We start from the raw sequence: 141,263 nt of genomic DNA, 5'->3' as shown, positions 1-141,263 counted from the left end.
ATAAGAGGCTCAGTTACTTGGCAAGGATGAAGCACTTATTTTAATTCACTTTTAATTAAAGAGATGTTATAAATTTGTGAGCTCAGTAACAAAACGTACAATGAAAATCTAGTATCAAAACAAAGGCAATGTGAGGATTCATTCAAAATTATTAAGCATGATTACAGTGTATGTGCTATACGTGAGATATGAGAATTAATATAAAGAACATTTAATTGACCTTATAAAAAACAAAGACACTCGAGAACCATTCACATAAACCCAATATTGACATGCCCAAAGTGATCCAAAGCCAAAAATTCAATCTAAGATCAGCAAAGCTTCCAGACGTCAGTAGGATTGATATCGCTTATCAATCCCTGCATGTGCTAAACAAAGTATTCATAATTTAATTCAATTTATGTTACAAAAACAGAGAAGAGGATAGCTGCAGTCTTTTGGCATGCATCAAAACACAAACAATTATTCAAAAGAACAAATACCTAAAGACTTTCTAAGAGTGTCAAATCGAAGATTATCCAAAGGTTTTGCAACAAGACATTTAAGATCCAAATTTTCTAAAGCAATGGGTTCATGCACAACATTAGTGGAGGCGAACATACAATTATGATTTTCCTTTTTCCTCCAAACTAACTTTGTCTTAGTTGATGGCAAACAATGAAAAGAAGATAGTTTGGATAAGCGTTTTACCTCTTTCATAAGATTTGAAATCTTATGTTGGATACTCACTTTTCCACCCATGATGTGAGAATTTGAACGAACAAATTCGTTTCGAAGCTTATTGCATCTTGGTCTTATGTGGCGACGAGTTCTGCAAAAGTGACAAATTGGAATGAATTTCTTGACTTCATGAGCGGCAGAAGGTTCAATAGGTGGAGAGGATTTGACAAACTTTGTTTAGACACATCGTAAGACTTATTACTTGGTTCAAATCACAACCCTCATTTGTCACCATCTCTTCTTCCCATACTAATCATCTTGTCAATTTTTTCTACACCAATGGTTAAAGAAACAATTATTTCCTTTGAATTTTTAAGTTCAAGTTCAAGGGCTTTGTTGTTAGAAGTTAGAGATGCAATTAAATTATTCTGATCAGTCAATTTTTTCAGCAAAAAACATCAATTTTTGGTTCATACTTACACTTACCTTTTCGGAATCTGCGTCAGGAGATTGACACTAGTTTGCAATCTTGCAATTTTCCAACTTTAGCATGGCAATGGATTTTACAAGCTCTTCATTTTGTTTGCTGAGTTTCTAAGAAGCAGCCAACAAATCATCATATTTGTTCATGATAAACTCAAAATTCATATCTTCACAATCATCATCCTTCTTCGTTGGTTCATCCAAGCTTATAGTTGTGATAAGTGCAATGACCTTCTCATTATTTTCAGAGTTAGAATCACTGTCACTCTAAGTAGTATGCAGTGCCTTATTTTTCACATCCTTTTGTTTCTTTAAAGTGTTGGCACATTCCGAAGATATGTGTCCATAGCCTTCTCATTAGAAACATTAGACCTTTTCTCTTAGATTCTTTCATTCATTTGACCTGTGAGATTTAGACACACCATCAGTATAGTCAACAAACCTATGTTTTAGAATTTATACCTTTTGAATCTCGACTCATTGGATCCTGATTCTTGAGAAAGTTCATGAATCGTCTTGTGAGAATCGTTAATTCCTCATTTGAATGCCCATCATCTTCTTCATTCACAACTTTGAAAGCAACACTTTTGCTCATTTTAGGAGCTAGATGTTTTATCTCATAAGTTTGTATGGACCCTATGAGTTCTTTAACTTTTAAGGTTTTCAAGTCACGAATCTCTTCAATAGCCATGATCTTTGGTTGAAACCATTGAGGCAAGGATCTCAAAATCTTTTTCACAACCCTATCTTCTGGAAGTTTTTCACATAAACTTGAACATGCATTCACAATGACACAAAGTTTAGCATAAAATTCAGAAAAAATTTCATTCTCATCCATCATGAGTGTCTCAAACTGTAAAGTGTGCATTTGGAGCTTAGGGCCCTTTACAGTATCTATTCCTTCATGATTTAGCTGCAAAATATCCTAAGCTTCCTTAGAAGTATCACAACCAGAGATATATTCAAATTGATTAGAAGAGACAACAATAAATAAAGCATTTAACCCCTTTTGGTTATTAGTACTGTGTGTGACTTCTGCATTGGTCCATTCCTCTTTAGTTTTGAGGACTGCGCTTTCTTCTTCTCCTTTTTCCAATTTTCTTTATAAGTTCAGAAAATCCATGAACCACTGTATTCCATACACATTCATCTAGAGACCAAAAGAATGACTTCATTTTAGCTTTCTAAGCGTCATAATTGTTGCTATTGAAATGTGGTGCTTGTACAATTGAGCCCGCGACACGATCCATCCTACGGTATGTCGGATCTTGTTGAGTATGTTCAGCAACCTGCTCTGATGCTAATTGAAATTACTTGTAGGAGGACTAAAAATACTTCTTCGTAACTCAACTTCTGTCAGTGTTCACCCGTTTTGTTTTTGTTCCTGTGATGGTAGGGTAAAGTTCCCCATTGCCTTGAAAACCATTAACTGGTCAACAAGTCAACTTTCTTTAGTGTGCGAGCATACCATTGCTAGCAATAACAATTCTAGCAGACTTCTTAAAATAGATAACTTGCACCCCAAGTTACTGATTTCTTAAACAAACGATTGTGAATTTGGGTGAGGAATATCTCTCAAGTAAGTTCTTTTCCTGCCTCAGACTGGTGAGGACTTCACAATTTATCTCAGTACAAGATTGGTAGTTATGACAAGAATAAATGATAATAAAATGGATTTGTGCAGAATCGCCTTTTACAAAACTAGAGAGGGAAAATCAACTCTAGAAAGACAAAATGTGGCTGATATTCCATTTTTGCTCGCGTAAGCTTCGATCCGGCTGGACTGGGTATGTCTGTGCTGGACCAATCGCCAGCTTCAATCGCTAAGCTTCGTGTAAATCGATACCAAAGTTTGATTTTGGCAGAGCTTCAATCTATTTCGAGCCCGAAGGCTTTTTGAAATGGCGAACTGCAAATTCTTTGGTCCGAAAGGGGTAGAAGTGGTTGGACTTGAGGGTTACCTTGAATCGCACTATGGTACCTGCTCGCTTGGTCGGGCTCTCCATAAATTTGTTGAAGTTTTCATATTTGTGAAAACTCGAACTCTGCTTGTTTTGGCTTTTGTTGAACCAAATTTGTAATGAGACAAGTCTCGTTTTGAATGACTTATTTCTCTAACCTAGAAGTTTCTTGATCTATAGCTGGCTTCTTTTGTGGCTCAAATGAGCTTTTGGTTGCTTCAGTTTGCTTTGAAGGTTCTCAGTGATTAAGTGATCATTTTGAGTTTTTGTCTTTGATTGATTTTTGATTGTTTCATTGATTGATGATTTTTTTGTCCTTTTGCCCTGTTCACTCCCTCTTATATTTATAAGAAATGCTTAGGAATAGGGTAATTCTTTTAATAATGGGCGGCAAAATTTGTCAAAAGATCTCTTAATTTCAAATACAAAGAAAAATGGATTTTATCAGTTCTGGCAGATAGGCTTTCAATGGTAAGCTCCTATGGCAATCACTTCCCTGTATTTTGAAAGAGAACCTAACCCCTTTCTAATCCCAACTGCCCCTTGTGAGAGCTCAAATTGTGATGGTTAGTTTGATTTTCCAGTTTTGAACAACTCCCTGTTCTCCTGCTTATCTCTGTTTTGAGAACATAGCATGCTTATCTTTTTGGGAGAATCACCCTTTTTGGAGTAGAAGAAATATCTTTGAATATATATATATATATATATATATAAATTGATCTTCTGTTTGGGCAGAGTTTTTCAGAGATGTCATCTTTCTGTACCTGTCCCAATTTTAGCTCTCTTATCTCTTTCAGTTGATGTTGTTGACTTTCAAAGTTTTCAGATAGTCACGTGGGCTTCTCGTGGACTCCCTTGAGAATAATTCCTTCAAAAAGATCTACTGATTTGCTCCTGAGCCTTTGAGAGAGATGTTAGTAGATTTTGGCCCAATCTAATTCTTTGATTTGCCTAAAATGTAATTGCCATTTATTTTGGCATTTTTTACATTTCTGCCACTTCTGAAAAGACGTGGGTTGGGCTCACTCTTGATCCGATAATTCAAAGCCCATCTCTTTTATTCTTTTTGTTTCATGGTCCTTTCGAGAAGTGGGCGGTCGTGAGATTTCTTTTGGCCCAAAATCACGGGATGATCTTCGACACTTCTTATGTTGAATGCAGTATTGATCACGACATTACTTCAACCTCACTGGAGGAAAACCACCACCACAGTCTTGGTGCCCTCAACCATATGAGTCACCGAACAATATAAATAAATGCAATATGAATGATTAAAGTGTTTGATAAATCACCAAGTAAACATGGAACACTTGATGATTTATTTCAAATATATGCACAACAACTTTTCTTGGAATTCAAGGCAAGGACATTAGGCCCCTCTCAAAAATAAATTCAAAGAATCCGTACAAAATGCAGATTTGAGAAAGCCCACAAATCATTCATAACAAAAATGCAACAAAAACCCAGATGATGAATATAGTCACAAGTAAGTAAATGAAACAGATTTCTTCAATGAATTTGACGAGCATATTGGTGAGGGAGGTGAGAGAAGAGAAGAGAGAGAAGTGTCAGGGGTCGGGAAGGAAAGAAAGAAAAGAAAGGGGTAAAAGGAGGAAAGAGGGGAAAGAAGAGAAGACTGTGGGCCCCTTATTTATTTATTTTTTCAGATTCCCATATAAAAATTAACTAAGGTTATTAACGGGACACGTGTCACTCTTTGAAGGTTATAGTGAGCATACATCTCTAGTTAATGTGGTGAGCAAAACCACTCCTATAGCCCGTATATGCTAGCAAATATGTTGTTTTTTAATCCTTCCAATAGCCCATATATTCCATATTTCTCTGTTGCTGCACCTGAAACCCATATTTCAATCAACTCATTGCCTCATTTATCAAATCAATTTGAGAAAAAGACTCATTTTCTTTTGGGATGTTGTGATTTTATTTTGATTAGTTTTTTGGGTCTTAATCTATTTTGTAGGGAGAATGTGAGTTTTGGATTACCTCTTTTAAACACGAAATTAGATATTAAGCGTTGTCCTTTTTATTGTTTAAATTGTAAAAGGGTATTTGAATAATTATTTTCTTAAAAAAAAATGAATGGAAATTTATCTAAAGATTTATCAAATGAATTGTTCATATTCATTTGGAAGAATTAGCCAAAAATGAAAATGAATTAAAAATTTATGATACAAAAATGAGATAATTTTTTAATTTGCCAAAGAAAAAAAATGACAAAATTACTTTTAGAAAAGTTTTATCTATATATATAAAGCAAAAAGAAGAGAATGATGAAATATTCAAAATACTAGAAAATGTCATTGGTTAATGCAAATATTAAAAATTGAAATTATTAATTAAATGAGGATAATATGGTAAATTCACACTTTTTTTCATATTAAAAAAATTAAAATTAAAAGAAAAATTAGATAATGGATCCTATTTTTATGGAACACAACTACCCATTATCTTTTTTCATTCTAAAATAAATTAAAATTTAAACCCCAAAAAAAAAAAAAAAAACCTCTCTCTGGCGTGGAACGGCTAGTGTAAGGGAAACTAAATTGCAAATTCCTTATGGATGAATACGAACGATGACATTTTTAGACAAAGTTTTCATCAAACAATAACAAATGCGAAGACTCATCACGTTGTAAGCTGTTTTAATAAAATTAATTAATTGATAAAAAATTATAATTTTAGTGATTACTTTATTTATAGAGCACACTCTAGATTTTTGCCTCTCTTCACTCTCTCAGTCACAGCAGCACCGAGATTCCAAGTCCTTGGCCTCTGCGCTCTCTTCACTCTCTGTCTTAATAGAGGAATAGAGTAGAGAAAACCCGAAGCAAAGCCACAGAAGAAAACGAAGACAATGTCGTGGAGAGGAAAGAGAAAGGACGAGGAGGATCACGTGTCGGACGGTGACTCTGAGGGCCACGCGCCCCCCAAGAAGACCTGCAAGAGAGACCCCACCGATGACAACTCTGACGAAATCATTGCCTGCGAGGTCACCATTTCTCTCTTTCTTCTTCTTCTTCTTCTTCTTCTTCTTCTTGTTTTGTCTGCACGTATATGTGAGGAACTGATTTTAGGGTTTTTGGGGAATTGCAGATCTCCAAGAATAGGAGGGTAACTGTGAGGAACTGGAATGGAAAGATTATGGTCGACATTCGTGAGTTCTATGTTAAGGATGGCAAGCAAATGCCTGGGAAAAAAGGTTTGCCGTTTTTGCCTTTAACTTGTTTCAAAAAATGGAAAATGGTTTTATTGTGTTTTTATAGTATAATTGTTCATCTGGTTTTCTTGGCTTCGACTTTCTACTTTCTATGGTTTATTTACTGATCTCTGTCTTATTTTCTAGTGGGGTTTTTGTATTTTGGCCGGATTTGGGGTTTATAAAGAAATGAAAATACTGCAATTTAGGGTTCTTATAGTTTTTGGAGTCTTGTCACAACTGAAAGTCTAATGCTCAACATTACAAGTTGAAAATGAAGGTGGTGTATTTTTATCTTTTTCTTAAATGTACTTGAGAGAAGTTTTTCTTGAGAAACCATGAGGGAAAGAGTCCATCGAGAGGTCAGTAACAAACATTTGAACAGAAATTCTTGATGTAGAGGTCGATGAGGATTCAAACGCAGGTGCTTTATAAATAGTAGAGAGTAATGTATAGAGAAGTTTCTTTATGGAGTTGGGATGTGCTGTGTCGCTTTAGGGGGGGTTTGGCAGAAGAGGTGAGCCAGGACTGGTTGAGGAAACAATTACCAGAAAAAAGGGTGTTTTCATCAACATCTCACAAGGCCTGGGTCTGGGATGATAAGGAACAATATGATTTCCAGAGGTCGGAGAGTAAACTGTTGGACTACAATGGCATGAATGTTACTCAGTGTCAGTGTAGCCTAAGGAAGGAAAAACAATGAACCTGGCCATGTTAAAGAGACAGTGCAAAGAAACCTTGGTCCTCTGTAATATCTCTGTGAAACAATTCAAGCTACCTAGATAGAGCTAGTTATTCAGTCTTTAGTTAGTTGGTGAAGGCTCTGGTATCCACCAGAGAGTAGTTCCACTCTCGGAGTAGGATACAGGCAGCCTTATCAAGGCTTCTTGGGTTCCATATGGTACTGAGATCTCTCCAAGCCAATAAAGCAGTGTTTCTTTTTAAGAGTCAAGATGAAGTGGAAAAGGTTGGGTAACTCAAGAAGTGTGTTCTAGTGGGTGCATTGGGAGTGAGTCTACAAAATTAAAATCCTCTGTCTAATGTCACCAGAAGCAGCTTCTCTTTTTTGGGTGGCTGATGTGGAGGATTATTCACAAACGACATCAAAACTGTGGATTTGATGGAACATAGGCAAAACTAGTTTAGCTGATGGGAAAGGTTGCCAGGACCTATGGTTTACTAGAATCCCTAAAAATTATAAGTGCAGCGGAAGTCTAGCTGGCAATATCCTTAAGGCAGAGACAATTTGAGAATATGAATTGTATCGAGTTATGACTTAAGCAAAAATAAGAAGCAACAGCCATACTAAACAAGATTAACTGACAATACTTAAATTAGCATAATAAAAGCAAACAAAAGTTTGAGTATGGACTCAAGATTTGAGAAATACGGTTGTTGACCTAATTAAGAGTTCAAACAATATTGGTTGTGCAGTAAACTTTTTGGAGACAATCTACTACAAATCTAGGTGAAATAAGGGTTAGGCATGGTGCTTAGTTCAATTCTAACAAGGACACACTGTTACTTGGCAGTTTCTAGTTTAGGTTGAAAGATTATTTAAATGCCTAAGCAGTGGCTTCACCTTTGCACAAGAAAGGTGTTCATTACTCAGAAAAGTACAAAGACTTCATTGTGTGCTCCTGCTGTAGTCAGGGGTTGGTTTATGATGAATGTGGCCTATTGTGTTGTACTATTTATCATGTTAGTTTTTGCCAATACAGTATTCATAGTTTTCTAGGGTTTATTTGTTGGGTTTACTGTATGGTTTGGTAACTCTTAGTTTAGTGATAAAGCAATTTCTTTTCTTCAGCGCTTAGTTTCATTTTGTAGTTGACAAACTGTTGTCTTATGTATGATTTCTATTCATTAAGTGTTGCCTAGTGTTGACTTGTTTGCCCTTGTTCTCAGGAATCTCACTAACGAAGGATCAGGTATGTCTTGATTTTTTTGTACATTTCAATAGCTCTTGAGAGCTTTCTTACCTATCATTTTTTCCTGTGCAGTGGGATGTGCTTCATAATCATGTGGAAGAAATTGACAAGGCTGTTAATGGGACCTCTTAGTGAAAAGCTTTGCTTTTATTTTAATAGAACATATGTTAGCGTGCAGGCTGTCAAATCAGGTGCTGATGTTTTTGTATCTACCTAGAAGGGATTACTGTATTTTTAGGTTACTTGACTTTATGACTGGAAATTTGGAATTAAACCTCTCAGCAATGTATGTAATTACTTGATTAACTATATCAAGGAATAGGTTTTTTTTTGGGGTCAGATATCAAGGAATAGTTTGTCTCTGGTTTGATGCGTATACAGATATCGCTTCTGTCTAAAGAAGACGTCCATTTGGTGTTGTTGAATGTTTCATGAAGGATGCTGATTTGTTCCAAGTTTTCATGTTAGTTTCCCTAAGTTGTCAATTGTGCCTCAATCGTTATGTTTGTTTGGTGACAGATTAACTTCAGTCTAAGTCGCACAAAGAAGGTTATGTTGGCAAAAGAGAATGGGACAAGTGCTGCTTTTTTGGTTTTTGGTTTATCAAATATTGATTTTGGATCATATCTGCATATAGTCTCCTTTTGGGGGTCAATATAAACATCATTAGATGAAGGAGATGATAGGAACGAGAATTAGAGAGAGGAGTTTTAGGGTTTCGATTCGATTGGACTTCGTAATCGTGGGGTGGGGAAAGAGTGGACAATCCAGATATGCACGTATTGCTGGTTACAGAACGGGCTGGAGAGACTATGGTCTTACGAGTTCTTTAAGTTATTAAGGCTACAAGCTACCGTTGGATTAATTCAACAAGTGAGATGTGTGTGGTGCTCACAACGCTCAAAATTTGGTCCACGGGTGGGCACTTCTGTATAAAATAAATGAACTTTAAACTCGTTTTCTTTGTTTACATGGGAATAGAGTGGGGATATAGGGGAATTTAAGTAGTAAGCTTAAGAAATTTTGAACACAAAACTTACCGCATCCGAGGAGTAAGTTACCAATTTAACCTTTTTAGTATAAAAAAGTTTGTTGTTTGCTCCATAATCTGAAGAAATTTTGGCCAAGGATTCAGAAAGCAAAATAGAAAAAATGTTAAAATCTTGGTTTCAGAATTTTTCTTCCAAGCCTATTGGCATTCAGAAAGAAAATAAAATTACACCCACCTTTTTAATTCTCTGAATCTATTTAAAATGTGTTCGTACGAATACATGCTGTGTACCTGAATCAAAATTGCTAAAATTCACTTCCATGTGCGTACAGAAAAGGGGATTTATTAAAAAAATACGATGCAACACAATACAATGCAAATAATTGACTTTATAATACAATTAATCAACTAAGTTAAAAAGATTTGGCAACGAATACCAATATTGTATAATCGTGAATGACAACAACAAATTTGTGTCCAGACAAATTTCACATCAATCATAATTTAATTGAAGACGCGAACAGTCTTCACAGCAATCCAATGAAATGATTGGTTTCAGTCTACGTACGTGCGAACATACATGTTTTTTTTTTCTTCTGGTTTATCCAACTTCTTTTTCTCTTTCTTGTTGCGCAGAAGATAATTTGATGCCTTCTCTTTGACTAATTTGAACTTCTGAAAATTGAATAATTTTCCATTTCCACAAAGAAGCTATTGAGAAAAATAATATAGTTAATTGATTTATTGATGAAAATTAAAATCATCTCATTTTCTTGTGGTCTCCAAAACCTAGTCATATAAACTCAGAGCAAGCTTGTATAGATCTGAATACCTCTCTCCACGTAAAATCAACCAACTGCAGGGACACAGAGGGATCCCATGTCAAGCACTCTGGGTAGAATCTGCAACAATGCAAAGCATGTTAAAGTCCACTAAGCTAACACCATTTTGTGGAGCCAGCTGCCAACAAAAACATCTATACCTCTCCCAGTCGAGCATGGATTTTCAAAGGTACAAAATCATCGGCACGTGTCACTCCTACATTTACTATTGCAGTAGCAGCACCAGCTTCATGTGCAGCTCTGTAGAAGTTGGAAAGTTAAAGCTACTTATCAGAAGGCAAAAAAAGAATGAAATAAATAAATGAATCAAGCCCTCAACAGATAAAACAAAGAATAAACAATAAGGATTTCGTTTCCAATATACTCTTATTGTTCAGGAAAAGTCTGTCCTTGCTTACATAAGATTTTTTACATCGAGCTGCACCAATTTACTGGAATTATTAAACCTCATCTTGCACCACAACCGAGAGTGATTATGACATATAGCAATGAACTGACGACACTACAGTCAATATTCTTGATACGGGTCAACCGGAGAAACTGTCATTCAACTGCATAAGGTGTCCAGATTTTTATCCTATATTACATTACAAATTTTCTGTTACTTTTTTTTGTCAGAAGTTTACTGTCACTTTAAGGTCTTGGGTACGAGAATTGTGCAAACCAAGATATGAAAATGACTTCATCAAAAACTAAAATTTACAATGAAAAATATATATGCACCTGACAAGCCGGTAAGCAGACATCGTCATTACGGATGATCCTAGCACAAGAAAAGCTTCACATTCTTTTGCAGCTTGGATTGTCTTATCAGCTCTATCCTTGGGAACATTATCACCAAAGAAGACAACCTTCAAGATCACCATGCAACAAAAAGAGTCCCCTGAGATTTTATATTTCCAATGTACTTGTACAAGATATTGGAAGTGTTCAGAATCAGAACTATTGCATGAATTGATGCAAATGAAAAAGGGTGAAAAATCATAAAAAAGAAACGAATAGCGCATGCAAGACAAGGCCATAAATAAGCAACTCTCATTCCAAGCAATGATATCGCATTATATGGATAATTGTGATAAACTATGTTCTAAAACGTTAGTGCTTTCTTAGGAAAGATAATACACCAAAAAATATTGACAATCCTTAACTTTCAAAAGTAATATTATAATCAAGTCTGCAAAGAGCATATAATTCTTGTTTCAGTGAGTGCCATACAGCGATCAGATTTTTAGGGACCAAGGAACCCATCATTTTTATGCCAATTTCTATCCCAAAAAAGAAAAATACTTTCTTTTACTTTAGTGAAAACTTTGGTCCTTTCGCATGAGATGCTTCTAGATCTTTAATGTGACTATTGGTCAGCTTCACTCAATAGACAAGCACCACTATAAAAAAGGTATCACATAAATTCTCTGATAACCTGTTTCTTGTCTTGAAACTTTTCCAGCTTCTGAGAATAATATGCAAGTACTATTGATGATTCAACACTATAATAAAGATCGCATATAATATGCTTGCACATCTATCCAAGGACCTATGAAAAAAGAAGAACTAAATAAGAACTAAATGATTAGCATCACCATTCCTGACATGAAGAAATAGCTACTCTCATTCCTCTCAGTTGCTAAAATTTGAAATTCGATAGGCAAATGTCTTACATCAGGTTTAAGCACTCCATTGCACTTTTGACACGTAGGGATGTGAAATTCCTCCTCCCAAAATTTTTCATCAATTTCAATGTCACCGTCAGGTCTCTGCTTCATGCCAAAGCTCCTTTCTGATCCAGGGTTACCATAGTCCAATCTCTCAATTGCCTCTGCCCACTGCAGTAAAATCAATTTTTAATTGCTCATTAGGCCACCATTCGTATTAATGCATCACAACGGAAACATGAGTTTGCAACCAAACCAGAGTTTACTTCTATAACTCATGAAATATCTTGAAAATTTTTACTTAGGACACAAAAAAAAAAAAATTACATATCAAAGAAAGTTCCTGCAGACAAACACAGGCAACAATATCATCAGTCACATAGTCCCAGACTCACAAGAATATATTCAACTGCCCACAGATGACACGTCTATGGAAGAATTTTTAAGCAATTTACCTTTAATTTAGCGAGAAAACAATATAAGACATCTTTTTCCATTCTTTTTTCTAGTATAAATCTTCACCACATTCAATATTTCCCACATCCATGGAAGTCAAAGAAGTTCTTGACAACCTAAACATTACAAGGCAAGTTTTTTCCAAGGAGGAGGGATTAATGTAGGTAAGAATGATGCTATGCAATACAGAACAGTGTCTTGTTATTAAAGTCTAGCCAAAGAGTCTCGTTTTTCGGGTAGACTGAAGGTTTATCATTGATGAAATGTGAGAATGCTAAAGTGTGTTTAGGGAGGAAGAGCCTTTAGTTAGTAAATTACAAAGGGGTTCAATACCCATAGTCTGGGCAGATTAGATTATACTGTTATTTATCAAAGTATTGGTTGTTTCTCAATAAATTAGGCTTTTACAGATTTCTCTAGAGATATAGGCTCCGACAACGATTGGAGTAATATCATCTAGAGTTATTTTTGTAAGTAGGCTAGATTTCCATTATTTGAATCACGTCCACTGTTGTCTTGAGCCATCCGTAACAGTGGGTCTGTTTGCCCAGAATTAACTAGTATCTGAGCTTCTAGTGGTCTGAATTTATCACGACATCAATGTTAGCACTAAAATGCCATTCAGGAATATTGAAGAGCAAAGTTTAAAAGACAATCCTAAAATGATTTCACTAAATATAAATCAAGGGTCTTCATAAAATCCATTTCTAACAAACATGACATTACATGTTACAGCCATTAATTATCCTCGAATAATAAACTGCACAAGACTAACCTTTGGATTAAGGGCCTTAACTTGGTCCTGAAATAGATCCCGAGGGAAGGAAAAACCACACTCTATACAAACCACAGAATATACAGTCCCATGTAATTCAACTGGGTTACTACCAGCACGGTGATGCAACCTGAAACAAGACAATGAAATTTAGTTCCACAGGCCAGAAACATCTTTCTTTGAAAAAGTTTGATGTGAAAACTTTTTCTTTTATAATTTGCAATTGGTTTGGTACTGATTTAGATTTTCTGGGAATCATTTGACTATAATTCATTGATAGTCTGAGCTTTTAAAATTTTTTCTAGCTGACATATCTTAAATATTAACCTTAGAAATTTCTAAACATAGTCGTACGATTCTTTATCTGAATTGAAATCCAGGATGCTGATTTCCACAATTTAGTGTCTTTTCCTCAATAATCCTTGAAACAACACAGCCCAAGAAACATACAGCTACTTGCCTATCAACATTTTGTGTAATCATACAGTTTATCCTGCCAGCTTTTTCTAGAGATGCTAAAGCAATATGAGCTGGACCAGGATGTGCAGCAGTAAACCGTCTCCACCCAGCATAACTCCTTGCCCAATATCGCCTCCGGGCCCGAATTGAACGGAGAAACTCCTGTTCATCAAATGCAGCAAAAGCAGAAGTAAAAGGCAGAGCTGTGAGAATATATTATACAACATAAACAGCAGTAAATGAACTCCATCTGGAAAAGAGTTATATTAAAAATTAACCATGTTGAATTTTTGTCTTAATTTTTTTTTTTTGAAAAGGAAGATAATCTTTGTTAAAGACATGTATAAGAAAGAACGGAGTAGAGACCGATGTCACAACGATACATCACGTGAATCTTTTATTGAAGTACTTTGCTAAAAAAATATCATGTGCCGACTAAAAGACATCTATAGCTAGTATGGAGATGTAAACATAACTTTTCTGCTGAACGGCTCCAGTTCCTTGTTTAAAAGCATGAGTGATGTAAGATATTGAATATCACATGCTGACAACTTCCTAAACCAGAGGCTGTCGTTCATTGAACATAATTACTTCATAATACTAAAATCAACACCTCTCTTCATTTGCCAAAAGAAAAAAGAAAACAGGAAAAGATGTCTCTCTTTCCTTTCATCAATTTTAAGAACCAAAAGATAACTTCTATACCAGCATATGTCAAGTTACAAATCCATTCAAAAATGAAATGTTTAACTTTTTATTCCAGGTCTGATGCATACAGAACAACCATAATTGAAAGCTTTGAAATCAATTATTGGCACCAACTCATTTTCAATTTAGCAAGATTCAAAATATCGTACACTATTTAAATTTTAAATCAATGGTATAAACAGATTCCATGAACTTCCATCACTCAAATAACTAGTCTATTAGTTAACACCAGGAGAGTATAGACTTATCATTATCTCAATTATATCTATATGACCAGTATGAGAGTTTTGCTTTTCTCTGTTTAGGGTCTTATTTTATATTATCTAATTTAGCTCACAACTTTTTTTAAACCATCAAAAGTAAAACTTGAACACTTCTGATGATGTAAACAATGCTAAAGGAGCCCTCACAGCACATGCCTTCTGATCACCTGATGGGTAATTGGTCTGAAACCAGAGCTATAAGCTCCATTTGGGCTGCAGCAGAAGAAAATATCACTTATTAGTATATTATGTATCTCCAATTGACTAAAAAAAAACCTAAGACTCCTAGGTTGACTTATTCTTTTCGCTGATTTGCTCCAAAGTATGAACATGCAGCATGTCAAATATTGTTGACAAAAAAAAAAATGTAAATAAAATAGTCAAAAATGTTGAGATTTCAATCAGAACTTGCACACACAAAACCAGATGAATTGAAGAAAATAGAAAAATGCAGAGAAAGAATGGCTACTCAGTAATGCTCAAAGGTTCGTTGCTATGCACAAAACATTCCTTTTACAATGCTGAGAATGCAGGGTCTGGAGAAGGCAGGATGTGCACAGGCTTTACCCATAATTCCAAAGAGGTTTCTGTGACTCAAATCCATGATACAAGGCCACTTGGAACAAACCATACCATTACGCAAGGAACATTCTCTCTCAAAATACGTGGATATAACAAATCAATACGAATGAAAAAGGCAGGCTTTGAAAAGCCATCAGCAAATGTTGACTGAACAATTTAATAGTGCAATAGAGAACATAACGGTTGGAAATCACTACTCAACGTCATCAACATATTACTGATTAGAGTCAATTCAACAGGCAATAATAGGTCTCACAAAGATAGGTGCAAAAGACGAAGTTAGAAGCAACCTATTTTCAAAAGTTCAATTTTAAAAGTTCTTCACTATTAGAGAATGCAAAAACAAGGCAGTATGGAACTCATAATCTTGAACAACCATATTAAAAAAAAGAGACGGAACCTTCTGTAGTCAGGAATTCCACATTCTGTGCTAATTCCAGCTCCTGTCAACACCATGAGCTTGGTACTGCAAGATAGTAAATAAAAGAAAAAGGAAAACTGATAAAGACAAATATTCAACATATGCAGTAAAAAATATAAATCGTTTCCAGCACAGAAGAAAAGCTTATATGCAACAAAGAACACAGAATTCAAACCACAAAGATGAGGGCATCTGATAGACCTTTGATCAAAAAACTGATACAAAAGGTTGACATCTTGCACGCTAGGAGGATCTGAATCAGGAATCAACTTCTTGTCCCTCAAGAAGCTCGAAGGCACTTTTTCTTCCCTCGTTGATGAGGTGCCTGGGACAGATATTCGACATGAAGTTTGGACAGACTTGACGGAGCCCTGAAAAGAAATGACTCTTCTTCTACTACTCGGTAATTGCAAATTTGTGCTACTTGATCGAATAATATCTGTATATATAAAAGAGATTTCAAGAAGATAGAATCAATCATATATTCAGATACACCATACTTGCAGAGTAACAAAGTTAGAGTTACTAATACTGTAAACTTTGGTATTTAACATGGCCACACTTGCCTGTCATGATATTCCCCAGCAATTCTCTAGCAGTTCTGCAACTCTGGAAATTAAAAGTAAACAATTTGGTTTCGTCAATCCCAGCTGAAATTGAACAAAATGCTAAGGGCAAAGCAAATGTCTGCTTCCAAAAACTAGTAAAGAATATTGATTTCACCGCAGAACTGCTAAAACAACATTACGAAATAATTTGCATTATGTAGGCTTCAAATTTCAACAACAACGATAAGAAGTATACTCAAGATGTCTAACATCTTGAACAAATTATTGAAACTTCAACTTCTTTTGTACAAGTATTACTCAAAATATCCAACACGATTATATTTCATATGTTTTCTCAAATATTCTTGAACACCCAACATGATTACTGTTTCCCATTTTCCTTTTCATGGTCACCTCTAATCGTAATTTACAAAAGAAAAAAAAAAGGAACTAGAGAAAACCCAGAAATGTACAAAAATCCAAAATATATCAAGTGCAAGTATGACAGTTAAAAACAAAGTAAAGAAACAAAATGTAAGGAAGGCGAAGAAAGTGAAAGGGGAAAAGGACTCACGGAAGAGCAGGGAAGGTGGGAAGGCAAGCCCATGAGCATGGCCATCGTTCTAGCTTATATTCAGAAATATAATTTATTGTTGTTGTTTTTATTTGAATTTGATGTTTCTATTTCTGCACTCGGATATGAATGAATCAAAATGGAAGGTGGAGGTTTGCGTTGTTATTTTGGGTTTGATTTTGATCTGGGCGCGTTTAGCATTGGACTCATCGGTCATCAACTCATGGTTTCTCTTCATGTTTTCGGTGTTTCCTTCGCTTTGTCCACGTTGCCTACTTCTGCACCGTTTCCTTCGCTTTGGTCCCTTGGCCTCGTTTTGGCGGTTCGGTTTGTGCTTCGTGGTCCGGTTTGTTCCGCATAGGTTGCAAGTTGGATTGGAAATTCAAATTCTGACCAATTTTGATATGAAATTTCTGATTTTGGCGAATCCAAATAAATTCCGACATAAATTTTGAAAAATATTTGAATTGTAATTGGAATGTATTCTGAATTCTGAAATATATTGAGGTTTCAAGCTTATACTATACATTCTACACATAATAACAAATTTCAAGTTAAACTAAATTTGACTTAATAGCCAAATAGACATAAGCGGATTATTTCATAAAGGATAACAACATCTAAGTAATAACATATAAAAGTTTTTCGAGCTTTACCATATGATTTTTCAGTTTTGAGCCAATTTTAACCTTTCAAATCAATGAACATGTTTAAAATTTCAATTATTTTCCTAAATTTTCCAAAAAATTTTGAAATATGTATGTTCCAAAAATTCTGCGTTTTTCGAATTGGAATGGATGTTGAAATTCTGAATTTTTTTGGATTGGAATTGGAATCCCCTGATTCCGATCTTATCCGTACGAAAATCAAGTATAGTTATGCATAACTATCTTGGCATAGATTATGCTTAGGGACTGTCCTAAATTGGCTTGGCTTGGCTTGGTCTAAACTAGATAAAACTTTTCGAGCTTGTTTGGTGATGTGCCTTTAAACCAACCTAAATATTAGATCATTTTAGATCAAATTAAAACTCTCGCAAGGGCACGAATCGATTTATAGTATAGTATGATGCAATTATGAGTATCGTTACCACGAAGATTAGTGATCAATTCTAGTTCTTTAACCTAACCTAATGCATGACTCTATTTATGGATTTTCAACTTACGACTCAACTAAACTAAACAAACAAACAAAACAAGAACACTTAAACAAGTAAAATGAAGTAGGGAAGTGTTGTGTAGCAGAGCCTAAACCTAAACTACAATTAAATAAAGATGCAATTAAAACAAAAACAAATTAATCAAACAAAAAAAAGCAAAGCAACGTTTAAAGATAGGGTTATAAGTCGATTATGATAATTACTAAGGCATCAGATTCTACCACTAATTCTATTACCCAAGTTTCTAGGATGCAAGTTAACAAATTCAACAAATTTAATTGATGAAGATTCCGTAGCTAAGTCCTTCTTAGGGCACTAAAGCCAAGTTTCCCTAATTTAAGATTACTATCCATATTAAGGCATAGGTCTAATATCCCTAAATTTAAATCACTTGTGTTCAAGATAACTCTAGCAACCTAGGAATTCATTAAGTTCAATGGAAACGAGGAATCAAACAAACTAAGTATTGTATTATGACTACTAAGTCAAACAAAGTAGGGCAAATATTCAATTATGCTCATATACACTCATTTTATTATTCTTGAATATAGAGGTATTTATACAAATACAAAGATGAGTTAACCCTAAATAAAATAGGAAATATATCTAAATTACAATAGGAAATAAATGTCTATTACAATAGGACTAAATAATAATTGGTAAGTAACCAAAATTCTAACTAAATAAGAAATCAAAATCCTAACTGAATAAGGACTCACCAACATACTATGTATTTGCTATCCTTAATTTGTATGAGCTAAATGAACATGCAACGTATTAAGCCTACACATAACACACAAATAGTCTAGATGCAAGTCCTAAAGGTCGAAAATCAATAGAACTCAAACAAATAAAACAAAAATAAATTGGAGATTAATAATTCATCACTCAAATTCAGAACTTAAATTGACTTAATGTTAGATAAAAAGTGTAATAAAGAAATTTAAAAATTCACCCAACATAATCTCACTCTTATTTACAAATAAGAGTTTTTATTATAAATTGAGTACGACCTATTCAAGATGAAATATCTCTTAATTAAAATCTCTTTGAAAGAGAAAACCCTTTGATTCCAATATGAAGAATGAAATAAATAATGGAATTTGATTTGATGTTACGGCTGCATCTAGGGAACCCTAGACTGACAAGACCCTTGAAATTTCTCGGAATCTGGGACGGACCCGCCTAATTACGAAATCAACCCGATGCGGCCCACTTACTAAAGTGAGACTTTCAACCAAAAATTTGGCGAGTCTCACATAAATTGAACATTTCAAATTTCAACATGTTCAAAATTTCTGATTAATTACAACTAATGGCAGCATGCTTTACAAGCAATAAAATAATTTACAAACAAGGCCTCCAGACCTCACAAAATTTAAACCCTCAGCGGGCGATCTGAGCATATCTACGGAAATCAAAATACAACCGAAGTATCATTTAACTAAAAGGAAAAAGTACTAAGAGTCTCTACGAAGACTCGAGTTCCAAGATGCACCCGGTCCGGCTCAAGCTGCAGAGCTCCGCTCTTGGTGGCGCAAAACAGAAAGTTGTGAGTGGACAAAAATCAAGTTCAGTTCAAGTGAAATCAAAGTAGTATAACCCCCACCTTTAGTAAAACATGCAATGAAACCATAAGCATAACAAAACCATCAGAAACAGTATATAAACATGTACTAACGTACACATACCGGATCTCAAATCGTAATCCGTGAATCATGCTTCACGAAACCCACCACTCAACTTAAGAGTCCCGAGAGGTTAGACTCTCATAAACATTCTTAAATGTACGACCGGCGAGAAAGTATCCTTACTGAGAAATAGAACAAAAGAACATTTATATATATATATATATACATACTAATCATATGATGTAACATAATAATAATAATAATAATAATAATAATAATAATAATAATAATAGTATATAGATATAACCAATATTTAATTGTACCGGGGAAACAATCCAACCGGGGGACTGTTTGACTAGTCCACATGGCAGAGCCATTCCTCAATTTACCATGTGTCCAGGGAACGAGCTGTCCAACTGGGGACTAACTCTCGGCCAAAGACGCATAGCCGACACGATCAAAGCTTGTACGCTGAAATACCAGTCCTACGCGCGTAGACTACCCCAAATCCAGGGTCCACAGCAACATCCCCTCAAGGATGTTCTGAGTTCTAGTAATTTCAAAAGTATCCAATATCCGTAACCAAATTCAGATCAGGTGAGGTACATAAATGAGTGCTTAACGCACTCCAATTAACAGATCAACATTACCTTTTCATAGCTCATATTAACCACCAAGTACCCCATGCATAGCCGCATGTAAATATAGCTTCTCAAAATTCAAATATCATAATAAGTTTTATGAAAACCTCGAATTCCCATTCGAGCGTATATAAATCATTGATGGACATAATAAAACTATATGCCATATTTCCATAAATGAAATCATACTGAGTTTCAAAAGAAAAGTCCACTCACAAGTAGTCCCACACGACTTGACCCTTAGAAGGTCCCACCTGCTGCGTATGCTGGGTCGGAGTACCTCAATCACCGGAAATGGACGGCTGGAGTGGCGGCGCAACGATCGGAGAAATCCCGATTCAAACCAGTCGCAACCGTCGTCGATTCTTGAGTTTTCCGGCGGGGAAAACCGGTAGGTCTTGACCGGGACGCCGAGGCGAAGCCAACGGAACCGGTGCCGACCCTTGCCGTGGCCTGAGGAGAATCGAAGAGAGAAAGAATCGGGTCGGGAGAGAGAAACCGAGGAAAGAGAGAGTGCGCGGGGAGAGAGAGAAGACGATGGGAAAAAAGATAAAAATAAAATAAAAATCTGATTTTTTACAAATACCCTTTTCGAATTATTTACGGTTTTGCCACCGAAAGTAATTTGATCGCCAAAACTTCGTTATAATTCCGATTCAAGCCTACCGCCTGTCCACGAATTCATCTCAGAACCACCTACGCAACTAAACCACTTGTGGTCCCAAAATCCTTCCGGACAAGAAAATGACCAAAATATCCTACCCCAAGGGTAGTTTCGTAATTTCACAGTTAATTTAGTTGTACCCTTTTGAATTGGAAAATTAAATAGAGTCGTGGTGTTACATAGACTGCCTACATCCCTCATTTTGGGGATCAAGCCTTTTGTAGTTCTCAGAGAATTTGATTGGACTTTCAAGGAATGAATGACCCCTTGAAAGAATTTGTGGTTTGAGAAATATGTTATGGAATTTGAATGAATGTGGTTGGACCAGGGATTCAATTTGATTTTATGGTTGGAAAAGTGTTTGGGGCGAATTTGGTTTAGGTACACCAGAGATTTTGTTTGGACTTGCGATTGTATTTGGATTGAATTTCCAAATTGCTACGTATCCTTGGCGGAATCAAATGGGACGTAGTTCCTTTCACTTTGACTGGACTTTCAAGGAATGAATGACCCCTTGAAAGAATTTTATGATTGAGAGATCTCATTGAAATTTGCATTGATAGATGACCCATGAGAAAATTTGGTTATACCATTTTTTATTTATTGTCAATGTCCAAAGAAAATTAACAGGCATTTTAATGAGCCCATTAATTTACCCACATCTGGTTTTGAGGATTTACAAAATTGATCCATTAACCACATAATTTATTTGGACCACCCATAAAATTTTTGGGCTTTTGAGAGTTAATGGGTAATTTGTTTTGTCAACCCATCAATTTGTTTTCGAGCCTTAACATTTCCATTAGTTGGCCTATAAACAAAGAGTCCATGTCAGAAAGGCTTTGAGAGCCAACTGCCATTTGAAACCAAAACCGATATCTATTCGGAGTAGTGGAGATCAATCCAAACTAATTCACTCCCATCTTAATCTGAAGTAGTTCAAATTAACTCAAACTGGTCCAAACCATATATATCTTCAGCTACCTATTAGCCACAATCAACACAAAACTTTGAGTTTGAGACTCCAAAACAAAAGAGACATCAAAACAAGGTTGGTCTTTTCCTTTGCTCCTTTCTGTCAGACTTAGACCTTATAGCCTATTAAACTATTAATTGGAAGTCTTGGAGCTTGAAAGGCATCGTCTGTTTGTCAAAAAAGTATAGAGCCTTTGAACCAAAAAAAGTACAGAGCTTGTTACTCTTCATTTGCTATTTTTTTCTTCGCTTTGTTTTTCTTGCTTTTCTTCTTCCTTGCTTTTGCTGGTCTCTCCCTGGCCTTCCAACTCTTTTTTTTTTTTTTTGTTATGACACAACAACATAACCTCAAACCCTTTTTATTTTAGAGTAGGTCATGTTGCCATTTCTTCTTTCTTTTCCTTATGTGCAATACGAGTTGGGTTTCTTTGCCTAACACAACGTGCACAAGCTAAAGAGCTATCTGTGTATTTTGTTGAGTTTGGCAGTACCACTTCATAGCTGAAGCTTCTCCCTTTTTTAATCCCAAAGTTCAGCCACGAATTTGGGTTTTCTCCATTGTGTGCATGCTTGACCTTTTTTGCTTTTTGTTGTTTTCTATGTACTTGTGGCAGTCTTCTACAAAATAGGTTTTGTCTTTACCCATTATATGTGCTTAGAGACCTTCGGATAATTAAAGAAACATACGCTGGCAGCAAGCTGTGCATCCATTTTAGTTTTGACTTCTCCTTTTGCATATGGCAAGATTTTTTTTTTTTTAAATTTAAATTTAAATTTTGTTTCTTTTCCTTTCTTTGCTTTTCATCACTTTTCATCTTCTTTTTGCTAGTTTCTCTTTCAGTTCCTGGGACTTTTTCGACTTTTGGGCTTCTTTGTTTTTGGCTTATGTTGCTTTTGGGTTCTTCAACAGCAGCAACACAGGAGGAGGCTTCTCAGCATGAAATTGGTGAGCTATTTTTTCCTTTGCTTTTTGCTTGCTGATGCTTTGGTGCATTCTTTTCTTTCCAATTTGATTGCATATTTCCATTTGCAAGCTGAGATCTTTTGGGAGAGCTATCATACTGCCAACTGAGATACTAACTTTGTTTTATCTCACTTGCCTCATGTCTTGCCAGTAACAAATTGAGGATCTTTAATGATATTTGCAAATTTCTGCAAAAGAGTGCTGTCTTAGTAACTTTCGTGGGCTGGCTTGGGATTTTCTTTTGTTGACAACTTGTTGAAGCATGATACCTGGATGTGAGTCATCAACTTTTGTAGACTTTCTGGCAATCAGTGTTGGAGTTTCTATATAATAGCAAGTGTTCTTGCACAGAAGGTATATGAGGAAACTTTTTAGAGAGAAAAGAGAGAGAGGGAGTCTGTTAGGCAAATGATTGTATTATGCACACTTCCGTGTGTTCTCATTTCACTATCACTATATTCTATATCAGTACAAAAAATGACTCAACCTTACAATTAAGTGTCAGCAATCTGAGCTGTACACTTGACATGAATCTAGACATGTTAGCCCAACAATATGTGATGGCATATGAGCCATACACCTGTCTAAGCTAACAATAGAACCTGGAAACAATTTATACTTCAACACTCCCTTCTAAATTGTTAACTGGTTTAACACCAAGCAATCCTTTAAGATAGTTGAAACGATCTTTAGTTAGAGCTTTAGTGAAAATGTCAGCCACTTGTTCTTCGGACTTGCAGTATCTCAAATCCACTACCCCATCTTGCAAAGCATCTCGTATGAAATGATACCTGCGGTTGATGTGCTTAGTTTTCTGATGGAAAACAGGGTCCTTGTCATGGCAATGGCATAGGTATTATCTACCATTAATGGAGTTGCCTCAGTCTGCAATTCTCCAAAGTCTTCAAGCACAAATCTCAGCCATATAGCCTGTGTAGTAGCCTCACTTGCGCTGACATATTCAGCTTCAGCTGTAGAGAGGGCTACACTATGTTGTTTGACTGATGCCCAAGAGAATGCTCCACTACCAAAGGAGAAGGCATAGCCGGAGGTGCTTCTCATGTCATCTTGGCTTCCACTCTAATCACTGTCACAATATCCAATTAAGATAGCCTCTTTTTCCTTCTGATATTTAATACCAAAATCAATGGTGCCTTGAATATACCTTAGCACCCTCTTAGCCGTTCCATAATGTTTCTTTGTTGGGCAATGCATGAACCTTGCTAATAGGCAAGCTGCAAACATAATGTCTGGTCTTGTAGCTGTCAAATACAATAGGCTACCAACCATCTGTCTATATTCATTCTCATCTGCAGGTTCACTTCCATCATCCTTACACAGTTTCTCACTTTCCACAAGAGGAGTACTAACCGGCTTGCATTGTTTCAAACCAAACTTGTTCAGCAATGTCAGAGCATACTTCTTTTGATTTATGAAAATGCAGGATTCAGTTTGAATCACTGCCATACCAAGGAAATGATACAAAAGGCCTAAGTCAGTCATTTCATACCTTTTCATCATTTCAGTCTTGAATTCAGCAATTAATTCTTCACTGCTACCTGTATACACAATGTCGTCAACATAGATTGAGACTATTAGAGTTCCAGAGTCTTCCTTAGTCTTGCAATACAATGTAGCCTCGCTTGTGCTTCTGACATAACCACAGCTAACCAGATAGGCATTGATTTCCTCATACCAGGCTCTTGGAGCCTGTTTTAAACCATACAAGGCTTTCTTCGGTTTGTACACCTTGTCCTCATAGTTTGTAGTCACAAATCCATCCGGTTGATCTACATAAACTTCCTCCTTGAGCACACCATTTAGAATGCAGACTTGACATCTAGCTGGTATAGTTTCTATCCCTTTTGAGCTGCCAAGGCTATAAGAGTTCTAATTATGTCAAGTCTGCCACAGGGGCAAAAATCTCATTGAAGTCGATTCCAGGCTTTTGTGCATAGCCTTTGACCACCAACCTAGCTTTATGCTTCTGTATTGAGCCATCAAGGTTCAATTTGGTCTTGCATTTCACACCTATCACAGGTTTATCACTTGGTCTATCAACTAGTTCCCAAGTCTCATTCTTCTTTATCATCTCCATTTCTATTTCCATTGCCTTTTGCCAAGCTTTATCCTTTGAAGCTTCTGCAAAATTCTCTAGCTCAATGATGCTCATATTGCATCTAGCATATATCTCACTGTGTCTCTAAGCTTCACAGGTGTAGAACTTGGAGAATCACTTGGTGAATCAACACTAGCAGCAACTGTAGTCATCTGAATTGGGCTAGAGATGTTGTCTATCATTATTTCTTCATATTCCTCTTCAGAGTTTCTGGAAGTATCTTCAAACCTCATTGGAACTGTGGTAGAGTCAGCAGTTTGCTTGTCCCAATCCCACAATGAGTTCTCATCAAAGATCACACTTCCAGATGTAGTGACTTTGTTGGTTTGCAAATTGTACACTATGTACCCCTTTTCACATTTGCCATAGCCAACAAAAATACATGTTTCAGCAGCATCTTCCAGCTTAGATCTCAACTGATTAGGCACATGACAGAAACAAATAGAACCAAACACTCTCAAGTGTTTAACTCCAGGTTTTCTTCCGCTAAAAGCTTCAAATGGGGTGACATTATCTAAAGCTTTTGTGGGGCATCTATTCTGGATATAGACAGCTGTATTCACTGCCTCTCCCCAGAATTTATATGGTAGTTTCTTTTCTTTCATCATTGTCTTGCTCATTTCCACAATGGTCCTATTCTTTCTCTCAGCAACTCCACTTTGCTGAGGTGAATAGGCCACAATTAGTTGTCTTTCCAAGCCAACCTCTTCACAAAACCTCATAAATTCAGTAGAAGTGTATTCTCCACCTCTATCAATTCTAAGTGTCTTAATTTTGTAACCACTTTGTAATCCCACCATAGCCTTGAACTTTTTGAATATATTAAACACCTCTGACTTAAACTGCATGAAGTATACCCAACACATCCTAGTACAGTCATCAATGAAAGTCAAGAAGTATTTATTTCCACCTATTGATGTAGTCTGCATAGGTCCACAGACATTTGAATGAACCGGCTCCAGAGGTACACTAGCTCTCCAAGTTTTCTCTTTATCAAAGGCCTCTCTGTGAGATTTTCCAATTGCACAGTTTTGGCAAATTTTGTCTGCATTTCCAATTTTTGGCAGTCCATAGACCAGCTCATGTTGTTGTAACAACTTCAAACTTTGCATATTCAAATGACCAAACCTCCTATGCCAACACAAAGTGGATTATTCAATTGTTGTTTTCATAGCCACAGAGTTTGCATGTTTTAGAGAGAGTGGGAAACATCTGTTTCCTGTCATGGAAACCTTTGCCACCAGATTTTCCATTGACCTGTCATCATATATCTCAACCATAGAATCACCAAAAACCAGATAGTAGCCATGCTCTACCATTTGACCTACACTCAGTAAGTTTTCATCCAATCCCGATACAAGCATAACCTCTTTGATATATCTAGGCCCGACTTTAGTATCAATAACCAAAGTGCCTTTACCAGTTGCTTGCACTAAGTCTCCTGTGCCCATTTTTACCTTTGCAGTGACCTTGGTATCAATATTGACTAGAAGGGATGCTTGTGAAGTCATGTGGTTGCTACAAGCACTGTCCACATACCACACACCATTATGTTTCACTATTTCAGCAGCATGACAAGCATAGAACATATTGCCTTCTTCTTCCTTGTGTGATGCATAGTTAGCAGCTTGATTTGATTTTCCCTTGCAGTCTTTGGCTATATGACCAAACCAATCACACTTATAACGCTTGGGTTTGCCTTTGAACCAGCAAACACCATAGTGCAATTTGTCACAGGTTTTACAAGGAGTCTTGGCTCCTTCAGTCTGATTTTCCTTCTTAGAACTTTTTTCAGACTTAGTATCGAATTTCTTCCCTTTATGAGATTTCCAATTCTTCTTAGACTTGGAACCACCAGCTTGTCCTGTGTTTGATTGGTCTTTAGAACTCACATTCAGACTAGAGAAAGCCTTCTCAGTCACTCTCTCATTTTGTCTTTTCAGCCGTTGTTCATGAGATTTTAGAGAGCCTATAACCTCTTGAACCCCTATAGTTTCTGTATCCTTTGTTTCCTCTATAACTTCAGCAATAGAATCATACTCTCTAGATAAACTGGTCAAGAGTTTATGAACAATTCTCTGTTCAGTTAACTCTTCACCATAAGCCTTCATTTGATTTACCAACTCCAGCAGTTTAGTGATATATCCAGATAATGATTCATCATCATGCATACGAGTGTATTCAAATTCTCTTCTAAGAGCTTGAAGTTTCACAGATCTCACCTTCTTATCACCTCTGAATTCTTGTTGCAGGATTTCCCATGGTTCCTTGGCTGACTCTTTCAATGCAATTCTGGGGAAAATGTCATCAGAGACTGCACCTTGTATCAGACCCAAGGCTTTAGCAACCTTTGCAACGTTCTCTTCCAAAGCAAGCTTTTGAGCTGTAGTCAGAGTTTCTCCTTCTTCCTTCTTCACAGTAGGTTGCTCATACCCATTCCCACATCTTTATTCTCCAGAAATCATAGTTGCTTCCATTGAAGATGGGAGCTCGAAGCTCACCCATGCTAGATCCAGCCATGTGAGACTAGATAGAGCTTCCCTCAGCTGGATTGCTTTGGTTTCACTACGCCCAGTCTCTTAGATCAGAACCTTCGCTACTAATGCCATGTTGGAGTTTCGATATAATATCAAGTGTTCTTGCACAGAAGGTATATGAGGAAACGTTTGAGAGAGAAAAGAGAGAGAGGGAGTCTGTTAGGCAAATGACTGTATTATGCACACTCATGTGTGTTCTCATTTCACTATCACTATATTCTATATCAGTACAAAAAATGACTCAGCCTTACAATTTAGTGTCAGCAATTTGAGCTGTACACTTGGCATGAATCTGGACATGTTAGTCCAACAATATGTGATGGCATATGAGCCATACACCTGTCTAAGCTAACAATATAACCTGGAAACAATTTATACTTCAACAATCAGCAGTATCTGCTTTCATATTTTCTTCTGTTTATGCATATCGGTGAGACTAAAACAAGGTTATTGATTTTCCCCATTTGCAACACGTATTGCCATCTCTTTGTTCTCTAATTTGCAGACCTAGAATTTCCCTGTGCTAAAGGTAGGTTAGGATGTAACACGCCATTTCTGTTGTTTTGGTACTCAGGAACACTCGCAAGGTCTTCTCTAAGTACCACAACATGCCTACGGACACTTGCAAGGTGTTCATAACACTCAGTACAGTGGAGTTCTTGCGGAAGCCCATTTGTAATTCACAACATAGAGGTCCTTGCGGGAGCTCTCTTTGTGTAAGCAACACAATTAGCATCATTTTGAAAAGATTTGTTTACATCTTCCATTGTCAAGGCTTATGTACAGTTTCTTTTAAACTTTTTCTTTTGCCTACAAGTTAGTTGTACATAAGAGAATGCTCAAATTAATGAATCATTTTATACCTTCCTTAATGGTATTGTGACTGAGCTTCGTATCTCCTTTGCTTGCTTCTCTTTTTCTTTTCTTTTTTCTTTTCTTTGGATTTCTGTAGCAGTTTGGTGCTTCTCCTCCTCCGTGTTTTTGCGTATGTTTTCTGCTTTCTTCTTTTTTTCTTTTGCTCACCAATGGTCCCTTTTTATAGACCCAGAGAAACTGAAAGGGAGGAGCCAGTTATGGCCTCACGTCTGTTTGAGTGGGGGTAACTTCCCATTTTCAGTCAGCCCCTCAACTCCACCCTCCAAAGTCACATACATGAAGCATATTCTGTTACTGCTTTCAATATATTAATATTTTCTTGTAAAAATATTAATATTAACTCATTTTGGGCCTAAACCAATTTAGGAAAAAGTCCACAAGACCATTTAGCTATGAGCCCAACTTCTTTAAACTTGGGCCAGAATTAATTTGTTGTCAATGAATTTTTTATTTCAACACTCAACATCCAAAACCATGAATAATAAAATTAGGGCATTATCCTAGTCTTAGGTAGATATAGTCATAAATAAAACACAAGAAAAACATAGAGAAAACAAGAAGAACTGAAGAATAAGGTGGGGACAGCAAGGCGGACGACAACTGCTCCAAGCTTCTCTCTCAATTGAACTGATTTGGGGCCAAATGAGTTCTCCTTGAATAAAAGGTGTATCCCTTGCTTTTATAGAGGAGAGGAACGTCTTTCTTTCTCCTTATTTGACTTGGAAGTAGCTTTTCTAACTCTCCGAATGAAACCCTAGGACAGCTAGGCAAAGTTGCTTGGGATGCAAGGACTTTCCTAAAATGAGCACTCTTCACTTAAAATGCCTTAACTCCTTCTACACGTATCTAAATCACAAATTGTAAACTGCTATGGAAAGCTAACTTCTAAATCTTTCCAATGATATAAGACTCATCAATGCATTCATTATGAGGAATTCACACTAACTTTGAGAAATTAACAATTCTGCACTAGGAGTTTTAGGAGTATTGTAGGATGATGAGCTGGCTTTGATGACATGGCATGATAATATGGCACCTTCTAGAAGCATCTAGAATCTTATTCTTTCCTATTTCAGACGGGTTTTTTTGTCAAGAAGGGAAACTTTCTAATTCAATTCCTGCGAGCTTTCCATCAACGTTACTAATCCTTTGAATTGGATTCCTTCTCGAACAAGGAAAACTACCTTTTCCTAGTCTTAGTAGGAGAACGTCTTCTTTGCTTTATTTTCTTGATTAGACCTATCTAAACTAAAAAAAAAACACATCAAAATGCTCAAAAAGAATAGAACTAGACTAAAAAATGAAGCAAGAGGCCCTAAGAAGATAGTGAATTTTGGACTCATAAGTTGGTAGTCCTTATTGGACTAGACTAGCTTAAATAACACCCACAACCCTTGTTTGGTGAAATGCTTCTTAAAGTTAAACGAGACTAGAGAATCCGATCCCCCTAAAAATTCCTCCTTCTTTTGCGCAAAATAAAGAGCTGCATGGAGGTGCCGCTAAATAACAAAGTTGCTCTTTTGGATGAGCGAGTCTGCCATTATCCATCTTAGATGCTCACACTGTTTCTCTTTGACGTTTCTCTGCTCTCCTCTTCCATTGTTCTTTGCTTTCCTCTTTTATTGTGCTCTACTCTCACCCACTCATGTTGAATTGGATTATGAGCAATATCGATTGCCTAGTTATTGTCACAATACAAATGCATGGGCTTCTCCAGTTTAAAGTCCAATTCTATCAATAAACCTTAGACCCACAACAATTCAAAATTTTCATGAGTCATACCTTGATATTCTACTTCTACAATATGTTAAAGTTTGTATAGGAAAATTCATTGTCACTTAGTCCCATATTGGAAGGGATTGGTTTCTTTTCATGGTTTATAAGCACAAGTCCTTGAAAATATATATATATACACACACACACACACATATACAGAGAGCTTTCATATACCCTTGTAGGGCCCACTTGCATTGTATTTCACTAATCTAAACTTCTATTTTGTATATATTCATTCAAAGATCATCTATACAAAAAAATCACTTGAATCGATATCATTTTACCATTCAATTAAATTATTGAAATTTAAGTACTTTCTTGAAGCATCATGTTCATTGATTTTGTTGGTCTCAATTAGATGCCTTAATGATTTTAATGTTTTGCAAGGATGATCTATGAATGAAGACTTGAAAAATAGACGGTTTGGATCGTTGAAAAAAAATTTGCAGGGTACTCTTAAAGGTGTTTCTCAAATAAAATTATTTGAAGGGTATATATTTAGCTAATAAAATTGTCAAAAGATGGGCCTTGGTGGGGGCTCTGTTGATTTAATTAATATTTTTTTCTATTAATTAGAAAATCATGTTTAGATAATATCATTATCTAAAATTTGAATTATGTGTTAGTAGTTATTACAATTGTTGGATGAAGAGGTTTCAGACCTCTATATATTGACAATTAGTTTAAACCAGTAAATTATAGAATTATATGAAATTGCATTATCATTCTCCACACATAAACACTTGAGAAATCATATAACTATTCACCAGAAATCAAAGCCACAATACTTAGGGTTTGATTTGTGATAGTTTAATCCTTGTGGGAAAACTCCTATCAAACTACAAGCACAAGGGGTAGAGGAGAAATATTGTCTAAAAGACACTGTAACCCTACAAGACTCTATCACCTATCCAAGTCAGTATTTTCTATTTGATTATACTACAATACTATATTGATTAGATTTTATTATTTATATATAATATATTTCATGTTGTTTATTCTATTATTTGGTTTTATCTTGATTGTTCTCCAACAATCTTTAGACAGTAATATGGAACAATCAAGAAGTAAGACCTCTCATGCCGAAAAGTGTGAGAAATTCAAGGGCACCACTTCAAACATTGGCAACATAAAGATTTTGTTCTATCTTACAACATTAAACCTAGCCCATATTATGAGAAATGATGCCCCTATGTCAAATGAGAATCTTGCAACCAGAGAGACCGTGGTTGCAATTAATGCATGTACACAATCTGATTTCTTGTGTAATAACTATATCTTTAATAGGATGGATGATACACTGTATGATGTTTTGCAGCATTCAAGACAGTTAGGATCCAAGAAAAGTATAAAACTGAAGATGTAGGATCCAAGAAATTTGTTGTAGGTGGATTTTTGGACTTCATAATGGTAGATTCCAAACTTGTTTTCAAACAAGTTGAAGACCTCCAGAAAATTATCCAAAAAAAAAAGAATAAGTTGAGACTTGAATAAAATTATAATAACAAATTTAAAGCTTGAATAAAAATGGGTACTAACCACATCACTAAGATTATACCCACTTGCAGGGCTTGCATTGGTTTTAGTCAGACATGCCTTCCAAAGAGAGGATTGTTGGTTGATGATTTTGAACCGAGAAGCTATAGCTTGTGGTGTTCGAGGCTACGGCCCAACCATGCCCTAGTCATTCTCCAAAAACTTTTGGTACATACGAACCCAAAATGTGTCACTTGCTTCTACATAAAGCCTCATCTTCTTGTGGTCTCCAATTCACGCCTCTTTAGGGTTTTGGGGCCATATTGAAAATAATTGAAAGGAGAATTAATAGAATTATCAAAGTGAGAAATGAAAATTTGATTTTGGTGGATTATTTAACAAAATGGATGAGTATTTATAGAATTTAGGATGAGTTTTGGTGTTACATCTGATTTATAATATTAATTTTATTTTTTTACCGTTGAATTTGATTTTTGATTTTTGGATCTATTTTATTTCCGTTGAAATTGTTAAGAAGTAATCCTGGCATTTGATCATATAGCCGTTGGGAACAATTTGAAAAAAGAAAACAAAAGCAAGTTTCAATTGTGGCCATCTGATTCCAACAACAGTATTAATATTGCCATCCACGTACCCCTAGGTGTGGTTGACACAATGGGTCCACAAATCTGACTTTGCACATAGGAGCAAGTGGCTTGTGTAATTGGGCTTCACCAATTTTCAATCCAGGCAAAAGGTGGACTGCTATTCCACCCAATATATGGACTAGATTGATATTTCGTCTGGCCCTATATATGCATTGGGGGCTCCATCCAAGCCATATTGCTATAATTTGACGTATGGCCCTTACCATGAGAGATGGCCCAATGACTGAAGAACATGTACCCAATACGAATACATTGGCCCTTGATACTGAAGAGATTATAAATCTATGAAAATTGAGATACTTATGGTTTTAGTTATATATTTAGTCTATGTTAGTGAAATTGCAATGCATATGCTTTCTAGCTCTTATTGCTTTGCTAGCTAGATTGTAGATACGTAAAATAAAGGTAGTTTGTTTTTCGTGCCATGAAATTTGTTATAGAAGATATATACTTTTCTTAAAAATATATATATAATTCAACATGTTCAATATCAATTATGGAGCTTTTATAAATCCCATTTGCTACTTTAATAAAAAAAAAAGACAGTAGATTATTTCCATGAAAACGTCGAGGCTCATAAATCATCTAGCTTACTAAGGCCTCTCAATTGCAGTTTCATTGTAATTGTAGTAGCTACTCAAATCTTATATAAACACCGAAAAACTATTCAAAATTTGGTAAAAAGCTACTACAATATTAAACAGACATTGAATGCATCATTATGATTCGATGAAACATCACCGACAAACAATTCAAAATTCGGTAGGTAGCTACGTAATGCATCATTATCATTTGATAAAGTTGTATTGTATATGTGAGAGGTATTTAGTGTATTGTCGTAGAACTGATGGGGTCAGCCTTAGGGTTTGGAAAGTGATAGAGCAATGGGGTTTTTGAAAATGAGTTGAGGAAGAAATTATGCGGGATTTGAATACACAATGAGCGAAAATGAGTTTAAAATAGGTTTGTTTGGGTCAAAATGAAAGTTGAGTATGTTATTTGAATAATAAGTGATTGAGTGTGAATATAAAAGGGTTAATTACAGTTTAGTACCATATGGTTACACCCTTAAGACATGTTAGTCTTTATTTTCCCAATTTTAACAATCACATAATCTGGTCTTCTAAATTTGTTACAATGTGGTTCCTGTTGTTGTCGGATCAGCTGCGCCAAAATTGATCTAACTACATCCTTAACTTATGATACTTGTAAGTGCACGAGCCGTTTGGTAGTACAACATATATAAGTGTGAGGTCGATCCCACAAGGATTGATGATAACTTGATTCAATTTTATTCTCTACATAAAACAGAAAACAAAAAAGAAGAGAACATACAACAAGAAAGAAAGAAAAGAAACAAACTCAAGCAAATAAGTTAACAAGTTCAATTCAGATTCTTAGATTGATTCTAGCTAAAGTATGATTAAGCCATGGTGTCTAGCTTGTATTCCTAATTCCCTAATTAGATCCTTGTTGTTGAACCTAAATTAAGCATTAGAAATCCATTAAGCATGGAAGAATGTTTTAAACAATCACGCATGCATTTAATCCATGTTGTCGAATGTCCATACATACTCTTCCTATTCATAGTTCAATTCAAATTAAAGCATATGGTGTCTACTCTTAATTTCAACCAAGATAGATAACATACAAGTTTTAATGGTGATCAATCATTCAAACAAGCATATTAACTTATAAGCATAATGAATAAGAACAAGAACCGTAATTGAAACTTGAAAACTTGAAAACTTAAAATAAGAAATTACATGATAATGAAAAATAAATTACAAGTAAGAAAAACATAAAGGAAAATTTAGTAAAAGGGTTTTGTTAAAACAATTGAGAACTTAAAAGAAAAACTAAAAGAATTTGAGGGAGAGAAGGGAGAGGAGCTCTAAACAAGTGTTTGAGAGCTCCCGCCCTTGGGGTGTGTTTGAGAACTTAGAGAATTTGAGGAAGAGAAGGGAAAGGAGCTCTAGAGAGGTGTTTGAGAGCTCCCCCCCTCCCCCTTGGGGTGTGTTTGAGAAGATATTTTGAGGAAGAGATGGGAGATAAGCTCTAGAGAGGTGTTTGAGAACTCCCCACTTGGGGTGTGTTTGAAAGCTTGGGGAACCTCACTATTTATAGGCTTAAGAGAAGTCAGAATTTGAATTGAGTATTGCTTCTACCTACAACACCCACTTCACCAACTTTACCTAATTTCCCCATAAAAAACAATTAGCTCATGTATATGTCATGCATAACAATACATTGCAGTTTGCTTGTAGGCTCATTTTGGGCTTGTTCCTTCATTCATAAAATTCTGGAAAATATGGATCTTGAAGCTCTTTGTCTTATCTTTCCAATCATATGTAGCCCAGCTCAAGGAAAAATCAGAAAGGCCTTCAAATATCATTTTTGGCACAGTAACGCAGGTGCTGTTGATTTTCACCTTAAGGTGCCAAAACTTGAATAACTTCCTTTGGAAGACTCGAAATCGTAAACCGTAAAATATTCCAGAAACTAGACTTCAACATCTTTCCAATGGTGTATGGCCCATTAGCTGGTTCTTCTTGAGCATGTACAGTTTAATCCGCGAAGTTGACTAATCTGCAGACACACTTTTGAGTTAACTTGACTCCAAAATGCATTAAATGAGTCTCATAGCTTAATACATTGAAACAAACACAAAAGAGATTAAAATCACAAATTTAACTAAAAAAACATAATGAAATCATAAGCTAAAAGGATACAAAATTATATACAATTATGCACTGATCAGTTTTGCTGTTAGGGTTTCCGTCACATCTCTCTGGTAGTTGCCTACGTGGCACTGTGAGTTCCACATCCAAAATAATAATAATTTAACTCTCTCTCTCTCTCTCTCTCTCTCTCTCTCTCTCTCTCTCTCCTTTATTAACTCTTCCACCTCTCTTCAAGTCCTTCAACTTTTTGATAATCCTTCAAATTCTTTAGTGTTTTATTGGATAGTCAATAACAACAACCTTATATATATTGAATTAGATGGAAAGGATTTACAAGGTCCGATCCTAGATGTTTTCACAAACATGGTTTTTCTATTGGATAGCCAATAGCAACCAACTTCCACCCTAGTGCTCCCTTCCTCCAAAAGAACCTAGAACCCAAAAAAAAATCGCGATTTTCTTCGACAGATGGAAAACACATCTCTAATTGCCTTAGAGGAATTTTTCATATAATGTATAGAAGAACAAGGTCCAATCCCAGCATTTAAAAGAGAAACAAAATCTAAAAGAACAAAGAACCCAGAACCCTAGCCTACAATGAACCCATAACCCAGCTCACCGACCACTCTCTCTCCATCCTACAAACCTTGTTGCCGCTGTTAGTCGGGGCTTTCCGGCGAGATCTGCCGGTCTTCATCTCTCTCTTTGCAAATTCAAAAACCAACAAATTGGAAAGAAAAAAGAATTTCAAACTTTGTTTGCATATGTGGGTGGGTTTGAGGGTTTGTGGGTGAAAAACATAATGTGGGAGGAAGGGGTAGGGCTCTATGGGGTGGTCTCTCGACAACAAAGGGAAATCCGGAGGAGAGGGGGGTGGCAACTAACAAAGAGATCTGTCGAAAACTCTAATGGCGGAACCACATTGTAACAAATTTAAAAGACCGAGATATGTGATGGTTAAAATTGAGAAGATATGAATTAGAAATTCTATTTTTAAACCCCACACTTCTCTTAGTTCACCTCAATACTTAAATAATTAAGCTGTAAGTTTTATTATTGTGTAAAAAGACAAAAAAAGGTCATCCAACTTAATACTTAACCCTAGTCAGGGCCGGTCATGAGTTTTCAAAGGCCCAGGGCGAAAATCTAAAGTGTGCCCTACACACATTAATCACTAATACTAGTATACTTCTTGTTTTATCAACTAAGCATTGGGTTTTTTGAGAAAGTATTTATTTGAAAATATTTTTAGACTTTGAGCAATGTCTTCCATATTCCTAAATAATGAAAACAAATGTCCAACTATGGATACCATACCAACAAGTCAAAGAATTTCAAGAATGCAAGTCAAGCCAATATCAAAGAATTTCTTTTAAAATTCTCGTCATGGATCCTTTGTTCCAAAATTTCATATTCATCTCAATATCATATTCCTAAAAATTATGGAAAAATATTGAATCAATTTATAATAATATAATATAACACTTATTATAATAAAAAAATTTGGGGCTCCCTAGAATAATGGGCCCAGTGTGGCAGGACAGACCTTAGTACATCTATACACACACCCCACACACCCCACAACTCTTCAAATTAAATTTTAGAAAAATACAAACTCTTCTATATTATGTTCTTTGAACTGAAATTCATTCCTTCCATGATAACTGAAATGACCTGTGTTGCTATCAAAATCTTGACTTGCTTGTTGTCATAGAGCAATAGACTGATCAGATGTGGTCTCACCTGAATTACCAGTATATTTTTCAAAATCATTATTCATCCCTTTTGTCCCATTGCCATGATTAACGTCTAGTGATCCAGCAAACCCAAAACCGCCATAGCTCTTATATAAAATTGCAACACTAGTTCTTCGAATAAACATTAAGCTAATGACATGCTTCTGAGGTCTTGTCAGTTGTTCTCAAGGTACATGTACAACCTTTCATTCATTGCATGTTTTTGGTAAGAATTGAAGCATTAAAATAATAACAAAAAAAAGTTACTTTGAACAGGTAACTCAAGAAAGAACTTACCTCGTGTATATGCAATCTCCACATAACTGCCCTTGGACCAAGTCACATTTGCAGCAATGTGTATGCTAGCCAAGAGTTTTCTGCCTGCAAGGAAGTAAGTCATCTCTAAGCATAGTTTACCAAGTGAAAGGACACCTTTAATTAACAAATAAAAAGTAAGCTCAAATAACGCATGATGAATGTATTGCGCGATTAAACAATGAAACCAGTATAACAGTAACTTTAGGCACTTTTTCTATACTCTTGAGAAGGTACCATCTTTCATTCAGTTATAAATCATATGTATGAGCTACGTCAATCATCATTAACTCTTGAAATAATTTTCCAATTTAGATTCAGAAAACAAATTACTTTGAGTATAAAAGATTAATACATGCACGAATAAGAATGCTGCCACAACGAACCAATGCACTGCAAAACTCAAGGAAGAATAGGAAGCAACAACAATTTATATCAGTTCGAAACTTGAAGGAATTCTTTCAAGGACAATTATTCAAATGTCAAACAAGCCACGTGAAGTTTTTCAGTGTAAACATGAATGGGCTAAGCTTGCGGACTTAAGAGTTAAATTGTATGTTTATGCACTTGAAAACAGATAATGAATAAGACTCTGAAATATCATCAAAAAATTAATTTAATACTTACTATTTCTCATGCTCAGAACATATTTTCTCCTCTAAATAGAGCCGGTCCTGGGTTTTCTAAGGCCCAGGGCAAATTTCTAGAGAGTGCCCTTTTAGACAAATTAAAAACTAAAATTACAAATTTTTTATTATTAACAAATTAATTTTATTAGGTACCATTTTTTAATTTTTATAAAAACACGAACAATAACAATAAAACTAATGAACAAAGAATAATAAAATTTGGATTTTGGGCATATTTTCTTCAACTCGAAACTTCAAATTTCCAATTGTGAAGAACAAGAATCTCTGTTGAGTTTTTTGCTAAATCAAATAAAAAGAAAAATAAGTTAACAAAGATGTCTCTTACAAAAATCTTATTATACATCTATTTATAAAAAAGAATGTCACAAAGAAAAGACCTTCAAATTGCTAAAGCAATGTGTGTTGCTGCCACTGCCAGGTCTTTTTTTTGGTTAAGTTAAAAACGTTTGTTTGGTTTTTTTTTTTTTTGGTTAAGAACTCTTTGTTTCCATATGTTTAGTTTCATTAATTTTTGTTTTTTGAAATATTATATTATATAATTTATATTTAGTTTCCTAGAGAATCTCAAAGAGGTTTGTGCTGCCTGCCTGCCATGATTAATGATTATGTCTACTTCCTTGTAGGACGCTAACGGTTTTGGGTTTATTTTTTATTAAATGTAAATATATAGGCTAAAAAACCATATTTTTGTGCCCCACAATTTTGGGCACTGTCTAGTTTCTGCCTCTAAAGGTAGGTTGTGGGTTTAAATAGAAAATCTCTTTTATTTCTTATTTTTTCAGCTTGGAGTGTATTTAAGGGTAGTTTGGAAAGATAGTGAGATTTACTTAGAAATTGTGAAAATTTAAATTAAAAGTTGGGGTGAATTTAGAACATGGGATGAACTAAGAGAAATGTGAGATTTAAATAGAAAATCTCTATGAATTAACATATCTTAAAGGTGTAACCACATAATACTAGACTGTAATGAACTCAATATAAAATGTGTGCGATGAATTTATGTTGGTGGGAGTAATTTAGGAATACGTGATTGGAGTAGTGAATAAATTTAAATTTCACTAAAATTTTATGTGTGTGAATAGTGTGGGGTAAAATAAAAAATTGTTTTTTTTTTGGGGAATACTATTAAAATAAACAAATTGTTCCAATGCAGCCCAATACCAACAAATTCAAATAAAATGACTCAAATTACCCATCTCAAATTCAATTTGGCTTACTTTAATCTCCCCACTCTGCACCGAGTTCGAATCCCTCCCGTAATTTAGATGTTTGTGGCGCTCACAACGCTCAAAATTTCGTCGCTTATCCTCCGCTTCGCACCCCTAAAGCAGCCGCGCATCGGCAGCCCTGTTTGCGTGACGAGGAGTCCACGGCCCCTTGCAGCATTTAGGGTTTAGTCATATTTGGATCAAACCTTTGAAATTTCCTTAAAATGATGACCCTTTCTTCAATCTCTCGGTTCATGTCTTCCTCAGTTGGCCTCAAAAGTCACAAATTCTCAATCTTGCGGTTCTCTTCTGCCTCAGATGGGGAGATAGTCTACAATCGGCTGCAGGAAAATGGTGGCGACATTGAGAAAACCCTTTCATCAATCAATGTCCAATTGGACTCCAAATGTGTAAGCCAGGTCTTAAAGAGATGCTATCCTAGCCAATCCCAAATGGGTCTTAGGTTTTTCATATGGGCTGGTCTTCACTCCAGTTATAGGCATAGCTATTTTATGTACAGCAAAGCTTGTGAACTGTGTGAGATTAAGCTAAACCCAAGTGTGATTTTTGATGTTTTGGAAGCTTATAGAATTGAAGGGCGCTTTGTTAGTCTTAAGGCATTTAAGGTTGTCTTTAATTTATGTAAAGAAGCTAAGCTGGCCGATGAAGCTTTGAGGGTATTAAGGAAAATACCGGATTTTGGTTTGCGTCCAGATACTACTGTGTATAATGTTGTTATAAGGTTGTTTTGCGATAAAGGTGATATGAATATGGCTGAAAGTTTGGTGAAAGAGATGGGCTTGGTGGATCTTTTGCCCGATTTGATCACGTACATGGTAATGATTAATGGGTTTTGTAAGGTGGGTCGGTTAGATGATGCTTGTGGGTTGTTTAAGGTTATGAAGGGACATGGTTGTTTGCCTAATGCTGTGGTGTACTCGGCACTTCTTGATGGGTTTTGTAGGTCTGATAAAATGGAGAGAGCTTTGGAGTTATTGACTGAGATGGAGAAGGAAGGTGGGATTGTAGCCCTAATGTAGTAACATATACGTCTGTGATTCAAAAGCTTTGTGACAAGGGTCGGTCGAAGGAGGCGTTGGTTATTTTGGACCGAATGGAAGCTTGTGGATGTGCCCCAAGTCGCGTTACGGTGAGTGCTCTAATTAAGAGTTTTTGTGTGGAGGATCAAGTTGAAGAGGCTTATAAACTGATTGATAGAGTTGTTGCGGGACGTAGTGTTACATATAGTGATTGCTATAGCTCTCTTGTTGTGTCTTTGGCAAGAGTTAGAAAACCTGAAGAGGCAGAGAAGGTCTTGAGGATGATGCTTGATAGTGGGGTGAAACCAAATAGCTTGGTGTGTAGCATTATGTTAAAAAAGATTTGTTTGGAAGGACGGGTGATAGATGGAATTTGTTTGTTTGATGAACTTGAGAAGATGGAATGCTTGTCTTCCATTGACTCTGATACTTACTCAATTCTTTTAGCGGGCCTTTGTGAACAAAGGCATTTAGTGGAGGCTACAAAGCTGGCAAGGCTAATGCTAAAGAAAGGAATTCAGCTGAAAGCTCCTTATGTTGACAGTATAGCTGAGATCCTGAAGAAATCCGGAGATGAGGAGTTAGTTAAGCATGTGAGTAGAATTGCATTTTGAAGTTGAACAAAAGACAATGCTCACCTGTTTTTATGGCTTTTTCCGTGCTTACCTGGAATTGGGTTCTTCTACTAAGCTCAAAGTCTCAAACCAAGTAGAAAACAATCATTGAGTTAAGTTGGTAGGTGTGGAAGAAGGGAATTCATGCCCTGGAAATACAATTTTGGTAGCAGAAGCACTCTTGGTTCGGAAACAGGTTTATTGGTGCAGGGGCTCATGTGCTGTTTTACCCGACTCTGCTTTACAATGTCATTGGGAATAAGCTTTAGGCTGAGTTTCTGTGGTGGGACAAGGTCGATGAGGTACAAATATAATTTTATCAAGCCCGTTTATGCTTATATTTGTTTGTTATATATATATATATATATATATATATAATTTGTTTAGGTGTCTAGTTCATTTTGATGTCTGATTTCGATTTGATAGCTTGTGAAAGTGACTGGAATCTTTTTATCCTTTTCTTTTATTTATATATATTTTTAATGTGGGTGTTTATCCTTTTTCTGCAGCTGTGAATTAATTTGCAATTTTTGTTTATGTTTTGTTTTGATCTCAGTTAATTCTAGATGTAAATGCGATGCAGTTAACTATATTAAATGAAAGAAATTTATTGAGTTTGCATGTGGAGTTCGATGGAGTCATCACACTTAATGAGCCATACAGGACTTTGGTTCCAACGTCTTTATATCATGTTAGTGGTTTCCCAGATTTGCATTCTCAGAGTTTGCATGGTTGCATGGTTGGAGATAAACCAATACATTTTTCCTTCAAATGAAATATTTTTGCTGCTCAGAGTTTATATATGTATATATATTTTGAATGACATATTTAGGGCCTGTGTGGCAATGCCTTTATAAGTGCTAAAAATACTTTCTGATAGGCAAAAGGGCTTTTGGCAATGCTTGATAGAAAAGGTTACAAGTGCTTCTAAGTTAGTGCTTTATGTGCTTTCCCCAGGAAGTGCTTGCAAGTGCATTTTCAGGAGTCACTTGGTTTTTTAGTAGAAGTTTGTTGTGCTTCTAACAAAAGTGCTTCTCAGTAGAAGAAGCATTCCCAAAATGGCATAAATATCTGACAGGATTAGCTGGTGCTTTGACATACTATTGTATGTATTAATACGTGAATGCTCTGGATTAAAATTGACTTGGGTCATGTCTATACTTGACTAGAACTTCTACATTTTTGTTTTGTTTTGTTTTGTTTTGTTTTTACGTTATTTTTTGGGCTCTAATCTAACCATTAAACTTTTGGTGGTGCCGCGGAAGTAACCATCTGGTGATTCCTACAAGAGATTACTGCTTTGCACCATCACTGAGTGATACTTGTTGTGCTGTAGACTTCATTCATGGTAAGCATTTTTGCATCTTTGATTTGATTATGTTGAATAGCATCTGATATTTCACGATTTAGCATAAACTAGGCTCTATGTACCTAGAACATTCTGTTCTTGACTAGATACAACTGACATGAGTCAATTTGGTTGGTTAGAATATCTTGGACCATCTAGACTCTCATGTTTTTTTTTTTTTTTGGGGGATGAACTTTTAGAATCCTCGAGAGATATTTTTTGTTGAAATCTTTGTGTCATTTCCGGACTGCATGGTGGAATTTTATTTTGAGGGTACAAAAAATCATTTAATTGGATCTACTGAGATGAAAACTTTGTCATCTGCTACCTGGTTAGTACTAAACTCTGAAAATAACAAATTACTTGAAGCAGATGACACCTGATTCTGCCTATGAATGAATATCTGAAGTCAATTTGTCCAAGGCTGCTTTTAGCCTCTTCTCAGTGGCAGGTAACTTAAGAAACTCAATGTGATTTGTAATGACATTGTGGGCTCATTCGCCCTGCCTATGAATATCTGGTGTTCAAAACCCTGGAAGTTTAGTTCAATTTTCTTTCTTGTGGGAATTTTGGTGTTTTTTTTAGGTGATTCTAATTCGTATTTGATTTATGTTTACTGGTTTAGTTATTAATTTGCAATTTGTTTTTACTGTTGTGCGTCTATGCATGTGATGAAGAATAGTGGATAAGTTTTCTCTGCATTTGGCAGTAATAATCTATGAGTTTAATATCCTTGTTTGTCTGATTATCTTGGCTATGCAAAAAAGTATTATTTCTGAATGATCTGCAGACATAGAATTCCCGAACAGTCAAGGCACCAATTCTTTAATTTAATTTTCTTGATTCATTTGTTAATGGTGGATTCAGAAATGTTGTGAAGGAGAACACTGAAGATTTACGGAAGGCAACTGAACCAGAGGCTGAGGTTGTACATGAACCAGCCGTGGGAGAAAATAAGACAAATGCTGGTGAGACTGAAAATGAAGATATAACAAAGATAAGAAAAATGGAAAATGTAGATCCAAGTACGGAAGGTACCTCTTTGAGCACCCAAACAGTGTGAGTGCCAATTACGTTCTGACTCACAATGCTGAACATGAATCTTGCGTAAGAAGGGATACTCCCAAGAACCCCTGGACTAAGGATCAAACCTGCCTGCATGCAATTTACATATATAGATACGTTAGCATACCAGCATTTGAGAGACAAAGACGGGAATTCCAAAACACCTGAGAATGTGATGAAGGATTTGGGTGGTGAAAAAAGCCAAACCCATTTGCCTTTCGAGGACTGGAAATGTAGAACTTCCGTCTCCACCCACCGGACACAGCACCACCATCAGTCCAAATACCGGCAGAGTGAACTCTGGGAGGGATTTCCACGCGAACAAGGGCCATATCATCCTCCGTTTCGTTTAACCACAATACTTGTGAAAGACTCTTCATGATTTGAATTCTCTCTCTATTTCTTATATATTATATCGTACAGATATGTAATATATATTCTAGCTCGCTAGAGATCAGTTTTGTTAGTTTTCATGACCAGCTTTGATCAGTTCTCACGAACGGTGGCATTTTTGTTGTACTAAACACTCCAAACTCGCTTCAATCTATTGTTAATTGGTAGTATCAACATAACATAAACATCCTCCGATACGTATGTATGTGAGAGAATAATCAATGGTTTCAACTAACAACCACCGCATGGCTGTTAAAAAACACGAGAAATAGTGCCTCTCCCTGTTCTCTTCAATTTATAATATTCATTAAATAGTTATTCACTAATGTCTTGATTGCCAAAGGTTGCTCCGAATTCTCCTTCAAAACAAAAACACGACGCCATGTAATGTAACAGAGAAACAAGAGGTGAGGTGAGGACCTGCCGAGGCGAGCGAGCTTGTCAGTGTCAGAGTGGTGGCTTCACTAGTGACTGGATTTCCCCGTATCCTACTAGGAGAAGTTGCTTTTATTTGTATCCCGAAAGAAGCAGAGATTAAACTGTGTTAATAATATTTTGTTATTTACTTTCCTTTTCCCACAAGGAAGCTAGGTGGAATTTAGAAAGCCAAAATATTATTTTCTCCTTATTGCATTTGGAAAGTTTCCCTATAAATTCAGTTCAGACATGTTGGTGGTGAACTAACAAGTGTAATTTCACTTCCCTTCATTCTTGAAAGTTGCTTTGCGAATCAAGCACACACCGATCATCATGGAGGCTTCAAGTCCTTCTGCTTCGTCCAGAAAAAGAAAAACAAGACAAACCCCCATGCCACGAATTGTCCTTGCTCTCGCTGCTCCCAATAGCAACCCCGCCGACAACAATGCCATCGAACGCACCGTTTGGTCCACGAAACCCCGAAGTAATTGCAGCGGCCGGAGGAGAAAACAAGAGGCGGCGGCAGCCCAGCAAGAACATGAACGCCAACTCCGTATTCCCACCACCAAACGCACAGCTTCATCCCCTAAAATCCAAAGCAATTACAGCCTAAGGCCAACAGCTCACGGAGGCCGGAAGACGGCGCCTCAAGAACAAGAACATGAAGAAAAGAAGGGAAGGTTGAGGGTGGTTCGGATCCGGATATTGGACCCGGATGAGACGGAGTCTTCTACCGACACCGGAGAAACTAATGTAGCCGTTAACCAAAAACCCAAGAAAAAGAAAGTTGAAATAGTGCACGAGATTCGGATGCTGGAGAGAAACTCTCCTTGTCCAAAAAAACTTGAGACGCAAGAAACAAGCAAGAAGAACTATATTGGCAAGAAGAATAAGCAAATTTGTTTGTCATCTCGATCGTCATCACCATCTTGTAACGTTGAAGGGCGTGAAGATGAAGAAATACTAAAAGGATCATCAACAACATCATCAGTTGTGCAAATGGCAGTTAGAAAGATGGCTCTTTACGACGTGCCGGGTCCAATTCCTGACCTGGAAGAATTTTTGAAATGGGATTATGACCTTCACTTTTTGCTTACTTTCTTTGATGATTTGCCGTCAGACTCCGACTGTGAAGATTATTGAGCACGATCAACCAAGTTCATTTCAAACTTTATCCACGATTTTTTTGTATTTTTAACACAACTTATTAGGCATGATTATTAGGTACAAATTTTTGTACAGTCCACCACGATCCCAATGCTTGTAATTGATTTTATGAAAATTCTATTGGAAGAAATTGAAGTGATGAATTACATTTCCTATATTATGAATAATGTGCCAAGCATTCACCTCCTTTGTTTTTTTTTTTTTTTTTTGTGAAGCTTATGCTGGAAACATTACTGCAGTCTCTGATAGTGTTGCTGGGTTTGCAATGTGTTTATTCCTTAAAATGTGCTTATAAAAAGTAATGTCACATCAATTACCTTTGAGCTTGTTGGCATGACATGTGACATATCATGGCTGTCTGAGCTCTGCCTGGTTTGCTAGTTATAACCAACGTGATTGCTTTTGTCTTTCATTAAGAAATTTCAATGTATTTGACGAATCAAAAAAAGAAATTTTTCCTCATACATGAATTGTTGTTTTATTTCTAAAGCAGTTAAGTATAACCATAGCTATCAGTGGAGAACTGATTGGACACCTCCAATGGATTGATATTTCATTGGTCTAATGTTGGAGCAAGTTCGCATTCGAAGTATGGTTAACTATAAATTCAGCAGACTAGCCTGGACTGATATGGTTTCAAAGTGCAGAGCAGAATTTGGTTCCCACCATGACAAAAATGTTTTGAAAAGTCGTTTTTATTTATTTATAAATTTGAGGAAACAATTCAATGGCATGAAAACTCTACTTGATCAGAGTTGGGATGAAATGCAACAGATGGTGACTGCTGATGATGCTTATGTCAAGTTGTGTCTTTTGTTGAATTGTTGATTTGCATAAGAATTGTATGTCTATAGCAGGCTAACAGGTCACATGTTCTTGTGCAGGAACACCCTGATGTACGATCATACCGCAATCGAACTCTCCCAAATTGCAATGATTTGTACTTGATATGTGGAAATGGAGACCATTTTAAAAGGGAGAGTACTTTGAGTCACACTATGGATGACATGGATGATGATCTGGGAGTTAATCTTGGTGCGTGGCCCTCTCTCCCTTTCTCACAATGCCATAGGTGTATTCTGCTCGACTCTCTGATTATTGCAATGGAATGAATTTATTATAAATGTTTTAGATGTCAGAAACTTTCTCAATACGAACTTGTTTTGCAGGGGATGAAACTCAGCAAACAATATCAAGGTGCGTGTTTTTCTCACTAGTTGCTGCCTAGGACAAAAGGAGTTTCCAATTTCTAGTACTAACTACAGCATCTTCAACATTGGAGGAGGGAAGCAATATGATGCGTCCGCAAGTTTTGTATGTGTGCATGTTGAATGAACTTGTTGGTAAAGTATGCTATCCCTTTGCATGAAGTGAACCCTTAGTAGCTTTGGGTTCAGGAGACACTTTCCTGATTTGGTGACATGCGTTTCTTTCATGTAAATATGATATTTTGCAAGAGCATCCATATCCAGTTGCATGTGCAAGTAGAATCTTGGACAGAACTTTAATGATTTGACTAAAATATACGGCAACCGAGCCCCTGATGGAAGATCAAGTTGTTTCGGTAGGAAAATGGAGAAAATGGGGATCAATATGATGTTTGGTGATTCCCCAGCCATGGAGTATGAAATATCTGATCTGCAAAAGAAGCGAAAATCAGCAGCTTCATCCACCTCAGCTAGTAAAAGAGCTCAAAGAATCATCAAAGAGGAGATACAAGAACCCTTGGATGAGAAACCACATATAGTAAAAGGGTTGGTTGGCGATGAAGAAGACAAAGACTGCTGCTCAATAGAACGCATTGTTGCTTCACTTGAAACTGTACCTGGCATGGATGATGAGCTCTTCTTGGAAGCTTCTCTAATTCTCGAAGATGATAAGAAAGCCAAGATGTTTGTGGCAATGGATGTTGCAGCTCGAAAGAAGTGGCTATACAGAAAACTTCCCCAGTAGCATCTAAGTAGCTCGTTAGTATGCAAGTGTAGTTTCGATATGCTTATCATCCTCGTGCTTTTTTCCTCATGTAAATTACATACATGGAAAGAGTTTCCCTCTACATAATGTAATTCCCTTGTGTATATCAGTAAGTTTTGAGATGGGCTTTTTCCCTGCTATTGAACAAGAAAGCCAAAGCTTTCTCTTCTCTTTTTTATTTATTTATAGCAATTAACCTCAACAAATGCTAATTTGCAACCGGATTATCTCCACGCTATTATGAGTTTAGGTTTTGAAGCTTACAAAGTTGTAAATCAAATTTCATACATACCAAGAACTGCAATACGTATTAACAATAATTTCATACTTAAAAGTAAAACAATAAATGAAGTTACTGATCAATTAAAGAAAACAAAATTACCCAGATCAAGACAAAAAAAGGAAAGAAAAAACTACTGTGTCATTCTTCTCTGATGAAGTAGAATTACTGACTATTCTGTGAACCGCGTAAAGATCAAGGTGGTTGCCAAAAGTTGGATCCAAATTCCACTCTGTGAACTGGGGAGAGCCAAAACAAACAGACACAGAGATGGAGACAGTGTCACGACCTTGACAAAAGATTGGTGCTTTTACTAAATGGCATGGCCATCTCATCCTCTTCTTTTAGAATTTGCTTTCTCTCGCTCGCACTCCTCTCTACCTTCTTCTTATCCCATATATAAACTTGATTCAAGACATAGCCCAAAATAGAGTACCCCAACGTTGGAAGTAACTACTCCAAAAGTAACCTTACCCCTACGATAAAAGTTTTCCAAACAGGATTCCACTGAAAATAATAGCACCAAACCACTTGTTCGACACAAATCTGGAACCAAAACAAGAGCAAATGCTGAGGCAAGCTGATCATGTTCAAGGCAAAACAAAGCAAAGAAATCCTAAACCTAAATGAGCTTTTCCTTCCCTTGTGTATGAAACCCTCCAACTTATATTTTTTTCAATATTTACCTTTTTTGTTTCTCTTTGATTGGAGAAATATGCAGTATGGCAAAATTAACATTGATGCAATACGCATATTTAATCTCTATGATTACTTGAAATCAAGATCATATCACGAAAAATACGCACTTTCTGTTGCAATCAACCCGGGATGAAAGGTCAGCAGTCCATATCTGCCAAGCTAATTGTCCAGATGCAGCCCCCAAAAATGCATAGTATGGCCACCCTGCTCCATAGTTGAAAGATTGGTGTGAGGATGTGGCAGAAGGAAAAAGAATTGGATTGAAGTTGCAATAACAGTAAAAGAAAAAATTATAAAAATAAAACAAAAATAAAATAAAAATAAAGGAGGAAACAAAACCGATTTCAGCATTATATCCACTGAGGGCAAGACTGCTGCTGCACATAATTCCAAACCCAGTAATCCACTCCTTAGTTGAATCACCAAATCTCAATGCAGTCGACTTAACACCTACTTTCAGATCATCTTCCTTGTCCTGCAAGTATAGTCAGGAACATAATTTGTTGGATTGCATTGAAATAGTTCTCTTATTCCTACATATTCCACAGTTTCATCACACTCAAATCTTGGAAACTACAACTTCTGACCATGTGAGTACTACAGTGACATATTTGCTTTACCTGATGTGCGTATATCGTATCATACACAAGTGTCCAGCAAACTCCAGAAAGGTACAATGGGAGCACTATAGCTGGATCAATGCTTCCTTTAACTGCAGCCCATCCTAATAAAGCTCCCCAATTAAAGGTCAAACCTAGAAAAGCTTGAGGCTGCACCAAACGTGATAGCATTTACCAATTAATTAGTCAACTGTCATGAAGTTTCATATCAAAGTTAAAAAAAGAAGAAAACTTGAGGGCATGTTAAGAAACCGGAGGTTTGATTACCCAGAATGTCAACCTCTTCATGAGAGGATAGGAGAAAACTAGCAACAATGATGAAGCCCCCAAAACGCGGCTGTCAATTCCAATTAAGTAAACAGAGGTTCATGTGCTTGCAGATAATATTGGTTTAACCAGATTTATTAACTAAAAAAGCCACTGATGCAAGGGCAGATATACAAAGTAAACTAACCTATAATTATTCAGTTGAAGGAGAATTCCAAAACCCAAAAGCAATTGAAATCCAAGAAAACAAATCCCCTGAAAAGGTGTCAAAAGACCACTTGCAACTGGCCGCAATTTTGTACGTTCCACCTGGAGTTAAAAGGAAAGGCACTCACAAGTTCACAACCACAAGAAAGAAAACAAAACAGGGAATGAAATAAACTGCAGAGGCCAGTGGACATTACCATGGTATCAATATCCCGGTCAAGGAGATCGTTTATGGTGCATCCAGCGCCCCTTAAGAGCAGAGCCCCACATCCAAATAGTGTCATCATCTTAATATCAGGAAGGTGTCCTGGGCTCGCAGCCAATGTTATTGACCTGCACCAACAACTATGTCTTTCACACAACTTCAACTTCAAACAAATTGACCAGCATTCCTTCACTTTCCGTCAAACCAAACAACGCAGTGGAGAGACCAAAGTTTAAAAAGTTGAAGTAAGAGTCGCTTACCACATACAAGGCCAAGCGAGCAACCAAGTGCCAATGGGCCTGTCGAGGCGAGCGAGCTTCGCATAAGGGCGAGCTTGTCTTGGCAAATACAAGTCGATCCAAGAAGCCTCAACTTCAACCTTGACGTCATTGCTGCCCTGATTTCCGTCCTTCTTGGCGCCTGTAGATGAAGACGAGCTGGAGATGTGGGCTACGGGTCTCAGATCAAATTCGACGCAACTGGGAGTCCAACGGTGCCTCTGAGTGAATGGGCCCAACTGGGTTCCGTTGGGATAAGCGTTAGGGTTAGAATTTTTCGAGGTGGTGGTGGTGGTGGTGGTTGGTTGGTAAGGAGATACTGCGAATGGGGTGCGGGAGAGAGAGAGTGAAGGTTTCACTTTCAGAAACCTACGCGAAGCGCGAAAGACGAGGCAAAACGACGCCATTTTCAGAATTGACTTTCCTCCAAAACGACACCACTTAAGTTGGTCGATATCGATATGGAATTTCTTTTTGTGAGATGTAAGATGTCTTCTTCTTGGATTATCTCGTCCACTGGTAAAGTGAAGTGATGGCTTTGTGCATTTGCAATTGCTTTACGCTCTCAAACCACAATCCTTTGAAATTCTCAAATTCAATTCCCAGAGCTTCTTTGTTCCAAAGACACACTCATCTTCATCCTCCAAGAGAAACACCATCATCACCTTGTTTGACCAAGAGAGACCTCGGCCTCTCAATTGTCGCTATTTTCTTAAATGGGTTTTTGCCAAACTTGCAAAAGGCCATTCTCGCTCAAGACTTGGAGCTTCAGAGGTACACAGATTCCAAGGAGGGTTTCACTCTCCTCCTGCCCCCTCTTGGATAAAGGTGAACCAAAAGTTCAAGCTTGTATTTTTATTGCTCTCTGTCACTCTGTGTGATTATTAATGTATTGCTTTCAGTTTCAGTCAGTATAAGTGGATTTTGTGTGGATGAAAATGGCTGCTTATGGATGGGCAGGTCGAAAAAGCAGGGGCAACTGCTCTGTTTGAAGAGGCAAATAACGGAAGCAACAATATTGGTGTTGTAGTGAACCCGGTTCGTCTTACGAGCCTTGGAGAGTTTGGCAGTCCTCAATTTGTGGCTGATAAGCTTATACAAGCTGAAAGGCGCAAGGTGAAAAGTGCTTCCCTTGAATGTGTGTTTGCTATTATTATTATTTTCTTTTTCTCTGAAGTTGCTGATGGTGATTTATGATTGATGTTGGTAGTAACTTAGAATCCACCTTTTATATATATATATATAAGTGGGAATTTTGGTTCAAAGAAAATTTGCATCAATGCACAAACCACCAATGCCAGCATTTAGTTTTCTTTCTGTTTTTTTAAAATTAGACTGCGGCATTTTGTTTGAGGATAAAGATCATGCCTATTGTGGCCTTTTGTATCTTTTATGCTTGGTTCACTAGGAGAATATCTTTCTTGTTCTTAGCAAACTAGGGCTAGGCGCAGAAAATGATTTGCTATATGAAGAAAACAAATATTTTTTTTGGGGGTGGGGTGGGATGTGTTTAAGGATGCAGAGTTGCCATGGAATTCAGTTAAGTTAGGCATTTCAGTAAACCAAATTTGTTTCTTTGTTAATCTAAGAACAGTTTATATGTTGGTTTATAGTATACCACTTGCTGACAGTGGCAGATCTCGGAATTCTTCCCCCGGGTCAATGTGTGAAAGTACGCTAATATAATTTGTATGCATGTATGTATGGAACTGTGGACTGGCAAATAGAAAGAGCAACGGACATGAGTAAGCAAAACAACAGCAATATAAAAAGTAACAGGACTTTGTACCAAATAATGTTGTTAATAGCATTGCTGTTGTGGTAACAATCCCGTGTAGACAACATGGCTGCAATATTTAAAAAGGGGATCAAATTAAAGGGAATGGCTGCTTAATGGTAAAATTTGAACAAGAAGTTTATGAGGAAAGAAGTGAAGTGATTACATAACTGCTAAAGTTCAGTAGCAATTTACCAACACATGTTTTACTTAGTTCAGTCAAGTACATCTCCTTCGTGAATGATCTACAAATCAAAGTCAGAAAGACAAAGATGATTACAAAGAACATTACAGCTACATGCTTGCAGACATAATTATCACTAGATTTCTTTATTTCTTACTAGCACAAGCTTCTATTAAACTTTTTCTGCATAATCCTTTAAAATACATTGCCAACAGAAAATAGCTTGTGCATGCAACCATGAATTCATGTATGCTTGTATGTAATGTAGGTTCAAGACAGTGGCCTTATATCAAAGTAAATAAGTTAAAGATAGTCACAGATGACTGAAATTTTACTTCTTCTCTTCTGAACGATATGACCCGACTGGTCTGTAGTACTAGTATATTCTTCTTAAGCGTCTAATACGCCACATGAATTGTTTGTTGTAATTTGGATGAGCCCATTTTATTATGACCTGAGATTATTGGTTGCTGCTGCTATCTTTTATCACTGAAAGGCTGATTGAAGTTGGAAGTTTTGATTGAAGGAATATTATAAGTTATGTATGTGCAACCTCAGTATAATAATGTTCTGATATTCCCAATTGTGTCATCACAACTTCGGATGAATATCACCGAAATGAGCTTGCAGTATAAGTTTTTTCCTTTTTTCTTTATTATGAAAAGTTTCACTTCTCTTATTTTCAAAATATTAAAATTTATAATTGTCTTGTTAAACCTCTCTGTTCATACACAGGAAAGTACAAAAGATGCTGTGGTTATTGGATTTGCAGAGAGACCAGGCCAGGGTGGCCTACAAGTATACGAGTTCGAGTATGAGGTTGATAGCACAAGAGGAGGGATGAAGAGGATCTTTTCGGCTGCATTTGTGGCCTCAAAGAAGCTATACCTCGTCAATATCACTCACTCAGACAAACCAGAGAGTCCTCTTAACTCCAATACAAGAATAATGCTAGAACAAGTACTTCATTCCTTCGATGCTGCACCTTTGACATAATATCACTGCACTTTCTTCCATCATGATTACTTTACTATTCTTGCCTCTGCGTAAGCTCAAGTAATATTTGTCTTCAACTTACTTTGAAAGAGATCAAAGTGATATTGTGAAAGTTGAAACCACAATGAAAGTAATGCGGTCTTCCCTTTATTTCTAGTCTCCAAGGCATGGACCAACAAGGAACCACAAGACCACAGAGAGCCATTGCCGTTTCCCCTTCTACTATCTCAATGTCATTGCTGGTACGGCAGCACGGTGCGATGTGTAGAAGTAGCAAACGTCCTCTTGGTTTTTCACCCATCTTTCCCTTCTCAAGTCCTCTCCCAAACTCAGTAAGTTTTTTACCCCCATCCTCCCTTCTTGTGTCCTCCCCAAAACTCAGAAAACTCAGAGAGCCAAACAATGGCCGAAGAAGGCAGAGGGGTTCATGCATTGGATTGGATGGGAAGATAAATTTTTTTATTCAATTAAAAAGTATTGAAACATAGAAAAAAAGTTATCATCAAATCAAAACCAATCACAGATTTTTCTTGGAATCAAGTACATGAGAAAAACTAAAGATTGAATGTTTCAAATGCCTAGACACCAAAAAGCATGAAATATACTTGGAATGATTTGATTGGTTTATCGCAAGCAGATTGGATCAGCAGATTTTTTTTATTAAAAAAAAAACGCAAAAAGACGAGAATATCATGAGAAGGATTGAATAAAGTTGGAAGCATATATCTAGGCGTTGAAATAGGGGCGGCAAGGAAGCAAGCCATGCAATGCAATGCTATTGTATATTTATATTATTAAACTTTGCGCAATGCTTGACTTTGCTTGTGCGACTTTCTGCATAGAAAATTTCAAAATTCCAAAGCCCACCTCCCACAGGAAGATACTGTACGCATCTAGATCCCCATTCCATTTAAATATTTCCCAGTATATTCAATGAGAAGAAAGTATCTAATTTTCTTGCCCCCATTGTCATTGAACCTCTCTCTCTCTCTCTCTCTCTCTCTCTCTGGTTGGTTGGGTTACATTTGTTTTTATTTCCATAAACAAAAATGTCAAACTTTTGACAGAAAATGTAGAAGCAGTCAAATAGTTTTGCTCGGACAAAGTCAAGTAATTTTGTTCAGACATGACATCCAATAAAACAGTAAACCCAATAAGTATTAAGGAGAAAGAAAATGATTGACCTGTTTGAGGAATGGAAAATTGGAAAAGTCAGACGGGGGTAGGGGGTGTAGGATGATGAGTACAGAGGGAGACACAGAGAATAGAAATGTGAATGTGAGCTGAGGAATGGGGAGAGCATGAGAAAATTTAAAATTGGGCCGTTATTTTCATGTTGAATTGTTTAATGACGAATTTTCAAACATGGCAACTGTAGCTTACGTGCATCATCGCCTAAAGTCTTGTAAACCTTTAAAAAAAAACTGAAGTGGCATTGAATACAAGGTTTACGCTACTTTGCTTGAGTCTCTCTCTCTCTCTCTCTCTTTCTTTGTTGTATAAAATCCAGTTGCATATTTATAAGCTGCTAATTTAATTTTGAGCTAAAATGGTACACAACCAAGCAGATGCATCAAGAATCCAAGAGATGGATTCAGGAGAAAAGCGCCTTAATGAGCTTGGTTACAAGCAAGAACTCAGAAGAGAGATGGTAGGTAATTTTTTATTTGATTTCATGTTATGTTTTATTATCATATTAACTTGAGCTTTGTGGATTGGATACTTCATTTTCCGCAGACTCTGTTCAAAACTCTTGCAATATCATTCTCCACGATGACACTTTTCACTGGAATTACTCCCTTGTATGGTTCAAGCCTTGCATATGCAGGTCCTGCAAGCCTTGTGTGGGGATGGGTGGTGGTATCATTTTTCACCTGGTTTGTAGGAATTGCCATGGCAGAGATCTGCTCCTCTTTCCCGGTTTGCCACTTCTCACTTCTAATTCATTTTTTATATATTGTCGAGTATGTGTTCGCCTATCCTACATTTACTCTCAATATACTACCATGGAGATGGAGATTTCTTTCATCCCATTCTGCGATTCAAATTCTAACCATTGTTCATTATCGAATAAGCACGTTTAATATGACGAAAATGAATTATTAGTTTAATTAAGAAACATGTTAAGAGGATTATCATACTAGAACAATTTGTTTCCTGCTTATAATGTATGTTTTGAGTGAGAATATTGCACTATGATCAGTTGCGGGAGAATGGAAATAATTCCCTGCTACAAGATGAATATAATAAATTTTTATTCCAGCCATATTTTGGTTGCTCTTTCAGAGGCAGTAAATTAAGTTGTTGACTTTGCTCTCTTAGGAATATAGCAACTTAGCAAGAGACGCCTTTCATTACTGAAAAGTTTTTAAGTCCCAGACAACTTACTTCCTCTTTGTGAAACAGACTACAGGTTCTCTTTACTTCTGGGCTGCCCATTTAGCTGGCCCCAAATGGGGTCCATTGGCATCATGGTGCTGTGCTTGGCTTGAGAGCATAGGGCTCATTGCCGGCATCGGTACTCAGGTACTAATCTTTTCATTTTGAAAGAAGAAATTAGTGATATGTGTATATATGTTGAATTTTGACCTAAACACTTTAGACTTGATTTGAAAGGCGTATGCAGGATCACAAACACTGCAAAGTATCATTTTATTGTGCACTGGAACAAATAAGGATGGAGGCTATCTTGCACCAAAATGGTTGTTCTTATGCATGTACATTGGCCTCACTCTTATATGGGCATTTCTCAACACATTTGCTCTAGAAGTTATTGCGTTTATTGACATAATATCAATATGGTGGCAGGTAAAATCATCTTTTGGTTTCTTGCCTGCTTTTTTATAGTTTTTTGTGGGAAAGTGGTATCTTATGATTCTGTTTTAAGTCACTATTTTGTACCATGTTTGATACTATGTTAATGTCAAAAGGTGCTAATTCTACCTTTATGAATAAACTCTATGGAGGGTTTACATATTCCCATTAAGCGTGTTGTTTTTGTACATGTACAGAAAGTTCATACTCCCTACTATGTGGATGAAGAGAAAATTTAGAAAACTGATATATGAATATGATCAAACTTCCAAACAAGCCCTGTAGATATGTTCCTTTGGTTTTTTCATTCCAAGCCAAATGCAGTGGGTCCAAATTAGGATACATCTACATATGTATATATAAACCACATTTACAAAAGAGAAACTACATTGGTTTCAATTGCTGAACCTCAACACTTCCTCCCTAGGCAGGTGTGTGTAAAATATGTTTACTTACCTTAAGTATCATATATCATGCACGATGCGTGGGTGTAATTAATAGTTAATCATCAACTAATTCAAGGCCTGTTCAGAAAGCACTCAGAAAATGCACATAGATGGAGAACAAAAAGGCGCTATGAACATTGAACCCATTTCAATATTTCCAACCTGCCTTCCATATATATATTTGCAGTATGCCTCATTTACATTACTTGTTCATTCAATTTCGCTTTATCTACCGTGGACTAAAGCAGCCACGTGGATTATAATTCTCTCTGATATAAAATATTGCTCGCAATTTTTTGTTTGGCAGGTCATTGGGGGGACGGTTATTGTGATAATGCTTCCCCTTGTAGCACTGACTACACAGTCTGCATCATATGTGTTCACAAATTTCAACGTGGCCCCTGAGAGAACTGGGATATCAAGCAAGCCTTATGCAGTGATTCTATCATTTCTTGTTAGTCAGTATTCATTATATGGATATGATGCTGCAGCACATCTGACAGAAGAAACCAAAGGTGCAGACAAGAATGGTCCTATTGCTATTCTATCTAGCATTGGTATCATATCGGTGTTTGGGTGGGCATACATCTTGGCCCTTACTTTCAGCATTCAGGTATGACGCAAAGCCTAATTTTAGTGCAATTCTGGTAGAGCGGGCACCTATTTGAGAACCCAAATTACTTTTAAGGCCTCTGCTAATTAGTGTGCACTTCATTCCTCTGTTTTGAAAGTGCACAAAATGAAGTCAAATGTTAATTTGTCCATAGTGAAAAATTAATTTCACATGTGTAGTAGACTTCTGTAGTTCCATAGTCTGCCGATGCGATGGCAGAAACTAGTAGAGTTTTTAGAGTTTGCACTAACCATTTCAACCCCAAGCAGTGAAAATAATCATTGTATTCTTTATTCTGGCAATCCTTCCCTCAGTCTTTGTGCAGTTTTTCTTTTTCTGGTATGACAATCTTTCATGGAATTTGACTAAAGCATAAATTGATTGTTGTAAGTGCTTTTTGTAGTTGGAATATTATTAAACTGATACTTTTCTGCAACTTTTCACTCAGGATTTTAGCTACCTATATGATCCGACCAATGAGACTGCTGGGACGTTTGTGCCAGCTCAAATACTCTACGATGCTTTTCATGGGAGGTACAATAGTTCCGCTGGAGCAATCATTTTACTGTTCATCATTTGGGGTTCATTCTTCTTTGGCGGGCTTTCAATTACTACTAGTGCTGCCAGAGTGGTAAATAGACTTTTCATTTTTACTCCTAAAATAGCAGTTATACCTTCACTTGCTGAGAACAGCACCTTAATCCTAGATTTACAAAAGTAATCTGTTTGGTCTGGCACCGCCAAAAAAGTTGTTTATGGTTTAGGGTATTTTCAGGTATATGCTCTATCAAGAGACAAAGGGATTCCATTTTCATCGGTATGGCAAAAATTGCACCCAAAACACAAAGTTCCTTCCAATGCAGTTTGGCTCTGTGCTGCCATCAGCATTCTCCTTGGACTTCCAATCCTGAAAGTTAATGTAGTCTTCACTGCAATAACTTCCATATGCACAATTGGATGGGTAGGAGGATATGCAGTTCCAATCTTTGCAAGAATGGTAATGGCCGAGAAGAACTTCAAACCTGGGCCATTTTATTTGGGGAAAGCAAGAAGGCCAATTTGCTTTGTTGCCTTCATGTGGATTTGTTATACCTGTTCAGTCTTCCTCCTTCCCACTTACTACCCAATTAGTTGGGATACATTCAATTATGCACCTGTTGCTTTGAGTGTAGGTTTGGGTCTGATAATGCTTTGGTGGGTGTTGGATGCAAGGAAATGGTTCACAGGACCTGTTAGAAACATTGATACTGATAATGGAAAGGTATAAACTTATTCACAAGTTTGAATTTCTTTCATAAGTAGTAGGTTCAAAGCTTCCCTTCGATGCAGCTCCTAGCATTTTGTTTTCTTGTATCTATGTCCATTCATTGCATTCCAAATTTAGAATCAGTAAGCGATCCCCCATTTGTTGCCTAGGGCATTATTTATATAAAGGGCAAATTTATGCTACAGAACAAATGCTTATGTTGCCGACTGTGTATACACAGGCGCGCGCACACACACACACACACAAACATATGAATTATTCCGGAAGAATTCATGCCACAGTTAAATTTGAGAACAAGTTAAGCAAGTCAAGTACAGAGTTACAAGCAGCAATCTTTAAACATGCATGTCCAGAATGCAAACTAGGGAACTACTTCCCCACCTCTAAGACTTGGAAATTGTGTAGCACCTCTAAGACTTGGAAATTGTGTAACAGTCCAGAATGAATGTACTGCCGATCTCAATTCTGTCAACTCCTCCAACAATTTTTTGTAGCTTGAATTCTTGGCTACAACGTCTTCGGAGACCTCCTTTCTTTCCACCAGTCTAGCTGCGTACATGTCAAAGTTATTGATACTATCCCACAGCAAAGCCTGCTTCCTTGCATCACTCTCACTTCTAACATTAGCTACACATTCTCTAGCTTCCTCCACCTTGGCCCAAAAGCAGGAATCCTGAGTCAAACCTGCAAATTTGATTCTCTTCCTATTTTCCTCCTCATTAACCCTCTTCTCCCTCCACCACCTGTCGAAAATCTCAAACCTCCTCTCTCTTCCATGCTTCAAGTAATGACCCTTGACAAGGTGCATATTAGACCTATAATATTCAGCAATCTCCAGTGGCTCTACCAGGAGCATGTAAAACTGGGAAGCATTTACCCATTTTGCTCGCCTGTGAAAATTGTGAGGCAGCTCATTTTTGTCCAACATTTCTATCACGCCATTCCAAAATGCAGCAAGTTTGTGGCGGTTCATGTTGACTCTGTGACCCATTTTTGAGAAGCCCCTTTGCCTGAAGGCGTCATAGTACCCTAGTTTCTCATCAGACTTATCACAGGATCCCTTGTACCATTCTATTTCAGCTCTGTAAGGTGTGATCCTGGAGAGCCGAACGGCTAAATCAGCACACTTGAGGTTTGGTGTACGTCCCAATCGCCTCGCTATCTTTAGGCACTCTTTTGCAGGTTCTGAAGCTGATTCCTGAAATTCATTCGACAAGAGATGAATGGAAGGAAAACAGGTTAAATAAATTGGAGAATGATGGTGAAATATTAGTACCTGGCCACTTATTCCCAAGGACTGCAATGCCAATGCAACCCCTGCGTCCCAGCTTGACTGAGGAAGCTCCCCTTGCATGAAGCTTCTCTTGTTCAAAAACTGTGAACAAAACTTGCCAACATATTCTCCGTACTTGAGATGATCCTCAATACAGGAACTGGGGTTACCTGCAGTAAACGTCAAGTACATCATCTTGATGACAGATGCTGCATTGTCCACACAGATAGCCCCCTCTTGTGAGCAAAACAGGTAGTTCCCAAATGGGCAGTAGGAACTAGTTGCTCTCTCTTCCCCTGCTTCTGATGCCACTTGCAAATGAGCGGCTACAAACAGAAACAGCTCAGCTTTTGCCTCGTCTCCAAGCTGCACACCAAGATTTCCAAACTGAGGAGCAGTCCAGTGTTGCATTAAGAGATGCAGTTGGGTGGTGTATGATGCCAATGGAGCAAAGAGTAGCCTCGGCATGATGTCGTGCTTGGAAACCACATGGCAAAAGTTGCCACCCCATCTTTCTCGGAGGATTGCTCTGGAAAGGGACTCATTGCCAAGCAATGGTGAACCAAAGGTAATGCAGAGGACTGAACGGGAAGGGGAGACAGATTGGAGGTAGGAGAGGAGCCAAAGAGCACAGAGTGAGGCAGTTGTTCCTCCTATAGAATGGCCTGTGATGACAATGGACTTGCTATTCTTTGTTACTTCCACCATCTGCACCAGCCATCACCATATATTAATTTTTTGGAGCACTAATCTACTAATCAATGTTACAATTAGAAAGCTAAATCAAAGTGGACAATTTAATCCATTTACTTCGATTTTGATGGCAAATCACAAATCTATGTCCAGTCTGATCCCTGTAGTTTCAGTTTCCATGATTCTAGGCATGTGGTTTACTAGATGTTGCAAGGCCAAGTCACATTTTCGGTTTTTGTCGCTCGGCTTATTTTCCACTTTGATCCTCGTTGTTTCAATTTTGGGAATATTAGGCTTATAGTTTCTTAGAGTTAGCAATCAAGTCCTACAAGTCCAACATTGCTAAGAAATTAAAATGTTATTAGGTGTACAAGGAAAACGTGTATAAGGAAAGATGAATAATATCATAATTGTTATTAGGTGGCTCTAATTCTGAAGGTGAGAGAAAGAGGTTGAAGAGACCTTGAGTAACACTTGCATATGAGAGAAATGATGAATATGAGCCTTGCAAGTATAGTGAGACAAATTATGTAAGGTCAGATGCAAATGGTAATATGAAAAAGCATCTAGCACCAGGAAATGTGGAGGTGGTTTGTGGAGTACATAACCATACTACTTCATTGTATCTTGAAGGTCATTCATTTGCAGGGTGACTTTCTAAAGAACAGAATACCTTGTTGGTGAACATGTCTAAGAGTTGAGCAGTGACATATCTAAAATTGTATGTAGGTGTAAAGAGTGTGCCCAAAAATAGGATTGTTGGGTTCCATTAAGTCACCCTAATGAAGTCTTTCATTTGAACAAAAATAATAATAAATGTTGTAAATAAACTAATTATAAAGTAAATTTTATTAGGGTGTACAAGAACAAGACATACTAGATTTTATAAACAGTGTAATTTTGTGAGGCCAAACTCCTACCTCACCACTAGATATGCTCTAAAGAGACTCCAGATGCATCTATCATAAGAATAAATAATTTTATTTTTCTTAATTTTGGTCATAGAAAGAAATATAATTTATTTTGGCAATTTGTTGACTAAAGATTTTGGCAGTGGGAAAGCAATCTTGTCAACACGACTCGTAAATTTGCTTTATGTTCATTGGTACGAATTGTTCCTTTTGTCAGATTAATAATGCAACAACCAGCCAAACACGCAGGAAAGCCTCCAACCACAATTCAAGGTTCAAACACATAATTCTAATTCTAGCTAATTCCTAATCAACATATAAATGCGACCAAAAAGGGCTAGGGAGGGAGATAAGGGAGAAGTTAAAGTGAATACAAATAAATTGCTTTTAGCTTTTGCTTATTAAAGATTCTTGCTGTAAGGGGCTTGTAGCTTAATCATTCGAGGTTTTCGGTTCGATTCCCCTTCCTTAATGTTGCTTGTAGCAAACCAAAAAAAAATATTCTTGCTAATTTTGTGTTTTGGTGAACACCAATCATTATAAATAAATAAAAAAACATGCTTAAACGAGTTCCAATTTATACTTCAAATACCAAGCAAATGCATGACTGGAAATAGAACTTTTGACGTAGACAATTGAATTCAAGTCTGTCTGGTGGTTGGCATGCAGAGAGAATATTTTCATGGCACTTGATAACTAGCTAAGATTAACTCTCCTTATCTCAAAATATCATATGTGTCTTTTCTTGGACTAAAACGCAAGTGTTCTACGTTATATGCTTTCTTGTGTCGATTTCTCTCATAAAAGTAATTAAGTTACGTGAGAAGAGAGATGAAGCACAAAAATACGACTGCCCCTTGTAGAAATTTTCCCAATCAGAAATATTGAATTGCATCCTGGCCAGTGGCCACTACATGCTTAAAAGTCTGTGTTTGTTCCTTTTTTTTTCTAAGATAACAATCATAGCCTAAAATATCACTTTTGAATTTGGGTGAAAACATTGGAAAATGAGTAGAAAGATATATAACTTTTTGAAATATTTTTGTTGTTTTTTGGCCAGCAGCGGCCGATGCACGCAGCCAACGCGCAGGAGTACAAAAGGGGTTGGAAAAAGAGGCTACTTTGAAAAGTGTCGTGGGCAATAAACTATTCAGAAAGCGAAGTTGTTTATGCTTCTGTATTTTGTTTATTTATTTGTCTTGTCAAATAAAGAACAAATGAAAGCGAAATCCCACTATTACTAAACCTATTGACTTGACTAATTATGATTTATGAACAAATACTTGACTTGTATTTGCAGTTAAACCAATCAAAGGCACTTTATTCAATTTTTAAATCTAATTATGATTTCTTATTAGACATTTATCATTGATTATTAGCATATAATATGCAACAATAATGTTCATATTTGGTTCCACTACTTTACCTTTTTTTCTCGGGATTTCACAAATTGGTTCGTTCTAACATTTACATTTTATTTATAAAGATAAAAATAAAAATTTCCTTCAAGTCCGATACTTTAGATTAGAAAAACTCCAGCATGTACTTTCAAGTGAAAAAATTATAACACACTACGAACTAATTAGGAAATGGCAATACTTGAGGTTTGTTTTTTTCCTTCAAAGAAGCGTTGTAAGAGTTTTTATATAAAATATTATGTTCGAATGGGACTATCTGTAAAAAAAAACTATTCTTTCCCAGTAATAACTATCAGTTTATAAAAAGTAGAATAGAACACAAGAAAAAGGGCTCATATTATAACTAGGGATTGCCTGGGGCGCAAGACAACAAACAAAAAGTAAATACGTGTCGCAATCAAGGCAAAAAAACGAAAAGAAATGCGAGAATGATATCAATTATCTGACCTGGTTTTGGACAGATTGGAAGCAGCCCAGGAAGAGATTGAGCAGCCCTGCATGCACCATGACGGCCTCTTCCTCTCCATTATTATTGGTTAATGGAGAAAAAAGGCCGTGGCCTGCGCTACCCAACGCCACCAGATTCCGGCTGCGTCTCGAATATTCTTCTTCTGATGATGATGATGATGGTGATGATAGTGATGATGTCATAGTTACGTTACTGGAAAAGGCAAAGTAACCGACATCTCCGATTTGGTGGGTTACAAAGCCGCCGTATGGAGCAGCAGCCGCCGTGTTGGCTACGCTGCATAGCTTCCATGCTTCGTTCAGCAAAGGCGTCGAGGCCAAGAAACTTGCCACCATCTCACTGCTCTCAAACCTGCATGAAAATATATATGTGAATATGATTAATTAACGGATCAAAGTCTTCCCCTTTTGTTCAAATATTTCCGAAGAAAATTTCTTGGTCATGATCAAATTCATTATTCATGTGGGTTGGAAAATACAGGTGAGAGAGAGAGAGAGAGAGAGAGAGAGAGAGAGACTTACGGTGAAGCTTCGGTATCCATGAACTGACCGAGTGATTGGCTTCTTCTTCTTCTTTGGGGTCTTTAGCTAAGCCAACCAGAGTGTGAATGCAATTTCGTGCCTAGCTGTACTTTTTATAGGAGATTCCCTATTATACCTAATATAGGAACGCAAAATCCATTTACAACATAACAAAAAGAATTTTAACTTCTTTTAGATTACAAAACTTCCATTGATTTCTTAAAACAAACTCAACCCCAAAACCTCATTAAAAAAAACCCAAAACACTCAACAGGGCATTAAAGTAATTTAATAATCAAAATTAAATTCAATAGAGTCAGCTGTCATTTTTTAGGTTTATTTATAGAAATTAAATGGTGTAGGGTTTATCTATATTATTAATGTTAAGAAAAGGTACATGACTAAATATCTCTTTTTCATAAGATGAGCTTATTAGGGAAATCCTCTGAACAAATCTTCATCATATACGCATGTTATAATCGTAACTGTTAATTTCCTAAATCACAATTTAAAGATCACACTTACAAAACTCAATCGCTTTGCTTGAGGTGCAATTAGTGTAAACTTCCATTATTTTGTGGGGTTTGGTTTTGATCAGTGAGACTAATATTATAATCAATTATACTAGTTAATTGGTTGGGTCTATTCAAGCAAGTCGTTGGCGTGAAAAAGTTTGACTTGCAGACTGCAATACCGTGTGGGGGGTGGGGCACTTATTAGGGATTTGTATGGCTGGCCTTGAGAGTTGCAATTGCATCTAAAATCCAAACCGTAACTTAATTGAGCTTCTACATCAAAACATTTAAAATATTTAAGTCTCATGATTTCTTTACCAAATAACTCATTATACCTTATTATTATTGTTTTTTTTTTCTTTTTCAAGGACCTTTTCATATTCTTGTTGAATTGGTCTTTTGATTTTTCTTTGGGCCACATGAGGCGATTGCTGCTGCTGATATAAACGCGGTTGCTTTAGCGTCTTTAAGTGGGTTGGACTTGGAGGTGAAAACCTTTGTTTTTTTTTGCCCTAATGAACACGCCTCCATGTCATCATCATCCAGGTCAACGCGACTCTACTTATTTGTACATGGCAAAAGTTGCCACCCCATCTTTCTCGGAAAAGGGACTCATTGCCAAGCAATGGTGAACCAAAGGTAATGCAGAGGACTGAACGGGAAGGGGAGACAGATTGGAGGTAGGAGAGGAGCCAAAGAGCACAGAGTGAGGCAGTTGTTCCTCCTATAGAATGGCCTGTGATGACAATGGACTTGCTATTCTTTGTTACTTCCACCATCTGCACCAGCCATCACCATATATTAATTTTTTGGAGCACTAATCTACTAATCAATGTTACAATTAGAAAGCTAAATCAAAGTGGACAATTTAATCCATTTACTTCGATTTTGATGGCAAATCACAAATCTATGTCCAGTCTGATCCCTGTAGTTTCAGTTTCCATGATTCTAGGCATGTGGTTTACTAGATGTTGCAAGGCCAAGTCACATTTTCGGTTTTTGTCGCTCGGCTTATTTTCCACTTTGATCCTCGTTGTTTCAATTTTGGGAATATTAGGCTTATAGTTTCTTAGAGTTAGCAATCAAGTCCTACAAGTCTAACATTGCTAAGAAAAATAAACAGAATTCTTATGTTTTGGGTTGATTGCAAATGTTTTGTGGAGACAAAAGTTCCCTCACATTTAATTTCATTTATTAGTTTGACCATAGGATTATGAATTAATTGCAAGTCAAATCAAACTATGAGATAGAAATTGCCAAAATTCAAATAACATGGACCAAAGTGGAAAATTACAGAACTAAAAATGTTATTTGGCCTTGTTGCAATTTAAGGAAAATGACTTATTTTGTCCATTTTTCAACGGGAACATGTGATACACTTTCACGTCTCTAAAACGTTCGATTAGTCTCACATATCTCATTCATGTGCCAAATTTGTTAAATTTTTTTTGACAAAATGAAGTCGTTGTTTTGAAATCGGAACAATTAGTAGGAAATTTTGATGTTGTTTCACCAAAAAAATAAAAAAGAGTTTGGTTGTAGATGACCAAATTTAACCTAATATTCAATGACACGTTCCACCGTAAAATTGAAAGGAATTCGGTTGTATCAGACCCACCAATATATATTAGTTACTTCAGTAAGTTGTTGTCAACCACAAATTTAATTCAAGATATTACCTTTTTCCTATTAAAGGAACGAAAAAAAAAGGTGACGCCGCTAGTGAAGACAGCAATGTTAGAACATAATGTATAATGAACTACAATGATTAATTCACAACTTATGAGGTAATCATTTTTAGTATTTTTTGTTTTTGTTTTTGTTTTTGTTTTTGTTTTTGTTTGTGTGGAATCATTTTTAGTATCAATAACGTGGCATTAAATTTTAACATTTTAATTTCACATAACATGAGTATTATGTATAGATATTCAAAGGTAAAAATGCCCTAGTTAGATAGGCTCGTGTACACGGAAAGATGAATAATATCATAATTGTTATTAGGTGGTCTAATTCTGAAGGTGAGAGCAAGAGGTTGAAGAGACCTCGAGTAACACTTGCATTATGAGAGAAATGATGAATATGAGCCTTGCAATGATAGTGAGACAAATGATGTAACTTGTAAGGTCATATGCAAATGGTAATATGAAAAAGCATCTAGTATCAAGAAATGTGGAGATGGTTTGTAGAGTACATAACCATATTACTTCATAATATCTTGAAGGTCATTCATTTGCAGGGTGACTTTCTAAAGAATAGAATACCTTGTTGGTGGACATGTCTAAGAGTTGGGCAGTGACATATCTAAAATTGTATGTAGGTGTAAAGAGTGTGTCCAAGAATAGGATTGTTGGGTTCCATTAAGTCACCCTAATGAAGTCTTTCATTTGAACAAAAAATAATAATAAATGTTATAAATAAACTAATTATAAAGTAAATTTTATTAGGGTGTACTAGAACAAGACATACTAGATTTTATAAACAGTGTAATTTTGTGAGGCCAAACTCCTACCTCACCACTAGATATGCTCTAAAGAGACTCCAGATGTATCTATCATAAGAATAAATAATTTTATTTTTCTTAATTTTGGTCATAGAAAGAAATATAATTTATTTTGGCAATTTGTTGACTAAAGATTTTGGCAGTGGGAAAGCGATCTTGTCAACACGACTCGTAAATTTGCTTTTTGTTCATTGGTACGAATTGTTCCTTTTGTCAGATTAATAATGCAACAACCAGCCAAACACGCAGGAAAGCCTCCAACCACAAAAAAGAAAAGAAATGCATGAATGATATCAATTATCTGACCTGGTTTTGGACAGTTTGGAAGCAGCCCAGGAAGAGATTGAGCAGCCCTGCATGCACCATGACGGCCTCTTCCTCTCCATTATTATTGGTTAATGGAGAAAAAAGGCCGTGGCCAGCGCTACCCAACGCCACCAGATTCCTGCTGCGTCTCGAATATTCTTCTTCTTCTGATGATGATGATGGTGATGATAGTGATGATGTCATAGTTACGTTACTGGAAAAGGCAAAGTAACTGACATCTCCGATTTGGTGGGTTACAAAGCCTCCCTATGGAGCAGCAGCCGCCGTGTTGGCTACGCTGCATAGCTTCCATGCCTCGTTCAGCAAAGGCGTCGAGGCCAAGAAACTTGCCACCATCTCACTGCTCTCAAACCTGCATGAAAATATATAAGTATGTATGAATATGATTAATTAACGAATCAAAGTCTTCCCCTTTTTGTTCAAATATTTCCGAAGAAAATTTCTTGGTCATGATCAAATTCATTATTCATGTGGGTTGGAAAATACAGGTGAGAGAGAGAGAGAGAGAGAGAGTTACGGTGAAGCTTCGGTATCCATGAACTGACCGAGTGATTGGCTTCTTCTTCTTCTTTGGGGTCTTTGGCCAAGCCAACCAGAGTGTGAATGCAATTTCGTGCCTATACGCGGTACTTTTTATAGGAGATTCCTTATTATATCTAATATAGGAACCAAAAACTCATTTACAATATAACAAAAAGATTTTTAACTTCTTTTAAATTACAAAATTTCCATTGATTTCTTAAAACAAACCCAATCACAAAACCTCATTAAAAAAAGGGAGTTTCACTAAAACACCCAAAATGGGAGCTGAAATTATAAAAAAACTCAACACCCAAAACACTTTATAAACACACCCAAAACCCATCATTACACACACTCAAAACCTCATTTATAAACACATTCAAAAAATATATAATTATTGATTTTGGGTGTGTTTCTATGTTTAAATAGTGCTTGAGTTTTTTTTAATAAATACATGTCTAGAATTGGGTTTATTTATAAATTTGTAATAAAAAAAACCCAAAACACTCAACATGGCATCAAAGTAATTTAATAATCAAAATTAAATTCAATAGGACTAGCTGTCATTTTTTAGGTTTATTTATAGAAATTAAATGGTGTAGGGTTTATCTATATTATTAATGTTAAGAAAAGATATATGACTAAATATCTCTTTTTCATAAGATGAGCTTATTAGTCAAATCCTCTGAACAAATCTTCACCATATACGCATGTTATAATCGTAACTGTTAATTTCCTAAATCACAATTTAAAGATCACACTTACAAATGCTTGAGGTGCAATTAGTGTAAACTTCCATTATTTTGTGGGGTTTGGTTTTGATCAGTGACACTAATATTATAATCAATTATACTAGTTAATTGGTTGGGTCAATTCAAGCAAGTCGTTGGCGTGTTGCAGATTGCAATACCGTGTGGGGGGTGGGGCACTTATTAGGGATTTGTATGGCTGGCCTTGAGAGTTGCAATTTTATGTGAGCTTCTATAATGAGGAGTTAAAGTGAGGAAGTTATTTGAGGAGACCGATCTGATCATTAAAACATTTAAAATATTTAAGTCTCATGATTTCTTTATATTTGTTGATAGTGAGATTTGATCTCCTCAAATAACCTCCTCACTTTAAGCCCTCATTATAGCCTTTCCATATTATTATTGTTTTTTTATTCTTTTTCAATGACCTTTTCATATTCTTGTTGAATTGGTCTTTTGATTTTTCTTTGGGCCACATGAGGCGATTGCTGCTGCTGATATAAACGCGGTTGCTTTCGCGTCTTTAAGTGGGTTGTTGACTTGGATTTTGGGTGGTGTTTAAAAGCATGTCTTTGTTTTTTTTTAGGCCCTAATGAACAGGCCTCCATGTCATCTCATCATCATCCAGGTCAACGCGACTCTACTTACTTGGATCTCATCTAATGGCAAAGCATGTTTACTAAACTTCGAATCAGAGTAAACATGAATCCATATTAGCACAACCCAATTATATATTTTTAGAAAACAAAGAAAGAATTAAGGCGCTGTACAGTATCCTACTCAAAAAATAAATTCAAAAATTATGATTTTTAAAAAATATGAGTTTTCAAATTGTGATTTTAAGATTTAAAAATTTGTTTGGTATTGAACTCCAAACAATTTTTAAGATCTAAAAAAATTGAAATTAAAATTCGAAAATCAAAAATCCTAGATTCCCAATTTAAAATTAACAAAAGAAAGGAGAGGGGGAGAGAGAGAGAGAGAGAGAGAGAGAGAGAGAGAGAGAGAGGGAGAGGGAGGAAAGAGAGAGCGTGAAGAGAGGGAAGGAGAAATTAAGACGTGAGAGAGATAGCGTGGAGAGAGAAAGAGACAGGAGAGGGAGAGAGAGAGCGTGAAGAGAGGGAGGAGAGATTACGAGGTGAGAGAGACTCCCATTTTGCCCTTGCATTTAACAGAAAAAGTTAACAAAATTTACGGTAGGATTATTTGTCCAAATGAAACTAAAGTTAAAGGACCACGAGAACCATTTTGAAAATTGAAGTACTCAAATGCAAATCAGGTCAAAGCTCAAGGACTAATAAAACGTTTAACCCCAAAAAATAAGTTCAAAAATTATGATTTTTTTAATTTAAAAAATATAAGTTCTTAAATAGTGATTTTAAGATTTAAAAACTTGTTTGGTATTGAACTCCAAACTATTTTTAAAATCTAAAAAAATTCCTAAATTGAAATTAACAAAAGAAAGGGGGGAAGAGAGAGAGAGAGAGAGAGAGAGGGAGAGAGAGAGACGGGAGAGGGAGAGATGTGAGAGAAAGGAGAGAGACGAGAGAGGGAGGAGAAGAGAAAGAGACGGGCGAGGGAGGAGAGAGAGAGAGCGTGAAGAGAGGGAGGAGAGATTACGACGTGAGAGAGAGAGCGTAGAGAGAGGGAGGCGAGAGGAAAAAAATATATATATAACCTCACTTTTTTGGTTTTTAATAACGGGGTGTTTTTGAGTTTTTCTTGGATTTGAGTTTTTAAAAATGGGCTTACCAAACAGGTTTTTGTGGTTTTGAACTTAAAATCTATTTTTGAATTTATAAAATTGGATCCAAGTAGGAATTATTCTCAGTTTTCAGGATTATCCAAAACTAAAAGAGTTTATAGCTATCAATAAACCGGTCATTTGCCTCAACTCAGTAAATGCCATTCGATTTTCTTTCTTTCTTTATGTTGCTGGCTTATGTATAATGTTTCGTTAATTTAAAACTGCAATTCATCTTTGAAACGTACTAAAAAGAGATCATTAAATCTACACGTGATGTGACCTATAAAAACCCAACCAAAACAAAATAGCAAAAATATGGTTTCCTAATCCAACGTCAGAACCTATATTGCACTGGTAAAATAGCACAATCACTGCGAATTTGGTGCATACTAATAGCACTCTTACCAGGTGTTCATACTTATTGCATTTTCACTGAAGAGAATGTTCTGCTGTTAGCGGTTGGTTGTTATAGCAAAGAATCCTCAATGGAGAATGTCTAAAGCTTTATCACTGGCCTGACCTTGTTGCAGTCGCGAGAGGTTGAACAGCAGCTAAAGGATTCACCTGGTATGAAAATGCAAGCTGCCACAAGTCTACCAGAGCATTCTTCATTGATAAAGTTTGTCTCCGAACAATTCTGAATGAAACATAATAATTTAAACATCAAATCCGTAAAGTCTATCAGTGCATTCTCCATTTAGGAAAACCAATAAACAAAACTGAACAAGTAACATATATATATATATATATATATTCAGTAAACAAGTGACGCGTCAGTCATTGGTATAATATCATGATGTCACACCAAAACACCATTCCAATTCTACATGGAGGTGTTACGATAAATAAGCATTCAAATCAATCATGCATACGAACATTAGTGTTGTGTGTCAACGTGCACACAACATGTCCAACAGCCAACTCCTACAAATCTAGACATGCCGAATTGTAATGAGTCTTTTGGATTTATACAACGTAAAATATAACATAGATATCTGTGGTTTGAGCATAAGTTTTCATTGAGAATAATTAATATATATCAAAGCTATTTTGGAATATTAACCTTGCAAAAATTTCTTTGCAAACAATAATAACACCTGAGTAACTCTGCTCTCCTGTTAACATAAATGAAGGTGATTCTCTTCAAGCTTCCAAATGAAGTATTAAGAATGGGTGGACACAAGTGGTGTCCTTCGGAGAAATCAAATTCAAAAAGGTCCTACAAATCAGATATGAACACATTTTCAGTATTATCCTATCAAATTCAATTCTTTATTATATATCATGTGAATCATCCGTATCCACATGAGACACTGACAAATATTCTCCGCTTGTTTGTTGTCATCTAAATAATTTCAAACAATTATCCAGCATTATTAACAATTTTGTATGGCTAAGGAGGTCTCATCCAACTCACTAGTCAAATTTGCACAAGGGAAAGGGGCAACCAGTTGAGTGCAGATAATCAGCGTTCGTAACTAAAAGAAGTATAGAAGTAACAAGTTAAAGTGACCTTTGTTTTTCAAAAAATTACTGAACTGTCCACCCAGGCAGTGACCACAGCATTATCAGAGCAGCGAGAACCAAAAAAAGGCTATTGATTAATTTCATGCAACAGATCCATTTTACCTAAAAAAAGGCTATTGATTAATTTCAGACAACAGGTGCATTTTACCAAAATAAGGATATTGACTAATTTCATGAAAACAAGTGAATTTACCATACAGAAGCTAACCCATGTCTAGGCGGTAACTATCTTAGATGATGACTAGAGGGAATGGAACCAATATCATCACCATGGACATTGAATGCATACATGTTGACTATGAAGAGAGAATATCTCACCTCTTTATGGTAGCTTGTTTCCTCCGGAAAACATAATATATGAGCAGAATCAAGAAGCCCAGGACAATCTTTCCATTAGATATTACCACCCGAGAACTTCCAAATTTCAGAGTGATGGTACGGAACCACCAGAAACATGGTTCCAATCTTTTAGATAAATTAAAAACTGCTTGGTTCTTAGCAGTGTCTCCCTTTGGGGGGTATTTGGTTTTTGGATATCCGTCTGGCACAGTTATCTGCTGCAAACATGATGAATGAGCTTCATTGTCGCCCACCAGCAAAGATGAGAAGGTACCTTGTGAGGAATTAGTGGCTTTAACAGAATGCAATGAGTGTAATCTTCTCAGAAGTACCTAGGAAAACACATGGAAGAAACTGAAGTGGTATCAATTTCTTTTAACCTAAAAATTCGATCAACTGAATATACCATTTTAAATTAAGTTAAATAATGCAACTTAGCAATATGTCAATAATTCAAGAAAAGAAAGAAGTTAAAGGACACTGTCATATCACATGGGAAGAAAACTTCTTCAATAAGTGAGTGAGCCACACTTGTACTCAATAAGGAGTGCTACTCACCACGTAAAAATGGCAGAGACATAGTACTCCCATAAATAGACTAATATAAAAAGTGAAAGGTTTTGCATTTATTTGGACTGTTTCCAGTTCTCAAAATAATTTAAAACCACATGACCTTTTCACTTCGTCGAAAAAGAAATATGTTACTCAATTACCGCATATGAGTAACAGGAAATATGTGAAACAATACTGAAATTAAATTTGATGACAGCTTGGGGTTGGACCACTGAGTGTCTTGCGAAATTCAGTGGCGTAGCACAAAGAATAGGATACGCAACATGATCTCAACTTGTTATAAGGAAAAAGCTCATTTTTCAAGCACTAAGTTCAACCAGAAAATGTCTTATGTACTTGTGTGTGTCTAAAGACCCTTTCAGCAGACAGAAAGGCGTTGCCCTTCTAACATTGTAGAGACTGTGTCTTCTGAATCTCAGTCAAACCATATCTAGACAACAGAGTTTCTCTAGCATGACACTGCTATTTGTCTCCAATTTCACAAAGAAAGGCCTTCTAAAAATAAAACAAAAAGCAAAGAAGAGTGAAATTTGTATAGACATAGAGTGAACTTAACCAATAATACCACTTCAATTAATTCTCGTGGTACAGAATCAAACATATGATGCGTAGATTATTTACCTGTCTTCTGTCCTCAGGTAATTTAGCATTCTCGACCCAAGAGGATGCAAGGTCAACATCATTCAAAATGGTTCCCAGAAGTTTCAGAACATAGACCTCAACAACTTCTAGATACTTATCAACTCCCAAAAGAAAAGGCCCATCACGTTTTTCCGTGTAATCTGCATTTTCTTCTGTACCAATAAGAACATATTGTTCATCGACAAAAGTCCACCTGCTAAGGAACTCTTCCAGAAATTCTTGAACACCAAGAGAGTGCCCTTCTGACATATAAAAACATATCCTGAAAAACAAATTCAGACAGAAATTTTGAAGACCACAATTTCCAATGATGCTTTTAGAATCAAACAATATGAAATCGACAAACTTCCAAAAAGGCATTTTAAATACTTATCAAACAATGAATCCGAATATGGATAACTTGAGCTGGAGATAAGAGTACCCAGTGAGAAGAACTTGAACAGGGATAGTAGGAACAAAAGCAAATAATAGTTTGAGCTCGTGCATAATTTCTGATGTCCTGCATCAACCCAAATTAAGTCACATTCATTATGAAAAAGGATAACTAGGAGAATTTCTTAAAGATAAACAATCAATAAGCAGTTGAAATGGAATAGAATTTTAAAATAACAAAGAATCTGCAGTTGGGTAACAGCAGGATGAATGTATTCCAAAGAACACATTACTTTTGAACTACATATAAAGCCCACTAAATCATTAACTTCCTTGGAAATTTATAAAAATCTCAGCCATAGTAATTTACATCAATTCTGAAGTGATTGCATAATATATAGAAATTACCTAAAGGAAAAGACTGAAAAAGAATTTAACATACACAATGAAAGGAGTAAAAATGTGATTTTAGATATTTTCAGCGGTGCAATCAATCAATTCCACAAAGATTGAAGCTACACTTAAAAGAATAGATGAACATACCTTCCAAGTTCTCTTAAGGATTGGACAAGCACCATACCAGCCGATTCCAACATGTCATACAATTCAAAATGGTCTGTGGCTTCAAGGCCTTCACTATGTTTAGAAAGACGCTTCAAAATAGAGGAGGCTGATGACGCTGCCTCCTCATACATTGAGCAAACAAGGTAGCTGAAAATTATCACAATAAACAATTGGAGACAGAATAGGAGATAGTATTGTATTATAAAATGGGTAATGAAATTAAAGCAAAACTGACCTCTCGGAAAGCTCAATTTCTTCCCAGATTGCAGGGTCGGAGCCTTTGGAACTCATCTCCATTTCACAGTCCTTCTCTGACTTGCCTTGTGAACCGGATTCTACCTGTTGAAATTGAATCAAATGGGGCATTGAATATACCAAATATTAACTTTTGCATGACAACACGTTGCTCAATGCGTACCTCGGTTGAAGACGAGCAATTGCTCCGACTCTCAATCGCCTCAGTCTTCATTCTCAATCGCACGGAAACCTAGTCCCTGGACAGAGCTGGAAATTCAGAGATTCTGTGGAGAAATGTGGAAGTTTGAGGAATGCCACTTGAAATTTTAAGCTATGTACACAAGATTACTGAGTGAATATTAATAAATTCTATAATCAGGGCCCCCCCAAAAAAAAAGTAATGAACACCCCTTTGCATATAATCGATTTTCCTGTAATCATAAGTTTCTCAATAGTGTAAAAGAAGCAAATGTATGAATAAAAGCACAGAAGAGGGAAAAAGAGAAGAAGTACCTGATAGAGTTGGAGAAGGTTGCGAATTCTGTCCTAGTGTTGGAGGTTTCTGCAGACTTTATCGAGGCCGTTATGCATACAAGTTACAACCTTCTATTCTATTGCGCAATTCATACTGATGCTCAAATCGGACTCACAAACAGGAGTGGAGGGAAGGGAACCCAATATTGAGGGAGGGGAGAGAGAAGAAACTGAGGAAGAAGAACGTGCAGGAAGAAAACGAGAGGGGGTAACTGTCTCGTGAGAAATCTCTTTTTGGGTCAAGAAACTGAATTTGTTTTACTCTCCATTAACCCTTCTTTTGAATAAAAGAATTAAAAATTATATAGAATTCTAAAATAATGGGCAGATTTTTATCATTTCAATTTTTGGCAATAGACGATTTTAGTGTTTGGATTTATGTATGTCGAATTTTGTAAATGACAGAATGGAAATTGTGAAATGACGTCTATTTTGGTGGAAATTAAATTTAGAAAAATTTCTCAATTTATCAAAAAGTTGACTTTGGGGTTGATTTTGTGTTTCTATGTTTAAATAGTGCTTGGGTTTTTATAAATACATGTCTAGGATTGGGTTTATTTATAAATTTGTATTTAATAAATTCTGTGCTTAAATTGCTAAACACATGAATTGTTAATTTCTCCTCTTAAATTCCTGACTTTTAGCTAAATTTTGAATTATTTTTTCTCATCCAAACGGAGGGTAATGATAGAAAATTGGATGGTTTTAAAGTGAGATGACAAATCATGGATTTTGAAAAATTGTGGTGACATTTCTCTTAAATTTTTCTTTAAGGTGACAAATTGAAACTGTGCTATAAGTTTAGGTGATATCGCTACAAAAATCCCTTTATTTTATATTTTAAATATTTTTACTTCTACGTAATGATTTCTTACATTGTTACTCACATTTTATTAAATTGCTAGCCCCCTTGAGCGTCCCAATTGATTTTTTTAAAAGAAAAAGAAGAAAACCAATTGTAAGTGATTTGGCTTTGGTGACAGCTTGTAAGCAACACTTGCACACAACAAGGGATAGTGAATGAGATATTTTGCTTGATATAGAGATCTCTCCTTCTCCTCTCCCATCTTGAGAGTCATTAGCTCATCCTTACTCGAAATTAGACCTGACAATATCGTACACGACCCTTTAACACGACACGTATTTGCAAAAACAAATTTAGTATTCAGGTCCAGGTTATCGTGTCATGTTGATATCGTGTTGACTCGTTAGCCACATGTTAAGCTAACGGATCGTGTCGTCTCAATTCGCGAATATCCGTTAACCCATTAAGCTCAAGGGTATTTTTGTAAATTTATATCCTTTTTCTTCTTTCTCCTTCTCTTTCTTTTCTTTCATCTCTTCCTCCCTCATTCCCCCAACTCTCCCATTGTCTTTCTCTCTGTAAGTTTCTTGTCTTTTTATTATTTTTCTCAGAAACTAAACATAGCTTTCTTTTTTGTTCCTCTCTCTCTCTCTCTCACTGTGACACCCTTTCTCTCCTCCTCTTTTAGCGAACCTTCTCTCTCACTGGTTGTTGATTTTATCTTCTTTTTTTTCAATTTTTTTATGGGTTTTGCTGCCAATTTGCATATATCATTTAACTCCAATTGCGATTTATTGGTTTTAATTTATTATGTTTTGTGAAATTTTGGTTCTATGGATCTGGGATGGTATTTTGTGAAGTTGAGAGGGTGCTGTGATTAATGTGTATTTTGTTAAAAGTTATTTAGTTCAGTTTGATTAGTTTTTTAAATTAAATAATGTTGACATGGCCATGTAGAGACCAAGTCAAGCTGGAGTCCTAGAATGTAGAAGTTGTGGTTTAGTTTGTTCACCACGTTCAAATTTGCTTCCGTTGCTTAAGGTAGTTGAACTCCACAAAATCTGCACTTGTGTGTTAGTGGTTATTGTGGAGATTGTTATTTTGTAAGCTTTGTTTTTCAGATATATCTAAGAGAGGAAAACTGCAGTATCCTTGTACTGTGAAATACGTTTGTTCAAAGAATCCTTTTACGTTTAAGTTAATTTCAGTTTCTCAAATTATTTGTGTCGTGTGATTCGCGAATTGTAACGGGTGGTGTTTGCGTTTGACATTTTCCACTTATTTTCTTATTGTGTCATGTCGTGTCAACCGGTTAAGAAAATCGGATTTATACGAACACTACAAACATGACATGAATGCTAGGTGTTGAACACAAAAAATTACATGACAAGGAACAGGGCCCAGGATAAAAGCCCAAGACGTGAAGGTTTATCTTTAAGGTTGTTGATTGTTCCTTCTAGAAATTAAAAAGGAGATAAGGTCAGTTTTCAAAAGAAATATAAAATAAAACAAATAAAAAATAAGAGGTGGGAAGAGATCGTGTTTATCCTTTGCAACTCCTTACAGCAGAGAGGCCGCCCACTTAGCAAACGTGCTTCCCCAACTGCTATTCATCTTTTGCCTATAAAAGTCATGAACGTACATAGGCAAAAAAGGCAGAGGCGAGAAGTCTGGAGAGAAAATGAAGAGGTTGTTGGGATTCTGATTGAGGAGGAAGAAAAAGAGAGGAGCAAAAAACAAAAGGCAAAAACGCAGAAAAGAGAAAACATAGAAAGGCTACACAGAAGAAAAATACCAAAACTGCTGCAGAAACAAGCAAAGAAGACACAAAGTTCAGTCACAAATACCATTTGAGAAGGTATAAACTAATTCATTTGAGTATCCTTTTCCGTACAACTAACTTGAAGGTAAAAAAATGTGTGTGAGACCATTGTACAGAAGCGTGAAATTCCTCCATGTTTGATATCAAGAAATGTATGATATCAAGAGAGGTCTCAACAATGAAAAATGTAAACAAATCCTCTCAAATTGGCAGTAATCATGCTATTTACACAGAGAGGTCCCGCAAGGACCTCTCTGTTGTGAATGCATGGGAGCAAAATTGACATGAGTTTAGCACTAAAGAGAGAATTATGTGTTATTGGAGAGTAGAAAAGGTGTCCAGGTAAGAGAGGAAGGGTTTTTAAGTAGGTTTGGCTGAGAAAGAAGGGGGAGAAAAGGAAATAGTGGCTTGAGTGCTTCTTCCGGCAGCTTGACAGTGATGACTCACTGTTAGAACAATCTGCCAAAAGAGGAAAAATGGGGAAGAAGGGTGAATAGTGCACGAAATGGCTGGATTTTGCAAGTAAGAGAGGAAGCTTGCTCTCTGGTTGTGGATGATTTTTGTTGGGTAGAAGAGACCCTATTTATAGCCGCTGGAAGCCATATTTTTCCAAGAAACCCTATTGGCTTCCATCCCATTTTGCCAAGTTTTTCCCTTCCTTTCTCCCCTCATCCCTTCAATCATCCTATTTTGGTGAAATCTACTCTGCTCTTTCGCACAAAATCAGGAGATTTGGGAGCTTAAGGCCTTTTTTCCCGTAGCCTTCCTAGTGATGAATTCCTATTTTCAGATATCTCATTTTCTCCCTTTCTTTTCCTCCTTCATAGTCAGATCTGATAAAGGAAAGAGCTTTAGTATACTTGCTGGTTCGAAGGGTGGCTCTTTGCGTGCCAATATCTTTTGTTTCTTTGGATGTTTTGCTTGAAAGCTTGTTCCTTCCCTCCCAGCAGCCTACGTGGTCTTCCCAGCTCCATCCAAGGCTTTGTCTTTCAATCAAATGTTGGAGCCTTTACTGCCCTCTTATTTCTAATTTGTATGGGCTTTCAACCTACCAAACAAATGAGCTAATCTCATCAAATATTGGGCTATATGGGTTAATTTTAGTGGGCCATCTTGCTTGGGTTTTTTGGTTGGGTTATTTTGGTTGGGTTATTCTCCCTTTTTGTGCTTACCCATATGTTTGGGCCTAAGAAATGGGCTTGGGTTCCGAGGCTCCCAAGCCACTCAGAACCTCTATTTCTCGGCCCATCAATGGGCCTCATGACAACTTATTACCATCCGTATCATAACCCACTCAAGCAAGCCCCGGACATTTAAGTGGCTTGGGCCCACTTAGGCTTGTAGCGTGGTTGGGTGTGACATAACAATGTTTGGCATGGCATGTTGCTTGGCATGTCTTTCAATTATGATGCTTGACGGGATAATGAGCATGGATTTGTAGAACTAACGCATTTTACAATCTTAATTTTGATTCCTAGCACGATAGATTATTTATTTGGAATGGCACACGAAGTGTGATTCATGCACGGTAAATCTTTGCGTGCTCCAAATTGGGTTTTTTCTCAATAATATATCGTTTTGGGCCGAGAATATATTCGGGCCCAATTGTGAATTTTTTGGGCCTCAACAACCCTTTAACTAAGTGCTTTCAATTCTATATGGCAAATGGGTTGTGTTTGCCATGTTCGTGTCAACCCGCTTTTCTTAACTAGTTGACATGACATGACCTATTAAGTAAATGGGTGGAAAGTACCTAATACTAACACGACTCGTTGCAATTCGTGAATGATAAGAAATGACACGTTAAGAATAAAAAAATGATAAAAAAAATAAATAGATAAACCAAAGGAAAAAAAATGTCAAACATTACTACTTCTACGATGAGTGTCCCTTACATCTCCCTCCCGAAATTTCAAAAACCCATAACCACCACCACTTAAGAAAAGGCCTTTGGTCTTTGCCATTATAGATTTGCATTTCTCCACAACAAAAAATTCAAAGCAGAGAGAAAGACAGAGAGACAGAGAGAGAAATGACACTGACAGGATCCATTAGCTTAATAGGTGTCTAACGGGTCCACTCATTTTCAGCCTGACTCGATAAGTCCAACCCGAATACTGATTTTTTCGTGTGAATTCGTGTCGTATGTGTTAGTGTATCATGGACAATATTGTCAAGTCTACTTCCAATTTTTGTTTATTATGAGTCATAACTCAACCTTTTTCCTACACTACATGTACCAAACATTGTACCTTGGATATAAAATATATAAGTAGTGTTCTCATGTTCCTAGAACACTTAGTGCTTGCAATGTAACATTCCAACCCTAATTTAAGTATTCGTTTAATTTAATAAATTATGAAATTTCAATTTTACCCCTAGGGATAGGGTTAATTTGGTCACTTTTTAATCTGATAGGATTTTGGGGAAATGAATGTACCATGACGTATATCGCGTCGAGATGAGTCCGTAGACATGTAGTGGGCTCGAATTGAAGTTGTAACGAAAAAGTTGAGATGAACAGAAGCATAATGGCATAATCGTAAATATTTCAAAGTCGGTTTTTAAAATCAGATTTTTTAATCTTCTTTTCTCTCTCTCTCTCTCTCCTCCCCCATGCGAAACAGACCCCACCCCGACAAGACGACAACCCTATTTTTGGACCACCACAGCTTCATCTGGCCACCATTTTGGGTGGTACCAATCCCAAAAGAACCATCTCTACTCCCTTTACCAGCCCTACCCCTCAATGGCCCCACTGTCGTTGGAAACTCGAAAAATTGACCGGTTTTCTAAAAACTTCCACCGCTCGTTCCGGCGATTCCGGCCACCAATTTCTTCAATGTCGGTATGCTTTTTCATCCTCTCAATGTGTTCTAGTTTATGGTTGCATTGATTAGGATCAATTTCTGCATTTCAAAACTCAAATTATCACTTAAAGTTTGGCCAATTTTCAGCTAGTGTTTCTGGCAAGTTCCAGTCACTTTTTTGCCATGGTCCAAGAACAAAAGTTGCTCCACTCATTGTCTTGATCATGTAGGTATAGGTCTTGACCGACGGTTTGGATATTTTTCACTCACCAGAATTTCTCTAGACACCAACGCGCTGCTGGCGCATGTAGCAGAGGCGTGGGCACTATTTAGGTGAACCATTTGGTCCTAAAATGATCCCCATATCGTCCCGAGCATGACGGTATGCTCGGATTTGAATTTGGTTATTGTTTGACCATCAATCGCATTATGCATATTAGGTGTTATCCTGGTTCTATATGTTCGGACTGTTGGATCAACTTCATTTTCATATATGTTGATCTAGGCATCTCTAGGATTTGGTAGGAATTCACAGATTGAGAATCGGAGTCCCGGATGCTCCGATTCAATGACTTAAAGTTTGCATTAAACGGTAACCGTCCGATCGTGAGTGATCCGACCTTTTGATTCGGACCAAACTTGCAGGATATGTATAATAAACCTAGTGAAAGCCACAAGAACTTTTGGATCAGAAATCCGAGGTCGTGGGCAGTGACGGACCCAGGATCCGAACCTGTAGGGTCATAGTGTAAATGTTCCAAAGAAAATTTAAGAATGGGTTATTTTTCTTATCTATTTTTTCTCTTCCAAATTTTATTCCTTTCTTGGACAAATATACTTTGAATGATTTCGATTTGTCATTTTTTTATGTATGTTTTTAGTAATTTCAATTCGTAAAATTTCAAGCCAAAATTTTATTGTGTAGACTTTTTTGTAATATTGGTTTTAGCACTGTTAGAAAAACAAGCCAAAAATTTATTGGGTTAGATATTTTGCCAGAACATCTGGCTCCAATCTGTTGGTTACTGCATTTTGTTCTAATTACAATGAAGAAAAACAAGTTTTTTTTTGTTTGTGTGGAGAAATTCTTAAGTGTTAAATAGTGGTGATAAAACCATGTTGTGGTCATCCTTAGATAAAATTACAAGTAAAGCTCATCATTCATGGATTCTAATTTCGAAGCCAATCATTGGAATTTGGGAGGAATAAATAATAATAAATGGAAAAAAGTTGACTGGCTAATTCCAACAACAAAACAGGTTAAAAAGATTAAAAAGAAAACGCACCAAGTAAGGGTCGAACCTACGACTTTCTGCTCAAGAAACAGATGTGGGAAAATGGAAGGATACGAAAGGGTTTTTTATTTTAAAATTTTTTGGGCCAAAACGACGTCGCTTTGCCTGTGGTGTTTTAAAAGAAAAAACGCGCTATGCGCTACTTCTTCTTCCTCCTGCGCACAGCTTCTTCCCTCTTCCTCTTAGGCAAAATATCAAGCACTTGGAGGGCAATTCAAGGGGTCACACAACCAGCTCAAGTGGACTTCCAAGCCTATTTCCATGGCTTCCATTGGGTCGTTTGACCCCAGTGACCCCACCGTGGGTCCGTCTCTGGATGTGGGCCCTTTGGGCCCGGTTGACCCAATTTGGAAAGTTTGACCACTCGGTTGACCAAGCATCTTGAAAGGCTATTCCACCATTTGAAACACATAGTCGGACCTTAAGAACATCTTGTCCGTCATACACACTCTGAATCCCGAGAAATTAGGATTTTGTTTTAAAGTTCTCGTTCGAAGCGTTTGTTATTAATTTAGTCTTCGATTCTTAAATAGGTACCCCGGCACCTCGTACTTAGCAAACCAGACCCTATCAGGGTCACACAGTGTCAGACTTCTTGGGAGTGGTCTTTGTTTTGAAAGTGTATTATTTTTTATAGATTGAATTAATATGCATTAAAAATGGATTGTTCTAACTATGTGATATATATATATATATATATATTGCTTAATATTGGAAGTTTGACTATTTTGATATTTGAGAATCATGGTTGTTTTGAATATGGATTTTATGTTTTGAGAAGTTGTAATTCATACTGTGATGTAGTAATTGGGCAAAAGATTAATATGAGTTCATGGTATTTTGTTGATTATTATGTGAATATGCAATTGCACCATACTAAGTACCCTCCCCTGGTTACTGTACCCATACGTGGCGTTGGATTATCCGATGTGTGATAAAATAGTCTGCGCACATAGGACTTAGTGATTGGATTTGGCCACATGGCGTTGGAATTTCCAGCATGTGTGCTGTAGAGTGTTAGTTCCCCGGTTGGACAGCTCATCCCTAGACGCATGGTAGAAAGTTGAAACCCTGCGGGCTAGTCAAACAATCCCCCTATTGGATTGTTTCCCCAGTACTCAACTTGGTGCGATATTATCTTCCATACATATATAATATAGATATTATATTATTCGTATACTTATGGAATCTAGGGTGTATATATATATATATGTATAGTATGAGTTATCGTAACTTATATGTATATATATATATAAGTATAAGTGGATTATTTTTAAGTCATTCTTACATATTCCGTTTCATAATCCTATGATTCGGGGACAGGTTGGGTTAAAGTCAAAGGCATGACTTGGATGTTATTATATGATATCGAGGAAGTGAGAATACTTTGGTTTCACAATGATTACGTAGTAGTAGTATCAATTGCATGTTTTAGCATTATTTTCCAAACGGTGGGATTAGTATGTTGTTTTCAAATATAACCAAACTCCTTTTTTTTCTTCCACTCACACTTTTTGTTTTGCGCCCAGGCAGTAGATAGTCCTGAGTCATGAAGCCGTATCCAACTGTGAACAATGAGCCAGAGCTTGTGTAGGGCAACTTCTGTTTATTTCTATTCCGCTAAACTTTATTTTTTTCGTTTATAAACTGAATTTTGTTAGATATCCTCTAATGTCGCCCATACTAGGGTTGATTGTAAGGTGGGAGACCATTGATGTTAATTGCATAATACTAGCTTGTGCATGCTACCTGCTAAGTTGAATAACTATGTTTTTAACAAGTTGAAAATATTTGGGAATGTCCATTTTTCAAGGGACACTCTGCCAAAATTTCGGCAAAAGGTCTAATGTCTTCAATAAGTGAGCCCGACATCAGTATAATGTCGGATAATCCATAGGATTCGTCCCTGATTCCGAGGAATTCGGGGCGGGTAATGTCATGCAACCACAATCATATGATGTACTTGGTTCATTGAACTCAAGGACTTGATGTTTCAAGTGTTGAGTTGAGTTTTCATCGTTTGGGACTTTGTGAAATGGACTCTAATCCAATCCCTTGTGATGTCTTAGACCCTCTATCCCATGAAAATATTTTAGTTAATGAATCTGCCAAATTTTGACATGATCCTGCAAAATTGATGGTTAGAACCCCATCACTTATCAGTTGACTCACATAACTGTGTTATAGTCCAATGTGTCTAGACTTTCCATTATATACTTGGCAATAAGCCTTTGATAGTGTTGCTTGACTATCATAATGTATAGAGATAAGAGGCATTGGCTTTGGCCATAATGGTATATCTATCATTAGATTTCTAAGCCATTATGCTTCTTTACTACAAGTGGCTAAGGCTATATGACTCAACTGCCATGGTGGAATCTAAAATGCATGTATGTTTCTTTGAGCCCCAAGGCATGGCACCTCCACCAAGTGTGAAAATCTAGCCACTTGTGGATTTATGATCTTCATAAGCATTTATCCAATTGGCATCCGTATATCCTTCCAAAACTGTAGGATATCCATTATACCAAATTCCTTAACTTTAAGGTATTTTGATATTCTAGATTTTGCATTTCGATGTAATTGACTATGATTACTTGTAAACCTACTAAGTTTACTCACAACATGCATTTCAAAGATTATAAGAATTTTTTTGTTGTGTTTACAACTTCTAAATCGGTTCCAAAGATTAACATATAATCTATGTATAAGTTAATGATAACCCATTTTCCATTTTGAAACTTGGTAAAAACACACTTATCTCAATCATGTATTCGAAAATCATTGGATACAATCAACTAAGTAAATTTTTCATGCCCTTGTTTTGGTGCTTGTTTTAAAGCATATAATGATTTTATTAACTTGCACATCTTGTGTTCTTGTGCAGACATGACAAAACCCTCCGGTTGATACATATAAACTTTTTCTTCTTTATTCACCATTTAGGAATGTTGTTTTGGCCTCCATTTGATGAATTTCAAAGGAGTAAAGAGATGTTAAGGCTATGAGAACTCTTATGGTTGTTGTTCTAGCAACTGGAGCATATATCAAAATAATCTATCTTAAGAAAATAAACAAGAGAATATTTTGTTGAATACTTTGTTTATGTTTAACAAGCAATTTGTACAAGGTATATACAGGAGTGAAGCTCCATCACGTTAGCCTTCTAAGGCTAAATAATCGTGATCCACTATCTGTTGGATTCTACTAATCTATTCTAGGAAACTAGATATATTACAATATTAACATTACAATAGAATTCTTAATACTCCCCCTCAAGTTGGAGAGTAAATATCATGAAGTCCCAACTTGTTACGTAGTATCACAAATTGATCCTTCCCCAAAGCCTTTGTGAAAACATCTGCCAACTGGAAGTGTGTAGATACGTGCAATGGGCTAATTACTCCAGCTAGCAATTTTTCTCGAACTATGTGACAGTCTATTTCAATGTGCTTTGTACGTTCATGAAAAATAGGATTTGCCGCAATATACAAAGTAGCTTGGTTATCACAGTATAATGGTGCAAGAGCTAATTGTGGAACTCTTAAATCTTTCAATACGTATCGCAACCAAGTTAACTCCAAATGTGTATTTGCCATAGCTCGATATTCGGCTTCTGCTGATGATCTAGAAACATTGGTTTGTTTCTTGGATTTCCATGATATGAGAGAATTTCCAAGAAAAACACAATAACCTGTAACTGACCTTCTTGTGGCACGACAACCACCTTAATCTGAATCACAAAATGCTCTTAAGGCAAGATTGTTGGTAGCAGAGAATAACAAACCTTGACCAGGAGTACCTTTGACATATTTGAGGATCCGTATGGCAGCATCCCAATGTGGTTTTCGAGGCTCATGCATGAATTGACTTAGTGTCCGAATAGAATAAACTATATCATGTCTTGTGACAGTAAGATAAATCAATCTTCCAACCAATCTTCTGTACTAGTTGGGTCATTCAGCAATGCTCCATCTGTGGGGGTGAGCTTCAAGTTCTGTTCCATGGGAAACTTTTCTGGGCGTGCTCCTAAGAGCCCTGAATCTCATAGAATATCTAGTGCATATATTCTTTGAGACATGAAATGCCTTTCTTGGAACGTGAGAATTCAATGCCCAAAAAATATTTTAAATCACCCAGATCTTTGATGCGAAGCGTTTAAGAAGAAACTCTTTGAGACATTCCATCTCTTGGAGAGTATTTCCTGTGAGGAGTATGTCATCAACATAGATAAGAACTGCAGTAAAGGAAGTACCTTGAGCTTTGGTGAAAAGAGAATAATCAGCCTTTGATTGTTGATAACTAGCTTTCTGAATAGTATCTAAAAGGTAGAGAACCAGTTTCTGGATGCTTGTTTGAGATCATAAAGGGACTTGTTGAGTCGACATACAACGTTCTCCCCCTGTCGGCGAAGACCAGGAGGAGGTTCCATATACACAACTTCATGTAAATCATCGTGAAGGAAAGCATTTTGAACATCTAACTGGTGAATGAACCAATTGCGTGCAGCAGGAACAGTAAGAAGACAACGAAGAGTAGTGAGCTTCGCAGTAGGAGAAAATGTCTCAAGATAATCAACGCCTTCAACCTGAGTAGCTTTGTAGCACTCAATGGTACCGTTAGACTTGTTTTTAATTTTGTAAACCCATTTGCAACCAATGGGTTTATGACCAATTGGGAGAGGAACTAGGCACCATGTATTATTTTGTTGTAAGGCCTCTAATTCTGTATTCATGGCTTGTCGCCAATTTGGATCAAGGATAGCTTGAGCATAAGAGGTGGGCTCAGTGTGACCTGAAATGTTAGCTAGAAAAGCACAATGGGCAAAAGAAAAACTACAATAAGAAAGAAATTGAGAAAGAGGATATCAAGTACCTTTTATAGGACGAGGCACCGAGATAGAATGAGTGACGTGGTTGGACATGTGGTAGTCCTTATGCCATGTTGGAGGTTGTGTTGGACGGGTGGAATGACGCATTGGGAGGGGCGGTGGTGAAGAATGTGGTTGTGGGAGTTGTAAGGTAGGAAATGGTGGTGGAGGGTCAGTAGGAGAAATGGGTAGATTAGAGGTTTGGGGGGACACGATAGGGTATGAGTGTAGTGGTGTCGGGTAAGTCAGGGGTGGGGTCAGCAGGATGGGGCATATGGGCGGTGGGGAGAGAACTTGGTGATGTGGTGGATGGTGAAAAAACATCACGAGGAGATGCTGGGTCGACATAGTGCGGCTATGTGGATGTCTGAATGGGTTGGTGGTCACATGGGTCAGGATGGGTGAGAGGTGGGGGCCGGCTGTCATATGTGTAAGGGAAGGGTTGAGGTAAAACAAAACTGGAAGGTGCGGTACCGGTAGGAGATGAGAATGGGAAATGTTCTCATAAAATTTGACATCACGACTTACGAAAAAATTATTTGTCTCCATATCATAAAGTTTGTAACCTTTTTGACCAGTAGGGTAGCTAACAAAGACACAAGATTTTGCACGAGGATCAAATTTAGTGGTAGGATGAACAACAGTGGCATAACACAAGCAACCAAAGAATTTCAAGTGGTCAAAAGATGGTGGACATTTGTATAATAATTCATAAGGTGATTTGTTGGATAGGAGTGGTGATGGTAATCGATTAATAAGGTAAACAACAGTCAAGACACATTCACCCCAAAAAGGAAGAGGTAATTGGGATTGGAAAAGGAGTGCACGTGCAACGATGAGAATATGACGATGTTTACGTTCCACAACACCATTTTGTTGTGGAGTGTAAACACAAGTGCGTTGGTATTCAATGCTAGTGGTTTGAAAAAAATCTTTCATTGACAGAAATTCGGACCCATTGTCTACTCGAATGGCTTTAATGTGGGCATGAAATTGATTATGAGCAAAAACAACAAAAGATTTTAAAAGGTATTGTGTATCAGACTTATGCTGCATCAAAAAAATCCATGTACATCTGGTAAAATCATCCACAATAGTAAGAAAGAAAGTGCCCCTAAATGTGTGGGAACTTTATGTGGACCCCAAATATTGCAATGTAATAAATCAAATGGTGCATGAGTTGATATTGAACTTAAAGGAAATGGAAGTCTAGTTTGTTTGGCCAAAGGACAAACAGTACAAATATTATCAAGGGAAAGAGTACTAGAAGACAATAATGGAGAAAGCAATTTAATACGAGAAAGTGATGGATGTCCAAGTCGCATATCACACAGGTTTGAGGAATGGGATACTTGACAGGTGACAGGTGCCCTTCGCAACGGAGATATGTAATAGAGACCACCACATTGTTTACTCGAGCCAATCATCTTCCTCGTAGCTAACTCCTGCAAGACACAAAAGGTGGGAAACAAAATAGCACAACAATTTATAGAATTAGTGACTTTACTAGCAAACATAAGATTTAAGCGAAAAAAAAGGAACACATAAAACTTTGTCTAAAGTGATGTCGGAATCGAATGGTACAGTGCCAACAGAAGTGATTGGGGTAGAAGACCCAGTGGGCAAGTTAACACTAGGTATTGGTGAGGATTCTGTTTTAGTGAAAAAGGTAGAATCAGAAGTGATGTGATCAGTAGCTCCGCTATCCAAAATCCAAGGTTGAGTGAATACAGAATTAAGTGAGGGAATGGCAAAAGGAGACAGACCTGCAGCATTTGCATAAGCATTGCTATTACTAGATCCACTGTTTGATTGCATCATGGATACGGCATGGGCCAGTTGTTGAAGTTCTACAACAGAAAGGTCATTTAAAAAATTATGTTGTGGGCCTTGTAGAGTGGAAGATGGACTGGAAGTAGTTGGTTTGGATGGCTGGGGCTGCTTGGGAAGCCACGTTGGCTGATGGGCGTGTATTTGAAGAAGGGAAGCCACCACGTGAGTTTTGAGAATAATGGCCTAAGAACCATATTGTTGTTGTGAGGATTGTCCTTGCTGGAAGGATTTTCCTTGCTTGGGGGCCCATATTCCATTCTTGTAATTGCATCTTTCCTCTGTGTGACCTTTTGTGTCACAAAATTTACAATAGTATTTCAGTTTTCGACAGGTTGCAATTGAATGCCCTTCTTGATCACAATGCTCACACTTCTTTTGCTTGGAATCATTGGAAAAATTGTTTGGGCGGCTTTGGATTGCAGCAGCGAGGGAGATATTTTCAGTTGCACTTGAGGTCATTTGACGTTGAGTCTCGTCTTGAATGACGAGTGAATAGGCTTGATGAATGTTGGGCAATGGTGTCATCATGAGAATATTGGTGCGAACATTATTAAAGGTGTCGTTCAAGCCCATGAGAAATTGCATCATTTGATCTTCTTCTTTTCTTTCTCGGTGTGTCTTCTCCTTCGTTACACGTGAGGGGAGGTCGATATGCCTCCAACTCATCCTAAAGGTCTCTGAGTTTTGAGAAATAAACTTGGACTGTCATGGTGCCTTGTGAAAGAGATGCAATGGATTTTTGAATCTAGTATACTGTTGGTGCATTCTTTTGTGAAAATTGATCTTTAAAATCCTTCCATACTTGGTGTGCAGTTTTCGCATGAATGACTCCTTTGGTGAGACCGGGCTCCACATAGTGTGAAAGTCATGTCAGAACCATACTGTTGCATTAATTCCAAAGAGCGTACTCTTTTGGTTGTTCTTTTTCTGAAGGATGTTGAATGGATCCATCGACGAATCCTAACTTGTTCTTGGTTATGAGGGCATGAATCATTGACTGACTCCATGATGAATAATTGGCACCGTTTAATTTTTCTGGAACGAGCATATGGCCAGGATGATCTGAATGATGAAAAAAATATGGATTTGATGAATCCATACTGGAGTTGGAGTTGGAGTTGGAATTGGAATTGGAATGATTGTTTGTATTTTGTGTTTTTGGTTGTACGACTGATGGCTCATCGCTTGCCATGGAGGCAGTGTTTGAAAGTTTGCTAGGGTTTGGAGAGGACTAGAGAATCAGGCACCAAGATGCTCTGATACCATATTAAGAAAATAAACAAGAGAATATTTTGTTGAATACTTTGTTATGTTTAACAAGCAATTCGTACAAGGTATATATACAGGAGTGAAGCTCCATCACGTTAGCCTTCTAAGGCTAAATAATCGTGATCCACTATCTGTGGGATTCTACTAATCTATTCTATGAAACTAGATATATTACAATATTACATTACAATATAATTCCTAATAATCTATGCCTTCCTTTTGTGTAAAGTCTTTGGAAACCATAGTGATGGGTGCCCGTTCGATTAAGGGGTTTGACTTCTGAAGCATTGTTTCCCCAATCAACTTTGTCTCTTTGTGTCCATGTAGCAGTAATTGAGCACTTGTCTAGGTTCCATCAACGGTCACACGGTTCCATCTTTTCATGTATAAATAGACTTTCTTTAGTGTCGATTAGAAGAACTACCACATTAGTTGCCTCTTCTATCTATACCCTTCCCAACAAAATGGATTACAACCCTACTGATTCTATCCCTTGAGAAAATGACCTATCAACCTTCTTTGGTACTCTGATGCAGAATGACCTATCGACCTGCTTGGAGGCAATTATTTCTATATGCAATAAATTGCATATCAAGATTGAATGTGATGAGTTTGGGACTGGGAAAGAAGCCGCAAGGATGGAGTTTTAACTTAAGTGGATCTAGGATTAGATTGGGATTGCAAGATAAATGAAAGTGACTATAGCGATGGGAGCACGTCGTTTGAGGGGTTCGATGCTTAAGGACCTATCAACTTGCCTGCTTGGAAGCACGTTGTTTGAGGGGTTCGATACAGATGAACTCGTTATTCTTTCACGCTCGCACACACATTATTTTAATCAAAATGAACTACGAAAAAATGCATGGTAAACAACTTTGTAGTAAGACAATTTAAATTAAGCGTGTCTCGTTTGAGTTATTTCATTTATTATTACTTTTTTTTTTTTTTTGTATTAGTAATTCAATTTAAAATTAAAGAAAAATAACATTTGGGTAATTGTGTCCCATGAAAATGAGCTAATATTTATTTAAAAACAAAATTTTCCCTTTAAAGAAATCGAAAGTACGGCCTTAAAAAGAATTATCTCTTTAACCTTTCCCAAGTCGGAGGATTAAATTGAAAATATGCTAAACCCGAATTAACCAACTCCTCTTTAAAAAGGGTCCCAGCCCAAACGGAAAAGCTCATTCAGTTATTCATTTCCCGCTCTCTCACACACTCAGAAGAAGAGCGAGCCAGAGAGAAAGAAAGAGGATGATGAGTGCAATGAAAGGGTGGGCCTTTGCTCTGGTGGTGATCTTCTCTGTGCTTCTGTCATGGAGCATCCCAAGAGGCGAGTCAGAGAGAGCCTTTCTCTATTTCTCCTCCCATGAACCACTGGTCAAAGTGGTTTCTCTGGCGTCTGCGGATGGAGGCCAAGATTTCTTCATGGAGATGACAGATTCTGTTGCAACGAACATCGAGTATGATTTCTACCGCGATACATGCCCTGAAGCTGAGACCATTGTGAGGTCTACGATGGCTCAGATTTACTCCCAGCACAAGAATGTCTCTGCTCAGCTTCTGCGCCTCTTTTTCCATGATTGCTTCATTCAGGTATACCAAGATTCTTCTTTTCTCTATCTTTGAGGTTTTTTTCTCAAATAGCTTTTGTGCTGTAAGGTCCTCTGATTTTAATCTTGATTGTACTTTTCTGCATCTGTGTGGGTTTCCTGCTTCTAGTCTTGATGGTTCTTTTCTTCATCTATGAATGGCTTTTGTTTGGATTGCTCTGGGGTTTTCTGCTTTTAATCTTTGTGGTAATTTCCTTCATTCGTGTGGGGTTTTCTCAAATAGGATTTGATTGCTTTGGGTTTTCTGCTTTTAATCTTGCTCGTCCTTTTCTTCGCCTGTGTGGGTTTCTCAAATGGGTTTTGATTGCTCAGGGTATTGGAATCTGATTCTGATGATTCGGATTCTTATCTTCAATTTGATGTTGTTATTGGTTTCTATGAATCTTGAAACTCTGGGTTGTTCTTTTATGGTTGGTTTTCAACACTTGAGAATCCGAAAATTCTTATCTGGGAATATTAAGCTACAATGCTATAAGATGATTTCGGCATGATATTTATGAGTTTTTCTGAAATGGGTTTTCTTTTCTTTTGAGTATTTTGTCTCTAACCTTAGTTTCTGTCTTTTTAATCAAGCATGTATTGTCAATGTTAGTGGGCTATGATTACCTTACGTGGGTTTCTGTCTAATTCCATCTGTCTTTCTTAATGTTGTGGGGTTTTTGAATCAGGGTTGTGATGCTTCAGTCCTCTTGGATCACAGCAATGGTAATAAAAACCATTCAGTAGAGAAGCAGGCTGTGCCAAATAAGACCTTGAAGGGATTTGATAAAATTGATCAGATCAAGGAGGTGCTCGAAAATGTTTGTCCTGCAGTGGTATCTTGTGCTGACATACTTGCTCTTGCCACAAGAGATGGCGTTGTTCTGGTATGTTTTACTGCTCCTATGAGTCTTGACGTATTCATTCCTGTTTTGATTTTCAGCGTTTGATCTTCTAAACTACCTCTAAGGCAAAAATTTCCAGTTTCTTCTCTTTCCATTCCATCTAATTACTATTAGAAAAAGAACTAAAAGAGAGAAGTAAGAAACCAAAACTGTCACACATTTAGTTGTTCAACTTTTCGTGCTTGTGAATTAGTTGTTCACTAACTCGTTCGCTGGTAGTTCCTCATTATTTAAGTGGAAAAGCTACAGAACACTTAACTGTATTATCTGACTGCTTGTTTCAGTATTCTTCTCTGAGTGTTTGTCCTATCTAAAATGACAGGCTGGTGGTCCCTTTTATCCACTCTTCACTGGTAGAAGAGATGGTGCCCGCTCCTATTATGATGAAGCCATGGCTGAGATTCCAAAACCTGATGATAATATCACTCAGACACTTCATCTGTTCTCACTCAGAGGTTTTACTGACAGAGAAACCGTCAGTCTTCTAGGTACTCACCTAACAAATTCTATTCCTTCTTTTTCTTCGTTTCTTTATGTTTGGAGCTGAAATAGATTAATCAGTCTTGACATATTCTTCCCTTCTGATTTTTTATTTTTATTTTTTTGGTTTTGTTTCATATCTGTAGGAGGGCACAACATTGGGAAGATTGGATGTGAGTTCATCCAGTCTCGCCTGCACAACTTCAAGGGGACAGGGAAACCAGACCCAACTGTTTCTCCTAGTTTCCTCAATGAGATGAGAGTTTTCTGTGAAGACAATGGTAACGAGAAGAGTAGCCAAGGATCACCCATGGCAGCTACCATGGCGTCTCCCATGGCATTCCCCACGGCAGGCCCCATGGCAGCACCCATGGCATCATCCCCAATGGCATCAAGGGGCATGAGTGAGAAGCCTGCGCTGAGGGGGATGCCATACTTTCAGCAACTGTCATCATCTGTATCGTCTGGGGCAGGCTTTGACACTCATTACTACCAGAGCTTGTTGAGAGGCAGAGGACTCCTCTTTGCTGATCAGCAATTGATGGCTAATGAGAGGACAGCCAGATTGGTGAGAGCTTATGCTTCAGACGATGGATCAACCTTCCGGATGGACTTTGCCCGGGCAATGATGAAGATGTCTAACCTTAATGCACTCACTGGATCTCAAGGTCAGGTCCGATTAGAATGCACTCTGCCAGTCTCTAGCTAGCTAGTTCTTACCTGACAGAATCCAACCGGAGGCCATGATGGAGATTGAAGAAAATTTCTGTTGAAATATTTGTTCCCTCTGGTTGTACAATAGAGAAACTTTTAGCCCTGTTAGACCACATTCATTCCTTTAGCCATCTTTATTAGTCGTGTTCATTTGTGAATTGTGAGTACCTGCAGATATATAGCAGCAAGCAAAGAAAGTTTAACTAGAGAATGTTAATCCCCTTCCCGCCTATGTAGAGTTGAATTTTTCTGATTGTGAATAACTCAAGGACTAGTGTGATTGTTTTCTTTTTGCCATATACAAGATGGGATTTTCTTTTTTCTTTTCCTTTTTTTAAAAATCCATGTCCATGTCCGAGACTTCATAATGATGAAACTCAACTATGAAGGCATTACAATCAGAACAAAATAACTTAAAAAACAAAAAAAGGAATCATTTTAATAACTCAAAATGATTATGTTTGGTCATGTGGTTCTATAGGTTTAGCAAAATCAAATTGAATAATTCAAGGACCAGTGTTATTGTTTTCTTCTTGCCATACAAGACTAGAGTTCATTTATATATATATATAATTTCCTCTTCCCCAAGGTTGATAGGTTTTTTTTTCTTTCTTTTTATAAGAAAATTCCATGTCCAAGTTTTACAAGGAGAGGAAAGAGATGGGAATAGAATTTCACAGCTGTAATACTACTTCATAGTTCTCTAAAAAAAATTACTTTCATAGTTCTCTAATTTTTTTTTGTTTTAAAAGTTCTCTAAATAAACGGTTATTTACTCAAATGGTCCTCAAACTTATACCCGATTTACCACAACTCAATTATTCGATCCATTGGTCCTATTGTTACATTCTGTCAATGTTTCCGGTCAAATGTAACAGTAGGACTAATGGATCAAATAATATAGACTTTATGAACTATTTGAACGAATAATTTAGTTGAGGGACCGAAATGTAACTCGGGTATAAATTTGAGGACCATTTGAGTAAATAACCCTAAAAAAACAACTTCATACTGATCTCACCAAATTACACCCAAAATATAAAAACCAGTTTTCATTATAAAAGTTATCAAACCAAACAGGTAGGAGGATATGGAACGTATATCATCACCGGATAATTCAACAAAATCAACTTCATTACGCATCTGTGTTTTCATTATTTAATATTAAATACTTTTTTTTCCCCTAAATTTTTAGTTATTGAATATTAGAAATTATTTTTTGGGCCTAAAAGCTAGGAAGCAAAGAAGTCCAACTTAAGTTGTGCTTAAGTCGGTTTCCCAAGTCTATATAACTAGACAGAACCTTCAAACCTTTTCATAAAAATAGAAAGAAAAAAAATCGTTGGAGCAGTTACATTCGAGACTTCTCACCCTAGTAACATAAGTCGATGTTCGTTGCAACACTTTCTTTTTCTTTGAGATCAAAGTTAGGAGAAGGAGTTGCACCGAATTTCGAGTTAAGTTATTTTCGGTGAATTTCAACTTCATTTTAACTTCCCGCGACAAGAAGCATAGCTAAGGTAAATATGCACAACAATACTGAGTGTTTCTTATTGCATGATTCTCAATTTGATGTTGCTATTGGTTTCTATGAATCTTGAAACTCTAGGTTTTTCATTCTAATGTAACAGTTTCCCTTTTTTTTCTTTTTCTTTTTTCTGGTTCAAGTTGTTCTTTCCTGGTTTTTAACGCTTCGGAATCTGAAAACTCTATCTGGGAATTTTAAGCAGCCACCCTGCTGCTCATTTAGGTATATGATACTTTTGACATGATATTTATGAGTTTTCTCAAATTGGTTTTGATTTCTTTTAGTCTGTCAAAATGATTAAGTTTGGTCTCGTGGTTCCATTGGTTAAGCAAAATCAAACTGAATAACTCAAGAACTTCTGTGATTGTTTTCTTTTTGTCATACACGATTAGGGTTCATACATCATTTCTTCCTCCGCAAGTATTAATTCTTATGGTTTTTATCTCACCAACACACCCAAAATAATATATATATATATATATATATATGATTAAAAAAAAAACCAGTTTTCATCTAAACGAAAATGGGACTTGCAAACAAAAATGGTGTACTAGCCATTTTTGAAAATGTAAATTATGTGTCAACCTTCCACTTTTGTTCTTTTTTTAAGTCGGATAAATACAACATTTAAATTAGATCAACAACAATCTTCTCATTTAAATTATCCAAACCAAAACATACAAAAACCAGTTTTCATTTTAAAAGTTATCCAACCAAAAATATTATATTTTCTATTGTTTTCATTATTTTAATATTCTCTTTTCCAATTTCTCTTTTTATTGAATATTTTGAGTAGACATTGTTTAAGTTTCCCTTTTTTTTTTATCATACATTGCTTTTTAGGTATAACATTAACAAGGTTGGGGTGATGAGCTTTCATTTTAAGCTGTTTCCTTGCATCCAACTTCTTGTTTAGATAATTCACAACTTACAACTCAGTCTTGACATATTCTTCTCTTCTGATTTTTTTTGTTTTTTTTTGTTTCATATCTAAAGGAGGGCACAACATTGGGAAGACTGGATGTGAGTTCATTCAGTCTCGCCTTCACAACTTCAGGGGGACAGGGAAACCAGATGAGATGAGAGTTTTCTGTGAAGACAATGGTAACAAGAAGAGTTGCCAGGAATCACCCATGGCAGGCCCCATGAAGTCTCCCATGGCATCCTCCATGGCAGCCCCCATGGCAGCATCCATAGCATCATCCCCAATGGCATCAAGGGGCATGAGTGAGAAGCCTGCGCGGAGGGGGTGCCATACTTTCAGCAACTGTAATCATCTGTATCGTCTGCAGGGCAGGCTTTGACACTCATTACTACCAGAGCTTGTTGAGAGGCAGAGGACTTCTCTTTGCTGATCAGCAATTGATGGCTAATGAGAGTGTTTGTGCAAATAATCTCACGGGAGAATATTCGCTTCTAGATCCTTCAATCTTTGATCTTCCTTCTCTCTCTTCCTCGATTCCTGTAAAACAGATTGGAGTAAATAGACCACACTCGGGGGGTGTTGGCCAAAGGCCCTCCGATGCCTAAGTTAGTTCGAGTGTTTGTAGGAAAACAATAGCTAAGTAAAGGGTACGGAGTAGTGTTTATGTAGGGTGTGAACCGGGCGGTGGAGCCGTGTGTAGTGGCCGGAGCCGTGTGGAGAAAATATGGAGAGTGGAAAGGGAGAAAGAGAAAGCTTCGGGTATTTTTCTCGGGTATTAGGAGTATGTTTAGATGTACCTTGAATGATGAATGAAGTCATCTATTTATAGGAGCCTCGGGGCTAGGGTTTCGTAGAGAATATGCTGAGTTTATTCTCTACCCAAATTCGTAGGGATCGAGTCGGACTGAGATAATAACTGATTTAATGATATTATCTCTTTTTATGGAGATAATATCTGAATTAAATGATATTATCTCTTTTTATGAAGACAATATCTGAGATAATGACATTATCTTCTCTTTATTAGGATAATATCTTAATTAATGAGATTATCTTATTAAATAAAGATAATATCATTTAATTAAGATATTTATCCTAATTAATTAATTGGCCAGATAAACTGGTTCAATTAATTAATTAAAAGAGATAATCTTTTTTTCCACGTGGCGTGCTGTGATTGGAAACGAAAATATCTGCTCCCACAAATGACCCCCACTTCTGCGTGACACTTGTGTGGCATGTAGGAGATGAAATTATTTTTTTCGGGCCCTCCAACCGAGTCTGGGCTTTCTTCGTGAGTTGGACTCCTTTTGCAGATCGGATTCTCAATTGGTGTAAGCTTCTGACTGTTGTTGGAGTTGGATTCCCAGTAGGAAAGAGCTTGAGATTCCTTCTTGACCCGGGTTGTCCAACTTGTATAAATACAGGGCTTCTCTTCACTCTTTCTTACATCGCAAACTTAACTTCTCTACTTTCTAGCTTGAGAAAGATCTTGGAGAATTTTGTACTGCTTGTCGAAGAGAGGAGTTGCCGTGCATCCCAAAGTAAGTCGAGTCTGCTGAGCGACGATCAGGAGGAAGTTGGTGGACTGCCCCCTGCTAAGGATGTCGATAGATGGAAGCAGGATGGTCCGAGCCTTGATGATTTGCCTGCTGGACATGAGGAGTGTTTTGCTAAACTCCCCTAAAAGAGGAAGGTTGATGTCAGTCTTCGAGAGCTCAAGCCTGATGAGTTTGGAGATCGTGATATGCTCCGTAAAGTAGTCCGTGCGCGATCTAGCTCACTTGTTGAGAGGCAAAGAGATGCGGATGCTCCTTTTGAAATTTGAGTCGTTTGTACCAGTCGAAGATTGGAAGTCGATCTGGGCAGTCTGCTCATCCATCCAACCATCATGTTTCAACTGTTGAGTCACGAGCAGTCAAGCATGGAGTGGATTCATCGTCGCCAATTCCTTTGGAAGTGAGGTTGACAGAGGCTAAGAAAGCAAGAGAGTCATTTGCCTGGGCGAAGGGCTCTTCTGCAACGTCAGCAGCTGATCCCAAGGTGGACAAGTCCACCCTTGCAGAGGATGCAGCGTGTCCGATCTGCTCAAGACAAACTTTCTGTCAAGTCCATCCACTTGTGCCTGAGTGGTTCATCAAATCCGTCAGGCTGGTGATCTTGATACTTTCCCAAGTCTTTCCTTGGAAAAACAAAAGGAAGCAACATTTCTTCTCCTTCAAAAAGGAGGTAGGGGCAGACGTTGAGGATCAGGCAGGTGGAGCCGAGAGTGTGGTGATCGACAGACGCCAAGTGGCTGCAGATCAAGGATCTCCTCTGGCGTCTCGGAGTAGATGAAGACTTCTTTATCTCTTTTTAGCTTTTGTAGTCTGCTTTCTCATTTAGAGTAATTGGTCTTGCCTGACCGTCTTCTTTTTGTTGAACTTTGGCCGGTTGGTCACTTTACTAAGGAAATTTCAGTTATTTTTTCAACTTCAATTTGCATAGTGTCTTGTGAACTGCTTGAGTATTTCTGGGTTGAGGCATGTTTTGCCTACATCCGGAGATGTGTCAATGAGGGTAACCCGTTTGGTCTACGTCCAGAGACGTGTCGATGATAGTGGCCCGTTTGGCCTACGTCGAGACGTGTCGATGATAGTGACCATTTAGCCTACGTCAAGACGTGTCGATCTGCGGTGACCCGCTTGGTCTACGCCCGAGACATGTCGGCGATAGTAGCCCGCTTGGCCTATGTCCGGGACGTGTCGGCGATAGTGGCCCGCTTGGCCTACGCCCGAGACGTGTCGATGTGTGACCCGCTTGGCCTACGCCCAAGACGTGTCGATGTGTGACCCGCTTGGTCTACGTCAAGACGTGTCGATGATAGTGGCCCGCTTGGCCTATGTCCGGGGACGTGTCGATGTGTGTGACCCGTTTGGCCTACATCCGGAGACGTGTTGATGATAGTGGTCCGGTTGGCCTACGTCCAGAGACGTGTCGATGTATGTGACCCGCTTGGTCTACGCCCGAGACATGTCGATGACAGTTCGCTTGGCCTACGTCCGAGACGTGTCGATGTGTGACCCGTTTGGCCTACGTCCAGAGACGTGTCGTTGAAAGTGGCCCGTTTGGCCTACGTCCGAAAACGTGTCGATTGCTTTTGTGAATACTTCATTGGAAAGAAAAGCTTGAACTTGTATTGATGTCTGTGTGACTACATTGCCTGCTTAGAGCCGAGCTGATAGGTGAAGAGCTTCATGGATAGTACCCTTGGAGGTGATGGGTATTTCATTGTCTTAGAACTTCCTTCCATTAAAAGATGATGAAAGGTTCGTCTTCCACAACTTGGTAGCTAATGACGGCTTAGGAGACGGAAGTTGCCTGCTTGATCTTTCTCTTTTGCCCCCTGGTGGTCAATCTGGGCTTTTGGAGTCAGCTAGGATCGTATTGATCTATATGACCTTTTTCGTGGAGGTTCATCGTTAGCTGCGTCACAATCCTTGATTTGCTGGATAGCCCTCCTTGCGATGAATTTCGTGCAATGGCCGTCTCTGACTAGATCTTCAAGGTGCCTTTTCCAGGCAAAGCAGTCGTTTGTGTAATGACCATGCCCTTGATGGAATGTGCGTATCTACTGGTATCCTTCTTGGTTGGGTTTCCCTTTAAAGGCGATGGTTTCTTCAACCAAGGCACGTCTTTTACTTGGGCCAGGATCTGGTGTATCGGGATAGTGAACTTGGTGTAGCTTTCCGCTGCTGAAGCACCTTCCGACGCTGTGATCGTGCTTGCCGTTCTCTTGGCTTGCTCGCTCGCTACTTGATCACCTTCTTCGTGGCGATCCGGCCGTCGTCCCACAATGCGTAGCGTTCTGCTATAGCGAAGACTTCTAGCAGTGTTTGGCGAGGATAAATGGTCAGCTCGCGATACACCTCACATTCAGTTGGCAACCCCCTCTTGAAGGCAGAGGACGCAATTTGGTCATCACATCCTACAATGTTTACCCTCTCCGCTTTGAACCTCTTGATGTAGTCTCGCAGGGATTCATTGGACTTCTTGTGCAGGTTGAACAGATGGTCAGGATTCTTCTTGATTGACCGATAAGAAGTGTATTCTTTAGTGAAGACATAAGCAAGCTTCTTGAAGCTGCTGATAGACCCGGATGGCAGGGTGTGGAACCAGTCTTGAGCTGCTCCTTGCAAAGTCATTGCAAACACCTTGCACATTAGTGCGTCTTCGGCTTTGTAGAGGATCATAAGGCTCTTAAAATGCTTCATATGGCTTTCGGGATCGGAATCACCTTTGAAGCATGTAAAATAGGGCGTTGAGAATCGTTTCGGGGGAGCAGCCTGCTCAATTTCGACGGTGAAAGGTGATGAGTTTGCTCGGTCTACCTCAACACGTAGTGCATCTTCGAAATTTCCACCAATCTTTAAGTCTCGAAGTCGGTTATTCACAAGCTTCTCAACATCTTCCGCACACATGGCTAGTCGGTCATGTTGATGACCTTTACGATTTGGGCGAGACCGAGTAACTTCCTCGTTGGTCTGCAAGGGTTGATCTTCTCGGCTGCGCTGCCTAGGCGGCGTGTTGGTGGACCGTGCTTGCGAGGGATTTTCTATAACTTGGCGATGAGAATTGGTTCTTCGAGAGCGGTTAGTGGAGTGCCTTTCTTCACGGTCCTCATTGTGCGGGTTACCAAGTTGACCTCCTTGGGGGCCTAGCCTTTTGTGAATATTTCTCTGCGAGCGGGTAGTGGAGCACCTCTCTTCATGATCCTCATTGCGGCGATTTTCAGTTTGACCTCCCTGGGAACCTAGCCTTTCATGAACATTTCCCTGCGAGCCCAGGCGAGCGCAAACATCAAGTCGTAGGCCGAGTCTTTCTCTCACGTTGCTTTGTGTGTGGCTTGCAGATGCTTGTGACATGCCGGCAAGCTGATCACGTTGTTGTCCCTCTCATTGTCTGCCCGTTCCTGCTCGACCTGCTTGGTACCCATCGAGCTGCCGATAGGTGCGTTCATCCATCATTCTCTCTTCGCCCGGTTGTCCAATGTCAAGGTTTTGAACCAAGTTTATTTGGTGGAGGAGCTGCCTCATCAGATTGGTTTAGTCGTCCATCGTCTGAGCTAGCTGGTCAACTCTCATATTAAGATCTGCTTGACTTCGTGGAATGGGAGGAGAGAAGTGTGTGGAGCCCAATTGCACATGGGCTAGGGTTTCATTGGATGTGTATGGAGGAGCATGCATCGAGCGTGGAGGTAATGGAGGGAATGCTTGAAGTTGCTCCAAGACCGGGCCTAAGTCAGTGGTGGTAACGAGCCCACCTTGATGGGAGGTTCCACCATGCTCGGTGGCGGTGCCACGGAGGTTGCTAGATCCGACTGCGGGTCTGGTAGGTGGCACGGTGGTGAGAGGTGGTGGTGCCACCATGTCGATCGAGGATCGTGGGTGGAGTGGCTTTGGGTCGTCGCAGATTTAGCCATCACGGCGGTTTTGCTCCTCGTGCGCTTGCTTCCAACCATGGTTGTTTGGAAGGCTTTGGTGGATTGGACAATAGGAGGAACGAATTCCTTGAGCATGCGTTGAGTATAACTCGTGCTCTCAATGAAAGCACCAAATGTTTGTGCAAATAATCTTACTGGAGAATATTCGCTTCTAGATCCTTCCATCTTCGATCTTCCTTCTCTCTCTTCCTCGATTCTCAGAAATGATTGGAGTAAATAGACCACACCCGGGGGGTGTTGGCCAAAGGCCCTCCAATGCCTAAGTTAGTTTGAGTGTTTGTAGGAAAACAATAGCTAAGCAAAGGGTACGGAGTAGTGTTTATGTAGGGTGTGAACCGGGCGGCCAGAGCCGTGTGGAGAAAATATGGAGAGTGGAGAGGGAGAAAGAGAGACCTTCGGGTATTTTTCTCGGGTATTAGGAGTATGTTTAGATTTACCTTGAATGATGAATGAAGTCATCTATTTATAGGAGCCTCGGGGCTAGGGTTTCGTAGAGAATATGCTGAGTTTATTCTCTACCCAAATTCGTAGGGATCGAGTCGGACTGAGATAATATCTGATTTAATGATATTATCTCTTTTTATGGAGATAATATCTGAATTAAATGATATTATCTCTTTTTATGAAGATAATATCTGAGATAATGACATTATCTTCTCTTTATTAGGATAATATCTTAATTAATGAGATTATCTTATTAAATAAAGATAATATCATTTAATTAAGATATTTATCCTAATTAATTAATTGGCCAGATAAACTGGTTCAATTAATTAATTAAAAGAGATAATCTTTTTTTCCACGTGGCGTGCTGTGATTGGAAACGAAAATATCTGCTCCCACAGAGAGGACAGCCAGATTGGTGAGAGCTTATGCTTCAGACGATGGATCAACCTTCCGGATGGACTTCGCCCGGGCAATGATGAAGATTTCTAACCTTAATGTTCTCACTGGATCTCAAGGTCAGGTCCGATTGGAATGCACTCTGCCAGTCTCTAGCTAGCTAGTTCTTACCTGACAGAATCCGACCGGAGGCCATGATGGAGATGGAAGAAAATTTCTGTTGAAATATTTGTTCCCTCTGGTTGTACAGTAGAGAAACTTTCACCCATGTTAGACCACATTCATTCCTTTAGCCAACTTTAATAGTCATGTTCATTTGTGAATTGTTAGTATGTGCAGATGTATAGCAGCAAGCAAAGAAAATTTAACTAGAGAATGTTAATCCCATTCCCACCTTCCCAATGTAGAGTTGCATTTTTCTGATTGTTTTCTTTTCTTTTTCACATATACAAGATTAGGGTTCATATATCATTTCATCTTCCGCAAGGATTTTATTTTATCATGGTTTCTTTCTTTTCTTTTTCCTTTACTATTGGATACACGAAGAGACCACTTACTTTATTAAAGTTGACTGACCGTTGACTTTCTTTGTTTTGTTTTTAAATAAATTGTAATTAAAGTTGAATTACAAGTTTATCTAACAACAAAGACTCTTTATACATTTTATTTTTATTTTTGAGGGAAATTTACATAAATACCATCTGAACTTTTAAGCACGTGAGCCATTACCGCTTAAACTTTTAATTTTTATTATTAAACACATGAACTTTAGAGAGTGTTGCAATGTACCATCTATGTCTAACTCTGTTAAACTTTGCGTTAACTTTAAGGTCAATTTTGTCAATTCACTAGAACCAAAAAAACTTAACATTTTTAAAACTAACGGAATTTATAATTTATTTTTTCTTTATGAAAAACCTAACCTAAATCATCCCACGGTTTCTCCCGTCCCATCCATCAACAATTTTCCCCTTGCCTAGTAGAGACCTCTCCCCCATTCTCTACATCCATCCTGGCTTTTGGGGAGATGGATTTCATGGATCTTCAAACCTCTAAATTAATTTGGCCTTCAATTCTTTTCCTTTTTAGTATTCATTCAATGAAGTTTCATTCAAAAGTCAAAACGGAAACACACGAAAAACCATAGGGCAATATAGGATACAGAGAAGCACATCAAACAAGCCTCCCATAAATCAAGCCACCACCAACATAATACCCAAAAAAAAAAAAAACCAAAGAAGCTTAATTAGTAGGGGCAAGGAATCCCATGTCTAGATAGTACCATCAATAGTGAGAGAAGGGGCTGATTAACCAATCCAAGTAATGCACCCTCGAGTTGGCCTTCAACTCTTCAACAAACTACACCAAATATTTTATAGATTCGGTGGAGAGAGATAGAGATATGAAGTAGGGTGTATGCAGAGGGTGGGGAGGCTACTGGGCAATGGGGAAGCATTTGTGTTGGAAGGGGTGGGGAACAATAATTAGGTTAGGTTTATTATTTTATTATTTTAATTTTGTTAGTTTTAAAAATGTTAAGTCTTTTAGTTATTGTGAACTAACGGAATTGTCCTTAAACTAAACAGAAAGTTTAGACATCGGTGGTACATTGCAACTCTATAAAGTTCAAGTGGTTAATAATAAAAATTAAAAATTTAGGTGGTAATTGTGCATACGCCTAAAAGCTCAGGTGAAATTTATGCAAATTTTCCTATTTTTTATATTTCTAGATTGGGTATGATTGGAAAATTAACCAAAGTTTGCTTTCCATTACACAATGTAGAGATGAGAGACGCATGCTAGTCTGAATACCTATTAGTATTACCAGTCAATGAAAGATTAGATTTCTTCAAAATGCAAACAAAAAGAATTTAAAAAAACTTTAATTTTAATTACCAAATGCCGAAATCCACATATGGAGTCCCAACTTGTACATGTATGACACGATTTGTTTTCTTTTATTTTTTCTCGCTTTTGTTGTAGAGAGCTTGCAGAAACCCTCTCCTTCGAAGTTGGGCGATTTTTTAATTTGTCCATGGTGTATACCTTTTTTCCATTCACCCCCTCCTAAACTGAAGGCTTTTTTGTATGGGTAAAAATACAAGTCTTTCGTTATAAGAGGCAACAAGATGACTTGAGAACAGAAAACACAGCACAGTACTAGCTCTTGCATCTTTTCACAATGTTGGAAGAGGCGCAAGATCGAATCTCCCGTCTCTGTTTATAAATAAAAACTGTAATTAATATAACAAAGCAGAAGATTAAGGATCAGATAAGGAGAGCATCAATGTTGATTAGGAAACAACACTTGCTAGTGCAAGCTTTAGCTGAGCAAGAACAAAGACACAAACATCATATTAGTACCTGGCCAGTGCCACCAAGGCTAATGGGCTGGACTGGCAAGTTTTTTTGACTGCTGTTATCCTATGGTTCATGTTCAAACTGTTTTTCCAAATAACTAACACCCATCTCAATATCTAATAAAGTTCAACAGTAGAAAATAAAATCCAAATTTTCACAAACTCCTTCCTGCATATATACATCATGATGGCTTTAACTTTTTAAGCTCCATCACCGGACACAAGGGCATCGATCAGATCACCATCTTCCATTCCAAGCTGCACAAAGTTAAGTAGCAACTAAGAATCAATGGACACATCATTGAAAACTGAAATGTGTAGTGCTTGACTTTAAACACCACAAGAAGCACAACTTTTGTTCAAACTGGCTTTGATGCATCAAAGGGCATCAGCTAGTAAAGGAACAATCATTTCACCAACAATTACATTACAGCTTATGGTGACCTATCACGGATTCGATGGTAGTCGGACCTAAGCCCCTGTTGGATGTAACACAAAGCCAACAAGCTATAAAGGGTAGTTTAGCTCTATACAAATCCCCACTTTGGAGAAATACAACAATAATCTACATTATCAACTACCTGTAGTCCACTATTAATTGCACTAAGCCCTTTTGAGTTAAAACCGTACATGTAGAGGTCCATTGAGCATTCTCCCACCCAAAAGGTGATTAAGTTGGAGATAATATTTAGTTCACGCTTGGACTTAGTAGTGCGTTCCTACAAGCCCCGTGATACAACTCTAGCATCAATGAAATTTATTTTCATGATTAACATTCTAAGTAACTTTTATGAACTTTTACCTGCTCAGGAGTTTTGTTCTTCTCGAGTCGGACGCTATCAAACGTGAATTCTATTGATTTGGGGTCAAGGGAACGATTTTTACAGAATGCTTCCATGAGTTTTTGCAGTTTGGTGCTTCGTTTAACCCGGAAAAAAGTTTGAACTCCATCCTACAGGTGGATCTCATCATATAACAAATGAATCCCATTAGATTAAACTACAGTGGATCTATTTATTCTAAGATGTGGCATAATAATTCAGTGATAATTTGGCGATATTCAACAGAGAAAACATGGAGCTAAATAAGGTACGGCGAGAAAACATGAAACTAATTTGGTGTTTCCTTTCCAGTACAGATTGGAAGGGTGTTTTAGTCAATTTCTAATCCAAATTTTGACTAACGTTGAAAAATATTTTCTCCATCTTATTAGTTCTTATATAAACCCATCAACCCCGAAGTCCCAGTAACCCTAATGGAAACCCAATTTCTTCCTTTCATTTGGTTATAGGAAAAGGAAAATTTGAAAGAAAAAACTAAAAAAAGAAGGTTAAAATTTTTCGAGTACACCACATGCAATGCAAGGAAAAGAGTGGGGGAGAATCAAACCTTGTTGAACTGAACTTTGAGATTCACAGTGTCTTCATCAGATCGACCTCCAGACATCTCAAGAGCTACGGTTTTTCTTTTCTCTGTGTTGTGTTCTTGTTCTTGGGAGCTTTTTTTGGGATCAGAAGTTCTGTTCTTGGGTTGGGAGCCTTTTTTTTTTGGGTCTGAGTTCTGTTTTTGGGAGCTTGATCACGCAAAACTAGCTTTGTGTCTTTGTTTTTTTTATTTTCGTTTTTGTTTTGTTTTCTTTAAGTTTTGTCTGGAAAAGTACATACGTACGTACATAGCTTTGAAGAGAAGAGCAGGAGAGGTTCAATCAATGTAATAGATTTGGCAAAGTTACGTGCGGCACCCAACTTCAGAGACTGACCCGTGACTTTCCCTCGTTTGGTAAATAAAATTATGACTTCAAAAACATCAATAATACTTCAAAATTATTTTTAATAAAGGATCTTCAGTCTGAAGTATCAAGCTAATCGAATTTACCGTCTGAACTAAAAAGTCAACTAATTTTTGGTAAATAAAATTATGACTTCAAAAACATCAATAATACTTCAAAATTATTTTTAATAAAGGATTTTCAGTCTGAACTATCAAGCTAATCGAAAAAGTCAACTAATTTTTGGAAAATAAAATTATGACTTCAAAAACATCAATAATACTTCAAAATTATTTTTAATAAAGGATTTTCAATTTGAACTATCAAGCTAATTGAATTTACCGTCTGAACTAAAAAGTCAACTAATTTAGTACCTGAACTTATTACAATAGTTAATTTAACCCTTACAGTCAATTTTTTTGAATTTTATCCATTTTGCCATCCATAATGTCACATATTCTTCACATGACTTACTATTTGATTATTTTTATTATTAAAAAAAAAACAAAACAAAACTATTTAGAAGATTGAAAAAACCTCTCTCTCGCTGAAACCCAGAAAATATCTCAAACTTTATTATCCATGAAAGTCACCCATACCCATTAACAGTGACGAACCCAGAAATCTTACCTCATGGGGTCATAGGGTAAAAGTTCCAAGTTTTTTTTAGGATTAAAATAACATTAGAATTGAAACTATAGTACATACATTCATAATTTATATGAAAAACAACATTACAAGCTACAATTGTCCACGACGAGATTTCATATTTTGAGAACGTAGCATTATATCTTCATTTTCAATACAAGCAAAAATATCATTCTCAATGTAAACAAGCAAACTATATTTAACTCCAATAAACTACATTCATAAATGAAACATCCAATAAATCAAAACAGTATAATAAAATCATAATTTCAATTCAATTAATTTAGGCTTAGAGTTAGAATTATGAGAGTGGACACGGAAGCAACCTTTTGGCAGTGGCGGATACGACAATGGAGCAGGCTGCAGATGGGGTTAAAGGTTTGGAGGGGAGATGGGGATTTAGGGTTGAGGAGAACATAATTGGGGTTTAGGGAGTTCTGGGATCAGTCAAGGGTTTTGGAATGACTGGGGGCTGTTTTAATTTTGTTTTTAAAGACTGGACCAAAACTACATCGTTTTGCCCAGGCCATTTTTAAGAAAAATTACTGGGCCCTAAAATGACGTCGTTTTGCCAGCTCATTTATTAAAAATTGCTGGACCAAAACAACGTCGTTTTGGACAGCTCATTTTTTAAATTTTTACCCATGTTTAAAAAAAAGAAAAAAGAGAAGCGCGCTGAGCTTTTTCTTCTTCCTCGTGCAGGTTGCCATTTCGTTCAGCCCAAACAACAAACAGATGGAGGGCATCCATGGGCTTGCACAGTCAACTTAAGGAGACCTTCAAGCTCATTTCCATGGAGCCCATGAGGTTGTTTGACCCCATTGACCCCATTGTGGGTCCGCCCCGATCCATTAACCATGAAAATCTTCACCTTCAATCACAACCCAATCAACAACAACCATTATCAATACCATCTTCTCCATCATTATTATCTTTGTTGTCGTCACCGTTGTCCTCATCAAGTACAAGACTAGTATCAAGATTATTCTCTAGATTCTCTTAACTCTTATCGCTATGTTTTTCCTCTTTTTTGTGGTAAGGAGGGGGCCAAGCCCAAATAACACATGTTCTTCCTTTTGATTATTTGTGTGGTTTGATTTTAAGATTAATTGATGAATCCATGAACTTAGTGGCAGATCCAGGATTATGTGGCCAAGGGGGCTTAGTGTAAAAGTGCTATAATTTTTCTACAAAGAAAATAATGCTAAAAAGATAGAAAGATAGTACTTCCATTCATAATTCATAACAAAACCAATAATACAAGTTACAATTGTCCACGATGAGTTTTCATATTCTGAAAACGTTGCATTATAGTTTCGTTATCAATACAAGCAAAAACATCTCTCTCAATGTAAACAATCAAGCTATCATTCAACCATTGATCTCTCATTTTGTTGCGAAGTGGATTTTTAATAATACTCATGGCGGAAAATGGCCTCTCCATTACGGGCGTACACGCATACACGTATACACTCGCGCGGAATAAGGACACGCCTACGTATGCACACATACATGCATACGCGCACATGCGCGCATGGAATAGGGGCACGCCCACGTGCGCGCGCTACACATAAGGAAATATTTTATGCATTCCTTTATCCACCATTTTTTCCACAAGACTACTAATCCCTTCCAATTGAGAAAAATCACTACTTGAACGCATATGATGAACATAAACACCAAGTTGATCTTCAAGCATCAATAAGTCTCTATCTGAAAAATCATAAGGATAAAATTGAGCAAGACGAACTAGCTTTCGTTTGTCAAAAGCTACAAAGTTATTTTTCGGACTCAAGCATGTCAAACAAGTAAGTAACTCAGTACTTAGCTCGTTGAAGCGATCATTTAATTCTGCAAGTTGCCCATCAATTACATGAATAAAGATCTCCACATGATAACGATGATAATTTGTCTTCATTGGAGCATTACGCCGTGATCTCCCTGGAATTACATATTCCTCATCCATGGTAGGAACTGTAATATCATGTTTGTAACAAAACGAAGATGCTTGTTCAACCAATTCTTCAAACTCATTATCCCTCATCAACTACAGGTTTTGCTTGCATGTTTTCACTTAACTCATTGCACTCACAATGTCTTGATTTTTCTTTTGCAATGCTAGAGACAAAGTATTTGTTATTTCCAATATAGCTTTCATTAAAAATAAGTGAAACACAAACTCAAAAGATTGTATTTCTCTCCATAACTTATAGGCTTCACCCGAACTATCATTAGGATTATCATCAACAATCATTTGAAGCACATTCACAACAGATGGGAACATAGAAATGATACTAATCAACGTATCATAATGTGAGTTCCATCATGTATCGCCTGCACGTTTGAGACTAGTTTCTTGATTTAAGCCTCGCTCTCGTTATAAGACAATCATCTTCAAAAGCTCTCACAAGCTCTTCTTAGTATTGTGCTCTAAGTGCATAACGAGGCTTACAAGATGCTGCAACAACATTAACCAAATTATTAGCCTTTGTGAAAAAAGAATTGACATCAATGTTTTTCTTTTCTACCGCAACAAGAGCTAGTTGAATTTGATGAGCAAAGCAATGAACATAAAATGTACAAGGTTGTTCTCTCAAAATCTTTGTCTTAAGGTCATTGAACTCACTTCTCATATTACTAGCTCCATCATAACCTTGTCCTCGTAGCTTAGAAAAACTCAAATTCACGGAAGAAAAGAATTCATCAATGGCTTCCTTTAGTGCACTTGAAATAGTGTCGGTTACATGTTGAACCCCCACAAACCTTTCAATTATTTGTCCTTTGTTGTTCACATAACGCAGTACCATCGCCATTTGCTCATTTATTGAAACATCACATGCTTCATCTACAATTATTGAAAAATATCTATCTTTTACATCACTCAAGATAAGACCAATAGTTTCTTTAGCACAAGAATTGACAAGATCTTTTTGAATTGAATGAGCTATTAACTTTAAATTTCCCGGAGCATTTTCCAACACAATGCCCTTAACTTTTTCATCATGATCCGCAAGAAATTGCAAGAGCTCTAAATAATTCCCTTTATTACTTAATTGTGCACTTTCATCATGACCACGAAAAGAAAGACCTTGTCGCAACAAATACCTAGTGCACTTAAGTGATGCATTCAAGCAAGTGTGATAAGCCGTGCGAGCTTGGCTTATTTGCTTGATCATCATTGTTTCAATGTGTGTAGTTTGATGCATCAAATTGTAAGCAACTTCTCTAGTTTAGTTGTGAACACTACCAACCGGTCCAACATGAAGGTTAAATCTTTCTTTCGCTGTGAGAATCCTTATTATTAAAAATGTTAATACTTTATTTTGGTAAGTATTAAATTATAATTATGATTATTTTATGAAAGTCTATGTTTTATTTAATGCAAATTCAATAATTTTGATGATATTCTTAAAACATGCTTTTAATATTAATTTTATTTAATGGTAGTAGGATTTTTTTCCTCAGCTATCTAGAGTTTCATGCATTATTATTATTCTATTATATATATATATATGTACATATAAAATATTACATGCTATACTTTCATAAATATTATCACTAATAAATATATACTTTAAATAAATATCTTGATATATTTTATTTTCGTTGCAACTCCTGCATGTTATTAATACTTGGTGGCTAAGTTAAGGTTTGTAGTGATCAACTTTGATTGATATTAGTGATAGACATGTCCATTTTTTTATAGCCAAGCAAGGAGCACAATCACCTTGTGAGTTGTCATCTGCATATCTTGAGTTTACTTAGCTTTAAACACCTCTTGCTATAATTTCTTATAGCTGGCAGCATTATAGTCTTATGCACATGCCAATTGACACCACTTAGTTGAGATGCTGACTTTCCCCTCCTATATCATCTTTAGCCGACTTTTATTGTACTATAAATAGGAATCATTTCCTTAACTTAGTTTTTAGGACATGCATGGTAACGCATGATAGAAGAAGAAAAGTGATAGAGAGAGGAAAAAGCAGGGAAAATATTAGAAAGCATTAAACAAGAAAGACTTTGGAGAAACTCAAGGTGTTGAGTTATCTTACGTTCAAGGTAGGGGGTTTCTTGGGGGCCTTTTACAGAGATTGATTTAAATAAATTTCGTGAGCATTATATTATGCATGGTATTGTTTGATTTACGTTCCTTGTATTGGGTGTTTACGTACTCTTAACTGTTTGAACAATGTGGGCATGATTATATGTACATTGGTGATATTTAAATGATTACATTGTTTTTATGAGATATGTGAACTATATAATGTCATGGAAATTATTTGGAGTTCTTGGGTTGAGAAAATAATGGTGGAAAAGAGGGTAATGGAAATGGTCTTTTGTGTAGTTGAGTCTAACTCTTGGCAGGTACTAGGTCTCAGGGATCCCACAGTGCACATGATTTTTATTGGGTGATTCGGGACTGGCAAAAGGGAGTTAGACAAGATGACTAACAAAAGGGGAATTACGGGATGATTGAAATGGTGTTAGTTCATATAAATGGGCATTCGGGACCAAGTGGTATAAGCATGGTATGGGACGTGTAGGTCTGCTTGTCCAGTTATATGAATTAACGGGATTAGATGAAGAACATTCATGCATTGTTACTAATAATGTGAAATTTGGTTGCTTGATTATTTATCACTTAATTTAGTTATATCAATTTATCGTAAAAAGGCTTATGTCCCTACTGAGCTGTGGTTTCGCTCACCCCCTAATAGATTTTGCAGGTACCGAACCCGAAACCTAGAGCTTGTGATGATTTATTTTTTTTTTGGCATGTCTATAGAGTGTATTATAGCTTATGGATGAATAATGAGCTACTCTTTTAGTGAACTCTCAAGTAGTTCTAACTTGTAAAATAATGTACAATTTTTATGGTTTCAGATGTTATCGTTTCCGCGTTTCTACTGAATATTTTATGTGAAATATTTATTTTATTTATTTAAATGTTTTCTTCACATTTTAGTTATAGTTTTTAAATTCTATAATTAAGGTGTGAATCACGTCTTAATCCAAGGTTTTGTAAATCCGATGGTTGGGGTGTGACATTCGCCTTCTTCCAATTATTGAACCCTACCCCATTGAATGCATCACCACCCACTTGACCAAAATTAGATTTGAAGAGATAACAATGAAGACAAAACGTAGCATCTTTAGCAATACTATATTCCAACCAATCATGCTCATCAAACCAATGCGTAATGCAACGTCTATTAATTCATGATTGATTAGTTTGTGGGAATTTATAACTTCTAGGTTGACAAGGTCCCTTTTGTAGATATGCTCTTCGGATCTCATCTCGAATATTAGGACTATAATCCGCCATTCGAGTTCTTAGTCCAGGGTCTGCCTAAAGATTAGCTAATATCTCATCTACTTCAATTGGTCTTGCATTTGAACTAACCGGATTAGACGGAGAAGGACTATCCGTATATAATTTTCTTTTAAAGAATCGTTCCATAAATCTACAAATCATTTAATTCAATCAATCATTAATTTTTATCCAAATTATCATATGAATATGAAAATGTCAATAACCCACTCTCAAGATTCAATATACTCCCTAAACCCATATCAATCAATATTCAATATACCAAATTATCATATCTAATAGCAATCAATATTCAATATATATAATCAATTCATATTATCAATCAAGCATAAACTTAATCAATCTACATTAATATGATTATCACTATGATTCATATCCATAAATTTAATTACATAAAAAAATATATCAATATGATTCATATCCATAAATTTCAAGCATAAACTCAATCAATCAATATGATTCATATCCATAAATTTCATTACATAAAAAAAATATCAATATCAACAATATATATTATCACTATAATTATTAATATATATTTTGTCATGCTTACTTGTAGTTTAAAAAAAAAGGGCGGCGGACGGCGGTAGAAGGTGGTGGTGATCGGCACTAGGCCACCGTTGAAGAGTTGATGGAGGTTGTCGAAGGTTGGGAGGTTAGGAGATGTTAGGGTTTGAGAGGGGGGGAAGAGGAGCTGTGAAATTGGGAATGAAGGGTTTAGAGGCAGAGTCGAAGTGATGCTGTGTTCTATTTTATTTATTTATTTATTTTAAACCTGGCCCAAAATGACGTTGTTTTGAGGCCAGGTCAATTAAAAAAAAAATTGACTGAGCCTTGGACCAAACGACGTCGTTTGGCTAGGCTCATTTTAAAAAAAAAAAAAAAATGATGCGCAAGGCGCAGTGCAGGGCAGCAGAGCTCACCAATGTCCTGGGACTTTCGTCGAGCACTTGGCGCGCATATAAGGGGACTTCTAGCAGCTGTCCAAGGGGGCTTTCATGGAGTCCCTTGCAACTTTCTAGCCTTCCAAGGGGTTGTTCGACCCCTCTTGTCCCAACGTGCGTCCACCCCTGCAGGAACTCAATTGTGTTAGAGAGAGAGAGGAGTTGCTGGATGGATGAGTTGGGATGTGGCATGGGGTGGGGGTGTAGTTAGGATCAATGTTTTGAATGGCGAGGCATTGAAGTGAGACGTTTTATGTCTTGCAAAGCAAAGCGTACCCGTATCCTACTTTTTGGAGATTTTCCATATCGGCGTATCGTATCGTATCATATCGCCGTACCCATATCCGTATCGGTGCAACATAGACCATGAGGAACGAAACTCATATGACGACCAACGACATCAGGGTAATAAGCCTTGCAACCACATGGGTAATGGTTACCTTTGTTCATCGCAAGGCTGTAAGGAAGATCTCAACTGATTAGGATGTTTGGCCAAAGCTTTCGTCATTTTTCTTTAGTCTCCAAAGTAGGGGTGTTGGCAAGGTCCAAGGCCAAGTAATCCAGGTAACGATGATCTAAGCACATGGATAAGTTGCTAGATGACCTCTCTAAGCATCTGTAGAAAAATCGAAAGTAATCTTCAACTTGATGCTTAGGTAAAGGGAGGCTAGGGATCGATTTGCCTAAAAGTGAGTCACCTCAAAATGTGACGTTGGCTGGACCTAACTCTGAGAAGTAAACTTGATACCATAACAAAAAAATCCAAATCGGGCATGAAGCTTTGTATGACATAGGGTCGGGCAAAACAATCTTATGAAGTCATCTATAAAGGTAAGCCAAGAAGATGAGACCCAAGGCAACTACTTGACAGTTTACAAGAGCCTCAGCCAAAGGTTGAACTTCTTTGGTGGTTTGGCCACACTTTAAGCAAGTCAAGTACTTGAATAGCCATATCCAAAGAAAGGCCAAATGCTTTGTGTATGCTACATCATTTGTTGAACCTCTTGGAGCTTTGGAGGATGAACTGGTATAGCCAAAGTGGGTTTTGATCCAGTTAGTGCAATTTTTGTTGGCCTTGGTATAGTCTGAGCTCAAAATGGGTTCTAGAAGGTCAGCTGTTGAGTAAACCATAACATGTGGATGAAGGCCAGTGATTGCGGCTAGATCAAGTAGAGTGGGGGTCATCATGCCAAACCGAAGCCTCATTTAATTGGTAGAGGATGACCAAAAGCACAAGCTTGTGATGATGATGAGCGATCACAAGCAAAACTCCCGGAGGCACAAAGACCAAGCCATCGTAGATCCTGCTTTTTCACCAAGAAGTCTTCAATTTTGGTTCCAAAGTCATGTACCAATCATACCAAACCATTTTAGGACCCCATTAGGTTGGGTTTCTTGGCTTTGGACTTCTTCCCAACAACAAGGTCAACCTTAGAACGTGTACATGGTCAATCTTTGAAAGGTCAGATACTTTCCCCAAGTCGATTTCCATTGGAACTCCATGGTGGTAAGGTAGAGGATCATCACTGTGTTCGGCCCAAATCTTCACCATTTCATCTTGAGGCTAAATGGGGTACAAATGACCAAGAACATATCTTGGGATGTCATCGTTAAGTTTGATGGCATAAGCTTCTTTAGGTTTTATTTCACTTACAGCCATGGCCTTCCTCAACTTCGTCAAATGAGAGATGATGGACTTCAACTTTGGATCCATCCTACAAACCCAAGTACTATTTGAATTAAGAAAAATAGTGGCAAAAAAACAAAATTTGCCAAGAAGATGAAGAACATTCAATTTTTCAAAAGTTTTGTAAATTAATATTTAAGATCCTTCTTTTCAAACTAAATGCTTTGTACTTCCACATTTCGCCATCAACATGAAAATTTTCTGAATTCTCCACTACTTAGTAGCACCACTAAAAGTTGTTCTAATGTATTAATTTTATCTCCCAAATCTCTCTTTCTCTCTCTCTCTCTCTCTCTCACACACTCAGTTGGCGTCTCCAAATCAGCAGTTTTGTAAATTTCATAATGCCTTAAGATACGCAGATTTGTCTTTCTCTTTAAGAATCTATGGCCAAATCTTGCCTCTTTTGTTCACCATGAGATCATTGAAATCGACAAGGATTAATCGAAACCAACCAAAATTGATTGAAACCAAAACTGAAATATTTGGTAACCAACCTTCTGGAATTCAATAACAGTTCCCGTTTTATTTTGACCACCATTGGTCAATGGGTAATTTAAATATATTGGTTCGGTTACCGAACCTAGCCCTAACTTACACCTGCATTGAACTAAGGTAATACTCTACTGAACGATTACAAGGGTGGTGGTCGGGGGTCCTCCATCTACGAGTTTTTTTATTATGAATTTTTTATCTACCTCCATCTACGAGTAATAGCAACTTTAATGGTTGTATATATATGGGGATGAATTAGATCCAATTTCACCGAAAAATCCTCCAATGGGGAGATGTAAAAGGGATGAGAATATGCATATTCCCCGGAAGTTGCAAAAAAGGAAATGCATAATTACAACTGATTTTGCATCCGAGCTTGTGGGCCTCGCTTAATAGTGCAAGAGAAGAGAAGAGTTAATAAAAGCTGGGCAATAGCACAACACACATGTAGTGATGTAGTTGCAGACAAAGCTAAATGCATAGAACCCATTGGAGGCTGAGTGGGCCTCTGACGTCAGCTCGTTTAAGTGGCTCTTCAACGACCCCTTTGAATCCCCAACAAGTATTTATCCAATTGTTGTAGTTCATCCAATTTCACAATTAAAAACCTAGTTTTCTTCTCGCTTTCCCTCAATTCTAACGGCAATATAGATCAAATGGCTCCTATTTCTTTTTCCAAAACCAACTGCTGCCATTATTTCTGAACCATTCCAACGGCTAGCCCAAAATTAATGTTACAATAACAAAAAATAATCCAATGGTCCTAAAAGAAAAATATAAAAATAGTAAATTTAGCTTAACCCATTCAAAGTCATTTTTCCTCAACTACAACCTTCTCTTTATTTTTGTTTGAATAAAATTATTATTTTTTAAATAAAACCCAATGACTAGGATCTAACTTGGCAAGTTACCTAATCAAGCACAAAATCAAATTTATTGTACTTTTTCGATTCCTAAAATACCCCAAACTAAGCCATTATTACATTTTGTATATTAATATAGCAACTAATATAGAAATTTTTTTAATTGGATTGTAACTAATGACACACGTTGAATTTGAAAAGATCTCCAAACAGATGTAGAAATTAATTTGGAATTTTTTTTAAAAAATTAAACAATAAATTCATTTTAAACATACCTAATAGGTTTATTTAATTAAAAAAAATTGTTTTAATTTATTTATGAAGTATGCGTGATTAATTATATATTATATTATTGTTCTATAAATATAATAGCATACATACATTTTTATTTATAAAAAAATAGCGTACCTATTATGAACACATTTTGGATATAATTTACCTGATAATTGACTATTATGCAATTGTAAATGGGCATGGGCTACCGCGAAGTGCGAATGGATGAAGTTGCCTCTGTGCCTGAGTTCAAGAACTAGGCCCCAAGAGTGCTTCGAAAGGTTTGTGGAGCCTTAGGAAGCACTTCACTTCCTTTCACCAACAAGGCATTCAACTATGTCATATTAGTATTATAGCTTGGCTTGAGTAGCTTGTAGCATGGGAGATAAGCCTCCATGAGTTTAGCAATATAGAGAGAAAGATTGAATTTCTTATGGGAAACAGAGGTTTAGAGCAAGGGAATAGGGAAATTTGGCGAGATTTTGATGAGGGAAGAAAGGGAGATATGGAGATAAAAGGATGGGTGGCTTACGTAAATCTTCCAGCAGCTTGACGAATGCTTGATCGTGCTTTTTAGATGGTTTTTTTGCTGGGTAGGAAGTGCCTTCTTTTATAGGCACTAGAACCCCCAATTTTATCAAGTCTTCTCCTATATTTTTATTCACTTTCTTCCATTCAATCCTCTTTGGTGAAATCTCCCCAACCCAAGCACATAGGAACAGAGCTTTTTATGGTTCCAAGACTTTCCGACGGCTAGACTTCTTCATCTGGGTAAGGCACTTCTTGCTTTTCTTTCTTGTTTTCCCACTAGAACTTGCAGAGTAAAGAATGGGTAAGGGTGCTGGTCCAAAAGGTGATTGACTTCCATCAGTATATGGGTTTACTTGGATTTTACGATGGTTTTACTTCAATTTGGTTTTAAGAAGGATGTGGGATATTTTTCTAAGGTGCTGAGCCTGAGTTTTGGTTCTCCCAAGCAACCCAAAACTTCCACTTCTTGGACCATCAATGGGCCTCATGAACACTCGTAACCATCCATACCGCAACGTGCTCAGCAAGCCCTAGGCATTCGCGTGGCTTGGTGCCAAAACAAAAGTTTTTTCGCTCGGCATTGCGTGTTATTTGGCATGTTTGTGCTCGAGCTTTTCCTGTATTGTAATGGGCTATGGCCGGGCTAAGTGGTGCTTGATGGGACAATAAGTGCGGGTTCGTTGAACCAATACATTTTACAAGCTTGTTACGACCATCTTGCGTGGTGGGCTGTGTATTTGCTTGGCACGACACGTGGACCATAACTTATGCAAACGCATACAACAAATTCTTGCTTACTCTGGTCGTTCATTTCTCTGTTAAGTGTTGTATTGGGGTAGAAAAATATTTGGGCCCAGCCTTAGATTTTTTGGGCCTCAACAACAATAATATAACTAGTAATTTACCTATTATGAGTATATTGTAGGTATATTAAAGCCAACACTTTTTTTCTATAAGTATTATACCTACTAGAATATATATTATACATATACATCTATATCATTGGAGGATATTAGGTCATGTTTAAATATAACTGGAGGATATTATGTATATTAAAATTCATTTATTTGAGCTATAGGAGGTTAAGAGGGAATATTTGAAGTAATTTGTTTGTAGCCCATTATTTATGGGAGTGGAAACATAAATTATGAGAACGTGTTAAAAATAAATAAATATATATATAATTATTCATACTACATATTAATTATTTGTTAATTATGAATTTTTCTTATTTAAATATTTATTGTGAAGAATTATATGTTAATAAATCTTAAGCTTAATATGAGATTATCCCTTTAGTTGAAAGATGATACCATTCTTGTTTTCCACATGTAGAGACTTAGAATTGGTTTTAATTAAATCATCATTGCCATGCCACTTTGCATGCTTGTAACAATTAGTGTTGTGATATCATTGGCCAAAGGTGGATGACTCACATTATTCCCTTACTTTTCAATCTTATCTTTCGGTGGTGTTGTGATATCATTGGCCAAAGGGGGATGCGTCACATTATTCCCTTACTTTTCTATTTTATCTTTTGGTGGTTTAAAATATTGTATATATAAATATTATTTGGTTGCATCTGTAGCCTCTCCTATAAGTATCATGCTTACTTACTTCAATCATTCATTCTAATCCTTTAAGATAGATTTCTACCATGAAGTAGTGTTAGAGAGAGAGAGAGAGAGAGAGAGAGAGAGAGAGAGAGATAAGGAAGAAAAAGAAACAAGATGAAGAGCGTGTGTGTTTGTCTTGCAATATTTCATACTTATTATGGTGAGTGGGTTATGTAATATGTTCTAAAAGTTCTTATTTTGTGATAAATATGAAATTCATGAGTTTATTCTATTTACAAACCTCTCTCTATTTTCAAGTCAAGCATGTCTAATTTGTGCAATATTTCACACAATATATATTAGGGTAAACTATAGTAAACCCCCCAACCTATAGGGATATTTACGAGTGCATACCCGATTTTGGGGGCATTTACAAGTACATACTCAATGTCGTGGAAAACCTACAATTTGCCCTCACCGTTAGTGAGATCGTCAGAAAATCCGTTATCTGCCTACGTGGCATTTGTGAGACCCATTTTTAAATAAACATGGGGTTCCACATTGACAAAAAACTAATAAAAAATTTAATTTTTACATTTAAAAAAAAATAAACATATTAAATTAAAAATTAAAAAAATAAATAAAAACCTTACCCAGATTATCTCTCTCCCCAATTTCTACCCTCATTCCTCCCAATTTCTTCTCAGTGACCAAAGATTTCTTCCCCACCCAGATTTCTTCTCCCACCCAATTTCTTCAACCCCATGTAACTCTGGGTGCTTGGAATTGGAAGGAATCCAAACACTATCATTAGACTTGAATTTCCAAGAAGGAACCATAAAACACTCTGAAACTCAATCCTTTAATCAACCCAAATCCAAACATAGGCATAAAATGAAAATGCTCACGATAATGCATGGAAAATGTCAGTGATTTGGCCGTCGATCTCCGCTAGCTCTTCGCTGATTGCAGATAACAGATCCATCTCTCCAATAAACAACAATCAAATCAAATCCTTCATATCATCACAAAAACTCAGATTCTAGGAAGTTCCCCAATCAAATCCAATCCCCAACCAAATGAAAAGGGCCGAATCCTTTGCATTACAGAAAGCCACAATATTCGAACTACTGAACCACCCAACACACAGAGGATGGAAGGAGAAGAGGAAGCTATCGCGATCCAAACCCTTCTCTATCTGTTCACCTTTAACCTTCACAACTTCACCATCTATCCAAGCTTCTTCGGGATCCTCCAACCAAACAAAAGATTCAGCCACTAAACTCATAGTAGCAGCCTATAAAGCTAAGAGTCTCATTTGTTAACATATGGAGCGAACTATTAGAATGGTAACTGAGCAACATCAAACAAACAAATAACGACATGTGCCACTTAGTACCAGTAACAATACCCAAAGTGCAAGGACAAATTTTCTTTCAATTTTCAAAACCAAGGAAACTTCATAATTAAGTAGAAGAATTGGAATATGTAAACTTGAGAAATAGAGTGAGCCAAACTCAATTTATGAGCTATATTTAGCATGGTGACTTGATCTGGGTTGAAGAGAGTCAGATATAATGGAGCTGGGATGGAGCTAGGGGAGGGTGGGTTGGAGGTCAGCTAGAAGGTAGGGAAATTTTGGGGGTGAGGGGGAAGGAGAGAGAGAGAGAGAGATATATATATATATATATATATATATATATGGCTGCTTGATCCGGGTTGGAGAAAGTCGATCTAATGGAGGTGGGGCTGTAGGGAGGGTGGGTTGGAGGTCAGGCTGGAAGGTAGGGAAAATTGGAGAAGATGAGTTTTTTTTTTTAATTTTTTATTTATGGGTTTTTATATTTTTAATTATATTTTTAATTAATTTTATTTCTTATGTGGATCCATGTCAATTAAAAAATGGGTCTCACAAATGCCACGTAAGCAGATGACGGATTTTCTGACGATTTTGTTAACGGATGGGGCAAATTGTAGGTTTTCCGCAACGTTGAGTATGTACTTGTAAATGTCTCCAAAATTGGGTATGCACTCGTAAATAACCCTATAGGTTGGGGGTTTTACTGTAGTTTACCCTATATATTATTTGGAATTTTTGTGAAGTATGTATTATTCATGGAACATTTCAGTGACTGAGTCTCCAAATGATAAATGTACTAGACGGGGACATAGGGCAGTGAGGCCGATAAGGGTCACATACTAGGTACAATTTGTGAAGGATAACCAAGATATGAAGTAATGATGTGATATAATTTGGATTGTGTATCTTTTTATTATATTTTTCTAAAATGTGACATTGCTTGACTGACATATTACATAATCTACTCACTAAGCAGTGGTTTGCTCATTCCTCACTTATTTTGTTTTTCAGATCAATTAGTAGGCAAGACAGAGCCGACACCAGAGAAGTTGAATTAGTTTAGAGTGATAAACTTTTATTTATATCTTGTACACTTGTAAGATTATTATATTTATATATATAATGGTAATGTATTTTAACCAATTTTTCAGTCTTTTTATTTATTTATTTCAATTCACGCACCCTGATTCTGGAATATTCTTTATCTCCGGATCAGGGCGTGACATAAATGTGCAATGAGGCAGTATACATTTGTCTTAATTATGTGATTGAAAAACAGATAGCAAACAAATAAAGATCTAATGATAGACAATGACCCACTAGTGTAGTGGTTTGGAGTAATTGCTCCCTCAAGTACCTATACAAAAAGAGGTGATGAGTAAAGCACATTAAGATCATTGTGTGAACCTGGCATACCAAAATAAGAATGTTAAATCAATGTGTCAGATGAGGCTACGACCTCAAGAATAATAGTTGGACCACCATGATGGCCCACATAAGCTCCATGGTCCGTAGTTGGACAATTCTTCCATTCCCAGTGCATGCAGTCCAAGCTTCCTAGCATCCCGAGAAGATTGTATTTCCCTCCCTTTCTCAAGAGTCTTGCAAGGTCCGCCTTTGATTTCCAACAGCATCCCTCTTTGTTGGAAGTAGGATTGGCGTTGGCGACTTGTTATAGGATTCGGTTGAACAATGACGGCCTCATGCGAAATCTCATTCAGAATTTATCTGCATTATAAACAGGAGTAGCACAAAAATAATCTCTTATAAGGCGAAGATGGCCAGCCTCTCGTTCTCTTGGTACAATCCTCATTCTTGATGATGGACCGTTGTGTCTTGTCTTCTCCACATTCTTTTTCTGTGATATCTCTCATTTGACTATCATCTCCTCCCTGATTTCATCTTTAGAATTAGAGTCGAATAAGTTTTGTTGGCTCATTGTAGTGTAGTGGTAAAGAAAGATATTTAGATGAAATAGATGATTTTGATGGAGTGATAGTAAATATGGCTTGATATATATAGAAAAATGGATGAAATCTGAGATAAGAATCAGAGGGTTTAGAAGAAGATACTTTAATTAAAAAAATCAGATGAAGGCATTTCTTCTCCGAATTTAAAATTTTTACATCGATTTGTTTGGAAATAAAATAAACCTAACACACAAATTTTATTTTATTTTTTAAAGTTAACACAAAAACTAATTAATACACAAAATTGAATTTCCATCTTATGATTTACATCTATTCTCATTAGAGGGAAAAACCACATTTACGTCTATATATATACAGGGAGAAGGCTTAAAAGTAAAATTTTCTAAAACCTCAAAAATGTCCTTGCTAAAGTGAAAATTAAAAGCACTAAATTTTAATTAAAGTAGGGTAAAATTGTAAAACAACACTAATTAAATAATAAAACAAAACAAAAAAAAGTCGTGGTGTTGTGCTAGGAGTTGAAGAGCGGTTTACAAGTTACCCAGTTATCTTTTCTTACGGTTACTTCTATTTTCTTTCATTTTCATTTGTGAAGCAATGCGTTTCAATCGTGCGAGCAAAGAGGATGGTTGGTCCTCTGCGACTCAATTGTAGCATGCAGCCATGGCTCGGACGACTTTGCTATTCCTCATCTGCTCCATCGTGTTCAATCTCTACAGCCCGTTTGCTTCAGTCTCCGATTATCACCGTCGGCCAATGATACTTCCTCTGTTTCAGTTTCTGAAATTTCTTCACTACTTTCATCCTCATCTCAGTTCTAGGTTACGTGAAATTTTTTTATTATCTTACAGTTTTGTATCTTAGGTTAAGTGTAGAGCCAGCCTTATGGAGATATTGTGGAGTGGAGTGCATCCTCAACAAAGACATAGATTGAAAGATTTTAATAGAGATATTTGAAAGATAAATATATGCGTATGTAGAATTTTGCTTCATCTTTTTTTATTTTTTATTTTTTTATGCTGTGATTGAATGATTTTTTTAGCAGTGAATATTCTCTTCAAACAAGATCATTCGACTCATGGGTACAGTTGAGTGTGTTCTCTTTCTATATTGTCTAATTTTCTCCTTTTTATGCAAAGGAAGTTTTTGCTTCAACATGCCTTGGTTATGCACTTCAAGAATATTAGTTGCATCAAAATTTCAGGCATTATTCTTCATATTTGTATTTGTTTAGCGCAATTTGCCATTGGAACTCGAGCTTAGAACCAGGCTTGGACATGGTGGATTTGAAAGAAGATCTTGAGATCATAGGATCATTTTCTCCGGTCTTTGAATTGTGATCTTGAATACATTTCTAAACACAACTTGAAGTTGTAAATTCTTTTTGTAATGCGTATTGGGTGCTAATGGTCTCTATTTAATTTGTTTCAACTTTTCAGAGTATGCTTTCTCGAGTTGGAGATGCAAGTAATGGGGTTGGATTGGGTAGATTACATGTTACCCTAAGACTAGATCATTGCAGTGTGAAATTTTTTCCTTTAATATTGTGTTATTAGATTCGAGAGAAATGAAATAGGAATTTCTTTGATGTCTAAACTTTTTGTACCATCAGTAATATGCTAATGCATTGGTGTTCTCATATCTTTCTTTTCAAGATCGTGTTTAACTCACATCCATCTCTTGCATATTTTATCTTATTTTAAGTAATTTTTTATTTGCAATTGAACATAGGCTTAATTATTAAACCATATGCAAAAGAAAACTATGGAGGTAGCTGCTACGCAAGAGAGCAAGTGAAACAATAAGACTAAAAAAAGAAGATAAATTCAAATAAAACTAGCTCCTTGGCACATGCTCACGCATTCCATTCGGCTATGTTTTGGTAACTTCAGAGCTTGAAGTTACCAAAACATTCTCCTCATTTTGTGCTTGGCTTTGATATAAAGATGCTTCATTTAGTGCAAATAAGAAGAAGAAGAAAAGAAAGAGAGAAATGAAGGAAATAAAAAAATATATTTTATAATTTTGGATTGATTTGACGATTATATCATTAGATTTAACATTTTTTTTGACAAATAGACTATTTAAGAGCACCATATATTAACGTTAGGGATCACGAGTGATATAAAAAAAAACTTAAGGATGCAATCTAATAGTTTAAACATCGGACGTTTTGTGATAAAAAAAGCCTTTTTCTTTTATTGCGCGTAAACTATTGAAATAGGCATCTAAAAAAATACAGGTGATAAAAAGAAAACTTTTAAAACGGCAATCTAGAAAAATGCAATTAAAGAAACAAATAAATAAAAAGTTTTTAAAGTGATTATAAAAAGGGAGTTTCACTAAAGCACCCAAAATGGGAGTTGAAATTATAAAAAAAACTCAACACTCAAAACACTTTATAAACACACCCAAAACCCATCATTATACACTCAAAACCTATTTATAAACATACCCAAAAAATATACAATTGTTGACTTTGTGGTTGATTTTGGGTGTATTTCTATGCTTAAATAGTATTTAAATTTTTTTATAAATACATATTTAGGATTAAATTTATTTATAAATTTATATTATAAAAAACCTCCGCGCATGCGAATAGGCTAATTCTCATGTAAATGTGACTTTTAACCCCAAAATTTACATACAACCATTAAAGTTGCTTTTAACTGCCCGTAGACACAAACTTTTCAAAAGAGGAAGAGACCAAACTTGGAAGTACGGCAGTTGAGTTCCTATTAAAAAATTTAAATCAGATAGAAAAACAGGTGTGCGGTTGAGAATGCAGGGGGGTGGGTAGGGCCGTCCGCAATGAATGCCGTTGTTTCAGTTCCTCGTTATTTCCCTTTCACACAAATTCAGTTTCTCTTCCATTTCTCCAAGTCTCTGCCATCAGTAAGTACTCACTGAAACAGTAAGCCTCACTGTAACAAGGAAGAAGAGCACATGTCAATCCCTATCACTATAAATAGAAACCGGGACCCACAATCGTCCCCCCATTTCACTCACTTGTCCAAATTTATTACTTCTTTTTTTTTTCTTTCTTTCTTCTGCACAAGCAAATTCCTAACCCCTTTTTTTTTTTCTCTCTCTCTCTCTCTTCTTAAGTCCTCCCCGGTTGGAGTTGGAGGAGACTTTTGGACTCCTTTTCTATCTCTATTATTTTTGTGTGTGGGAATTTTGAACTGTGGAGAGATATTGAGAGAAAATGGCAGAAGAGGGAGCCAGTGAAGTCAGTGGTGCTCCAATCCACCGTGTCCTTCTCATCTCCGCTGGTGCCAGTCACTCTGTTGCTCTTCTTTGTAAGCTAAGCTTCCTATCTCCTCCTCATTTCTCCTTTTCCTTTATTTATTTATTTTCTTTCTACTTGCCCTTTTACACTTTTCCTTATTCTTTGTTTGGCTGCTGGGAAAATAGTAAAACACCCATGATTCGATTCACAATCGCTACTCTCTCTGTGTTTGATAAGTCTCCTCCACCACCAATGACTTCATCTAACATATTCAAGTGTTTGCCATTTCTCTGTTTTCTTTTTGGAGAATTTTTTTTAAAAAAAGTAGAGCTATGTAGTTTCTTATGAAGCAAGTTAACAAAAACATGTTTGTTCCATTCTTTTAAACCCCCGGTTCGACTTGATCTTTGGAAATTTTGCTTCCTTATATGAATATATGCTAATATGGGTAAGCCTTGTGCAAACTTAAAGTTGTTTGTTACCCAAAAGAAAAAAAAACAAAGAAACAAGCAAATACCTCTGCTACATTCAACTTGGTGGTCTCAGCTGTGAAGCAGGACCAAGGTTGCATTGATCTGACCCTCCCAGACCTGCAATGGGGGTAGACACCATCCATTTTCTCATAGGCATATATGCCAACATCTGCTTCTTAGGCAATCTTAGCTTTACTCTGTAACGGCCTTAACTCTTTTAGGTTGATTACTTCAGATATACTTTGTTGCTACTTTGCTAGCTATTGCTGTTGTTCCTTTTATTTGGAAATATCGTTGAGGTCATCGTGCAAATCTAATATAGGCACATATTGAATGGGAGTGGGGACAATACTTATTCTGTTTGTAATGCACAGCTGAAAATGTTTTTTGCTCCTGGGGACGAGGAGAGGATGGGCAGTTAGGCCATGGTGACGCTGAAGATCGACTTTCACCTACACATTTGAGTGCATTGGATGGCCATGAAATAGTATCTGTTACTTGTGGAGCTGATCATACAATTGCTTATTCTGACTCACGTACACAAGCGTATAGTTGGGGATGGTTTGTTCTCTTCTTCCAACTTTTTTTTTAATGTTTTCTTTTTATGCTTGTCCTTTTTCAAAACTTGGTCATAGAGTGTCTTGTGAGAAATACAACTGTTATTACTAATTTGAAATTTTTTTGTTTTTTATTAATTCAAACACCATTAACCACAACATTTCATAGGCGCCAGTGCTCATACTCCCATTTCTGTTTGATTTCATTTTCTTTTATTCTTATCATATTTCTCAACTACTCATTTGAATCAGTTTGTTCATGATTAATTTAAATATAAGAACATATAGTATTAAGGCTGAATAAATCTTATGGAGCAGAGTGAGGCGTCAGTTGTGTACAAAAGTTTTATTGTTATTTATGCTGACTGGATGCATTTGTAATGAGGGCATCACCCTGTTAAGTGAATTATTATTGTTCAGTTCTTTTCTTGCTTTCTTGTAGCTTAATAAGTATCTAGTGTTTTGTTATTTTCCAGGGGTGATTTTGGGAGGTTGGGTCATGGTAATTCCAGTGACTTGTTTACACCTCAGCCAATAAAGGCATTATATGGTCTGAGGATAAGGCAAATTGCTTGTGGGGACAGCCACTGTTTGGCGGTGACGATGGAAGGTGAGGTGCAAAGGTTAGTTATGTTTTGTAAACTCTCTCTCTCTCTCTCTCACTCTCTCTCTCACACACACACACACACAATTCTATTGTTCGAATTGTAACTTGAGTTTGAAGTTACTATCTCGTTGAACTATCGACTCAACACCAAAGTGGCCACATGTTTTGCTATCAATATTCTCCTTTGTCCCGTTGCCCTTGTCTTTCCCACTCCTTTGAGCTGGGTAAAAGTCATCCAAGGGTTATACAAATACTAATCTAATGATTTGTTTTTGGTTGTTCAAGTTGGGGGCGGAATCAAAATGGTCAACTTGGTCTTGGCACCACAGAAGACTCTCTTGTGCCACAGAAGATTCAAGCGTTTCAGGTATTGTAGGTTATTTCTTTTGTTCTTTTTTTTATTCTTTACCTGAGACATTGGTGATCCCTGCCTATGTGTAGTTTAGTAATAATTAAAGCTTGAGTTCTTCAGTCTATATCATGAAGTCCCTAGATATTGTCTTAGATTTCATGATGGGGGAGGGGGACCTTGAATGATAATACATTATGCAGCCATATGGGTAATCATTCAGTTCTATGAGGATAGATATTGGAACCCGTAAAAGCTTTAGAGGCATCAGGTCAGAGAGATTTCAGTAACCAAAGTGTTGAACATCCAAAGACTACATTGTCAGCGTACCATACCAAACCTTATCCCTCCAAAGAAATTGGGAAAGCATAGAGAGCACCAATTGAGCCGAATCAGCCAGAACAGGGAGTAGAGATTGGTTCTTCTTAATGTTGATGTTCTTTTGAGCTCATTAAGCATATTACAATAAATATTGCACAAGCTAATGAACAACAAATCCCATTTGTCTTGTGGGTAAAAAAATTACTAATTGCCCAAATGATTGCCTACCTTTGTTGAAATAGTGGCTCAAATTAGTTTTCAAATGCATGGAGAATATCCGGGGACTGGTCGGTGGCAATGCGGTGACCGGATGGGCAGATGTGTTTGTGAAGCTTGTGGCACTCTGTACAAACTGGCCGGTCGGCCCTGTGGGATTAAGTTTCCTGTTTTGTAATTTGAGTCCTATTTATGTATGTTATAGGACTCCTTGTTCTATTGGCTTGGGTAAACCGTTCTAGTGGAACTAGGGTTGTTGTGCAATGCTTTGGATCGCCAAGTGATGATTGGTTTTTCTATTTTGTTTTTCTTTTTCTGTTGCTGTGTGTCTCAGAGTTGGTGATTCATAATGGTAGTGCGCTGTTCTTAATTTTCTTGCCTTGATTTTTTAGTTTGGCTCCATTCCTTTCTTAAGATATCGAATAACTGAATCCATTCAAATGTAACAGTTCTATTGGAATGATCCTGATCAAGGTTTGGCAATCCTTTGACACTGAAGATGCCTGGCCATCTGCTTTGACATTATCTTCTCTAGAGATCTATTGGATGTCCAGAAAGTTCAACTTTTCCACTAATTTCTTTGCCAACTATTGATTGGCTTCCATTTTCTCACCTTTTGTCACGTACTCGTCATTCATTTTCTGTCACATAATCGGTGCCTCATAGTGTGGCAGTTAATAGCCTAAAATTCTAGTCGGGTTTCGTATTCTAATTTTTTTTTGGTTTGGGGTTATGATCAGTGTTCTTGCATCTATCCCTCTTGGATTGGTCAAATTGTCAACATAAAGCTCCCATGAATTGATTTAGTTTTGATCACACGCTGTGGAACTTTGGGTCAGGTTACTTAATATGTTTGGGATGCATGAGTTATGCCAATAAGTTGGTATTCTTTGAAGGTTGTGGATGATATGGGTGTTGCGATTTTTAAGAAGACAAATACTCTTTGGAGTGTGCAGTTAGGCTAACTTTTGAACAATTTTAATTGAAAGAAACAACCAAAACATTTTAAACAAGGTGGAGAAGTAGATTTCTTATGGCCATGAGTTAGATTTTTGGCATTCTTATGTACATCATTGTTAAAGAACCTTAGTGACATTCCTTTCTTTGTAATCAATCTTTAGTGGTTAGGAGCTTTGATGGATGTCTTTACTGTCAATTTCTTATAATTCAACCTTGATGTTATTTCTAATAAACATTTATATTTCCTTGAAATGGTTTATGCAATGACTTTCTTGTATTTTGTTGCAGGGAATATCTGTCAAAATGGTTGCTGCTGGTGCTGAACATACTGCAGCTGTCACAGAAGATGGATCACTCTATGGATGGGGTTGGGGCCGATATGGAAACTTGGGCCTAGGTGACAGGAACGATCGCTTGGTTCCGGAGAAGGTTTCTATGGTTAATGTATGTCTAAGATCTGGTTTTGTTTACTTTATTTGATTTTAAGCCAGCGTCTATGCTATTAAGTATAGAGATGACTAAGAAACAAAATGATATTAACATAAAATAAGGTATAAACGGAATTTACATAAAGTTAATGAAGCCAATGTGCCATAGGACAATGTAAAAGCTCCCCTAAAAAGTATTCATATTTCAGAGATATGAATAAGAAATGAGATGAGATACATAGAACTAAAACTAAAAGAAAACTATGTAAAATTGTTTTTATTTTTTCCTCTTTGGTTTTGTTTAATGCATTGTTCTGTATACATTTTCTCCTCTCTCATTCACAACCATCATCTCTATTCTCTCTATTCTCCCATTTTCCTTCTCTATCTTCAAATAATAATAAAAACAAAAAACAAAAAAAACTAACCTAGCAGGCCCTGGCAATTCCAGTTTACCCCGCTCTATGACTCACTTAATGAAGTTCCCATGTGATGATTTTATTTTGTATCCTCACAGGTTGTAGTTGGAGGCTTTTCTTTTCAATTTTTTTTCTTCTAAACTCGTTATGTTACCGATTAAAAACTCCTTTCATCAAATCCTAGGTGTTCTTGACGATAGATTTATTATGAGCTGCTCTTCGTAAAGATTCTGTTATCTTTCAAATTCTACATTCTACTCGGTTCAAATCCCTCTACTGCCTTTGCTTTCTTGGTTGCATAAAAGATGAACTTGATACTTTTAAAAAATACAGAGTGAGAAGATGGTTATGGTTGCGTGTGGATGGCGGCACACAATATCTGTTTCCTCGTTGGGTCGATTATACACATATGGGTGGAGCAAATATGGTCAACTTGGACATGGGGATTTTGAGGATCACCTTGTTCCTCACAAGCTAGAAGCCTTGAGTAACAACTTTATTTGTGAGGTGATCTCTTAGCTTTTACAATCTAATGTAATCATTTCTTGATTTATTTTAAGATTTCAGCAACCTTGGTGCTAGTTTCCTGCCTTGTTATTTGTTATATTGATATTGCATTGTATTCTCATTCTTTTTGGGGTCTGTGGTTGTCTAGTATGGTATCAGAGCTTGACATTTATCATCTCCATTTCTCAACTATTTGTTGCTCTGTGTGTGTGTGTGTGTGTGTCTCTCTCTCTCTCTCTCTCTCTCTGTGCGGATGTTACTGTAAGTGAAGGGGATTTGTTAACTTGCTATAGGTTGTTGGCCCATTTCCTAACTGCTTAAGCTTTTGGTGTCCATTGATTTTCTAATAGTCAATCTAACAAACTAACTAGTATTAAAAACTATCCCATGAGACTTTAAAAGGAAAAGAAAAAACTGATGAAAAAATGTGGTCAGAGATGAATTCTGGTTTTGAATAATTTCAGATGAGTCATATTGTCGTCGTGTGCACGTTCATTTGAAGTATTGAATAGAATACTCAGACGTATGTATACTTTTTTCAGACACATGGTTGGCATGGACATGTATCAGTTTTTCCAAAGCGCATCTAGTCATTTAGTTGACATCTTTGCCCAATTACTGATTGTGCGATCTTGATATTGTCAGTAGTTAACATGTGATGCCTGCAAAAACTTTTTCCTTTAATTGCCTCTGAGATGTGCACATTCAGTGTTATCGTATGCCTGGGACAACTCATTAGAAAGCAGGATATAATTTTATTATATATGTTGACTCTGTTATCATTCCAAAAACAAAATTTTGTTGTAGTTGAAAGATGCACATATCATAATATGCAACAATGTTATAGGATCACACTGGGAGCTAAATGAACAAATATAGAATGAAGGCTAATGGAATGGTTTAGACAGCAAGACTTAGGTGGTTGAAAGTTAAATCTGAAGGATGCTGCTGTAAATTAAGACATTACCTCAGTATCGTAGTTTCTCCAGAAATAGATAACTAGTAAAGAGGTGATTAATAAAAAACTGTCCTGTGCTGCAGGGCAGGAGGTATAACTGTTCCCCATTGTGAAATCTTGAACCTTGATGGGATTCACTTCCATGTCCTTGTACCAAAACAAGAGACTTTGCCAGCCGAAGCTGGCATCTTCGTTAAAGATAATTGATTTTGTGAGGAAAAAAAAAACATTGGAATTGATTGCCCATAAATTCCTTCCTGCGAACCAAACTCCTTCAGGTTTTTGGTTAACATTTAACTGCTAAACTGGAACAACCAAATGTCAGAGTTAATTATTGATACAACCAAATAAGCTCCCCATCCGACAGTATCCCCTTCTTCTAGGATGTGTGGGGACCAGACTGCTCCACGACAGTGCCGAACCCATGCATCTCCAACTGTATGTCCCTGGGGTATCTGCGGGGGACGAGGGTCGCAATGTATTGGTTCTGCAACCATTGGTTGCCCATCATTCTTCTCCTTGCTAACTAAAGTAAAAACAAAGGCGAAAGCAGTAGACTCTGTGTGTGTGTGTGTGTGTGTGTGTGTGCGTGCACGCACTTGTACATAATTCTGACTGGATTAATTTCATTGAACTTATTTCAGGAAATATCTTTTTTCGTCTGCTAGATTATGCAGCGGATTACATTCAATTAACATATGAAGCATTTATTAGAGTAACTGGTGTTGGATAGATATTGACTTAGATATGATGGATGCAACTGTTTCTTTGTAGTCCTTTGTGTTAATCACTTCTTGCCTTGAATCTTACCAGACAGCTGGCGGTTGGAGGCATACTATGGCACTCACATCTGATGGAAAACTGTATGGCTGGGGTTGGAATAAGGTTGCTTGTCTTTGTTCCCTTAATTTCTACTTTTAACTAATTTTTCCTGGTTCATAAATAATTGTTTCTTAGATGAACATGGGCCTTGAAATACGTCTTATTGCACAATTTCTCTTTCCAAACATACACTCAAATTCCTATGACTTGGTAGATGTCTTTTTTACTTTCTTATGTAGGTCAATGGAAAACTTGTGCCTACCTTTTATTTTCTTTTTCACTTCATCTTCTTTAGCAAGTCTTGTTCCTCATTTCCCTTCTCATTAATTATTTACCTTTTTCCATTTTGTGTACAGTTTGGACAGGTTGGAGTTGGGGACAATATTGATCACTGTTCTCCTGTGCAAGTTAAATTTCCTCATGACCAGGCACATTCTTATTACTACTGTATCTCCCCAAATTAATTAAGATAGCCCATGATATTGATATACAGTTCTGTGGAGATTTTCTTCTTTTGAATCCTTACCTGGTAATTTTTTGATGGCTAACGGTAAGCATTTTGGATTTGCAGAAAGTAGTTCAAATAACATGTGGATGGAGACACACGCTTGCTGTTACTGAAAGACAAAATGTGTTCTCCTGGGGGAGGGGTACAAATGGACAGCTTGGGCATGGAGAATCAATTGACCGGTAATTTACATCTTGACATCTGAATGTTTCTGCACCAGGTATTGTTTCATACATGTTAGGATGAAAGATAATTTTCAATCCACATCCTACTAGTGTAAGCTTTTGGGAACAGTAGTAAATCAACAAACTTAACAAATGTGATGGCCATTGTGGTATTTTTCTCTGATACTTGCATAAGATGTTCCAGGTCTGTGAGTTTTGCAGATGTTGGGATAACTTGTAGGTTCCTGAATCCCCACATACAGCATCCAAAAATTGGTTTTTAAATCATGAAATACAGATTCTTAAGCAAAACTGTTGGTCAACTTCAGCTCAGGGATACTATGTTGTCAATGACAAGAAGAGTATAAAAACCTTAAGATTCTTGAAATTTATATAGGAGAGTCAAATGATGAAACTTTTTTTTCTTTAGGACTTGTAAGATTATCATTATCATTAAATCAAATCAACAATACACTCAGAAGAGTTGTGATACGATAGGGAGTGGCAAAATGTAGAACTACTTGTTGACAGGCTTCAGATTTGTGATATTGTCCTTAATGTAGGCTGATTACTAGGCTCTTAGCTTAATTGAAGGCTGTTAGCTTTTTAAAGGTTGATTTATAGAGCTGATTGCTTGGGGAGTTTATATGTTGGAATTCTATTTAACCAGTGTATACTTTTCATTTGTGTGATAATACATTGATTCTCTTATTCTCATCTAAACCTATCCTCAACAAATATCAATTCTGTGTATGAATAGGGTAGTTATGGAAATAACAGACATATGGAGAAGTGTTCAAGTTATTAACTCATGAATAGTGGGCCGCTGGTCTGTCTCTCTGAAATCTAACACTTAAAGTTACTCATTCAATAATCCTTCAATGCTTGATTACTTATTCCAGGCAGAATCTAGGATCAGTCTGTATTGTAGTATTAGTCTCGGCTAGTGCTTGTTGCCATCTGATTCTGGTAATTGTTATGCATTTTTGTATCCTTTCTTAGATAGATCAAAATAAACATGGAGACCAATATCAATCCAACGATGCATAGCTTGCGTACTTTGGGGTTCTTGCTCTACATTAAAATTGCTCTTTCCTGTAGTCATGTCTTGCACCCGTCAGTCTATGAATAACTGGGTGTACCATGGGAGGTTCATCCAGGTTGAATTATGCAATTTTGCATGTCAACTTTCATCTTTGGCATTATCTCTTATGTCAACTTTCATTTTTTAAGTCTCAAAACTGATGATGTATATTTTGGACTGAAGGAATGTTCCAACAATTATAGAGTCTTTGAGTGTTGATGGATCTACCAGGCTACAGATAGAATCTTCAAAAGTTGATCCAGCAACAGGTGCTGTCCTCCCTTCATTGCATGCCTACGTCATCCTCACTTGAAAATTCTCCTATGTTCTTATGATGTGAAAAACCTGTTATTGATACTGTCAGATCTTTGAATTCATTCTTCTGCTTCCCTTGAACAGGGAAAACTTGGGTGTCACCATCAGAGAGATATGCTGTTGTTCCAGATGAAACTGTAAGTTTGTGTCCCATAAATGTTCAACATCCAAGTGAATAAAAAAGATACATAGTTGAGGGCATACTGAGAAACAGATTCCCATAGGTGACTTAGGCAATTAGAGAAAGAAAAGGGAAAAAAAACATGTTCTCATGTGCACAATTGCATCTTTTTCCACTTTTTGACACATGTAAGTAATAAATCAAGGTCAAGTGTTGAAGTCATCACCTCTGACCTCCCATCCATGGAAATATAAAAATAAGAAGCATGTGATCAATAAAAAAGGAATGCCAATCATAGAAGTTCACCTTGCTTGAATTCCTAAGGGCATGTTTTGTTCTACATTCAAAAACAGTTTTCTCTGTTTAATTTCGTGAAAACAAACCGAAAATATCAAAATATGTTTTCACTCTTCAATTCAGAAATCATACAACTATTAAACAACTGGAAACTTCCAATTGAATAGTTTGAACACTGTATTTAAAATAGTTTTTGAAATCTCAGTCAAACACACCATTAGAATGCAATTATTATATCTGTCACATGTTTTCTCAACTAATAATACTTGTAATCTTCTTGAAGAAATGGTTTCTTTTGTTCTGTTTTCTTCTATATTCTTTTAGTCTGGTGAAGTGGACTTTGATAACTGTTTACGGTTAAAAGCTTGAGAACAGAAGTTAACAACAAAGAGGTAATTGGCTTGATTGATTCTGCAGGTCCGAGGGCAAACATCTGCGTCAGTCAAGGGTAATGGGAATGATGTAAGTGTTCCAGAGTCCGACGTGAAACGCATACGGTTTTGATCATCTTTGGGATGTCCTAGTATTTAAGAAACAAGGATGACAGGTCCTCCTGGCTTCCAAACTTCCTGGAATGTTCTATGTGAACCAAATGAAGCCATTACTGACACATGCCTTCATCTCTCATGCTTGGAAATCATTGTGCCGTTGGAAACACAATGCATGTAAACGGAATACCAAACCCTTGTTGGTTTAACAGTTTTTGTTTGAAGGCAATGGTGATTTGTTTCCGCTGGAATTGCTTTCCACATACAGGACACATCAACCGTAGTTCTTATTTTGCCGGGGGGAACTTGTACTGCATTTCCCTATGCATTTAGATGTTTCTGAGGTCTGCATATGAGAAATGTAGGGTTTCCTATTTTGTCCAGTAGGTCTAGACGCATGTCAAGATGTGACAATAATAACAAGAATATTGACTCACTGCCTTTTAAGTTTCAAGCCCACAACATTAGAACGGTGCTGCTATGCTATGGGATCTGTATCATGGATGCAATTTTGCCCAGATGCATTGTTAAGAGTATGTGAGCATTTAGGCTTGGCCATGGCCATGCGTTCATCCATTTAGTGCCATGGTGCCATTTTAATTTAATTTAATTTAAATTTTTTTTTTAAATGTGTAACAAAAAGGGTTACAAAACGAATCTTCTAGGACAAGAGTTCCCTAGGATGTCATTGGTGCCATTGAGAAGGGACAGTCGGCTTGGGCTATATGGCTTTGTATTGGGGTCATTTTTAGACTCCTGAGAGTGTTGACTCCTATGTTGCACGTTTAGAAACATGCGGAATATGATACAATAAGCATAATGTGCCATGCTACAGCACAAACAAGTGAAAATTCCGAATTTGACAAATAAATATTGGCCTTGATCAATAATAAACAATATAATTACCATTAAAGCTAAAACAGACATGGTGAAGATGAAATTCTTGCAATTCAGAGAAATAAGTCATTTAAATAATAGAGTTTTATTATAGTTGCCCTTCATTTATAGTTAAAATCTTGTAGCGCTCTTGACCAAAAAACATGAGTGCTGCTAACGAACCCTAAAATTAATTAAGTACACCCTACTACCAAAGTATTTATTGAATTACTAATTTGCTCTAATATAAAATGACTAAAAATGATATATTGAATTGTGAAACAAATAATTTAATAAGTACACTATATTCAACATTTCCTGTCTAAATGCTTGAAAATGAATCTTGAAATCAAGGTAAGATGATATGATATTTACTGAGCTTTTACAAAATCGCTCTCGTCAATCCTCTCCTCTCCTCTCTAGCCATATTAAGGAATGTTTTTTTCTTTTGCTTCTCATTTTTACAACTAATATTCAATCTTGCAGGAAGGATGCATGTTTCTATTATAAACTACGTGAAGGCTATATTAAGTCAATGGCTATAAACTCATGGTATAAACCCAGGGCATTGAGAATTGGGGCTGAGTGCCGCCCTTGGCTGTACTCCTTCGTTTATAATGGATTTGGCAGATGCAATAATAGAAGCCGCACCACTGGCAACAACCAAGCCCATAACCTAGACATGGTAACCATTAACATGTAAATCCTCGACCTACAATCTCCCCAGCACAAAACCAGGCAAAGCATTCCAAACCAAACAGGACAGCAATCCCGGCATCCTCCACCCTCAGCTCCTGCCTGTTCTTCCACAGTTGTTTGACATAATCAACCTCAGCAGCTTTGGTGGGTTAAGCAGCAAGTTTGGCAGCAAGGTGGGTTTGGTGTTTGTGATAAAGTGTATTAGGGTGTACCAGGAGTATTTTTGATAGTTAAATAGGGTGTACTTAATTAATTTCACATTTTGATTAAAAATATATGGTGTACTTAGATCATAGGATGTACTCAGTTAATTTTAGGGTTCATTTAGCATCACTAAAAAATATATATCTTTGTAGCGCTGCAGTGGACTTGATGCCATAAGGATGAGTCGAGCTCTAACTTACGAATGTGTATGAGTTTCTAGCATTATACCCAAAACACTTGAAAGAGTTTTGAGCTTTGGGCCATTTCCAACTCAAATGAGGCTAAACCCAAATTTTTCCCTTTTAAAACAAAACTATTCATGTATTGTTCGGATTTAAACAATTTCTTCCTCCACCCCTGCGTTGGTGGCTTTATTAAATTGTTTAAGAATTGTTTAACTCCTTTTTTGTTGTTAATTTTTCTTGATATTATTTTTATGTAAACCTTCGTGATATAATTTTTTGAACATTTTTTAACCTTAAAAAATTGAAATTTCAAAACATAATATAATTTCACTTAACATGAAAATGAGTACAACAACATTAAATTAAAATGCATACAACAACTAAAATCCTAAATAAAATTTAGCCCACCTTATTTGCTATGGCAGGTTTTTAGCCCCATGACATGGGTTGGAGATGGATTTGGACTAAAAACCCGAAATTTGGCTTTTACCCCATTGGGTTGGAGATTACATTGAAATTGGAATGTTCCCCGCTAGAAGAAGTTAGCTCATTCCTCGCCAAATACGGGGGACATGTTACCATGTATCCAAACAGAAAAGTAGAAGTAGAAGCATAGCATTCAGATTGCCAAAGACCTTTTTGGGGAAGTAAAAAACAATAGTAGTTGGGGATGCCTAGTCCATCATACTATAGTGGCCTTACATACAGTTAGGGAATGCTTTAATAATGTTCAATAGCTCATTGGGATGTAATGGCAAGATCACCATTTGAATCAATATTTGCTTAGTTTTATCATGAGAAGCTTTTGATGTGTGAACTAAAAATCCACAAATTTAGCAACACGGAATGTTCGCATGAAATAACTTTTCCTTTGGTTGTGCTTGGGATTTAAGAGCTTTGTAATGGGTAAGGTTATGAGCATGGTGGCTTTGGTGGGTTAAAAAGGTAGTATGAAAGAAGATGAGAGAAGTTTGGATTTTACATGAATGTGCTTCCAGAACCTCCAAAATTGTTCCTTTGTGGCTTGAAAGGTTTTGAGAATGAATCAAAGACCTAGCGTAAGTGGTACATGTGTGCCTCTCTTACCCCACTCCCCCCTCTTATCCTGTGTCCAAACTAAGTTCTCTCTTCCTCTTTACAAATTCTCAATTTATAAGGATTTGAGGTTACATAAATTAGATATATTCTTGAAATTCCCCCTAGTCAAATCCTAATTAGTTTCCACTTATAGGAATCTTCTAACCTCTTTCTTCTCCCTACATTCTCATCTAAGATCAAAAGTGAAAGTACTTGGACTTAGTGATTCGTAGGGACCCAAATAAAGAGGGAAGTCAGAGATTCCTCTAACTTCCAAGGGTTGAATCTCCCAGGTTTTATTTTCCTAGCAAAGTCCATTCTATTTTCTTCCATTCCTTTTCTCAAGGTTGTAAAATGGTGAGGTTTGAACTAGGCATAAGATTAAATAATCATACTTGGTTATTTGTATGCCCTTATTGTTTGAGTTTTGGCTAGTTCGTAAGGAGCTATCAAGAGATGTTGCCAAAAAGGGTTTGTATGTAAACAACTGTCAAAAGGAAGTGCCACCATGGCTTTTTTCTCTCATGCCTACCCATATGACTGGACTCAACAAGAATGGGCTTGGGTTTTGGTGCTTCTGAGCACCCAAAACCTCTGTTAATTTTAGAGTGTCCAATGGTCCTTCTAAATCCATATACTACACCACAACCCTTTCCTCAAGTCCTGTGAATTTGTGTGCCTTGGACCACTTGAGCTTGTTGGATGGTTTGGCACAAAGTGAAGCTGCTAGTGACAAGACTGGCCCTAGAATTCCCCCTTGGAAATTGAGAGGAGTCCTATGCTAAAATATGAGAACTATGAGAGAATATTTGTTTGTGGGAATTTTTTGTGTATTCTTCTTCTTCTCTTTGTATGAGGTCATAATTATAGTACAACGGAATTTTAATGAGTAAGTAAATAATAAATTCCTATTTCTATTTACAGTAGGAAATCAGGAATTAAAGTAAATCAAATATAATTATAATGGGAATCCTTGGTGTGTAAAGAAAGAAAGTCAATGGTCCACAAATCACGCCAACACTCCCCCTCACGTTGGTGCATAGATGTCACCAATACCCAACTAGTCAGTGAATTGTGGAACACTTTACTGGAAATTGCCTCTGTCAAAATATCTGCCAATTGATTCTTAAACTTTACGAAAGGAAACTATATCACTTTAGCTTCAAACTTCTGTTTGATATAGTGTCAATCTACCTCAACATGTTTGTGCGATCATGTTGAACTGAATTATGTGCAATAGCTATTGCATCCTTGTTGTCACAAAAGAAATTCATTACAGATGTAGGTCTATACCCAAGTTCAGTAAGCAACCTCTTTAATCAAATGAGTTCTCAAATTCCTTTAGGCATACCTTTAAACTCAGCTTTTGCACTGGATAAGGCGACCACCTTCTGCTTCTTGCTTGTCCATGTAACCAAATTACCTCCCATGATAGTGAAGTAACCGGATGTGGATTTTCTATCTGTTATACTTCCTGCCCAATCTGCATCTGTGCAACCATCAATAATTAAATGACCACGTTTTGAGAACATAAGTCATTTTCTAGGTGCAGACTTCAAATATCTAAGTATCCGAATAACTACATTCATGTTGTCTTCACTCGGAGAATGCATAAATTGACTGACGACACTTACCTCATAAGCAATATCTAGTCGAGTATAAGACAAGTAGATCAATCTTCCCACTAACCTTTGGTATATTTCTTTGTTAGTTGGAACTTGATTCGGTTATTCTCCAAGATGATGATTCTGAATAATAGGAGTGTCTATAGGTTTACAATATAGCATTCATGTGTTGGTCAACAAGTCCAAGACATATTTCCTTCTAGAGAGAAATATGCCTTGTTGTGATCGGGCCACCTCAATCCACAAGAAATATTTGAGTCCACCTAGATTATTTATCTCAAATTCAATATCCAAATAGTCTTGTAGTTGAGATATTCCATGTTTATCATTCCCAATAATAATCATGTCGTCAACATAGATTATTAAAGCTGTTATCTTCCCTTTCGGATGTTTCAAGAACAAAGTATAATTTGAGTTACTATGTCTGAAACTGTTGTTCTTTATTGCCACGGTGAACCGTCCAAACCATGCATGTGGTGACTGTTTCATCCATACAACGCTTTTTGTAATTTGCATATTGTTCCAGTCTAAGTAGTATTATATCCAGGGGGAATGTCCATATACACCTCTTCCGTGAGTTCTCCATGTAGGAAGGCATTCTTTACATCAAACTAGTGTAGTGGTTAGTCCAAATTAGCTGCAAGGGATAGTAAGACTCTAACTACATTCCATTTTGCAACTAGTGCAAAGGTTTCTTCATAATCTACACCATAAGTCTGTGTGTACCATTTCGCCACAAGTCTTGCCTTATATCGCTCGATATATCCAAAAACGTTGTGTTTTATGGTAAACACTCATCTACATTCGACAATCTTTTTTCCTCATGATAAAGTTTCCAATGTCCAAGTCTGATTCTTCTCAAGAGCTTTCAACTCTTCCTTTATAGCTTGAATCCACTTAGGATCTATAAATGCTTCAGCAACCTTGGTTAGGATATGAACAACAGAAAATTAATGCACAAAGGTCTTGAGTGGTTCAGACAGCTTCTCAGTGGATACATGATTCGCAATTGCATACTTTGATATCTTGCTAATATCAAGTGAATAACGATTTGGTGGCTTTCCACGATTTTGCCTGAAAGGTAATTGGTATCTAATAGATTTATCCTCTAAATTCACAAGTGTAGTAGGAGTAGTTACCTCAAGGATATTCTCAGGAGATTGGTCTTTTGGTATTGTTGAGTTAGAAGGGGGTCTTTATCTTGTTGTTTTGTATTGTCTATAGGTATGAGACTCAGATCAGAAATATCTTCACAGGGATCAGGTGGGTCAGGCGATTGATCGCTATGAATGGGCAATTAATCGCATTTCGGAATAGGGTAATCTCATGCTTCAGACTCGAGATGATCGATCATTTCTGTACAGAGGAAAATTTCTTGTTTTCCAAGTTGCTCCAATTCTGTTTTTCACTTCATATCTCCCCCTTAAGCGTAGAATTGGATGATGGGTCATGGAAGAACAGCTCAGATTCTAGAAAGGTCACATCCAAAGTGACATAGGTATGTCGGGTATGAGGGTGATAACAGCAGTAGCCTTTCGATGAGTGGCATAACCCACAAAAACACAACGAAGCGCATAGGGATTAAGTTTGCTACGTTGATTTTTGTGGAGATGAACAAAAGTCATACATCCAAAGATTCGGGGTGTAAGTACCAAAATAGAGGGCAGAAGTCTGTGTTAATGAAGGGTAATATTCCATTAGAGCAGAAGAAGGCAACATGCAAGAGTGAATAAGTTCACACTAGTGTGGCACCAGCAAACAGGAAGAGTAAGAAAGCACTAGTCTCACCTTGAACACGGTTTAAGGTAGATAGACATCTCCGATTGCCTTGAAATTTGGATATGTTGTAGCACTTGACCTTAGCAACAACTTTCATCAAGGAATAGAGGTGGAAATCGCAACCAAAACTCGCATGCAAAGACAAATCCATGCATAACACATAGTACCAGACTAAGATGAGCTGTTCGTCCTCGAACTTGAGGTGTTTATATTTCTCCAATTGGGCTAGTTTTCAAATATGTTCTACTAGAGAGGCAGGTGAACAAGTCTGAAGAAGTAACTATTTCATTTTGAGCTCAGGAAGTTGATGCTTTGGACCTGTGAATAGGTCTATATGGTTTTGATGAGGTTCTGATGGGTTTGGGAATTATGATGAGTTTGTGGGACTTTATGTGGGGGAATGAAGAGAATATTTGTGGGACTTGAACTGACCAGACTTAGGACTCACCAAGTACGGGTGTGGGAAGGTCTGACTTGGGGTATTTTAAATTTTGACTTCTCCCAAATTACGATTGTGTCATTGCACTTCCGATATCACAACTTTCTCGTTAAAAATCCGATTTGAGCCCACTATGTGTCTACGAACTCGTATTGACGAGCTCTATGTAATTATGCCATTCAATTCCTCAAAATCCTACCGAATTAAAAAGTGACCAAAATGACCCTATCCCAACGGTAAAATTGTAATTTCACAATTAGATAATTTTAAATAAATTAAACGAACAGTTAAAATTTGGTTGGGGTGTCATATCCAATCAACCGAGCCATCGAAACCCACCATTTAGGTCAACTGGGCCTAAGGGACCTCATAACCTCTTATTTACTATCCAGAAGTTCATATAAGTCAACAACAGTCTATAACATATGTCCCACAAGTTTGGTCACGATCCAACTGTCGAATCATTGTCGATCAAGCCATTGGCCGACGATCGACAAACCTAACTACAGAATCCTCAATCCAAAAGTCCGAATCTAGTTTCTTAAACTTCTACATGATCTTAGTGGTATGAGGAACAACATACTCCAAGATGGGACCGAGCCGACGGTCCGATCCTTTATGATCAAGGGATGCATAATAGGCGAAATTCAAATCATTGATCAAAAGACAATCTCTTGTCAGGATGATGAGGGGATTATCTTAGGTCCAAAACGCGTCGTAGCTGATGGCTGTGGTTCAGGTTTCCGGTGATGAAAAAACTCATCATCTCCGGGCAAGGCCTATACCAAAATGTTCAGAGCAACAACATGGACAACTTTTACCCTGGGCTCGATGGCACTTTCAGGCCAAACTGATGGCCACCGGTGATGTCTAATGATCAAATCTATCTCACCCACTTAAACCACTAGCTAGAGCATGAGGAG

The 141,263-nt window shown here is 37.0% G+C and overlaps 14 protein-coding genes and 1 pseudogene across 24 annotated transcripts; 7 read left to right on the top strand and 8 right to left on the bottom strand.

Annotated features, from left to right (window-relative positions):
• Positions 1-5,839: 5,839 nt before the first annotated feature.
• On the top strand, positions 5,840-8,628 carry LOC103327044 (RNA polymerase II transcriptional coactivator KIWI-like). Its single transcript, XM_008229321.3, has 4 exons — positions 5,840-6,114; positions 6,219-6,324; positions 8,230-8,252; positions 8,325-8,628. Exons 1-4 carry the CDS (start codon positions 5,980-5,982, stop codon positions 8,382-8,384), a joined length of 324 nt encoding a protein of 107 aa, XP_008227543.1. The 5' UTR covers positions 5,840-5,979; the 3' UTR covers positions 8,385-8,628.
• Positions 8,629-9,617: 989 nt separating this feature from the next.
• On the bottom strand, positions 9,618-16,926 carry SRT2 (sirtuin 2). 4 transcript variants are annotated; one of them, XM_008229319.3, is made up of 12 exons: positions 16,524-16,911; positions 15,968-16,010; positions 15,603-15,840; positions 15,381-15,446; positions 14,566-14,611; positions 13,429-13,589; positions 12,969-13,098; positions 11,744-11,908; positions 10,809-10,936; positions 10,226-10,325; positions 10,076-10,145; positions 9,618-9,918 (listed from the first exon to the last, which is right to left on the bottom strand). In XM_008229319.3, the coding sequence occupies exons 1-11, from the start codon at positions 16,566-16,568 to the stop codon at positions 10,092-10,094; spliced, it is 1,176 nt and encodes a 391-aa protein (XP_008227541.2). In that variant the 5' UTR covers positions 16,569-16,911; the 3' UTR covers positions 9,618-9,918; positions 10,076-10,091. The 4 variants fall into 4 exon arrangements, 3 of the variants coding, with proteins under 3 accessions (XP_008227541.2, XP_008227542.2, XP_088904663.1); XM_008229320.3 differs by having other exon boundaries at positions 9,618-9,954; positions 16,524-16,908; XR_016125264.1 differs by lacking the exon at positions 9,618-9,918 and adding an exon at positions 10,484-10,662 and having other exon boundaries at positions 10,128-10,145; positions 16,524-16,921.
• A 21,642-nt stretch (positions 16,927-38,568) lies between these two features.
• On the top strand, positions 38,569-43,247 carry LOC103327042 (pentatricopeptide repeat-containing protein At5g47360-like). Its single transcript, XM_008229318.3, is given in 3 exon segments — positions 38,569-39,622; positions 39,625-40,558; positions 42,472-43,247. Coding segments are annotated over 2 exon segments (1,428 nt in total). The 5' UTR covers positions 38,569-38,826; the 3' UTR covers positions 40,257-40,558; positions 42,472-43,247.
• A 61-nt stretch (positions 43,248-43,308) lies between these two features.
• LOC148919269 (uncharacterized) lies at positions 43,309-44,849 on the top strand. The gene has a single exon (XM_089049011.1). The coding sequence runs from the start codon at positions 43,813-43,815 to the stop codon at positions 44,620-44,622; it is 810 nt and encodes a 269-aa protein (XP_088905137.1). The 5' UTR covers positions 43,309-43,812; the 3' UTR covers positions 44,623-44,849.
• Positions 44,850-46,888: 2,039 nt separating this feature from the next.
• Positions 46,889-49,583, bottom strand: LOC103327039 (4-hydroxybenzoate polyprenyltransferase, mitochondrial-like). 3 transcript variants are annotated; one of them, XM_089048258.1, is made up of 8 exons: positions 49,159-49,583; positions 48,891-49,026; positions 48,674-48,795; positions 48,487-48,556; positions 48,220-48,369; positions 47,707-48,074; positions 47,375-47,446; positions 46,889-47,284 (listed from the first exon to the last, which is right to left on the bottom strand). In XM_089048258.1, exons 1-7 carry the CDS (start codon positions 49,581-49,583, stop codon positions 47,377-47,379), a joined length of 1,341 nt encoding a protein of 446 aa, XP_088904384.1. In that variant the 3' UTR covers positions 46,889-47,284; positions 47,375-47,376. The 3 variants fall into 3 exon arrangements, with proteins under 3 accessions (XP_088904384.1, XP_008227533.2, XP_088904383.1); XM_008229311.3 differs by having other exon boundaries at positions 46,889-47,446; positions 47,707-47,803; positions 47,939-48,074; XM_089048257.1 differs by having other exon boundaries at positions 46,889-47,446.
• A 125-nt stretch (positions 49,584-49,708) lies between these two features.
• Positions 49,709-52,283, top strand: LOC103327040 (Photosystem II reaction center PsbP family protein). The gene is given in 4 exon segments (XM_008229313.3): positions 49,709-49,988; positions 49,991-50,004; positions 50,137-50,292; positions 51,873-52,283. Coding segments are annotated over 4 exon segments (711 nt in total). The 3' UTR covers positions 52,134-52,283.
• Positions 52,284-52,432: 149 nt separating this feature from the next.
• Positions 52,433-57,304, top strand: LOC103327037 (amino-acid permease BAT1 homolog). Its single transcript, XM_008229310.3, has 7 exons — positions 52,433-53,784; positions 53,871-54,053; positions 54,540-54,659; positions 54,750-54,941; positions 55,701-56,006; positions 56,455-56,637; positions 56,782-57,304. The coding sequence occupies exons 1-7, from the start codon at positions 53,683-53,685 to the stop codon at positions 57,271-57,273; spliced, it is 1,578 nt and encodes a 525-aa protein (XP_008227532.2). The 5' UTR covers positions 52,433-53,682; the 3' UTR covers positions 57,274-57,304.
• Positions 57,305-57,528: 224 nt separating this feature from the next.
• PAD4 (alpha/beta-Hydrolases superfamily protein) lies at positions 57,529-66,560 on the bottom strand. Its single transcript, XM_008229308.3, has 6 exons — positions 66,418-66,560; positions 65,880-66,252; positions 62,559-62,694; positions 62,016-62,388; positions 58,550-59,254; positions 57,529-58,471 (listed from the first exon to the last, which is right to left on the bottom strand). The coding sequence occupies exons 3-6, from the start codon at positions 62,576-62,578 to the stop codon at positions 57,635-57,637; spliced, it is 1,935 nt and encodes a 644-aa protein (XP_008227530.2). The 5' UTR covers positions 62,579-62,694; positions 65,880-66,252; positions 66,418-66,560; the 3' UTR covers positions 57,529-57,634.
• Positions 66,561-69,123: 2,563 nt separating this feature from the next.
• APEM9 (3-phosphoinositide-dependent protein kinase-1) lies at positions 69,124-74,005 on the bottom strand. Of its 4 annotated transcripts, none has more exons than XM_089049274.1 (9): positions 73,686-74,005; positions 73,354-73,456; positions 73,171-73,274; positions 72,915-73,082; positions 72,421-72,498; positions 71,979-72,261; positions 70,764-71,116; positions 70,016-70,137; positions 69,420-69,555 (listed from the first exon to the last, which is right to left on the bottom strand). In XM_089049274.1, the coding sequence occupies exons 2-8, from the start codon at positions 73,402-73,404 to the stop codon at positions 70,062-70,064; spliced, it is 1,113 nt and encodes a 370-aa protein (XP_088905400.1). In that variant the 5' UTR covers positions 73,405-73,456; positions 73,686-74,005; the 3' UTR covers positions 69,420-69,555; positions 70,016-70,061. The 4 variants fall into 4 exon arrangements, 3 of the variants coding, with proteins under 3 accessions (XP_008227526.2, XP_008227527.2, XP_088905400.1); XR_016125613.1 differs by having other exon boundaries at positions 69,421-69,555; positions 69,982-70,137; XM_008229304.2 differs by lacking the exon at positions 70,016-70,137 and having other exon boundaries at positions 69,124-69,555.
• A 13,319-nt stretch (positions 74,006-87,324) lies between these two features.
• Positions 87,325-88,333, bottom strand: LOC148919268 (uncharacterized; annotated as a pseudogene).
• Positions 88,334-89,591: 1,258 nt separating this feature from the next.
• LOC103327056 (putative Peroxidase 48) lies at positions 89,592-92,318 on the top strand. Its single transcript, XM_016792815.2, has 4 exons — positions 89,592-90,006; positions 90,692-90,889; positions 91,230-91,395; positions 91,534-92,318. The coding sequence occupies exons 1-4, from the start codon at positions 89,665-89,667 to the stop codon at positions 92,094-92,096; spliced, it is 1,269 nt and encodes a 422-aa protein (XP_016648301.2). The 5' UTR covers positions 89,592-89,664; the 3' UTR covers positions 92,097-92,318.
• Positions 92,319-102,749: 10,431 nt separating this feature from the next.
• Positions 102,750-104,862, bottom strand: LOC103327033 (small ubiquitin-related modifier 1-like). 2 transcript variants are annotated; one of them, XR_016124945.1, is made up of 4 exons: positions 104,629-104,862; positions 104,042-104,191; positions 103,244-103,497; positions 102,750-103,096 (listed from the first exon to the last, which is right to left on the bottom strand). XR_016124945.1 is itself a non-coding variant. In XM_089047725.1 (3 exons), the coding sequence occupies exons 1-3, from the start codon at positions 104,683-104,685 to the stop codon at positions 103,441-103,443; spliced, it is 264 nt and encodes an 87-aa protein (XP_088903851.1). In that variant the 5' UTR covers positions 104,686-104,862; the 3' UTR covers positions 103,141-103,440. The 2 variants fall into 2 exon arrangements, 1 of the variants encoding a protein (XP_088903851.1); XM_089047725.1 differs by lacking the exon at positions 102,750-103,096 and having other exon boundaries at positions 103,141-103,497.
• An 886-nt stretch (positions 104,863-105,748) lies between these two features.
• LOC148919267 (uncharacterized) lies at positions 105,749-107,699 on the bottom strand. Its single transcript, XM_089048832.1, has 4 exons — positions 107,480-107,699; positions 107,259-107,368; positions 106,389-106,526; positions 105,749-105,868 (listed from the first exon to the last, which is right to left on the bottom strand). Exons 1-4 carry the CDS (start codon positions 107,697-107,699, stop codon positions 105,749-105,751), a joined length of 588 nt encoding a protein of 195 aa, XP_088904958.1.
• Positions 107,700-108,072: 373 nt separating this feature from the next.
• Positions 108,073-108,834, bottom strand: LOC148919266 (uncharacterized). The gene has a single exon (XM_089048831.1). It carries the CDS (start codon positions 108,832-108,834, stop codon positions 108,073-108,075), a length of 762 nt encoding a protein of 253 aa, XP_088904957.1.
• A 14,676-nt stretch (positions 108,835-123,510) lies between these two features.
• On the top strand, positions 123,511-134,032 carry UVR8 (Regulator of chromosome condensation (RCC1) family protein). Of its 2 annotated transcripts, XM_008229301.3 has the most exons (12): positions 123,511-123,932; positions 124,710-124,896; positions 125,369-125,515; positions 125,785-125,866; positions 127,634-127,789; positions 128,526-128,699; positions 130,471-130,542; positions 130,836-130,907; positions 131,051-131,169; positions 132,419-132,504; positions 132,635-132,687; positions 133,386-134,032. In XM_008229301.3, exons 1-12 carry the CDS (start codon positions 123,839-123,841, stop codon positions 133,470-133,472), a joined length of 1,329 nt encoding a protein of 442 aa, XP_008227523.2. In that variant the 5' UTR covers positions 123,511-123,838; the 3' UTR covers positions 133,473-134,032. The 2 variants fall into 2 exon arrangements, 1 of the variants encoding a protein (XP_008227523.2); XR_016125176.1 differs by lacking the exon at positions 133,386-134,032 and having other exon boundaries at positions 123,523-123,932; positions 131,051-131,207; positions 132,635-132,688.
• The last annotated feature ends 7,231 nt before the right edge of the window (positions 134,033-141,263 follow it).

Source organism: Prunus mume, linkage group LG3, assembly GCF_029339155.1.
Source record: "Prunus mume cultivar Tortuosa linkage group LG3, ASM2933915v1, whole genome shotgun sequence".
NCBI lineage: Eukaryota > Viridiplantae > Streptophyta > Magnoliopsida > Rosales > Rosaceae > Prunus > Prunus mume.
This window is presented reverse-complemented; position numbering and strand designations above follow the sequence as displayed.

Bases quoted from the DNA above. Each gene is read 5' to 3' on its own strand.
- LOC148919269 (XM_089049011.1), top strand. From the start codon at position 43,813: ATGGAGGCTTCAAGTCCTTCTGCTTCGTCCAGAAAAAGAAAAACAAGA.
- LOC103327044 (XM_008229321.3), top strand. From the start codon at position 5,980: ATGTCGTGGAGAGGAAAGAGAAAGGACGAGGAGGATCACGTGTCGGAC. The intron at 6,115-6,218 runs GTCACCATTTCT...GGGGAATTGCAG, and splicing joins ACGAAATCATTGCCTGCGAG to ATCTCCAAGAATAGGAGGGT. The intron at 8,253-8,324 runs GTATGTCTTGAT...TTTCCTGTGCAG, and splicing joins TCTCACTAACGAAGGATCAG to TGGGATGTGCTTCATAATCA.
- LOC148919267 (XM_089048832.1), bottom strand. From the start codon at position 107,699: ATGAGGGATAATGAGTTTGAAGAATTGGTTGAACAAGCATCTTCGTTT. The intron at 107,369-107,479 runs GTACTGAGTTAC...ATGATTTTTCAG, and splicing joins TGATCGCTTCAACGAGCTAA to ATAGAGACTTATTGATGCTT. The intron at 105,869-106,388 runs GTTTGTTGTTTG...TTATGAATGTAG, and splicing joins CCCATGGATGCCCTCCATCT to TTTATTGGAGTTAAATATAG.
- APEM9 (XM_008229304.2), bottom strand. From the start codon at position 73,404: ATGAAGACTGAGGCGATTGAGAGTCGGAGCAATTGCTCGTCTTCAACC. The intron at 73,083-73,170 runs GTCAGTTTTGCT...GATAATTTTCAG, and splicing joins GAAATTGAGCTTTCCGAGAG to CTACCTTGTTTGCTCAATGT. The intron at 69,556-70,763 runs GTGAGATATTCT...TGTTTCATTCAG, and splicing joins AAACAAGCTACCATAAAGAG to AATTGTTCGGAGACAAACTT.
- SRT2 (XM_008229319.3), bottom strand. From the start codon at position 16,568: ATGGCCATGCTCATGGGCTTGCCTTCCCACCTTCCCTGCTCTTCC. The intron at 15,841-15,967 runs GCAAGTGTGGCC...TTATATATACAG, and splicing joins GCTGGGGAATATCATGACAG to ATATTATTCGATCAAGTAGC. The intron at 15,447-15,602 runs GTCTATCAGATG...ACTATCTTGCAG, and splicing joins TATCAGTTTTTTGATCAAAG to TACCAAGCTCATGGTGTTGA.
- LOC103327039 (XM_089048257.1), bottom strand. From the start codon at position 49,583: ATGGCGTCGTTTTGCCTCGTCTTTCGCGCTTCGCGTAGGTTTCTGAAA. The intron at 49,027-49,158 runs GTAAGCGACTCT...TTGTTGGTGCAG, and splicing joins CTCGCTTGGCCTTGTATGTG to GTCAATAACATTGGCTGCGA. The intron at 48,370-48,486 runs GTAATCAAACCT...CGTTTGGTGCAG, and splicing joins TGAAGAGGTTGACATTCTGG to CCTCAAGCTTTTCTAGGTTT.
- LOC103327033 (XM_089047725.1), bottom strand. From the start codon at position 104,685: ATGTCTGGAGGTCGATCTGATGAAGACACTGTGAATCTCAAAGTTCAG. The intron at 104,192-104,628 runs GTTTGATTCTCC...ATCCACCTGTAG, and splicing joins TCAAAGTTCAGTTCAACAAG to GATGGAGTTCAAACTTTTTT. The intron at 103,498-104,041 runs GTAAAAGTTCAT...AACTTTGTGCAG, and splicing joins AGAACAAAACTCCTGAGCAG to CTTGGAATGGAAGATGGTGA.
- UVR8 (XM_008229301.3), top strand. From the start codon at position 123,839: ATGGCAGAAGAGGGAGCCAGTGAAGTCAGTGGTGCTCCAATCCACCGT. The intron at 130,908-131,050 runs GCACATTCTTAT...TTGGATTTGCAG, and splicing joins TTAAATTTCCTCATGACCAG to AAAGTAGTTCAAATAACATG. The intron at 132,505-132,634 runs GTGCTGTCCTCC...TCCCTTGAACAG, and splicing joins AAAAGTTGATCCAGCAACAG to GGAAAACTTGGGTGTCACCA.
- LOC103327056 (XM_016792815.2), top strand. From the start codon at position 89,665: ATGATGAGTGCAATGAAAGGGTGGGCCTTTGCTCTGGTGGTGATCTTC. The intron at 90,007-90,691 runs GTATACCAAGAT...TTTTTGAATCAG, and splicing joins TCCATGATTGCTTCATTCAG to GGTTGTGATGCTTCAGTCCT. The intron at 91,396-91,533 runs GTACTCACCTAA...TCATATCTGTAG, and splicing joins AGAAACCGTCAGTCTTCTAG to GAGGGCACAACATTGGGAAG.
- LOC148919266 (XM_089048831.1), bottom strand. From the start codon at position 108,834: ATGATGATCAAGCAAATAAGCCAAGCTCGCACGGCTTATCACACTTGC.
- LOC103327037 (XM_008229310.3), top strand. From the start codon at position 53,683: ATGGTACACAACCAAGCAGATGCATCAAGAATCCAAGAGATGGATTCA. The intron at 53,785-53,870 runs GTAGGTAATTTT...CATTTTCCGCAG, and splicing joins AAGAACTCAGAAGAGAGATG to ACTCTGTTCAAAACTCTTGC. The intron at 56,638-56,781 runs GTAAATAGACTT...GGGTATTTTCAG, and splicing joins CTACTAGTGCTGCCAGAGTG to GTATATGCTCTATCAAGAGA.
- PAD4 (XM_008229308.3), bottom strand. From the start codon at position 62,578: ATGGATACCGAAGCTTCACC. The intron at 62,389-62,558 runs GTAAGTCTCTCT...ATTTTCATGCAG, and splicing joins ATGGATACCGAAGCTTCACC to GTTTGAGAGCAGTGAGATGG. The intron at 59,255-62,015 runs GTCAGATAATTG...TGGCTGGTGCAG, and splicing joins TCCAATCTGTCCAAAACCAG to ATGGTGGAAGTAACAAAGAA.